Source organism: Rhinatrema bivittatum, chromosome 9 (genome assembly GCF_901001135.1).
Source record: "Rhinatrema bivittatum chromosome 9, aRhiBiv1.1, whole genome shotgun sequence".
NCBI classification, from domain to species: domain Eukaryota; kingdom Metazoa; phylum Chordata; class Amphibia; order Gymnophiona; family Rhinatrematidae; genus Rhinatrema; species Rhinatrema bivittatum.
This window is the reverse complement of record NC_042623.1, coordinates 242607889-242752067: the sequence shown is the minus strand read 5'-3', so window position 1 is coordinate 242752067 and position 144179 is coordinate 242607889. Positions and strand designations below refer to the sequence as shown.

Sequence of the window (144179 nt, the reverse complement as noted above, 5' to 3'; positions counted from 1 at the left end):
TGGTTTTTGAAGAGGTTTCTCCTGCCGCGATTGTGACTGAGTCAGTAGCTGTTCCTGCTTCTGGTTTTGAGGCCTCGGTGTTTTTTGAGAGCTCTGCGCCAGGAACAGATGTGGCAGTCCCTTCTCAGGTGAGGGTCTCAACTCCATTGAGGAATAATGAAGATTCTGGGGAGTCGGAATTTAAACATGAAAACTGAGGTATGAAATCCAGTTTGTTGCGCCCTGCTCTTCCAAAAGCCCCGCTGATTACTATGGATTCTCTTTGGTCAACTTAATGGTATTAGAGAAATCTATATCTTCCTTAGTGGATGTTACCTCTGCTTTTGCTGGTAGATATCAAACTTTGGAATCTGAAAGTGTTTCTCATACGCAAAAAATTTCTGCATTAGAAACTCAGGGCTCCTCTTTACAGCAAATTCAAGATCAGCGGGTTAAGTCTGATTTCTCACATCTACGAAAATTGGAGAACATTGAAAATTCTATTCGTTACTTAAACTTACGAGTTCTAAATTTTCCTCAGTCAAACTTAAATTCCCCAATTGATAAGATTAAGAAATACATAACTGAAATATTAGAAGTTCCTAAAGAAGTTATGCCTACTTTTGCTAAAGTTTACATGACAAAGTCTTCAAAGCTGGAAACGACTGAACAAACTGTGGAACCAGAGTTGGACTTAACTCAGCTATTAGAAACTTCTACAGATATTACAATATCTAGACGTGGGACTCTTTTTTTTTGTCATGTGTTTTTTCTCACAATAGAAATTTGATATTGAGATCCTTTTTTGTCATAGACAATCTCTTTTCTTTGGACAACCAGTGTGGATTTTTCCAGATATTACTCGTTCTACCCAGGAACGTAGAAAAAAGTTTCTTTTAATGCGTCCTGAGGTCTTCGCTATGGGTGCTAAGTTTAATCTTAGATTTCCTTGTCAATGTATTATATAATCCATTAAAGTGTTAAGCACGTATATCTTAATCCTGCAAATTTACAGTATTTGGATGCTCGTTCCACAGTTGATCCTGTTTGACTGTATAATTTCAATTAACGGCATTTGTATGTAATTGGTATTGTGATTGCCTCTCAATTTCTGTAATTCCTTTTTTTTTTCTTAGAGAATCTGCTCTTGTATTCTTACATCTTGGAATTCCACAATTTCTTTAATATTATAAGTGAGATATATTGTATTAATAAGAAAAAATTATTTCCCAAGAATATATTGCTTATTATTTTCTCTCTTGTATGTTTCTAAAAGCTGGTGTGCTTGTTAATATGTTTTGTCAAATTTCAATAAAGTTAAAAAAAAAAAATTGGCATACATGTGCACACGGGAACATTTTATAACATGTGCGAGCCATGTGCCTGTTATAAAATAGCTGCGTCCATGTGCGCGCGCCGGGAACTGCGCACACATGGACACAAGTGCACAGGCCTTTTAAAATCTACTCCTAAAAGTCTCCAATAGAAAGAGTTTATGAAGGAAGTAATACTACTTCCCCAGGCATTTTTTTGGGGGGGGGGGGGGGGCAGAAGGTGCCAGTACTAAGAAACAGGGGGTTTTTTGCCACCTGCTTGCCTGACCCGTTGGGCCCCAAACCATGTAATTGTATAGCCCAGCGCTGCCTCCCTTCTCCCTGCCTGCATCCTCTCTTTTGCAGCCCAATCAGCATTGGCTCACAGACAGCATGGGAGAAGCACACGGCCGCAGCCAATCCACCTGCCACGGCAGAAGGTGGGAAACACTGCAGAGGTGGAATTGTGACTGCGTACAGTCCCCTCGCCTTCTACTCAACTTTGGAAGACTGAAGGCTATGCAGTCGTCGCTGATGAAGATGATTGAATGCAAAGATTCTGTCCCAGAACTGGCACTAGGGGAAGAAGAGAGAACAGCCTGGGAAGAGGAGGCGGCCTGTTTGTGGCTCTTTAGGAGCAGAGTTGGCCACCCTTGCCTCACGGCCTAATTTTAATTCCCCAGCACACGCAAAAACTAGGAGATATGCGCGTGGCCGGGCCACGCACGTGCCAAGCACATTCTCAAAGTGGTCCCACGCGTATCTCCCAGTACACGTGGAAGAGCCGGGTTGGTAAAAAGGGGTGGCCTGGAGGCAAGGTCTGGGCTGGGACTGGCCGGCGTGCAGAACATTGCTGCTGCTCCGTCAAGCAGGTAAGTTCGAAAACAAAAAGAAATAGGGTAGTTAGGTAGGTTTTAGGGGTCGGGGCGAAGAGGGGAAAAGGGAGAAAGGGTAGCTAGGGGGTTAAGAAAGTTTCCTCCCAGTCTGCTCCTTTATTGAAGCAGACTGGGAGGGGACCGGGGAAGGCCCGATCGCGTTGCCATGCACTTCAAACAAAATTCCCTCGTCCCTCCTTTGCGTGCGCACGGGTAGCCAATTTTATAATATGCATGTGGCACTGCACATATATTAAAAAATCGGCACATCCATGCGCACCCGCCAGGAACCACATGCACATGGACACCTGTGCGCCATTTTTTAAATTGACCGCATTAGTGAGTCTGCTATATGTTCTCAACCTCATGTACATCATTGGATAATTCTTATGGAAGGGCTGACTAGGTGTCGCTTAACTGTTAAGAGAGGAACATTATGATCAGGAGAGTTCCTTAGGCGGTATATTGGAAGTTAGGATTGACAGGAGGGCCCATCCCCTGGGCTACCACTATAAATGGTGACTCCACGTATCATTGGGAGGAGTTGTTAAGGAGCTCTTAGGGAGTTGATGATAATTCTTTGTGACACATTGGAAAGAGACTGGGGAAGAGCAGCCAAGCTGCCGGATCTCTACGAGAGTGTGTTTTCCTATAAGACTGGTGGAAGATGGATAAAAAATCCTGAGATCAAGGAGAGGACTGCTTCTTACAAGCCTGTTACCAATGAGTACTTAAGATTGAAAAAGAAAGGGATTCTGCAAATTTTTCCATTGAGGTTGCCGAGATAACACAGGAAATCTTAATGTTGCTGAACCATACTGAAGTGACATAAGGAACTCTTTTGGTCTTTATTTCTCGTTTGTGATTTTGGTAATCTGGAGTGTGTATATTTTTTTTTTACCTGCTGAACTTTTGATTTTTTCTTTTAATGCAAAAATTTTTTTTTGTTTGGAATACAACACTTGAAGTCTGAACTGTTTATATTTTAAGAGAGATCCCCTTAGACTCGTTGCACAGAAGGTGGACCCTTGGGCTGAGGTGGGGTACAGGTCCCCACCGTCAGCAGGCGGAGCTAGCTGATTGACGGAGGCCGGCTGGAGCTTCACCAGTACCAGCCCTCATTCCCTGCAGGTTGAGCCCTTGGGTACCGGGGCCGGTTGGACTTAGGTGGGCCTCCGTCCAAGGTCTTCTTAGGGATGACTAGGAAGTCAGCCAGGGGCCAGCAGCGGTGGTAGAAGTAGGTGATCTGGTCTGGACGAGGTGGAGTCCCGGAGACCAGGGCGCCAATGAGAACAGGAGACAGACAGAGGGCACCTGAGTAAAAACAGGCCAAAGCCTGAGAGGCCAAGTCCAGAGTAAGTACAACGGGAGCATCGTAGAGCAGGCTGAAATCAGGGCATGCGGCAGGCAAGGAAGAATGGCAAGACAAGCATGGATCAAACCAGGAGTCAGATAGAGAATGGTCAGGCAATGGAAAGGTCAAACCAGGAGACGGGCAGGAGCATAGTCAGACATAGCGAAGATCAAGCCAGATATCAAGCAGTAGCATGGTCAGACGAAGCAGAGGTCAAGCCAGGAATCAATCAGTAGCGTGGTCAGACGAAGCAGGGTAGACACGGAACACAGGAACAGGAACAGATACTAGGATCAGGAACAGGAACACAGATGAAGCAGGAACAAACCAGGAACTCGGAGACAACGCAGGAACAAGCAACTAAGCACACGACAAGCCTGGAGACCTGTTGCCAAGCAAAGGAAGCACCGACTGGACCCGGCCTTGTACCGGGACCCAGTGACATCATCATCCGGGGCCGCAGGGTGGTTTCCCACCGCGGCCTCTTTAAAAGCAGAGCCGATGTGCGCACGCCTAGGGAGGGGCACGGCGAGAGATGGCAGCATCTCCCCATGGACCACACAGGGAGGCCTGTCATGGAGCTGAGACATCTGTGAAGGAGCTGGGAGCATGGGGAGTGGCCCGGACACGGAGGTGGCTGCCCACGGCCGCAAGAGAGGCAGAACCAGCGCTGGAGCAGGCAAACGGGGGTAAATGGGCCCGGCCGCGGGCCTGCTGCAGCCAGCACACACAAGACTCCTGCAGGCTTATCCTGTCCCCATCAGTGAAGCTAGGTTCTTAACTCTGCAATGAGTGGGTCACTGCTCAGCAGGGATTAAAAACATGACACCCCCTTCCCTTCCCCCCCCCAACCTTGAAAGGATAGGTTACAGTATGTTGGTTCAATACAAGTTTTCACAACCTAGGGATTCCTTACTCAGTTTTGACATCTCTATCTTAGAAGTAAAGTTTAAGCCTTGCGGGTGTTTGCTGGTGCACACACGTGAATGCGGCAATTTTATAACATATGCACATATATGCGCATGTGCTATAAAAACGTCTGGGGCATAACCAAGATGGCCGACAGAGGCAGCAGATCACGGACGCTCTGATCTTTTCTTTGATTTTCCGAAATTAAGTAGCAAGGTTTTGCTATTTTTCTAGCAGTATGCCTCACAAAAGAAAGGGCAGAGTAAAGGTATTCCCCTCCGAACCTTCTCTACCCACGGATCAGAAGCTAATACATGATTTTGCAGTACCTATGGGGCGGGCCGTCTCTCCCGCTGGCGGAGGGGCAGGAGGAGAACCCCTCTCGCCGGGAGAAATAATGCTGAGCCCGCCTAACCCGAGGAATATGCAGCTAGCTTCCCCCCTGGTGACACCCGGAGCTGTTGGTTCGATCCGAGGAAACTCAGAGGCGGACCAGCCGGAGGGAGCAGAGGGAGTCAGTCCAGGAGTGGCGACGACATCAACCCCGATAGGATTAAATGGAACTGCGGTGGAAGGAGGAAGAAAGAGGCCCACAGTGGAGAGGATGGATTCGATTTCTAGAGAAGACGGGGTGAGTCAAATCGCCTATCGGATTGAAAAACCTGCTATCGTGACCTTAGACTCCCTATGGGAGCTAATGGCTGGAATGGACATAAAGCTACAGGAACAATCTCATAAGTTATTAGGTGTTTCAGCTAAATTAGACGTGGTGGCCCATGATCATCAGCATATATTACAAGAACAAGGAACAAGTATCCAGAAAATAGAATCGGAGGTAAAAGATTTAAAGGAAGTAACAGCTGCTTTCTCTAGGGAAAGATTAGCAACACTGCGTAAAATGGAGTTCCTTGAAAACTCCATAAGACACTTGAATCTTCGTTTTTTGAATTTTCCGGTGGTAAAAGATGAACAGTGCATGGGAACGCTAAAAAAAATACCTGGGAGAATTCTTGGGAATATCCCAGGAGAAAATTCCTGAGATTAAGAAGATACTACATTTATCCCAGAAGCAAAGTACATCTAGAATTAGCGTGTTGGACAATATGGATAACTTGACGCAGTATCTGGAAGCATCGGATGTAGAAGTCACTGGGAGAGAGACTCTTTTAGTGACTTTAAGCGTTGAGCAAGATATAAATTTAATAATGCGAAATTACTACAAGAAATTAAGGGTACCTTTCTGAGGAGGCCTAGTTAGGATATTTCCTGACTTGGCTAAAGCCACTCAAGTAAGGCGTAAAGCTTTTCTTCAGATGAAGCCCGAGGTTTTGGCTATCGGTGCTAGTTTCATTGTAAAGTACCCCTGTAAGTGTGTTATTGGCTGGCATGGGTCGACCTATATTTTCTTTGATATTCCACAATTGAGAGAATTCCTGAGCTCTAAATGTCCTATGACAGTTGTAACATCGAATGAGGGTTAATAATGTAAAAATATCTTCTTGGTCGACCATGGTTAAGTTTAAATTACCAATTGTTTGACTCCTCTGTATTTCTTTACGCCCCCCCCACATTATTACCTCTATAATGTGTAAAGTGCATTAAGCAGATGAGGCTTTTTTCTGTTTATATGGAAAGTATATTTATGATTTAGATAATGTTTCTTGTGAACTCAATGATAATGCACTTGTATTTCTTTATGACAAAGATTTTGTTATTGTATATTGGAAACTTCATAAAAATAAAATAAAAAAAAAACAAAAAACGTCTACACATGTACATGACTTTATATTGACGCACATAAGTGGGGGGAATTTTAGTTGGTTCCCAATTCACCCCAGTAAAAGAGAAGACTTCCTAAACCCCCTAGCTACCTTGCCATCCTTTTACCCTATTAGCCCTGACCCTTAAAACCCTGCTGACTATCCTAGTTATTTTTGTTACATGACTTACACGCCGTCCATAGCAGAAGTAAAGTTAGGCGCTAGGGCACCGGAGTGCACACTTGTGCATGTAAATAATGACACACTGACTTCATTTTACAGACTCAGCCCGCCCATGCCCTGCCTTTTTTTTGATATTTGTGATCTGTGCACATAGCAGGAGATACACGCTTACTCCCCCCATAGCTTCCAAACAAGGAGTACCCCAGGGGTCCTCTCTTTCCCCGACCCTATTTAACATCTATCTTCTCCCCCTATGCCAATTACTCAATAACCTCAACCTTACCTACTTTATATATGCTGGCGACGTGCAGATCCTAATCCCCATCAAGGATCCCATCTCCAACACTTTAAACTTTTGGAACAGCTGCCTTCATGCTATCAATCTCCTTCTCACGAGCCTCAGCCTGGTTCTCAATACGTCCAAAACCGAACTTCTGGTCATCTCCCCCAATGATAATAACCCCCTAGCCAGCACCACAACTACACCACTAGTAAGCCAAGTGAGAGACCTTGGAGCCACCCTAGACTCCAGAATGAACCTTAAAAAATTCATTAATACCACCACTAAAGAAGGCTTCTATAAACTACAGGTCCTAAAACAGTTAAGACCTCTCCTACATTTCCATGACTACCGCTCAGTCCTTCAAGCCATACTATTCTCAAAGATTGATTATTGCAACACACTTCTGCTTGGTCTCCCTGCCTCTGCTACCAAACCTCTTCAGATGCTGCAAAACGCTGCAGCCAGGATCCTCACAAACTCTCGCCGTATGGACCACATCACACCGATTCTAAAAATACTACACTGGCTACCCATCCACTACAGAATACTCTTCAAGACGCTGACCATCATTCACAAAACCATACATCAGCAATCCTCTCTCCAACTTACCATACCCCTCGAACTCCACTCTTCATCAAGACCAACCAGATCTACATACAGAGGCTCCCTCCAGGTTCCCCCTAGCAAATCCGCTATACACAACTCCATTGAAAAACGAGCTCTATCAACTGCTGGACCTCATCACTGGAACTCTCTCCCGCCAGATCTACGCCAGGAATATTGTCATCTCACCTTCAGAAAAAAATTGAAAACATGGCTGTTCGCCCAAGCATATCGCTGAAGAAGCCTTATGGTAACATGCACGGACCACCACCCCTCGGTTGCGTCCTCTATCCGCCTCACAATGGAACTGTTATGCTAGAACTGCTCATTCAAATAACGTGTCAAATCGAATAACTCAAATAACTGTGTAAATCGCTATGTTAACTGTATATATTTACTATGTAAGCAATTGCTCCCGGCTTATCTGCTTTGCTCTCCAGTTAGAAATTGTTTAATCTATCCCTCTTCTTCAAACGGCCTTGTTCTACATTCCCTTGTTTTAATGTAACTTTCGCTTTCTGTGTTAACTGGTTTCACCCCCTAGTTTATTGTAAACCGGTACGATAAGACTTGGTCTTGAGCATCGGTATATTAAAAAGAATTAAATAAATAAAATAAATAATAAAATCCGCGCAGCACGCACCAGGCTAGGTCACATGCGTATCTCCCAGCTTCGGCATGCGTAGGGGTTTTAAAATCGACCAATTAGGCTACAAAAAACATCACGTAATATTTACCGTTCTCCATTTCTTTGTGAGCCTGCAACAAGTTGCCATTCAGAATATTTGTTTCAATATAGGTACAGAGAGCTACAAATGAAATTCTAAAGCCTGCTAGGTGAGAATAACTGTTCTTGAGTCCAATTATTTCTAAGAAAGTTTCAGCTAAGGATGATCTTAGTTCAGTGCAGAAGTTGAATGAGAAAATCAATATCATATGTCTTGACTTTTATATTTCTCCAGATTCAAATTAATTTTCATTCCACCATGCTACCATTTTATTGTTGACCTTGGCTGAAGGATCTTGCTTATATACATGTTTGTAAGTTTACCTGTACTGAATGTGAAATGATTTTCTATTCCTTAAGCCATACCATACTGACCTTTACAGATACAGATAGACTGCAAAATTAGAAGAAATAAAATCTAACCTTAAAAATATCTTGCTGTTCTGCCCTTCTGCCTGTCTCTGCACATCCAGAGTCTTTTCCAAGTCATATATGTCCTGTACCAGCGTTTTTTCCAATAGCCATTTGTTTCTGCGATTTCCAACAATATTAAAATACATGTTTCGGCTGATCAGAAGGCATTTCATTAGTAAGTAAACCATGTCCTATAATCTATTTTTCCACTTGTCAGACATAATCGCTATCAACTGTACAAGGTTAGAAATATTCCTTTTCCCTTCTCCCACAGAGTGTGATGTCTGCTCTTGAGCATGGAACAAATAAATTCCTTTTTCTCACTCGGCAGAGGATATTGAGAAAAAAAGTGAGTTGGTAAATATCAGGAAGTAAGAATTAAAATCTGAATTACTAATGAGTTGGTAGAAATGTTCTATGAAAAGCATAACCTTTACTGAAAGTTGGTATCTGTTTGAAATTTTACAGCTTTTATGTTGACACTCATTTCCCTCACGTCTGACGAAACATCAAGCATTAAGAGTTAAAATCTAGCCTCTTTAGGGCAATTCTTTCATGTCGGAGATGAATGTACACTGAAATTTGGACTAGAAATAGAAATTGGCCAATGTAAACCTCTACCCTATTGTGGGAGGGGCCACAACAATAACTCCACCTCTCAGCTGTGTGCTTAGGGCCAGACACAGGTAATGCACCCAACACCACTAAAGGGTCATCCAGGGATGGGGAAGAGAGGCTGGGGCACAGAATAGAACAATAAGTGATAACCAAAACCCACCTTATGTAGCTACACAGCAAGTACTGCATATAAAATCAGTGCCTGCACAGTTAGAGCATTAGGATTCTTATACTCTACAGCAAACACAGACAAATGGCATTATAGTAAAAAGGAAAGATTTTATTAACATGGAAAAGTGAGGAAAATCAGGTTGCAAGATATACAAGAAAAATCACTAGCCCTACTCTGTATCTCAGTTTAGTTCACTTGCAAAATACTTCAAACGCCCACCTAAATTCTGGCTACAGTAATAACATAAGCTTTCAGTTCTGTTTTCCTTTTCTTTAGACAAGCTGCTCCGCTGCGTGCTTGATGAAGCCGATGCAGATGCTTGAGATTCTGTGCTCAGTTCAGCTGCAGTGTCCACTTGCTTCAAGAGATTAGAAGTCCCAGTTCTCATTAAAAAAAAAAAAAGATATATATATATATATATATATATATATATATATATAAATTCCGTCTCTATATAAAATCATGAAAAATCTTCTGAATTTCCCTGCAACTAAGTCAGCCTGATACTGAATGTATGCAGATATTATTCCAAATACTCTCCTTCTAGCTATATATGAAACAAAAGGTTAGGAAATACTTGAAACTCACACTCTTTTCCCTCACTGCAAAATAACAAACCACTGCTTTCTCGGCACTGCTATATAATTACTATTCTACAGACTATGGCTATGAGGAACACTCCCATATATCTGCAATTGCTCTTTCCTTTCTGGTAGCAGCCATGTGGCTGGAGTAGGAACCTCATCTCATTGCTATCTCCTTCTGTCATTTCCTTGTTCTGCCTGTCTGACTGTACACACAAGGTTACCTTTCTTTTATACCTAATTAAAAAAAGTGAATTAGCAATCAATTCCCTGCCTCATTGGCTCTAGTCCAGGATTACACCCCAAATTCTGGTTCCAAGAACTGCTATAGATCCATTCAACTCAAAATTTTCCTTCTGCAATCCCAGCAATTGTAGCCAGGTCCACTTAGTGTCACTGCAGTTCAGGGGATAATACCTCTGGCTTCCAGCCATGGCACCCCCCCTCCCCCCTTTTAGTGGAGACAGAGGGTACTTTAACATTTGCATACGTGAGAAGGATTTCTGTAGGCTTCAAAGGAAAGCATTTGCATTGGCCCCTCTCTGTCTCAACCAACAAAAGGTACTGCCAAGTAATTCACATGCCTCCATTTGCCTTTACTTCAGAGAATGAATAGGGGTTCTCCCCTTTGCTAGTCAGAGCAAGAGCAATATCTTAAACTTCTGGCTTACACTAAATTGACAGTAATGAAAAAAAAACAAAACTATTTACATTAGAAAAGGATAAAAAGAAAGAGGCCTATTTTCAAACCACTCCCTCCCGCCCCTGTGGGACTGATATTATAGGTCTGACAGACAGGGGAGAAGGAGTAGCAGGCATCTCCGGGACACTGGACAGTAGCAGACCTAAAAGCCAATCCGGAGCTTTTAAAGGGCCAGCGCTGCTTTTCCCAGTTAGTATGATGGAGCTCATCTTTTACAAACTGCTCTTATTAGCTCAGTGCCTACAGTAATCTATTTTAATATTATTTTTCCTTTCTCCCCATGGAGTAGGACTACATAAATGGTTTGGAAATTATTTAAAAGCCTGATGACTGATGTGTGGGTGAGCAGGGTTTTTTTTTTAGCTGCATGCTTTTTATTTGAGTCGACTTCACAAGATGAGCATGCTTGGTGCATTTCCTCTGCAGTTTCAGCTGCTTGGGGACGTCAGATGAGTGACTCTGCATATTAGCAAAGGGAAGGTGATAACTGTTATGCAAGGCAGAGATGGGATCTATTTTTTCTAGACCTCTGCATCTAGGGGGCTTTTTGTGACTTTTCTGCAACATGCAGTGCCTCAAGTTGCACATTTTAAACACAAAATGTGAGTAATATTATTCACAGAATAAACTTTCTGCTGAAAATTAATTTAGTTCTGAATTAAATCCAGTATGAGAGATCTAAAGTACAGGCCTCTACTAGAAAACAATACATTAGTGGCACTCAATCTGTGTCACTCGGGGGGTGCCACATATTGGAGAAAAGTCCTTTTTGCATAAGAGCGCAAGATTCAGTGTATTAGCAAGTTAACATGTCGCAATCAAACATTACCTGTTTTTAATCATAACAGAACTGCTTTTGACTTAGGTTGTGATCATTTTCCTCGTTTAAAGGCAAAATCAACAGCACTGTTATCAAATTACTTTATAAGAGGTTTCTTTTAATATGTATAATTTTATTTTTAGTTTCCTACAGGGAAACCGCCTTCTAAGTTCATCATGTCTGTCTTTTTTGCTCCCCTCCCAAATAACTTTGGAGCCATTCATCTGATTTCATTCAAATTTCTGCCATATTTTTTTTTTTTTTTTAATTTAGCAGGAGGTTTAATTCTCCTGCTTTGGCAATGGTTGTGATGTAACTGCGACCCCCGATGGGGTTGGTGGCAGAGTGCAGGCTTCACATTCTCTGCCAAAAGGGTCAGTCCTCAGCTTGCTAAAGTTTCAGCTGACAATTATTGTGAAACAAACAAAAGGTCTCTCATTTACTGCCTCAGGTCCCCAGCTCATGTTTTTCCTGCGCCCTCGATGCTCCTGCCACTTAGAATCTGATTCTTTTCATTTCCCACAGGGAACCAGGCCAGTTCAATTGACATGACAGGTAAGTTAGCACACATCATGATACTGTTGAGCATTTTTACATAAGAGCGTAAGAACATGCCATACTGGATCAGATCAAAGGTCCATCAAGCCCACCTCCTGTCTCCAACAATGGCCAACCCAGGTCATAAATACCCAGCAGAATCCCAAAGAATAGATCCAATCTTTCTTGCTCATAAACAGGGGAATAAGCAGTGATTTTCCCAGAATCTACATTGATTTTTTTCCCTCGAGGAACTTCTCCAAACCCAGCTACACTAACTGCTTCCACCACATCCTTTGGCAACAAATTCCACAATTTAATTGTATGCAGAGTGAAAAAATACGTTCTCCAATTTGTTCAAATATACTACTGTAAGTATTAGCTTCACGGAGTGTTCCCTAGTCCTAGTACTATTTTAAAGGATAAATAACTGTTCTTTACCTGTTCCACCCCACTCACAATTTTACAGACCTCTATCACATCTCCTTTCAGTCATCCTTTCTCCAAGCCAAAGAACCTGTTTAGCTTCATCTCATAGGGGAGCCTTTCCATTCCCTTTATCATTTGGGTTGGCCTTTTTACTAGTTCCGCTATATCTTTTTTGAGAAGGGGCAACCAAAATTGCACACAGTATTCAAAGTATAATCGCACCAAGGATTGATACAGAGGCATTATGCTATCCTCTGTTTTATTTTACATTCCTTTCCTAATACCACCTAATATTCAGGGCCATTTTTCAAAATATGACGGGCCGTTATTGCATGCGTTAGGGCCTTATCGCGTGCAATAGTGTGCACCGCGGCCGCAACGGGCAAAAACGCACCGCCACAATGCGGCCGGGTGCACACTCTTGCCCCCGCCACCACCCATTTTCTGACCATTCTATATTTATAGTGAAATTTTATTTTATTTATTTATTTATTTCGGGTTTTTATATACCGGCATTCGAGAACGCAGTCCCATCATGCTGGTTCACATAAAACAGGGGTGCATCGTAAACATAAACTAAAAACTATGGTGCGGAAAATGCAGTTACATATAACAGGGTGATTAGAACTTGGCGGAGAAAGAAGAGAAAGGACAGATTATTAATTCAAACATGTAAACAATAGTGGAGATGGTTAATCATGGTGTAGTTGGAGATAAGGATGAAATGAAAAGTCTAGGCCATTGTTTGCTTTTTTGACTATCCTTTTCATGGGTAGTTATGCCTATGACTAATATGGAACCCAGCTGCCTTGCTATTAGTTGATATCAAGCATGGGGACAACTGCCCTGCCATTGCATAGTAGTCATAGCCATTTGCAAATTTCTGTAGCAAAGTAGAAAACTGGATGTCATGAAATGTTCACATACATCTTGGATAATTTGATTTAATAAAAGTATCACTTGTGACAGATTACATGACATTTTCTAAGTTACACAATGGGTCAACTGTAAATAAATAAATAGTATTACAGTAATAATATCCTGGTCTGTCTCTAAATTAAAAGAAGTTTTGGTTTATCATTTATTGCTTTTCTGCATTTGTTGTTCTTTTAGTTCTCCAACACTTCCCCTACCGTAAGACAGATTTGGGCTGCTGGTCTGCCTCCTGCATCTATTCTGCTCCCTGCTATTAGTCTAACTGGAGGTAGGCCTCAAAATGTCTACCAGCTGCCAGCTCATCCTCTCTGTTCATAACAAGATGCTGCTTCTTTGCCATGACTCAGCTTCTGCACCTCTTTTCATACATACCCTGCCCTTGAAAAATTGCCCTATCCTTGAAAACACTCGCACATATAGATTCATGTACACAGACTTTGCAGACGTCAGCAAAATGCTTCTCTCCTTCACTGAACCAACTAATTAAAAAAAGATTGGGGGGGGGGGGGGTTTGGAATCTGCTGCTCTTTGCTTCCAATAAATAACATTCAATCATAGTTCTTTAGGACAAAATAAAAATGCGAAAACAAGTTTGAAGACTGGGATTTTATCTTTTGTCTTTCAATTTCATACTCAAAAGAAATAATAATGAAAATATTCACAAATGTATACAGCACTTTTTCATCCAAATGGAAATCTGAGGAGATGTACTGTTCCAGACTTCAGCAACACACATGTAGGTACTCTTGTGGGTTAGATAAAAGAGCATTTCTGTTGCTTGGATTGCAAAATGGCCAGCAGGAAAAAACTAGCTTGATAGTACCCTAGTACAGTGGTTCTCAACTTTTTTTCTGTCGGGACACACCTAACAGATGGTTCTCACATGCATGACACACTGACCTATGATCGTCACGGGGCTAGATGAAAAAGTACAGTTTGCATCCATGGGAACCCCCCTGACCCACAATAATGGATGTAAAGCAGAATTACGACATTCCCCCTACAAACCCTACAAAAAAAATATTCTGGTTCTGGTGTCATCTCAGTAACAGCAACTCAAACTCCTTCTACTTCCAGGCTCAATAGCCCTACTTATGAAAAGACAGCAGTTTACCACCAATGCATGTCCTCTTGAGAAAACACAACAAATAAGACTGATACAAACGCTTACGTGCTAGTAAAATATCTAATCTCGGTAACAGACACAGAACCGACCTAACATACTCCCAGGATCTGTAGTAATGCACATAAACTAATCTGCACACAGTTACATTTGTATTATGGAATACACTCAAACAGGAGCAACCCTATCTATGAAAAGGCAACACTACAAATATTAAATCAGGCCCTAAAAACCAATACACCTCTTATTAGGAAAACAGAACTAGCAAGCAGCTATAAAAAAAAAAAAAAAAAAGCAGACACATCACATAATATTAAATAATTAAATAATTAGAATAAAGTCAATCAAGAAAAATAAACTTAAAAAGCCACCTTTACTTACCCCCTCCAGCAGCTCTCCTACTCCTCTTCCATGCAGGCCGTCGCACACAGCAGAAGCAGTAGTAGAGGTTAAGCTCGACACTCATGGTCCTCTTCCTTAGTGACCATGTCTCTCACACACACACCATATACCAGTCATGCCCCCATGACCAGTTTCTGTCTCTCACACACCAATCATCTCCCAAACAGTCTTTGACACACACACCAGTCACTTTCCTGAACAGTTTCTCTCATGCCATACACACATACACAGGCTTCCCACTCCCGTGTTCTACTTACATATACGGGCTTCTCACTCTCATAATCACTTTTTCTGTCTCACACACACTCACCAGTCTGTCACTCCCATGCTTGTTCTCTCCACATGAACAGGCTTCTCATTCCCATAATCACTTTCTTTCTCTCACACAGAAAAACACACACACCAGTCACCTGATCTCTCTCATGCATACACACACATAGGCTTCCCACTCCCATGTTCTCTTTCAGATATACAGGCTTCTCACTCCCATGCTGTGTTTCACACACACGCTCACTCTTCACATGCACAGGTTTCTCATTCCCATAATCACTTTTTCTCTCTCTCACATACACACAAACACACACCAGTCACCTGATCTCTCTCATGCATACACACACACACACACACACACAGGCTTCCCACTCCCATGTTCTCTTTCAAATATACAGGCTTCTCACTCCCATGCTGTGTCTTACACACACACCCAGGGTTCTCACTCCCATGCTCACTCTTCATATGCACAGGCTTCTCATTCCCATAATAACTTTCTTTCTCTCTCTCTCACACACACACACACACATTTACACACAAACACACACCAGTCACCTGATCTCTCTCATGCATACCTACACACACACACACACACACAGGCTTCCCACTTCCATGTTCTGTCTTACATATACAGGCTTCTCCCTCCCATGCTGTGTCTCACACACACCCAGGTTTCTCACTCCCATGCTCACTCTCTTCACATGCCCAGGCTTCTCATTCCCACAATCACACCAGTCTCTCTCTCATTTCCATGCTCACTCTCCACTGCACAGGCTTCTCATTCCCTGAATCACATTTTTTCTCTCACATTCATACACATCTCTCACATTCACACACCAGTCTCTTTCTCTCACACACACACAGTCACCTTACCAACCAGTCTCTCTCTCATGCATGCACACACACACAGGCTTCCCACTCCCATGCTCTCTCTCACATAATCAGGCTTCTCACTCCCATGCTTTCTTTCACACACACACACCCCCACACCACCAGGCTTCTTACTCCCATGCTTTCTCACATACCCAGATTTCTCACTTCCATGCTTTTTCTCTCTTTCACACACACACACACACACACACACACACACATCAGTCACATCCCTGACTGTCTCACACTCTCTCATACACATCAGTCATCTCCTTGTCACTTTCAATGTCTCTCATATATACACACACATCAGCTCTCTGACCAGTTTCTCTCAATCACACACATGCTCTCAATCATTCTCTCACTTACACACTGGCTGGCTGCTTCTCTCTCTTTCTCTCACTCACTTCCTCTCCCCGCTCGCCCACTCCTCCCTCCCCGAGCACAAATGGTAGCTGCAGCGGCCTCCTCCAGCCCCCGCAAGCCAAGAAAGTAGAATCCCATCGGCCGTGGGAGGCTCAAGCTGCTGTCTCCTTTCTCGATTACCGGATACTGCAGCCGCCACTGCTACTTTATCACGCGGCACGGCTCTTTCTCCTTCCTGCGCACCGCGTATCACTTCCTGTTCTGGGTCATGGGGGGGGGGGGGGGGGCAGGCGCGGGAAGAAGAAAAGGCCAGCCGCGGGTGCCACAACTTCTTTTAGCACTGCTGCCATTCCCACTGGGCTTGAACGTGCTGATAGCCCGGCGGCAACGGCAGCAGGGAAGAAAGAGCAGCGGGAGAGACCGGGAGCACACGACACACCAGCTGGTGCTTGGTGACACACTGGTGTGTCGCGACACACCAGTTGAGAAGCGCTGCCCTAGTATATAAAAATCTCAACTTTGTGAGACTTTCCTCACTCCAAATGATGTAAAATCTTCACTGAGGTCTACTGTGCTGTTTGTATATGTCACTCTGCATGTCAAACTGGCCTCAAAACCCTAAACCACCACCAGAATCTCACCTTGAGTTGTTAGCTGGCCCTCCTATAGTGTTATAAATAGTTGACTACTATGAAGACCTTATAAATCTCTCTCTAGCCTGTCTGGCACTTCTAAAATAATCATAAACCCACCCATTTTTCTTATCACGGGCATTATCCATGCAAACTTATAGCATTTTGATTAATCTAGGGGATGGTTTGTAATCAAAGAAATCTCTATTGGCATTCTTCACTATTTTCCCTGCAGATTTTCCCCTGTAAAATTGTATTAACAGTATTACAAGCTTATCAAGAGTTGCCTCCCATTCTGCACATAAGAACATGCCATACTGGGTCAGACCAAGGGTCCATCAAGCCCAGCATCCTGTTTCCAACAGTGGCCAATCCAGGCCATAAGAACCTGGCAAGTACCCAAAAACTAAGTCTATTCCATGTTACCATTGCTAGTAATAGCGGTGGTTGTTATCTAAGTCAACTTAATTAATAGCAGGTCATGGACTTCTCCTCCAAGAACTTATCCAATCCTTTTTTAAACACAGCTATACTAACTGCACTAACCACATCCTCTGGCAACAAATTCCAGAGTTTAATTGTGCGTTGAGTGAAAAAGAACTTTCTCTGATTAGTTTTAAATGTGCCACATGCTAACTTCATGGAGTGCCCCCTAGTCTTTCTATTATCCGAAAGAGTAAAAAACCGATTCACATCTACTCGTTTCTAGACCTCTCATGATTTTAAACACCTCTATCATATCCCCCCTCAGCCCTCTCCTCTCCAAGCTGAAAAGTCCTAACCTCTTTAGTCTTTCCTCATAGGGGAGCTGTTCCATTCCCCTTATCATTTTGGTAGCCCTTCTCTGTACCTTTCTCCATCGCAATTATATCTTTTTTGAGATGTGGTGACCAGAATTGTACACAGTATTCAATGTGCGGTCTCACCATGTGAATCTTCTCTTTCAAGCTAAGATCACGTGTCAGTATACAGAACAGGGCTACTTTCCATACATATGTGATAAACCAAATAAATTTGCTCATACACTTAACAACCAGGTCACCAATTTTCCCCCGAATATACCCACATATAGAGATAAGAAAAGATCATATTAAGTAGGCTTTTCCAGCATATAAATCTTCCCATACAGGAAATATATGCAAAAATATCCATTTGAACCAGGCCCTCAGTGCACTGATATCTGATTGGCCAGTTATGGTCTGATTTATCACCAAGATGAAGGCCTTATATATTTTACAGTCACTTTCTTGCAATTCCACTTTTAAATATACATTACTTGCTACTGACTGACTTGTCTGTTTTATTGAGCATTTTGTTTTGTTTGCATTTTAAGTTGTTTTTAAATTTGTATGAATGTTTTTATCCTGTTATCCACACTGAACAAAAATATTGGAAAGAGAGGAAAATAAAAATGTTTAAATAAGTGATTTAGAACAGAATTTTGTAAAATATTATTAAATATACACGTGAAATCTATATAAGGTCACCTGTTCATTAAGGTTGGGAATGACTGGGCTTCTTTGACAGGTTTTACCTAGGTTGTCATCTCCATATGGGTTTTGCTTTGCACATACTATGACATGACTAAACCTCGCTCTTAAGCCAGGGTATGCGCTTAAGAGCTCGCTCTCTCGAATTTACTGCTAGTGATCTTCTTAATACTTTCACTGTGCCAAACAGTCTTCCTTCTGGAACCCTTTAAGTATATCTACAGTCCAACCCCACTGGGGATCCGGATACCTAAATGTGTCAGAGCAGTGGCAGCAGGATTGCGGCAATGGTTGGAGAGGCTTGAGTGAAAAAAAAACCAGGAGAGGCAATGGCAACAGTTTCTAGGTCCTTTGTAATCTAAATGTATTGTGGAGCTGATTGGCTCAAGGCTGGCATGTAGGGGACAGGTTGCGAGAGAGAGGGTGAGAAAGAGGCCAAGGGCCATACGAGGCAGCTACCTTGTCAGAGGGATGCCTCTGGCCACAAGGTCACTTACATGATTATTTTTTCAATTATTATCTGACATTCACCACTGAAATAGTGACCTGGGCCAGTTGGTTACTTGGCAGTCGGATAATAGGTGAAGGACTGTATACACGTCAAGCTGCACATTGACGTTCTTTTCAATTAATTTTACAAAATGGTTGCTTGAAAAATATTGCTTTTTCCTTATTTTATGGCCTCTAACTCTTATAGCATTCACCTTGTTGGAATCAAAGCTTTTCATACTGTGGAATTAGTCACAGGACCTTTTATGAGAAGCTTTTTTTTATTATCAGATATATTTTTAATTCTTAGAAATCTTAAATACTCTATGGCTTTATTGTTAAATAAATTGGCATTTTATTATCCAGTCACTTACCTTGCATTCTCATTTTTTATTTCCTTTTCACACTGTTAAGCCATCCCTGCAGTCAGCACTCCAATCACTCAGCCGCACTGGAGAACCACCGCAGCTGAGCAAGAGGGTAATTCATGTCACAGGATGTCAAAACGATATGAAAAGGTGAAGAATGCAGGATAAACATAGAAGCAACAAAATAATGTAATGAATTATATTTAAAAAAAAAAGACCACCAGAGGCAAAAATCCCATAAAACAAAAGGAAAAAAAATAATCACAAAGACATTTAAAAGTTATAAAAATATTTTGCTATTATCCTCAGAGAAGGAGAAAAAGTGCATTTCAGGAGATAAAAGATTTAAGGTGGTGCGCCTCAGGGAAATAGGCGAAGGAAATAGAAAAGTCGACACATGGACATTTAACAGCATTCCCATCGCTTCTGTACTAGTTTCACATTTCTCACTTCCCTCCAAGCCAATGCTTATCTGAATACTGAACGATCAGATTTGGCAATCACTGGGGTATGATTAGGGTTTATGTGTTTTTGGTTTGTTTTATTGCTTTTTCACTTTCTCATCAAGGCACAGATGTGTCAGGTTCATTGCCACTTTAAGCAACTAATGAACATGCTTCTATGCCTTTAAACACAATTAATGCATGCCAGTTTCCAATTGCTGAATGCTGCAGTACCTGGAAAAACTATATGTATATATTGGAATTAATTTAGGTGGCTGTTAAAATTGCTAAAATGTCCCTTTTTTCTGATTTGTATTTCATTTTTGGGAAACTTTGTCATTCAAAGGAGGGGGGCGAATCCAGGTATTTTGTAAGAAGTGGATTTTATTTTATCACAATCTGTTAAAAGAAAATCCCCAGTCATAGCAAAATAAAAAATGTTAAGACCCTAAAGAAACTCTATGCAACAATTAATTTGTATCACTATCTTCTTAAGCAGACTTAATGTGCAGAAAGCCTGAATCAACCAATTAGAACGAACAATTCAGTCTATCAGCACCTTTGTTATTGCTGACTCGAGCCCTAGGATTTTGTACATAATGGGGTAGATTTTCAAAGGGTTACGTGTGTAACTTACGTGCATGCATAATCACGAAAACCTGCCCACGCCCCGGGATGCGCATATGTCCCGGGGCTTTGAAAAAGGGGTGGGAAGGGGGCAGGGTTGTGGGCGTGGTGCCGATCTGGGGAAGGTATGGGGGCGGGACAGAGGCCTCCGGCACAGCAGCTGTGCCAGTGGTTGGCGTGCCGGCAGCAGGCTCATCCAGGTATTTTGTAAGAAGTGGATTTTATTCTATCACAATCTGTTAAAAGAAAATCCCCAGTCATAGCAAAATAAAAAAATGTTAAGTCCCTAAAGAAACCCTATGCAACAATTTATTTTATTTATTTATTTAAAATCTTTTCTATACCGTCGCTAAGTTCTATACCATCGCAACGGTTTACATGTAGGCACATATTTAATGTAGGTAAAAGTGTAGTATAGTACATTCTAACAGGTGCCGTCAAAGGTTCGGTTACAATATATCATTAGACAAAATAATTTTTAGAGAAGTGGGTCATGACCGAGTGTACTGAAGGTACTTTTACAGGTAAATTTATTATACATAGTTATCAATATGCTAGTTGTGATGTGGGGTTCATAGACTACTCTACTGTATTGTCATAAGTACTGTGTGTCGGTGTTTATCTGCTTATTCCTGAATAATTTCTATTCTCCCGTCTCCTTGTAAAAAGCCTGTTTAAAAAGCCATGTTTTTAAACTTTTCTTAAATGCCTTGAGATCACTTTGTAATCTGATCTCTGGAGGCATTGTGTTCCAAATTGTGGGTCCTGCTAATGATAAGGCCCTTTCCCTCACTTGGGTTAGTCTTGCTGTTTTAACTGAAGGGATGGTTAGGAGTGCTTTATTTGCTGATCGAAGATTTCTGTGTGGGACGTGTACCCATAATGCTGAGTTTAGCCAGTCTGATTTCTCATCATGAATTAGTTTATGGATGGTACATAGGGTTTTGTATTTAATTCTGTGTTCAATCGGTAACCAATGTAGTTCCACTAGGGTTTCGGTTATGTGGTCCCTCCTCCTTTTTCCGGTTGGTATTCTAGCTGCTGTGTTCTGAAGTATTTGAAGTGGTCTTAACGTAGTATTTGGTAGTCCTAGCAGCAGGGCATTACAGTAATCCGTGCTGGAGAAAATTAGTGCCTGTAGAATTGTTCGGAAATCATTTTGAGTTAGTAGTGGTTTTAGTTTTCTGAGTACCATGAGTTTTGCGTATCCTTCCTTTACTTTTAGTGATATGTGCTGTTTTAGATTGATTTCAGGGTCCATTATTATTCCAAGGTTACGTACTTTTCCAGCTAGTTCAATTTTCTGGTTGTCTTTGAGGATTATTGAGGTTTGGCTGATTTCAATATTTTTCCGTTCTAGGTGTAGAAATTCTGTTTTATCAATATTAATAACAAGTTCCATTTGTGTCAGTAGTTATTTTATAATGCTTAGGTACATGTTAGCTAGATTTAATGTTTTCTCTATTGTGTCATCTATAGGTAGAATTAGTTGGATATCGTCAGCATAAATGTAATGTATAATTCCTAGTCCTGCCAGTAAGTGGCATAATGGCAGCATGTATATGTTAAAAAGGGTCACAGACAGGGCTGATCCCTGCGGAACCCCTGTTTTGAGGTTGATTTTTTCTGATAATGTGTTATTGATCTGAACTTGGAAAAACCTGTTTTTTAGATATGAGCTGAACCAGTTTAATGTTTTGCCTTGTAGTCCGATTTCTTCTAGTCTATTTAGTAGTATTTTGTGGTTAACTGTGTCGAAGGCTGCCGATAGGTCGAGCATTATTAGAATATAGTGTTTACCGCTATCAAAACCTCTTAGAATGTTATCTGTTAGAGAGAGGAGCAATGTCTCCGTGCTGTAGTGTTTTCGAAATCCGTGTTGTGATGGATACAGTATGTTATTGTCATCTAGGTGTTCAGCTAGCTGTTTCTGTACTGTTTTCTCAATTAGTTTAGCTAATAAGGGAAGATTTGATACTGGCCTATAGTTCAGGATAAGGGGATCACTGTTTTTTTTCTTAATGATTGGTTTTATCATTGCTCCTTTCAGTATATCTGGCATTGTTCCTTCTTCAAGGGATAGGTTTATGATTTTAGTCAGTGTATGGGTGACTGTGTTAGCTGATTTCTTAAGTTCAATAGTAAGTATTGCATCAATTTTGTGTGGGGCGGGGTTTACATTTTTTAGCATTTGTTCCACTTCCATTTCAGATATCTCAGTGAATGATGTCCATTGGTTGACATCTCTTTTTTGCATTTTGATTTCTTGGTTGGCACCATTTGGAAGTTTGTCTCGTAATTTAGTTATTTTGTCACTGAAAAATTTGGCACTCTCATTACATTTTGCTTCTGGTAGGTTTTGTGGTGATTCTTGCTTGCCACTGGTTAGGTTCGAAACTATTGAGAATAGTGTTCTTGGATTGTTCGCAAATTTTTCTATTTTATTGCTGAAATATTCTCTCTTAGCATTGAGTATTAAATGTTTGTAAAGAGCTAGCTGTTTTCTGTATTTGGTTAGGTTAGCGGTAGTTTTGTGTTTTCTCCATCTTTTTTCCATTGATCTGAGGGTCCTTTTTTTGCATCTTTTACTTTTACATTGTACCAGGGGTTTTTTTTGTCTTGGTTCTTTTTCCTGTATTGATTTGATGGGGTTTATTTCGTCAGCTATTTTTTTGGTTGTTTCTAACCATGTTTCTGTGGCAGAACTACAGTTGTTGTAGTCAATAACAGTTGATACAATTAATTTGTATTACTATCTTCTTAAGCAGACTTGAGGTGCAGAAAGCCTGAATCAACCAAAACAAGGTAGGTGGGGGGGGGGGAGCGGAGGAAAGTCATCGGGGCTCCCCTTGCGCGCGCTGACCCTGGATTTTATAACATGCGCAGCAGCGCGCGCATGTTATAAAATCGGGTGTACATTTGTGCGAGCCGGGTAGCACGCACAAAGGTACCCCCGCACGTGCTTCTTTTAAGATCTACCCCAAAGGTAGTATCATGAAATTTTTTAAAGCAATTTAAAAATCTTTCTATGCTGCTTGAATCTTGAACTTTATAAAGTAATTTTAGATTTGGAACAATGTTTCATACAAAATCAGGGGCATCCTTAATACTCAAAAAGCATCAAGTAATATGTCCTCATTACAGTCGACTTCACCCCCTCATCCTTTGCTTCAACACTTTCATTTCTAGCATAGGGGGAATCTCCAAACCTCAATAATACCTAATGCTATTAAAACACTACATTTTTCCTGTTTATCTACTCCCAAATTGGCACTTTTCTGTAAAAGATAAAGAACTGAAGAAAAGTTAGCCCTTCTACCACACATTTTACAGCAAACCTTATATACCACATACCTTTTCTCTCTCACAATAGTCACTAATCTTGCCATTCTTAATTAGACAATATAATCAAATATATTAATTAGGTACTTGACAGTAACAGAAATTTAAAATCTCTGCTTCAAAGAGTCACACATTAGTGGAACTCCGAAGAGCCACTGAGAAGAAATAAAGCCCTGTCCTTAATCAGGAGTGGTGAAGAGAAAGTCCTAATCACACTGTTGGGTTATCATGCTATTATCATAAGCTTCCTTCCTCAGAAGCCATACTGTATTGCTTAGAATGAAGGTGGGAAAACTGCAGCAGAGCAAGAATGCAAATAAAAATCAACACCCCCAAGGCATGGCAAGAGTTTAGTTATTAAATTTGATAGACCTTTTTTCCCTTAAGACATCAAGTTAAAGCTAAATATTTGATATAGTAGAAAAAAATAATACATACAACACATAGTAAATAAAGATAAATAAAAATAATTCATTACAGTAAATACAAGGATCTAATAAGTCTCATTAATCAATAAATAAAGCCAGCTATAGAGTCTTAATTAAGCAAATTAATAATAAAAGCTAAAAGAAATACAATAAAGAACTAAACTGGCCAATAAATGGTAATAAAAGTGTAAAACTAACACAGCTGAACATAAAACAGCAGATAATTCATAGAAACAATAAGTAAACCAAGACTATAATTAAAATTAATGAGAGGTGAAAGGCTAATCAAACACTAACCACAAGTAGCAGTTTGACACTGAAAATAATAATTCTAGATCCCAAAGACTTGAGCAAATAACCATACTTTAATTATTTTCTAAAATCTGAAATATTTGTTTTCTTGCCTAAGATCAAGTGGCACAGATTTCCACAAGACTGGAGCCATATAACTAAAAGTAGGACGACGAGTAATTTACAGCCTTACAGAGAAGGGGGAACACAAATGTAAGCCCAACTGGGATGTCTGAAGAGTCTTTGTAGTTTGGTAGGGCAGTAGCAGATCTAAGACTTAGGGATACTTTATAAGGGATACTTAGGATATCCCTTGTAAAATCATCAGTACACCAATGCAAGGATCTTGAATCTGATTCTACATGCAAAGTGCAATCAGTGGAGCTCGACCAGTAAGTGAGTTATGTGATCAGATTTATTAGTTCCAGAGAGTAGGCCTACTACAGTATTTTGAAGAAGCTGGAGACATTGCAGGGAAATGACAGCAAGACCCTTTTATAAAGCATTGCAGTAACTGAAGTGAAGTGATTTAATACCAAGGAGTGTTAAATCAGAACTGCCAAAGATAGGAAAGTGAAATGTGAATTAATGAAGAAATGTGATTCTGCATGGAAAGCTTAGACTCTAACAATTCCCAAGGAAGAAACTACATACTTCAGGACAATATTTATCCCAGAGATGGATGGCAAAATTGGTAACAAGTGGTTTGGCTCACTAGAGCAAATAGCCCCCGGTTTTTGGGTGTTGTTGCAATTTTTATAAAGCAACCAGATACTGCATCCAAACAGATTAAAATCTGTTAAATCATCCACATAGGTCACTAACTGAATATCATTAGCAAAAAAGAAACAACTAATCCCAAAACCCTAAATTAAAGTTGACAATGGTGTTAAGTAAAGATTAAATAGGGTAGGGGCCAACATTGATCCTTGAAGAACCCCATACTGCAACAGATAGATAGTAGAGAGGAGTTCCTTGAGGCACGTACTGTATGATTGGAGAGAAAGCACCAGAAACATGGCATGAAAACTGGCAGGAACAACCCAAGGCACCAAGAGAGGGGCAGGGCATCAGCAGCAGTGGCACATATTGTTTGGTTGGTCCTTTAAAAGGTATCATAATCTCTGATGACCCTCTATCTCCAAGAATAATAGAGCTCCTGCCTTCATTTCATGCTGGTCACTGGTAGGTTGTTTAGGAATGCAGTCTAAAATGGGTAGTACACTCCACGGAAAGATAAATAAAAGACGTGATCAATAGTCGGCAAGGACCGTAAGGGAATTTGAAAAAAATTTTTGAAGACAGCAGGACCAGAAGCAAACATCCAAAGGCACCAAGAGAAGCACAAAGCAGCAGTAGCACCGGCATCAATACCCCAAGATACTGAATGAGGGGTAAGGGAGAAAGCGAGTGGCATCAGAATCCCAAGGCACAGATTGTAGAGTAATGCAGCAAGCACAGGAGTGCAGGGTGACTGCTGAAGCTGGTGGTGCACCAGAATATTTGTTGCTGACAGGTGCCCTAGAACACAGCCCATGCGCCTACATTAACCTTGTGAGCACTACTTTCTTTGATGCAAAACGTCCATCAATTTTATGCTCACAGCAACACAATCCTTAGAGGAAAAATTAGCTAAAGCCATCCCTTAAAATAATTGCCTAATCTACTAACATCGGTTACAATAAAATATGTGAATGAAAAAAATATTTTCTGCAAGAACATTCAAAACCATTTTTCTGCATGGAAATGAAATAAAGAACAAACTTCTGTTTAAAACAGAAACTGTCATTTTCACAGCAAAAACTCAAGTTACACAAGAACTGGACCTTTAAATACAGACAAACCCTCTCCAAATACAAAACAGAAAAATGCCACCAAAAACTGTATTGGAAACCAGAAGCCCGACTGTATTATTATTCCTTGCAAAACATCAAGCAATAAAAATTAAGAGATATAAAACATCATTCATAATATTAAAACGTTGATAATATAAAGAATAAATGTCAACATAGCCAAACATCCAATAATTAATAATTAATATTACCAAAACATCAATATATTTCAAAACATCTGATGAATAAAACATCAAATAATTAAAAAATGTTCTATTTCCCCCCCAAACCCCAAAATGTTTCATAACAATAAAAACATCAAATTACACCCAATAATTAAAAATAATTAGGGTTAAAAAATGTCTTGTTCTTTATTCCTGGGACCTTTTGATTTCCACTCATCCTGAGATTATCATAGATTGAGGAGTTAGGGCCACACACACATACTAACACAATCATTCCCTTTCTCATATACATGCCAATGCTCTCACACACACTTCCCTCTATCTCTCACAGGCTCTCTCTCCCTTGTGCTTGCCTGTGTGACACACCAGGCCCTAGAACACTTATACACCATCTACTGGGCAAACAGAACAAGCCAGATTGCTACAAATCCCTACAGAGAAACTACATGCTAGTCAAAATACTGTACCTCTGTCACACATGAACATCACAGACAGACCCTTATCTAATACAGAATAAGAGACTCCAAATTAAAAACAGAAAGATGCAGGCAAAACCAGACTCTGTGAACTCTGGAATACTGAAGAAAAAGCAAAATACAAATATATAAGAAATGTACATTCCCAAAGATGGTATATTCAAATTGCTGAACGGTAAATCATGTTTATTTACCTTTGTTGTCTGACCTTATTTTTCTAATCACTTGGTCCCAGTCTCTTTTTTCCCCTCTCTTTTCTTTTTCCTTTCTCAAGGTCTCTTTTATTCTGTTTCTTCTTTCTCCTCCTGTCTTTGTTCCCTCCATACACACAGGCTCTCTCTCACATGCATGGCTCTCACACACAAGCTTTCTCTCACAAAGTATCTCACTTTTGCATGCTCTCTCTCTCATGTACACACCGGCTCCCGCTCACATGCAAACTCCCATTTCCACACACACATGCAAGCTCTCTCTCACATGCTCTCATTCACACACAGGCTCCCACCCACCCCCCCCCCAAACACACACACAGAGGCTCTCACACTCACACGCTCTTACATGCATGTTCCCAGTTTCTCACACACACAGGCTCCCATTCCCTCTCAGACACACACAGGCTCTCACTCTTACATGCTCTCTCAAACAGATACACAGGCTCTCACATGCTGGTTCCCACTCCCATACATAAGTACATACACAGGCTCTCACACATGCAGGCTGCCACTTTTTCACACACACACCCACAGGCTCACTCTCATATGGTGGTTTGCATTGCCCCCCCCCCCCCCCCCATAGATACACACATTCTCTCACACAGCTTCATATTGCCACACAAACACACAAGCTCTCACATGTAGGTTTCCCTACATATACTCACACAGACTCTCATTCTCACGTGCAAGGTCCCACTCCCACACACTCCTTCATTCCCACAAACACACATGCTCTCTCTCATACACACACTCCCAGGAAGGATCCCATTCACATTCACACACACACACACACACACACACACAGGCAGGTTACCATTCACACTACACACACAACCACACCCAGGTAGGTTACCATTCACACACACATAGACAGCTTGCCATTCTCAGGCAGGCTCCCCATCTGGTGGCCGAGAAGAGTAGCAGGCCTGGGAGGCAGAAAGCGGCCAAAAAAAAAGGAAGGAACCTGTTCTCCCGCTGTTCTTCACATGCCTGCCCATGCTATTCAAAACTCATGGGGCTAGCACTTCCTCTATGCTGATCTCATAATGCACAAGATCACTGGCCGTATGTGGTTTGAGGGCCAGCACCCAGAGAAGCAGGAGAACGGGCTTCTTCCTCTTCTCAGCCACCGGCAGCTTCTCGGCCACTGGCAGCCTCCCAGACCTCTTCTTTCTTCGGCTGCCAGCAAAATGGGGTCTGCTGGCAGCCTCCCTGGCCTCTTCCTGTTCTTGGCCACTACTCCCCTGGTGTGTGTATAGATGATGGTGCACGGCCCACCCTGTTTCAAAGGTGGTGATACCTGTGCACCAGGGACACTACACCCATGAGCAATCTCAGTGGCATGAAGTCCCCAAGGGACCATAAGAGGCACAAGTGCATTAAGCATTGGATCAGCTTGGTAAATTGTATCGGTATGATTGTCATTACCTTTTCTATGTTGTTTGGTTGAGACAAAGTGCAATACAAGCATTCAGAGGCTTGACTCTTAATGGTATTGTGTGCACCCTTATACCCACCTTTGATGTCATCTGGGCGATGGCTTAAAGTGCCCGATGGGTCGAAGTGACACGGACTTCTTGCTGCCTTCAGCTCCCTTCAACTACTTCGGGAGCCTCTTTACCACCTGCCTGACTCGACCCGCAGGAGTTAATTGTGCTGCAAAAACCACCTACAGTACCCCCTGTGTCGTGTGGATTCTCCCGCCCTGCCCATCTTTGACAACATTTGGGCGATGGCTTAAAGGACCCAGCGGGCTGCTCGAGGTGTATGTCGGTGCGTTGTGTGCTGAAGGAACGCGACAAAGGGGCATGCCCCTTTGAGCGCCTCGTCATGCATCTCCTTCAATCTGTTTGGACAGCCATAACCACCTCTCAGGTTAGTAACTGCTGCCAGATTACATCTGTCTAACCTCATTTTTACTTGGTCAATTCCTCTTTGCTGGTTCCCCCCCCCCCCCCCCCCAACCTTGGCTGTCTTCGATACAAACTGGTCTATCTCGAGGAACGCATTACTCTCTATTATACCATCTGTTAAATCTGCTGCCATAATGCTCTCAACTATTTTATTATTGATATTTAATGTACAGTCTATTAGAAAAAAAGTTCCAATCATTTGTGACCTAATCTCTCTGCACAAACCTGACGGTGTTCTAATTACGGAATCTTGGCTTTACGATGACATTGTTACCCTCAATAATTTATGTTCGCCTGACTATACCCCTTTATCTGAACCCAGACCTAACCATTGTAGTGCAGGACTGCTGGCCATCATGAGGTCTTCCATAAATCCATGTAAGAAAGCCTTGATCTCAAAAAACCCTTATGAAATTGTTAATTTCGTCCTCTATTGTTAATTTCTGTGTTCTTTTTTTGCCCCCCTCCTGGTTTATTGAATTCTGATCTGTCCCATTGCTAGAAACTTTGACAACCGTTTGTGTGAACCTGTCTCACACCATCCTTGCTGGCAATTTTAATCTTTATGTAAATTCCAATCCTCCTCCTCCCATTGTCTCTTTCCTCAAGACAATGGCTGGTTTGGGCTGGGAACAGCTAATTGACAAACCCACTCAGACACAGTCACGCTCTGGATCTCGTCTTCTGCAACCCCCAATTTACACACTTTTCCTCTGCCAAACTTGCACTTGAACCTGTACCATGGTCGGCTCACTATTTAATTACTATTTCAGGTAACACTACTTGCAAAAACACAAATGCCACTTATAGAGGCAAAACTCAAAGAGAAAAAATGTTAGTCCAAAACTCTTTGTCAAAAATTTGCTTCCAAACTTATCCACTTTCACCAGTGATGACGTTAACTGCTCGGTTTCTGCTTGGAACTCCTCAGTTATTCACACTTTAAATGCTATTGCCCCCCCCCAAAAAAAAAATGTCATATCAACACAAACTCTAGTTCTCCTTGGTTCACTCTGCACTGAAGCAGAGGAGAGGTAGGGCATGAGGAGCAAGCCAGGCAGCAGCAGCAAGAATGACAACTGGCAACGACACAGCAAGACGTTGAGGCAGCCATGCTCTCAGTCCTCCTGCAACTCACATGGAAATTCAGCAGAGGCAGGTTTATCTTAAAGAAGCTCAAATCATACAAGTGGCGAGAAAAGCTTTTCAAATTATTTATCTTTATAATTGTTTAGCTTTTTTGTTTTATAAAACACCCACCACCTATGATTAAATCTGAATGTTAAACAGGTGGTATCAAAAGCAAGTGCAACCCTGGCCAATCATTAAATCCGAGCAGAACGCTATTTATTTATTTTGCAAATTTATATACCGCGCCACACGCAAAACTATCAACTGCTAACTGGTTGGAATCCACCAAATCTTGGGAGGAAGTTTAAAACTATCTCAACAATTGAAAAGGATCAATAACAGCATTCTAATTTAATTTAAGCTATCAAGTCACAGATTTATTGGATAAGTGTATTGAATAAGAGATTGTAAACAAACATTTTCAGCAAATTTCCATCATTAATCAGTAAAGTTGGAAAGCACTCATCTTCCAGTGTGATTATTACTGCTGTCTACAGAAAAATGTAATGCTTAACTATGAATTGATGATGTTCAAGGCCTTGGAGTTAATTCCTCCCCCCCAGGATTGATTTTGGAAACTATAGACTGTTGAGCCTAATGTTGGTGCTGGATAAAAAGGTAGAGGTTATTCGTAAAAACACAAATAGATTTGGTTTAATGGGGGAGAAATGAATATGTTTTTTTACAAAAAGAAGTCATACCGTATTTTACTAGATTTTTTTGAAGGTGTAAATATGCAGATGAAGGTGAGCGGGTTTGGGCGGAGTTTATGAAAATGAAGGGTTTTTAATGTTGTGTGCGATAGCACGTTTTAACGCTGGCAATAACTACACCTTTTTTCCTGGGGTTACACTGTTCTATTTATCGCAAATTTCATTTCAGGCAGGGGAGGGGAGTGGAGTGAAGTGTAGGGAAAACGAGAGAGAGTCAGCCTAGGTAGAGAGTGTATCAAACTAGGTTGAGAATACATTGTACAAATCTCATCTTTGTGTACCTTTCCTCACTCCAAAATCACATCAAATCTTCATTGTGTACTGTGCTGTTCGTACCTCTAATAATGTATGTAAAACTGCCCTCCAAACCCTAGACCACCATCAAAACCTCACCTCGAGTTATTTATATAGACATCTCATATATACTGTCGTTCCATGTAAAGATTACAATGGTTTACAAAAGTAACATTCATTACTATAAATCAACAAATGATGGGTTACAGATGTAGTACCATAAACAGGCATTAATGTTTATCAAATGAAATGTTCCAACATATTAACTAATGATCTAGGACATAAAATAAAATAATACTAGTTGACCTCCTACAGTGGTATAAATAGTTTAATTATATGAGAGACTTATAAAGAGTCTCTCTCTCTTTCTCGCCAAGAGCAGCCCAAAACGTGCGCATTGCGGTATCTCGAAAATTACCCTAACCATGCCCTGTTTATTTTATTTATTTTTTTTTATTGTGGGTGTTATTCATGCTAAATTTGTAGCAAAATAATGAATCTAGGTCTTAGTGAGGGTCAAAAGTGGGTTGGACAAGTTACTAGAGGAAAGGTCCATAAATAGTTATTAGCCAGGTATACTTGGGAAACCCAGCACAGCTCCCTCAACTATTGGGGGATCTGTTGGGTACTTGTGACCTGGACTGGCCATTGTCGGAACAAGACACTGGGCTCTATGGACCATGGTCTGATCCAGCATTACACTTATGTTCTTATCATATATGACCCAATTTCATTGATACGCTGACGCTAGCTGTTCCATTTGTTGCTGTGCATCAGTATCCCCTCTCCAACAGAGAGCACATGACATTTCTACATATCTGATAATTGCAATGATGGATACCAAATAGAAAGCAGGAGATTAACAAACTGAGGAGATATTAGGATATGCAAAGTTGACAAGATGTGTTTTGTTTTGTATCCAAGATCTTATTACTCAGTTTAGTGTTGGCAAAAAGCAGATGAAATGGCATATATTTAGCTTGATTAGCCAGTTTCCAAACAGAAAAAGTAGCAGTTCGGTTCAATATTGAGGACCATGAGCATTTTCCTCATTGACACCAAATGGGAGGAAAGCCTTAGGCTGTCTACCCCAAAATTCCTTCACTTACTAAAACCAGACTTGAGTTTTCAGTCTGAAAACTTTCTTGGGCATATAAGCACTTTAAATTGTGCACAATGCACATATCTTTTCATTCTTGATTGCTTTATAACACCCCAGCTCAGAGGTTTCTTAGTTTACTCAGGGTTTTCCTCAGAAGCAAAAACATTTGAAATTGTGGAGGATGGAGCCCAGCTTTAGATGGTACGCAAGTTAGGTGCTTGCGAACATATGCTGTAAGCTAGTGCTGAAACAAAATGTGCTCTCTATAACTTAACACCCCAACAAATGTACTTGTTTTATTAATTTGCAACTAAAATAAACCAGCTTGGGTCTTGAATTCTTTGTAAATAAAAAGGTTATTTCCAAGTCTCCTCTCTTAAAACAAAAAAAGAAAATATAAATGGACAATAAGCCACAGAGCAAATGCTACTTTAATTCTTACAATGTTTTGGGGTTTTTTTCAAATACATAAAATTCCTTACAAATTTTGAACATGTTTTGAAGAAACAGAAAACAGAGCTTTACAAGGTTGCTAAGCTGCGAAGTTTTATTATGGGGGCAAAAAAAAAAAAAAGAGCTTTCTACTTTTTACACACAACATTCTTGTATTGAAAAAGTTGCTTTATAAAAATAGCACACTGAAGTTGGAGGCAATGGTTAAATGAATCCCTTTGGTGCCTTGAAACATACGCTTTATGTCCACAGAGGAACACTTTACGGGCAAACGAGACACGAGACACACATCAGATTGTCGCCATAGTTTAAACTATACATGACATAGTCAGCAGGGCCAACTTCAAACTAAAAACGACTGAACTGAGCCTGACAAAGCTCCCACAAAAAAGTAATAAAACAAAAATACAACAGACTTCTAAATTAATAAAGCAGGAAAGATGCCAGACTTGTAAGGAATTTCTAGTAGAAGAAAATCATTAATCTCTCAGACGCTTTATATAGTTTACATCCATTTCCTATTAAAAAAAAAAATAGCACAATAAAACAACTCAGCAACATTGATTTTCACTAGTGAAAAGTCTATTTCTTTTAGTAGTGATCGGTGTCAGAGGACTCCATTCACCAATGAGTATACCTGGGACAAGGCAGGAGATACTCTTAGGGGTAGATTTTTAAAGTTATGCTGCCGCACGCATGTTATAAAATCCAGGGTTGGCGCGCACGCAGGGGAGTGCACAATTGTGCAACCTGTGTGCGCTGAGCCGAGCAGCCTGCCTCTGTTTCCTCTGAGGCCGCTCCAAAATTGAAGCGGCCTCAGAGGGAACTTTTTTTCCGGCCCCCTCCATCCTTCCCCTACCTAACCCACCACCCAGCCCTAACTAAATCCCACCCCCCCTTTGTTAAGTTACGCCTGCCCGAGGCAGCCCGCGGCGTGCCATTCCCCGGCCCGGGGGCTGGTTTGGAGGCCTCGGCCACACCCCTGGAATGCCCCCAGGCTGGTGCCACGCCCCCAGCCCCGCCCCCAAATGCTGCACTGCCCCCGACACACCCCCGATACGCCCCCGAAGCAAAGCCCCGGGACTTAAGCGGTTCCTGGGGCTATGCGCACCAGTGGCCTATACAACATAGGCGCGCCAGTGTGCAAGTCCCCTGCGCTCCTAAATCCGGCTGGATTTACGTGCGCAGGGCTTTTAAAATCTGCTCCTTAGAGGTAGATTTTTAAAGTTATGTATGGGCGTAGATTTATTTGTGCAACCCGGTGCGAACAAATCTACGCCCGATTCAGCGCACGCATGTTATAAAATCCAGGGTCAGCGCGCGCAGGGGGGGGGTGCACAATTGTACAACCTGCGCGCGCTGAGCTGAGCAGCCTGCCTCCGTTCCCCCCTCCTACCTTTGTTAAGAAAATTACACCTGCCCGAGGCAGGCGTAACTTGTACGCGCCGGCAGGCTGCTGGCATGCCATTCCCTGGCCCGGGGCTGGTTCGGAGGCCTCGGCCACACCCCCGGGCCGGCACCACGTCCCCGATTGCCGCGCCGTCCCGGGGCTTTGCGCGTGCCGGCGGCGGCCTATGCAACCATAGGCGCGCCGGCGCACAAGTCCCCTGTGCACATAAATCCAGCTGGATTTACGCACGCAGGGCTTTTAAAATCTGCCCCTTAGTGAATAGGCTCCTCAGATAAGCAGCAAATTAAATTATTTTACAATAGTACTCTGCAGTCTGTACCATAAATATCTTGGTGCTTACAGTATATATACACTGAGAAGATTGTCTTCATGTGTTTCTACATTAAGGCTGCCATACGTAGGTCCTATTTAACAACAGCCACCGTACCATGTAAGCTGCAAACCAGTACATTGGAATGGTCTTCCCAGGTCAAAAAAAAAAAAGTGGACAATAGGGGAAAAAAACAAAAGCAATTACATTGCGTCTAGAGGATCTGCTCACACAGCTAACCAGTGCTGAATTGGCTGCTGAGAGGATTAAATCTTTCAGCAGTTGAATGGAAATTCTCGGTCTTTATTTTAGGTTCCAGTTTGGAAGCTTAGGCAGTCAGTCATGTTGCTGTGTTATATTATCCACTTGTTTCCCTCTAAACAATTCCATGCACTACTGCACTTTTCAAAATGAAATTATACCCTTGCGTGCTGTGCAGTATTTTAGGAATTCATATGGTAAACAGTATACTGCATCAACAAATACACTAACATTTTTCCATTTCTGTTGACCCTCACCAGAACCCATGCAGGTTGCAAATTCATACATATTAAAAGTATGTATACTGAAAAGATAACTCCAGAACAAACTCACCAAGGAACACTTTCTAAAAAAATATGTTTTAAAAAGGCATGTGGAGTAGTCGCCTAGTGGTTAGAACAGCAGGCTACAAAAAAAACCAGGGTTCAAATTCCACTGCTGCTCTTATGGCCTTGGGCAAGTCACTTCCCCCTCGATTCCCTAAAATACAAACTTAGGGGGTCATTTTCTATGCGGATCGCACGCTAAAATTCCCTTTTCGCCTGCGATAGCTAAATCGGGGCAGAGTCGGGGGCGGCGTCAGAACCGGAAGGGGAGGAGTCGGGGCAGCACCGGGGCGGACGCCGCGAAGACATCGCTGATGGCGAACAGGTAAGGACCCTTTTCGCTGCCAGTAGCGCGCCCAATAGCACCACCTTTTACGATATCGCTATTGGGTGCGAAAGCCGGCAGCAGCCGCACCGCGGAGGTGCGTTCGCTGCTGGCTTTCGCAGGCCCCCCCGGTTCTGCCGAATTCACAGAGCCGCGCTACTTTAGAAAATCCGGCCCTTAGGTTTTACACAAAGTACCTGAATGTAATATGTTTTGAAGTGCCAAAAAGCAGAATATAAAGAAATAAAAGGTGCCTGTTATTCCTGAAAATTGGCAAAAATACAAGAAATAAAATGTAGTAGTAGTAGGGCAAAAAAGAAATAAGACCTAAGAATAAACCAAAAGGAGCAGTCTAAGCAAAAAGCTGACATGAATGTAACTAACACTATTGCATTAAAGAATTTAAAAATCAACAACTATCATATTTAAAACAAAGCAAAATGAGTACCATTCTCTAGTTCTTAACTAACTACTGCACGGTACACAGAGGGTACAGCTTTCTTTTGGTGCCTGTCATGCATTTCCTTTCTAGAAGATTTCAAGTGTAACTAACCTCAGACGGGTCCCCGTGGCTCAGGTTGCGATTGTGGTACAGGGGGCTCCATGAGCAGATCCCCCCACCCCTCCCATCCACTGGGGCCTCCCCAGCCCCCGGATGCATCAAGGAGGTGGAAAGGTCAAGTTCCCGGAGGGAGGGAAGGCCAAGACCACTGCAAGGCATCCCCTATCCAACTTACAAGAAACACTGACGGCTGCCTCAAAAGGTGCCCCTCTGCCATCCACAGCAAGCAGTAAAGGGAGGAGGGGAAGGATTGAGATGGCATAATAAAAAAAATATAATAACAGTCTCTCTTCTCTTTTCTCTCTGTGCAGGTGTTCAGTTTAGACAGTATAATAAAGCTAATCTTTACACACAAAGTGCCTTATCTCAGGAATGTACCTCTTTCGGACCCATCGAATATGCTAGAAAATGACGGCAAAAGATGATTTTGCTTAACATAGTAAGCATATATGTAGAGATCTATATAGTCAACATACATCCAAAGTGACATGTCATTCAGGAATACGAGTTAACAGCATCAATAAAGGAAAAAAATAATTACAAACCAAGGGGCGGATTTTAAGAGCCCTGCTCGCCTAAATCCGCCCAAATCCGGGCGGATTTAGGCGAGCAGGGCCCTGCGCGCCGGTGAGCCTATTTTACATAGGCTCACCGGCGCGCGCAGACCCCTGGACTCGCATAAGTCCCGGGGTTCTCCGAGGGGGGCGTGTCGGGGGCGGGCCCGGTCGTCGTGGCGTTTAGGGGGCGTGTCGGCAGCGTTCTGGGGGTGGGTCCGGGGGCGTGGTTATGGCCCGGGGCGGTCCGGGGGCGTGGCCACACCCTCCGCACCCGCCCCCAGGTCGCGTCCCGGCGCGCTAGCGGCCCGCTGGCGCGCGGGGATTTACGTCTCCCTCCGGGAGGCGTAAATCCCCCGACAAAGGTAAGGGGGGGTTTAGACAGGGCCGGGGGGGTGGGTTAGGTAGAGGAAGGGAGGGGAAGGTGAGGGGAGGACATTAGAGGATTCCCTCCAAGGCCGCTCCGATTTCGGAGCGGCCTTGGAGGGAACGGGGGTAGGCTGCGCGGCTCGGCGCACGCCAGCTATACGTAATCGATAGCCTTGCGCGCGCCGATCCAGGATTTTAGCGGATACGCGCGTATCTACTAAAATCCCGCGTACTTTTGCTTGCACCTGATGCGCCAGCAAAAGTACACGAACGCGCCGTGTTTGAAAATCTACCCCCAAGAGTTTAGGACAAAGCACAATGCTGAATGCTGCACAAAAGTCACATTATGCACAGCAATAAAGTTTGTAATTTGCTTTTCCTGAAAAATCCAGTCTATATATATATATATATATATATATATATATATATATATATATATATATATATACACACACACACACACACACAATTCAGGTCAGCAAAGAACATATTTGCACAGGTCACAACACACAGTACATTAACTACTTAGAATGGACGTAAGGAAATTATGAAACGTTTCCAAAATAAAACCAATACATTACTCATTCAGAGTAACGCAAGCTTCCACACTTGCGTAGCACTGTGAACTTTTTCTAGTAATTACTTTCTGTGCAGAAAAAAATGTTAGTGGTGGCATGCCCTACCTGAGATGAACCTGCAATACATTAAACAGTGCTAAACATCCTTTGCAAGGAAAAATAAAATAACTTACAAATAACCCAATGTAAATTCTCTCCACATCGCCATTTCTCATGTACCAGCAGCTTTCTGATTCTTTTGAAGGTCAATCAGAACAGTTTCACAGTGCAGCCAGTCCACTTGGCCCATATGTCAATTGTGAGAGTGACCAACATTAACGGGGCCGATGCAATATTTGTGTGCAGAAAACGGGCACTCACTGTTGAGCGTCTGTTTTTCTAACGTGCGCCCAGCCACCTCTCCTGGGCATTCCATGCAATAATTAAATTAGAGGTCACACAAAAAAGGAGGCACTAGGGAAAAATGTGTGCATCCCTAGTGCCTCCTCAGCATCAGGCACACAGGAGAGGTGGCTGTCAAGCGGTCTGGGAAAACCGCTTGACAGCGTCCGTTTTCTCCCGCTATTGGCAAAGACACACACAAGATACACGGCCTGGACCATGTAGCTTGTGTGTGTATATTGGATATTGATTTTTTTTTTTTTTAACTTTATTTTATTTTTTTTTTTTTAACTAAATTTGCTTTATTTGGTTCCTCTTAGTATTGCTATGATACTATTAGGAAGAATCACAGAAAGCATGATTTTTATTTTTTTTCAATGTGCCCTTGCAGCTGGCGTAAAATTTGCCATGTTAAAATGGGCGCATGGGAAATTTTTTGCATTGTGGGGATTAGCTAATAGCCTCATGTACCTGGAATTTACATGTGATAAGTGCTATTAGCTGCACGGTGATTTGGATGCGCTAATCCCCGTATTGCATCAGGGGTTATGGACGCGCGTCCAATCGCATGTTAAACTGTGCGTTAGTGCAACGCACGACACTGCATCCACCCCAAAGTGTGCTAAATCAGCAGCACTCAATTGATAGTTTGCCCTTTGATGATTCATCCAGGCAGATTCAGTGGCAGCAAGAGATTATGCACCTGGCAGGCCACCTGGAATTTTTTTAATTTTATTTATTTATTTTTTAAATCAAAACCCAGCTAATCCCTTGACAGGAGCTTTGGTTTTAACTCTCCTCCACCCTTTTTTTCCTTTTTAATCTGGAGAAATATATTTTCTCTCTGTCCTCCCCTCTTTCCCATACAAACTGTAAATTTAAATTTTAAAAGATCAAGGATGTTACAAAGGTTAGAAAAGCTGTGGGTGGTGGCAATGCAAAAAAAGGAATGCCGATTATCAGTGGTAAAAGCAATGACCTGTCAGTAAGAGTATTCCACAAAAGTATTAAAATAAACTGAAATGTTTACTGTTCATTCGCTACCAACTCAACATAATACAGAGTGACAAAATATATTACATTCTCTCAAGACAGTAAATGAACAATATAAGTGAAGTACAAAGAATAATAAAGTAAAAAGATACAGGAGCACTCATGATTAGTCTACTGACCCACATATAGTAGCTGGCTCAAACGTTCATTGTTGAGAAATAAAACTCTCTCAACTACAATACAGTACAAAAAGGTACAATGTCCCAGATTCATAGATATAAAGTGTATAGCCTTTTCTAAATAATTTAATGCAGCCAAGTACATTTCAATCAGGCATTTTAATACACAAATAGGGCTTTGGAGTACTGTGTGGTTTAACTTCTCTCCACATCCCCTCAAACCCACCCCTCCTGGTCTAGGAGGCTTTCAGCCCAAGATCTTTGGGGGGATACAGAACAGCTGCCTTTTAACCTCTCTCGGATCCCTCCCTGCTTGTACTTCATCTGAGACCAGACGCGGAACCCCACTGGCAGTGCTTCAAGAAGGAATGAAATCGGTCTTTACGTAGCATGATTGAGACAGCCGCTCTCTTGTTTTCCAAACAGACAGAAAATAAGCGTTGCCACCTTTGGGCTGAGATGCAGAAGGCATGACACACGAAAGGGTGTGGTGTCAAAAAGGTGTAGACGTGCATCTCAGCATGGCATGAAGCCTTGGAGTGTGTTTATCATCTGAGAAATACATGCAACAGGAATACTCAAGTCTAAAGCAACTCTCTCTTTCCAAATTTCAACTTCAATTCTGTAGCACGTTTGGTGTGCAAAAGGCTATTTTTAATTCACCTCTCTTAAATGATTTATGCTACTGGAAAACAGACTCGTGGCTTTGTATGACAAATTAATCTATGGATACTGTTTTCCAGAAATGCTTGCGACAGTAGTATACATATTAAGTAGCAAAGCATATCTTGGGAGGGGGTGGCCTTCTAGTACCGTGTTTTCAGTAGAGCTTTATCTTCGGAAGAAAGCTGCCTCTCTCCTGTGGTGACAGGTTGTGATGTTTATTCGGGGGCAAACATAGGGGTTTCAATTTTTCTTTGGCACCACTTTTTATTGAAATGAGCAAATATGTTTTTCAACTATTAGCAGCATTTTCTCTACAGTCTAGGAACAATTTTTCCACTTAGTGTTCAAGCTTTATAAATTATCCAAATGATAATGCTTGCTAAATAATAAAACCAGATCTTAATAAATATATTTTAATGTTATGTTATACTTCAAATTGGAGGAGTATTTATACACATGCTTTTCAGATGCATGACATCCTTGGACTCTGTTCAGTTATGCATATATTTTTACTGGCACTCACCCTATTGTGTACTATTCCAAAAGTTTGTAGAAAATATCCTAGTAAGTCTTCTTTGGTAAATTATGTTCAGATTTGAATTAGGATGCAATCTAAATGATTTTGGTGGCCTTGCCCTAATATACAGGTAATGTTTAAGCACAACGCTAATCCACAAAGGAATTCAAGGTGATTGTCAGTCTGATAAAGAAGGGTCAAGAATGAGGTATGCTGGCAGAATGGTATGAAAAGGGTGGCAAGGCCTAATTTCATGCTGTCTGGTTCTTTCATCTTCATTATAAATATAATATATCCCACACCTGCCTTGTGTCCGGACAAAAAATACTGACTTGGAAAACAGGAAATATACCCGCAGAATAATGGATTTACACCTAATCTGATAATCACAACAGTGTTCCCCTCAGGAGTACTACACATATTGGGGGTAATTTTTGTAACATCATGTAAACATCAGCCGGCAAATATGTGCATAAATAGCACTAACTTTCAAAGTGGGCTTATGCGCATAAGTCCACTTTGAAAATTATCCTGGCAAACTACAACCACCACACACAATTACTATCGCTGATTGGTGCACATAGTTTTGCTGACAGAATTAACATGCATATTTCTTTAAAATCAAAAGGTATGCATGAAAGTCCCAACCCTGCTCAGCATCTACCCCCTACAATACCTCCCCCAAATGTGAAAAAGCATGCACGTAATTTTCCACAGCTGTCGGTCACGCAATTTTCTAAAGTGCCATTTCTGTAAGAAAACCACTACTTTACCCGAAGTCCCTTTGAAAAATTACCCTCACTGGGTACAATAGGTTGTGGATCTCTTTATAGCTATTCATTCCCCATTGTAATGAATGGAAGCAGCACACCATTTAGGCAAATGGATCTACAGCTTTTTTTTTCACAGTGCCTTGTAAGTACAGCCATATTTCTTCGAGTAGGTATAATGCCCTTGGCCCTCTACTGATGAGATGTCAGCTTTAGACCCCAATATGGTTTACTAACATTCTAAAGAGAACCAAACTATTAGCATGATTAATATGGCAAGAAATGAAATTTAAAATAACCCTGTCCATAATGCCCTGTACACAGTAAAAGGAAGATGGGATAGAAAATAAAACAAGATTGTAAAAATTCCAGCCCCCATCCCCTCCTCAAATGAAACGGTTTCTCTCAAAATTAAAAAATTCCTTCTACTAACATTATGTCCCAAAAGCTAAAATTCTAAATCAATCAATGCAAAAAACCACAATGTGTGTTTGGGACAGAAGGGCATAAAATATATATTACCACATATGATTGAAATAAATGTCTGAATAGAAACAAGAAGTATCTGTCATGCCCTAAATAGCATAACTTATCTTTTTTATACATAATTTAAAAACTTACAGTACTGTTAAGGTCATATACATTGAGATGTATACTCAGAAAACATACAGTGCTTATACAACTGATCACAGAGTGTGGCATTTTTCGGAGGAGCAACCAAGACGAGCTGCGGCCTCTGCAAACTGGCAGGCTTCAAAGAGTTCTATTACGCATATCCCAGATTCTCCATTTCATTCCTGTACCGCTGCTCGGACACCTTGCTTTTGTGCTGCTTGCTTTCCAAATGCTGTCGAAACTCTGCCTCCTCCCCGGCACCAGCATTGCACATTGAACAGTAGAACTGGCCGCTTGGAGTCACGCACATAGCCAGATCACGGGGAATTCGCTGCCGAGAATGAGGATTGAAATAAGGACCTGCAAAAAAAAAAAAAAGACAATAGGAACATGCGAAGAGTGATACCAAAGTACTTAAAAACTGCCCCACGTAAAGAAAAAAAAAAGTTATAAATTTAAGAGCCACTTTCCTAATATTTGTACATTAAAACAAACTGAGAATTTTTGCAACTCAACAGGAAAATCAATAGCATCGTCGTGAGGTTTATTTTATTCATTTGGCATTTGATTTCAACATCTAACACACACTGATCAGTGCGGATCACAAGAAACAATAACAAACATAAAAGACATCATAAGACAATATAATAATTCAGGTTTAACCTGAATAAACATCGACCCACTAAATAATCTCAGTTTTCAATTACTTTCTAAAAAATGTATAATCCTCTACAAGCTTTTAAACCATTATCCACAGAGTTCCACATAACAGAGCCCAATAAATTAAAATGCACTATTCTGTGTCTCCTGCCAATGATAATTCTTTTAATTAGCAACATTTAACAAACAATGCTTAGCAGGGTATGCACACAACTATGTTTTACATATTCTGCCATGGGAGTACCCCTCCTGAAAAACAGCTTTATTTATTTAGGTGTTTTATATGCCATCATTCCATAATAAGATCACAACGGTTTACAAAATCAGCATTTAAATTCTGGGTCAACAATCCCCTTCTGAGTTAACATTCATATTCTAGTTCCATGCAGCAGTAAATACTTACTCTAGGTCATATTTACACATATCCTAGCTCAACATAAAAGCAAGAACGTATTCTGTGTCAACACATCAACATTAGGTTCAGGTTAACTAAGGTGCTATGATGATGGTTTGCAGTCCATAATTTCCAATTCATTATTCTTCACTTGAAACTCAGTATGTTGTCTGGTTATACTTTACATCACACAATCCTTATTGTTCAATATACTCACATGATCTATTGCTCTGACATTGATGTTACTAGCATATTGTTCTTTTACATAGATCATATGGGTTTCTAAAGAGCCGTGTTTTCAGTTCACGTTTGAAACTTTTTTTCTGTTATCAGACATACAGGCCGATACAGTACAGCCGGCATTTGGACGCGCGTTTTTGACGTGCTAGCTTTACCCCTTATTCAGTAAGGGTTAATAGCACGTCCAAAACGCACATCCAACCCCCCCGAACCTAATAGCACCCGCAACATGCAAATGCATGTTGATGGCCCTATTAGGTATTCCCACGCGATTCAGTAAGTAAAATGTGCAGCCAAGCCGCAAAGGTAGGCGCTAATTTCTCCGGGCACCGGGAAAGTGCACACAAAAGCAGTAAAAACTGCTTTTCTGTGCACCCTCTGACTTAATTTCATGGCAATATTATGTCGGAGGTCCCGAAAGTTTAAAAAAGTAAAAAAAAAAAATTTTTGAAATGCGCCCGCGGCTTGAAAACCGGACACTCAATTTTGTCAGCGTCCAGTTTCCGAACCTGTGGCTGTCCCTAGCGCCTCTTTTTACTGCCAGGCCTAATTTAAATAAATTTATTTACTGTATCGCGTGCACAGGAGAGTGTCCTGTGCGCGCGCTGGGAGAGCGGGCACTCGCCTGCTCTCCTGCGTTTTTTACTGTATCGGCCTGATAGTGACTCTGGAAGAGAGTTCCATAACCTGGGTCCCACTATGGAAAATATTCAGTCTCCTATGTGTGTTAGATGTGTACTCCACTTTTAGAAGTCCTTTGTTTTGCGATCTGAGGGCTCACTGCAGTGTGTATGGTTGAAGTGTCACTCCTATTAACCACATTAACTGTTTAAAACATATATGCTCTGAAACTGGCGACTAGTATAATTGCTGCAGTGCTAGCGTGAGGTTTAGGTGATACGTACTACCAGTTAAGCGCAGTTGTTTACCTGTAACAGGTGTTCTCTTAGGACAGCAGGATGTAGTCCTCACTTGTGGGTTAACATCATTGGATGGAGCCCAGCATGGAAAACTTTTGTCAAAGTTTCTAGAAGCTTTGACCGGCACACTGAGCATGCCCAGCCTGCTGCTATCTGTGCGTCCATGCGAGGTCCCCCTTCAGTGTTGTATTATAGAAAAATACAAGCGAAAAAATAAAACAATAAACCAGAGGAGAACCCAATACTGTGGAGAGGCAGGCGGGATTCCTGAGGACTAACATCCCGCTGTCCTAGAACACCTGTTACAGTTAAGCAATTGCGCTTTCTCCTAGGAGAAAGCACCAAACTGTCCAAATGAACTGAGAAGACCAACAGCGATCGAACAAGGTGCCAACGGGCACAACAACTCGACGGTGTAGGTCAGCTGAGGAATGTCTGGTTCCCATAGAAGCACAGACTGGAAGAGTTGGGTTCAAGTCTGGAACAGTTTCTGCAGGATGGATTGACCAAAAGCACTGTCCTGACGCCCGTCTTTGTCTAACAGTAATGAGCCGTAAATGTATGAAGGGAACTCCAGGCTGTGGCTTGGCAAATTGCGACAGGGACTACACGCATATGGGCCACCGACGTTACCATAGCCCGCACAAACTGAGCCTTTATTCTGCCGGCGAGTGGAAGGTCTGCCTGCCCATAGGAAAAAGCAATGCAATCCGCCAGCCAATTCAACAAGGTTTACCTACTGCTACTCCCAGCTTGTTGGAATCAAAGGATATGAAGAGCTGGGTGGATTGCCTGTGGCGGGCCGTGCCATCTAGGCAGAAACGGGAACGGAGCCGGTTAGCACACCATTTTTTATTTTCCCCCTCTGAACCCTAGGTGCATCTTATGGTCAGGTGCGTCTTATGGAGCGAAAAATACGCTATATATATTTTTTTTCTTGGCCACTGCCGGTTTTTATTACCAGTGGTTACATATATTTATTTATTATTTATTTATACATTTTTATATACTGACATTGGATCAGTGATGTCACATCAGTTTACAGAAGAACGGAACTGAAATAAGCGGGAGGGGGGGCTTATTTCTTACAATGAAACGTAATAAACATAACTAGCCTATACCATGGGTTACTTGTAAACGAGCAACTAAGTGGAACGTGGGTCTAACAAGGGATGCTTGGAAAGATATAATGCGGAAGGGCGGGGAGACAGACATTAAGGGACGGTGGAATGTCAAAGGGATGGGGATGGGTGGGTCAAGTGAATCAAGTTTTTAGATGTTTTTTGAAGAGCTGAGTGGAGGGTTCAGTTCTTAGTTGTGCTGTATAAACATACATATATACATACACACACACACATATATATACATACATAACACACAAAACCTCACATAAGTAATGTGGTATGAAATACATATTATAAATTGCATGTTCTTCACAGTTTATGTTCTTACTTACGAGAAAAAGATTGTGGTGTACTTCTCTGGTTCTTTATTCCTTGGACTACTGCAATGTCTTGTATATACTGGCTTACCCCAGTCTTCTATCAAGGCACTGCAGCATGTCCAAACTTCTACTGCCAGGGTGGTCTTGGGGGTTTCTATCCGTGAATATATTACCCCCATTTTATCTAAATTTCATTGGCTGCCGGTAAAATGGAGGATAAAGTTTAAAATCAACAGTTTTTAAGGGTCTCGTTCTAATCATGCCTGCTAGATTTAATACTGAATCAGCCCTCGAGACCACCAAGATCTGCGGCACAAAAGCCACTGGATGAGCCTTCATTTAAAGCAGTAAAACTTGATGAATCACAGGAAAGACTGTTTTATGTACAAGGCCCCGAGGTCTGGAACCAATTACCTTGTGTGATAAAGTCCTCCTTTCTAAACTATAGGAGGCTTTTGAACAGTTTATTAGCTGGATATTAATCATGTTTAAACTAGAATTATACAATTTCAATTGTAGAGTATGAGTGACTAAATGCTTGATTATGAAACAAAGGTAAAAATGCATAGCTCGTGTGTATGTTCTTACGTTTTTATCTTCTAGTTTTTATTTATTTGCTTTATGTTTCATGATTAATGATCATTTTATGAGGGTAATTTTGTAAACCACTCAGAAATTCAGATTTGCAGTCTATAAATTATTAAATAAATAAATAAATATATACACACACAATTAATGGTGTATTCCTTTGCCTAAATGTTTTCATATTCACCATTGATTTAGGATCCATTGTGCTTGCCTATTTTTTGTGTCATGTATTTTTGGTGCCCTGCAAAGACATCATGGCCTCAGCATGCTCAGTGCGGCTTTCTATCTTTTTTTTCTTTTTTAAAAAAAGGGACTGACAATCTTAGAATGTCTTTAGATGTAGAATAAGTGCTAATGAAACTCATACATAGCGAAATGATGTAACTAACACAATTCTGTACTCAGAGATGGGTGACTTAACATGCTTCGTTATACGAATATTGGCCAATTCAACAAACTTCAGCCTCCCACACAGCCTGTGAACCAGCTTTAAACAGCGGACATTTTTATTCACCAGCCACTATTCATGTTAACTTCCCTTCCAGCCTCAAAATAGGCAAACTGACCCCTTAATGTCTGGCTCATACATCATCTATGTCTCAAGAATGGATTAATAAGTGAAACAATTTTAGTACTCATCTCATTTCTTCTACTCTGCATAAAATGTGCCATGGACAATCAAATTGCTACTTTTTAAAATTCGTTCTGAAGCTCGAGTAAAGGAAATCAATCTTATATGACAAATGCAACAAACAGGAGGCCTCCACTAAAAGGCACAAATGAGAAACTACTTACCTGATCATTTTCCTTTCTTTAGAAAAGTCAGAAATCCAGAACCAGTGGGATGTACCCAAGCTACTCCTGAATGGGGAGAGGGGACTGCCCGCAGTCCAGTCAAAACCGCACATGCAAAGGCTGCTTCTTCCCGGGCCTGCACATCCAGACGATAATACCTGGAAAAGGTGTGTAAGGAGGACCACGTCACAGCTTGGCAAATGTCAATGGGAGAAAACAATCTAACTTCAGCCCATGACACTGCCTGAGCCATAGTGGAATGTGCCCTAACCTGACTAGGCAACGGCTGTTCAGCATCCATATATGTGGCCATGACTACCTCCTTAATCCAGCGAGCTACTGTAGCCCATGAAGCCAGCTTACCCTGTTTATTTCCAATGTGGAAGTCAAACAGGCAATCCATCTTCCTGAGAGGTCTAGAACCTCCAGATATGTCACGATATGTCTCTTAACATCTAAGGGTTGCAACAGGCAATATTCCTCCACATCTCTCTCCAGGGAAATGGACTGATTCAACTGAATTCTGAGACCACCTTTGGCAAAAAGGAAGGAACAGTATGCAGCTGTATCGCCCCTGGAGTCACTAGAAGGAACGGATCCCGGCAAGACAAAACCTGCAGCTCAGATATTCTACGTGCAGAACAAATTGCCACAAGAAACATCATTTTCACGGTCAGTAACTGCAAGGAAAATTTACACATCGGTTGAAACGTAGGACCCGCTAAGAAATCCAAAACCAGATTAAGACTCCACAAGGGCACCGGTAACCACAAGGGAGGACAAAAATGTTTCATTCTTTTCAAGAAAGGGGCCACATCTGAATGACTGACAAGGGTCCAATCACCTGATCCCTGAAACAGGCAAGAGCCACTACCTGTACCTTTAAGGAATTAAGGGCCAACCCTTTATTCAATCCATCCTGCAAAAATTCCAAAATGAGCAAGATCTTAACCGAACAAAGAGGAACCCTTCGAACTTCACACCAAGCCTCAAACACTTGCCAAATCTACACACAAGCTAAGGAAGAGGACAACTTTCTCGCTTGTAGCAAGGTGGCAATCACCACAGAAGAATATTTACATTTCAGCAAGCAAGCCCTCTCAAGAGCCATACTATCAGACAAAATCAAGTCGGATCTTCATGAAGAACAGGCCCCTGGTGCAGCCGATCTCTGTGTGCCGGAAGCTGGAGGGGAGACCGCCAGGAGCCTTTGCAGATCTGCATACCATAATCTCCTGGGTCAAACTGGTGCCACTAGAAGCACCATCCTCCTGTGACTCTCGATCTTCTGAATCACCCTACCCAACATGGGCCATGGGGGAAGTCATACAGCAGCTCACTCTCTGGCCACTCCTGCACGATGCCCAAGAGCTTCAAATCTCTCCTGCGACCGAATAAATGAGGAACTTTTGCAGTGTGAAAAGTTGCTAGCAGATTCAGAAACGGAAGGCCTCAACGATCTACTACCAGCTCAAATGCCTCATTTAACAGTTCCCATTCAACTGGATTCAGACTCTGCTAAGAAAATCTGCTCTTACATTGTCTTTTCCTGCAATGCACAAAGTCGAGATCTCCTGAAAAAAGATGCACTTCCGCCCACTCCATAAGTTGATCTATTTCCTGCGACACTTGCTGGCTCTTGGTTCCACAATGCCATTGATGCACAGCACTGTTGTCTCATTGTCCAGCATTATTTGAACTGCTCGACCCTAAAAATTATCGTCCAGCTGCAAGCATGCCAACCAGACCACACGAGCTTCCAGTTGATTGATACTCCAGAGAGATTCTTCTGCATTCCAGAGTCCTTGCGCTGTCAGCTCTGGACAGCAAGCTCCCCAATCCTTGCATCTGTCGTGAGCACTAGTCAGTCCAGTCAGCCTAGGGAAACCCCCTTTTTCGTTAGATGATCCACTTTATACTACCACCACTGCAGGTGTGTGCAGGCCTCCATCGAAGCTAAATCGAATAGCCTTGAGATTGTGGGCTCCAACGAGACAGCAGAATATGCTGAAGACCCATGGTACAATTTCCAGTGTCACCGCCAATTTGAGCATCTGTATACAGGACCACACTGTCGGGAGTATTGTGTTCAACAATACACACACCTGCGTCATCAACATCTGAATTTGACTCTCCAGCAGGAACACCCTGCCCTGTTTCGTATCGAACCGGTACCGAAAGACCCTAGCGACTGGGAAGGCTGAAGACTGCTCTTGGCCAGGTTCACCATGCTCAACTGTCCAGATTCTCTTCCAGAATCTTGTAGAAAAAGGTACTAGGCATGGAGGCCAAACCAAAAGATAGAGCTCAAAACTGTTAAGAGTCGTTAATGCTCTAACTGGATGGGGATATGCAGGTACGCCTCAGACAATACCAAGCACGTCAGAAACTCTCCCAACTGCATGGCCATCATCACCGAGCGCAAGGTGTCTATACAAAAATGAGCCATTCGCAAATGTCGGTTAACCCCCTCTTGAGATCCAGGAAGAGCAAAAAGAACCCTCCTTCTTGGGCACAAATAAAGAAATGGAATATTGACCTGTATTTTCCTGAGATGCAGGCACTGGAATCAAAGCCCTCAGACTGAGGAGCCTTGACAACGTACATTCCACTGCCTGCCTCTTCTGTTGGAAGTGGCAGGGAGACACCATGAGCATTTCCATCAGGTATCATCTCCAGGACCACTGGGCTGATTAAATATTGACCCACCTCTGATAAGAGCGAGAGAGAGAGAGAGAAAGCCCCTATCTCCTGTTTCCAGGAGGTGGGTCGGCACACCTTCATTGAGAGGCTCCGGAGGATCCACTACCCGAGCCTATACCCCATCCAGGCTGTCTGGAATGAAAGGTCTGAGATCTACCCAAAACATCCTCTGAAAGGCCGCTCCTCTATAGGGCTAAAAACATAAGGATGCCCCAGAACTGCCTCTGATGTTAAAGGGACACGGTATCTGCTTCTTATCCTCTGGCAATTGAAGAACCTGGGACTTACCCCATTTATTGGCCATTTTCTCCAACTCACACTCAAACAACAGTGAGCCTTTAAAGGCAACTTTGTAAGATTATACTTGAAAGTCGTATGGACCAATTTCTCAGTCATAATTGATGTCTGGTTACTACTGTCAAAACCACCACTCTGGCTGAGGGGCACACCAAATTGCAACCTGCATCCGCCAAAACAGGCCACTGTTGGTTCCATTACTGCCCTGGAATTCACACCAGATTCATCAACCTCCTGAGAGATTTGTAAATAAGAGTGAGTCACCAGGGAACAATAAGAAGATGTCTACAAGTCATTGCCAATGCTTGAAATGCTTGTCTAAGGATGCCCTCAATTCTTCATGTGCATCCTTCAAGGTCACTCTTCCCTCTACAGGATTAGCAGTTCGCTTGGTGAAAGCACACACAAGCACATTCACCTTCGGAAGGTGTAACTGGATCTCTCTCAGCTGGCTCCAGGGGGGTACAGGCCTTTCAAAACTCGTCCCTCCTTTAAAATTCATTTCAGGGGTGCCCCACTCAAGATCAATCAATTCTGGAATGCCCTCCATTACAGGAAAAAACCCATGAGGCTTCACGCAAAGACAACAAAATGGGATTTTTTCGTGACTCAGCCGGGATCTCAGCACCCAGCACTCTGAATACCTCAGCGTCTGGACACCCAGAGTTGGCAATTCGTCCCTGTGAAGAAACGCAACACTGTTCTCTACAGCTCCAAACCCAGAAAAATATCCCTATCCTCCAGGAAGCAGGGATCCATGTCATCATCTGTGTCATCATGAAAATGCCCTGCAGCAGGGCAAGATACTTCTTGACACCTGCCCACTCTGCCAGCCTTGCAGGATCTCACAGCTGCAATCCCAGATTGTCAAACTTGTCAGCTCCACCTTTCATGCCTATAGAAAGGATCCATGGCAAAGGCAGGGGGGAGAGCAGTCTAGTACCCACTGAGTGTTCCTCCCCTGCTGACGATCCAGTTAGGGGGGCCTCAAAACCAGATGAACCTCTGACACATCCCACTACAGTCCCTTTCCCACTAATTTAGGGAAGTGCCGGGCTCAGCAAAAACCGCTAGAGAACTCCCTCTGAGCCTCCAGGCAGCGCTGACACAATTTAGAGGGTATGCCAGGGTGCAATACCCTAATATGGCAACTAGCACACACTGCAAGGCGCCCAGGCTTTTTTTTTTTTTTAATTAGCAGTGCCATGATATGCATGCACTATCAACAAGATCCACTGCGTCTGAAAACACGGCATCAAACTGCGCGTCAGTTTAAAATAAGGATGTCCAAGAAAAAGGTACATCTATCCCTGGATGCCCAAAAACTGGATGTACAAACATGGACGCCTAAGTACACAGCCCAGGTGGACGCCCCACCTAGACGTGCAAGTGCAAACCAATTACACTGGTAAAGTTTTTGTTTCCTTCAGGCTTTTTGGTGTTCCAAATAGATTTTTTGATGCTGATCATAAATATTACTTCAAAATTTGTACATCATGTAAGGTTTTGAGAAATGGCCATATTTTGTGTTACAATAATTGTGAAATTTTAAAACATCTCGCGTACATATATTTTCTTGCTGGATGGTAGTTTTTATGATTTTTAAAATTCATGTCATATTTTTGACAGCCATAAGCAACGTTAACATGTAACAGAGACTAACTTTTTTTTAAAATACACCAAGAAACTCTGCCTGAACATGCCAGAACTTGCTCGGGCAAGCCCCAGCTCGGCTGCAAGATTCCAACTTGTTTCCATGATGATGCAACCTTATATAAGCAGCAGACATGAGTAGTCTCTTATGCAACATCTGTGTGAATGAGCGAATCATATCGAGTTTAAAGCTTGTGGATTTAATTTCATATACTTTATGAAATGTCACATCAATGTCGTAATAGCCGTGACACGTTTTGTTACATCTGTGGTGAGTTTACTCTGAAAGCACAGAAAAGGAGTATGACTGCACTCATTAAGAAGGTACGAGTTATACTTCGGTTCAAAATTGGTGCCCAAGACAGAGCATGGGCTCCTCATATATGTTGCGCATCTTGCGCCAGTAGTCTGCGAGCTTGGCTGAAAGGTGTGCGACCATCCATGCTGTTTTCCATCCCAATGATATGGAGGGAATAGAAAGATCATTTTATTATTTATTTATTTATTTGACTATTTTCTATACCGGCTTTCACGACCAGGGGTCGCATCAAACCGGTTTACATTGAACAGTTTGTGCATTAAACATAGAACTGGAACAACTAAACTGGTGCAGGAAATACAGTTACAATGAACAAGGAATTATACAACTGGGGGAGTGGGAAGAAGAAGAAGAAGAGAGTATAACAATTAAAAAATACATTTACAAAGGCTCTTTACAAAATATGTAACTTAAAGACCTTGATTGGGAGCAGTCTTGGTCTGGAGTAGGTGGTGGATGATTAAGTCTTTATAATGGAGTTATGAAATGATGTGAACTTGGAAAAAGTGATTAAGGGATGATATTAACATGAGTTAATCTAAGATCGGAAATGCTTTTCTAAAAAGCCAGGTTTTTAGTCTTTTTCTAAAAGTTAGTAAGCATGTTTCCTGGCGCAGCTCGGATGGGATAGAGTTCCATAAGCATGGTCCTGCTGTTGATGGTGCTCTGTCTTCGAGTGATTTGTGTTTGAATGTTTTGGCGTGTGGAACCTGTAATGCTTCTTTGTAGCAATTCCTGGTTGGTCTGGCTGTGGTGTGTTTTTCCAGGGGGATTTGTAGATTTAATGGTGCGAGATGATGGATGACTTTGAAGATGGAAGTTATGGACTTATACATAATTCTGTATTGAATAGGTAGCCAGTGAAGGGCTTTCAGGATCGGGGTGATGTGGTCAAATCTCCTGGAGTTGGTCAGAATTCTGGCAGCTGTGTTCTGCACCATCTATAAAGGTTTTGTATGAGAAGCTGGAAGGCCTAGTAGAATGGAATTACAATAGTCCAGCTTGGAAAATATAATTGATTGTAAAATTGTTCTGAAGTCGCGGGAATGGAAGAGCGGTCTGATTCTTTTGAGGATGTATAATTTGTAAAAACAGTCCTTGGTCGTTTGGTTAATGAATGGTTTTAGGGTTAGGCGGTTGTCGAGGATAACTCGTAGATCTCTTACGTTTGTGGTTTGCAGGTTGGCTGGAGGGTTTGAGGTGGTTTTGTTATTGTCATGGGCTAAGATAAGGAATTCCGTTTTTGAAGCGTTGAGAATCAGGTTCAGACTGTTGAGGAGGTGTTTGATCTCCGTTAGGCAGCTCTCCCAGAATTCTAATGTATTTGTAATGGATTTATTTATGGGGATAACGATCTGCACATCGTCTGCGAATAGGAAGTGTTTTAATTTTAGTTTAGTAAGAAGGTGGCAGAGTGGGAGAAGGTAAATATTAAAAAGGGTTGGAGAAAGGGAGGAACCCTGTGGCACCCCTTGCGAAGACGGATGGTATTGAGATTCTTTATTGTGGACTTTAACCTTGTATCCTCTGTTCTCCAAGAAGGTTTTGAACCAGGTCCGTGCAGTGCCTGAAACTCCGATGTTTGCCAGTTGGTTTAGTAGGATGTGATGGTTAACCGTATCGAATGCCGCCGAGAAGTCTAGGAGAATTAGAAGGTAAGCGTGACCTTTATCGATGCCGGCTAGGAGGAAGTCTGTAAGAGAGAGCAATAGTGTTTCCGTGCTTGCTGCTTTGCGGAATCCAAATTGATTGGGCGATAGTATTTGGTGATCCTCCAGGTAGTTGGATAACTGTGTGTTTACTAGTTTTTCCATAATTTTTTATATGAATGGGAGGTTAGAGATGGGGCGGAAGTTGCCTGGATCATTGGTGTTCAGGTTTGGTTTTTTGAGTAGTGGCTTGATTGAAGCTGTTTTCAGGTCATCTGGGTAGATACCCTGGGCTAGGGAGCAATTTATAATGTCGGCTAGAGATTTAGAAATGGTATCCGGGATAAGTAAGAGTATTTTGGTAGGGATTTGGTCGAAGGGGTGTGATGATGGTTTCATTTTTTTCAAGATCGTTCGGATGTCATCAGTAGTGATGGGTTCGAAAGTGTTGAGAGTGATGTCTTTGTTTGGATGAACATATGAAGTGTTGGAAGGTCCACTTGTATTTGGAGTCAGCTTATTCAGGAGGTCGGATATTTTTCTATTGAAGTAGATAGCCAATTCGTCTGCTTTAGTTTGTGCTAGGTCCTCTGGGATTGCTGGAGTGATGGTTTTTGTGAGGTTGGACACGTAATTGAATAAAGCTTTCGAGTCAAAAACGAGGTGATGAATCTTGCGGGCGTAATAGTCTCTTTTTGTTTTTAATGTGCTGTTTTTGTAGAAGTGGAGGGTGCGTTTATATTCTTGTAGAGAAGTAAGTGAAGGGGTTTTTCTCCATTTTTTTTCCTTCTGTCGTAAAGTCAATTTGAGTTTTCGCAGATCCTCGTTGAACCATGGTTGACTCTTAGGTGCATTATGTTTGATATTTTTTGGTGTTAGGGGACATAGTGTGTTGGCTGCTGATTCTGTTATTTTCAACCAGGATTGGACTGCTGAGTTGGGCGTGGAAACGTCTAGGAGTGAAAGATCTGGGGCTAGATGCTTGGCGAGGTGTTCCGAGGGGCATGTTTTCCTGTATAGAAATGGTTGAGGTGGGGGATTGTTGTAGCTTGGTTTTAACAGAGAGAATGCTGTGGAGATTAATGTATGATCCGACCATGGGACCTTTTTGCACTCGGGATGTTCTGGGAGTGAGATGCCGGAATTGGTAAAGAGAAGGTCCAGCGTGTGGCCCGCTTTGTGTGTGGGTTTGTTAATTTGTTGTTTGAAACCTAAGGCTGTCATGGCCGTGAGAAAGGTTTCGCAGTTGGAAGAGAGCGGGGACTTGTCCACGTGAAGATTGAAGTCTCCCATGATAATGGTTGGTGAGTCCAAGTTTAGGTGAGTAGTAATGATTTCCAGAATAGAAGAGGAGTCGAATTCTAGGAGGTTAGGTGGGGCGTAGACTAAGAGAATTTGAAGATATTCAGATTTAAAGAGGCCTATTTCGAGTTTGGTTGGTGATTTGATTGGATGATGAGTAAATCTCAGAGATTTTTTTACTGCCAGGAAGATACCCCCGCCTCTTTTTTTTTGCCTTGGGATAGAGAAGAAGTCGTAGTCTTGGGTGGGGAGTTGGTTTAAGAGGGCGATATCCGATGTTTTGAGCCATGTTTCCGTTATGGCACAGAAGTCTGGGTTGTTATCTTGAAGAAGGTCATTGAGTATCAGCGTTTTGTTAGTAAGCGATTGAGCGTTGAAAAGGATAATGGTGAATAATGTGAGTCCTAAAAACTGAGTGGTGGGGGAGATCATGATTGGAATGAGAGATTTGTACGTGTTTGGCCGGTTAATCATTGTAGCTTTTGTAGATGATTAAACTGCCTGTTGAGAAGATGTTGTGGGTATAGTAATTCTTGTCGCCTCGCTGATAGTGTGGCTGTTCGGGGTGGCGTTGAGAGAGGTGTTTATGGTCCTGGGTAAATTAAAAGGAAAACTGATTTGCTACTCAATGTTCTTTCTCCAATGTGTCGTCCTTATTGAGTTCTGTGAAGTTGAGTCTGGTTGTGGCTGGATGGGTGTTGTATGGTAGTGGATGTGTGCTGGGAGCGGCTGGATATTGTTGAGTGGGTCCTGGATGTGTGGTAGATGAATACTGATGTGACCTGGCTGTTAAGAGTTGAAAGACTGTGTGAGCTGAGTTGGAAACGAGGCTAACTGTATGAGACTGGATTATTGACCTTGTTGCTAAGCTTCACAAAGGGCAGGCCCCTTAATTGCGCTCGTTCTGGTGCGTGAAGCCGCCTGGAGGGTCAATTAATTAGAAGTCGTTACTTCCCACTGCTAAGTTCCGGTTCCTCCTAAATCCTGCTTGCTTTGATAGTCGGTCAGGCTCTGGCCACGGGTGGGTAGAGAGCCTCGTATGCTGAGGGGGTGTACAGGCGCGGTTGGTGGCGCTGTGAGTAACCGGAAGGGGGAAGTGCGAAACTGACTTAACGGACCTAGTCTATTACAAGGATTATGATTAAAGTCTCAACTTTGGTGAGGCACCCAGGGGCTGCACTAAGGGGCGCACAAAGGGGCAGGCCCCTTTGTCGCGCTCCTTAGGCGCGCGATGCTTGGTGCGCGACGCCGTAGGGAGTGGTTCAAATTTAAAGCCCTTCGTGCTAGGCTCTGATAGGCCTGCTGCCTGTTGTGGGGCGTGGCTTACTCACTGCGAGGGATTCTGCTGGGCAGTGTCTTTTCTTTTGTTTAGTTCACTTATTAGATTGTTTGATTGGTTCTTTCTCTGCCTTCTGGTTGGCTGGATTGGTGGCAGCGGGTGGATAGGCCGTCTGGGCCCACGTGGCCTGCGGGTTGCGGTGCAGGGCAGCTGGGGCTGTGATCGGCGGTCGGTGGGGCTGAGTCCTTGGACGGGGCGGCACCGACTTGGAGGTCCTGTCCGTCGGAGGAGGACGTGGATCGCGGCGAAAAGGAGCGCTGGATGGGGGAGCCGAGAATTTAAAGGTCCTTTACCTTTTTTCTTTTCCTCAGTTCCAATTGGCTCTTTCTCTGCCTTCTGGTTGGCTGGATTGGTGGCAGCGGGTGGATAGGCCGTCTGGGCCCACGTGGCCTGCGGGTTGGGGTGCAGGGCAGCTGGGGCTGTGATCGGCGGTCGGCGGGGCTGAGTCCCTGGACGGGGCGGCGCCAACTTGGAGGTCCTGTCCGTCGGAGGAGGACGTGGATCGCGGCGAAAAGGAGCGCCGGATGGGGGAGCCGAGAATTTAAAGGTCCTTTACCTTTTTTCTTTTCCTCAGTTCCGATTGGCTCTTTCTCTGCCTTCTGGTTGGCTGGATTGGTGGCAGCGGGTGGATAGGCCGTCTGGGCCCACGTGGCCTGCGGGTTGGGGTGCAGGGCAGCTGGGGCTGTGATCGGTGGTCGGCGGGGCGGCACCGACTTGGAGGTCCTGTCCGTCGGAGGACGTGGATCGCGGCGAAAAGGCGATCCACGTCATATAACTGTTACTTCTGCATGACGAATGTGTCAAGATACTCAAAGAACAGGAAGTTTATTGAGTACCATTCCTGTTCCAAAACCAGAGGTGTGGACACGATGACGAGGAAGAAGGCGATGATGGCGAGCTGTCGCAGATGGAAGCTGCAGCTGATCCTTGACTTTGTGCCATCAACATCCAGAGACCCTCATTTAATATCTCAGTCAGAGCTGAACGATCTGGTCACAGATTTGGCTTTATCAAAGAGTCAGGCGGAGCTGCTTGGGTCAAGGCTGCAAGGATAGAATCTTTTGTCATCTGATACAAAATTTCAGTATTTCGCAGCCATCATGAAGATTTAACAAAATATTTCAACCAAGTAGACAGTCTGACTTTTTGCTACGACATCAATGGATTGTTTTGTGCTCTCGGATGTGACCACAACCCAACAGAATGGCGACTGTTTATTGATTCATCAATCTTAAGTTTAAAGGCTGTTTTACTGCACAACAGCAATATCTACCCATCAATACTTGTCAGACATGCCATTCATATGAAAGAAACGTTTGAGAACATGCAGCTACTGCTGAACTACATTGAGTACTCAAGGTACAACTGGAATTTGTGTGGTGACCTCAAGGTAGTTGCAATTCTACTGGGTCTGCAGCTTGGTTACACCAAGTATTGTTGTTTCCTTTGTGAGTGGGACAGTCAAGCAAGAGATTCGCATTATGTCAGAAAAGTCTGGCCCCTCCGCAAGAAGTTGATTCCAGAGCAGAAGAATGTTGCGCACTAACCATTGATGGAGCCAAGTAAGATATTTCTTCCATCTTTGCACATCAAACTTGGGCTGATGAAAAACTTCGTTAAGGCAATGAACAAGCAAAGTAAAGCCTTTATTTGCAGCAAACGTTTCCACGCATAAGTGACGCCAAGATAAAAGAAGGTGTTTTCATTGTTCCACAAATCCGAGCTGTGATGAAGGACATCCACTTTGATGGTCTTCTGCAAGGTACAGAACGTGTTGCGTGGACAGCCTTCAAGAATGTCGTTTGTAACTTTCTAGGCAACTATAAGGCAGCAGACTATGTCGAACAGGTTGAAAATCTGCTTCAGGCATACAAATTGATGAAGTATAACATGTCATTGAAGATACATTTTCTTCATTCCCACGGACTTCTTCCCAGACAACCTTGGCACTGTGAGTGACGAACATGGTGAAAGGTTTCATCAAAACATTGTCAAAATGGAGAAACGGTATCAAGGTAAGTGGAACCCCTCCATGCTGGGTGACTATTGTTGGACTCTCATCCATGAAGCGTAGGACAGTGATTACAAATTAAAATCTGCAGCAAAACATTTTTAGTTTTGTTTACTGGTGCCAACATTGGCATTATAGCTTATGCCACTACAGACACATAACAATGCTTAATGTATATCGTACTTTTCTGGCAAACGGTACATGATACAGACATAATAAATGCATATTTGTGTTCAGCTTGTTAAAATCTACTTGTTTCACTGAAGGTTGTGGAAGAAACAAAATGTTCCCAGAAATTTGTTTACCAGCTATGCGGCAGACATGAGAACCCTGCAGCAGCCTACCAAGCGGCGCCACAGAAAAGCCTGAGAATGGGGCCTAGACTAAAAATGTAGCTCAACCCTCCAGACTGCCGCAATCCCCAAGCCCTCATGGAGGTGGAAAATAAGTTGGATCAGTGCGCAAAGGCTTCAGAGACCGGAAAGGGGGGGGGTTTCCTTAAACTCTCTAGTCCTTTACTCTCTTTTTTTTTTTTTTTTTTAATCCTCCTTACCTGAGCTCAGCCTGTCCCGGCCAAGAACAGCTCCAGTCTCCGGCTGCAGGGAAGAGGCCTACTGCCTTCACCACCATGCACAGCTTCGTACAATCGCTAGCCTTTCAGCTGGAACTCTCATCAGCTAAGTCGACTGGGGGAGGGATCAAATGGATATCACCCTAGGAGAAACTTGACTGAGGGAAGGATCTTTTGGAATCACCTCAGGAGAGGGGTGCGTATAACATAAGAACATAAGATATGCCATACTGGGTCAGACCAAGGGTCCATCAAGCCCAGTATCCTTAATCTCCTTTCTCCTTTCTCTTTTTAAAGCAATCCCCCAGTAGGGAGATGCACATCCACCATCTGCTGGAGACAGAGAAATCTGGCAGGCTGATGTCACTGCACATCCACCATATGCTAGAGATGAGAGAATACTGGCACTGTGATGTCAGCTTTGCTCCGTCTCAATCTGCCTGTAGAGGTGCATGACCCATTGATTCTGTCTGGATGCTAAGAAAAACAGCATTGTCAGATAAAAAGGACTCAAAATTTAAAAACAAGGTTAACTCATAGGATTCCCAAAAGCAACTGAAAATCTTATGACAAAGTGCAAGAGAAACAGCCATAAACTTTATTAACTTGTGTGTGTATGGGCAACAAAATTCGATAAGGTACGGTATTATCCAAGAGGTATGATCTTTCACCAAGAAAACAGGGTAGAAAACTCATGACTTAAAATGCAAAAATGGTAATGATGTATAGTACATTAATTTGAGAAGATAAAACACCAAACCAATGGAAAGACTGACAAACCAAAAGTAATCTATCAGTGATTTGAGCAGATCAAGAGTATTAGAAACTTCACCATAAGGTTTAACAGACATGCACAGTCCCATAGGTTTCAAGAAGAGGAACAGCAATGAAAAATAAAGTTTACAATGGATCTGGACATGCTAACTTTTCATAATGTAAGATTTTAGTTTGTAAACCATTGTTTGCTTGAAGCAAAAAACAGAAACAATCATATATTCTAAACCACTGTTGGAAGAATGCTAGGGTGCATGGAGAGAGTTCTTACCTGTAAGAAAAACACAGTGTTTATACTTCTATGTAAGTCACTAATGAAATATAGGCAATGTATTGTGTTGAGTTCTAGAGACTTTATCTCCAGAAAGACATAGAAAGATTAGAGGGAAACCAGAAAAGAACTACCAAAATGGTACAGTCTCTGCACATAGCAAAATTGCTTACCTTGTAATAGGTGTTATCCCAGGACAGCAGGATGTAGTCCTCACATATGGCTGACGTCACTGACAGAGCCCAGCACGAGAAATCTCTCTGTCAAAGTTTCTAGAAACGTTTGACTGGCCGTGTGAGGCCAGTCAAAAGTATGCTATGATATTCTCTGCCACAGGTGTCTCTCTTCAGTCTGGCATGTAGCAAAACGTTTACAAAAAAGAAAATAATAAAAGGACAGAAGCCCAACTCCGCGGGGTGATGGGTGGGTTCTTGTGAGGACTACATCCTGCTGTCCTGGGATAACACCTATTACAAGGTAAGCAATTTTGCTTTATCCCAGGACAAGCAGGATGCTAGTCCTCACATATGGGTGAATAGCAAGCTAGAGGCTGAGCCATTTTGTAGTGAGGCAACAGTGGGTTTGTGTTGTTGAATATGAGTCAGCCGAAGATCACAGTAGGTTGGTTGTGGAAGGAGTTGGAACTATACTGGAAACAAGTTCTTTAAAACATATTGTCCATAGGCAGAATCTTGTCGTCCCTGCTTGTCCAAGCAGTAATGAGCTGCAAAAGTGTGAAGAGAACTCCATGTTGCTGCTTTGCATATGTCAAGGATTGGCACTGAACGATAGTGTGCTACTGAGGTTGACATTGCTCGTACCGAATGGGCCTTTACTCGCCCTTGGAGAGAACCACTTTGTCATGTAGGAACTTAGTATAGGGTGGATATGTGACAAGTGCTTGTAACTCACTAACCCTTCTAGCTGATGTAATGGCTATAAGGAAGATAGTTTTCCATGTGAGAAATTTAAGATCACAAGAATCTATGGGTTCGAAAGGAGAGCGCATGAGTCTTGTTAATACCAAATTCAGATCCCATTCTGTGACAGGTGGTCGAATTGGTGGTTTGAGTTAAACCTCTCATAAACCTACTGACGAGAAGTTGTGTGGAAATAGGTGCAACTCCCATCTTGTTATGGTAAGCTGAGATTGCACTTAAATGTACTCTTACAGATGAAGTCTGGAGACCAGATTCCAAAAGATGGTATAAGAATTCTAGTAGAGAAGTTGTGGGGCAGGTGAAAGGATTTATGTTCTTTTCGGAGCACCACAAAGTGAATTTCTTCCATTTAGAAGAATAGTTCTTTCTTGTGGAAGGTTTACGTGAAGCTATAAGCACTTGAGATATATTGGATGAAAGATTGAGGGGTTGTAAGATCAAGCTTTCAACATCCATGCTGTCAGGGATAGGGATTGAAGGTTGGGATGGCGCAACCGACCCTGATCCTGAGTTATGAGTGGGAGCAACTCCCAGACGAATTGGATCCCTGACTGAGAGGTCTAGCAGTGTGGGGAACCATACTTGTCGAGGCCAATATGGGGCTATGAGTATCATGGACCCCTTGTCCTGTTGTAGTTTCACTAGAGTTTTGGTTATGAGTGGTATCGGAGGATACGTGTATAGTAGGCCTGAGTTCCAAGGGCGAGCAAAGGTGTCCTTGGCTGGCTGATTCTTCTGTTTGTGTAGAAAACAGAACCTGTCCACTTTGTGATTCAGATGTGACGCAAAGAGGTCTATTGATGGTTGTCCCCAATGCTGAAATATCCTGGTCGCTACTGCAGGATCCAGGGACCATTCGTGTGGTTGGAATTGACGACTGAGTCGATCCACTACGTTGTGAATGCCTGCTAGATAAGTGGCCCGAAGAAACATTGAGTGGTTCAGGGCCCAGCCCCAAATCTGTGCAGCTTCTTGACAAAGGAGATACGAGCCCGTACTTCCCTGTTTGTTGATGTACCACATGGCAACTGTGTTGTCTGGATCAGAACAGTCTTGTGTGAAAGGCAGTCCTTGAACGCATGCAGCGCATAACGTATAGCTCGAAGCTCCAGGAAATTGATTTGAAACGTTGCTTCGAGTTTTGTCCAAGTTCCTTGAGTGTGGAGATTGTCTACATGAGCTCCCCACCCCAAGGTGGATGCATCTGTAGTTAAAGTTATCTGTGGGACTGGTTGCTGAAAAGATAGGCCTTTGCACAAGTTGTCCTTGTTTATCCACCAACGTAGAGATGATCTTAGTTGTTGGGTCAAGCGAATTGGATAATGTAGTGGTTGAATGGCTTGTATCCATTGTGATCTTAAAGTCCATTGGGTATTTTATTTATTTAAAATCTTTTCTATACCGTCGTTAAGCTAGTTGCCTTGACAACGGTTCACAATAAGGCACATAATTTCAAACTTAAATGTGTTGAGTTATATTAACTAAACAGGTGCCATCAAATACTGTAACAGTTTCATATTAAATATTACTTAGTGGTTGTGATAAGTCATGTCTACTTTAAGTATATCGGCTATAAGATAAATTAACACTTAAGTCTTGTCCTCTGTTGTTGCAATCTAATAGAGGTAAAGTAAAATAAAATATACACACACACACACACACACACACCATTCGAGTAAGCTGATTTGTGTGTGGGGGAGTTCTTCGGACTGCATCATACAATTCCCTGGATTCTACTCTTCATTCCCTTTGTGATATGCTTGCTTAAATAGCCATGTTTTTAAACTTTTTTTGAATGCTTTGATGTCTCTGTGTTCTGATTTCTAAAGGCATTGCCATAGGTGTAACATGAACTGTGGAGGCCATATGACCTAGCAATATCAGAAACTGATGAGCTGTGACTTGCGTCTGTAAGGAAATGGAGTTCGCTAGTAGAATGAGGGCATCTGCACGATCTACAGGTAGAATGGCCTTTGCTAGATCTGTGTTCAATTCTGCTCCTATGAATTGAAGCAGGTGAGACGGAGTGAGATGAGATTTTTGATAATTGATGAGGAATCCCATGGAGTGAAGTAGAGCAATTGTTCGAGTCACAGAAGTGAGAGCTCCTTGTTGAGACTGACTCCTTATGAGCCAGTCATCTAGGTATGGGAAAACATGGACACCTTCTTTGAGTAAGTGACCTACTATTACTGCTAGACATTTGGTGAAAACTCTTTGAGCAGATGCCAGTCCAAAGGGTAGAACTCTGTATTGGAAATGTTGACGGCCTACCATGAAGCGCAAGTATTTGCGATGAGGAGGGAATATTGGAATGTGAGCATAAGCGTCTTGAAGATCCAGAGAACAAAGCCAATCTCCTATTTGTAGAAGTGGAAGCATGGTGCCTAGAGAAACCATCCTGAACTTTTCTTTTTTCAGAAATTTGTTGAGATTTCTGAGGTCTAGGATGGGACGTAGGCCTCCAGTTTTCTTTGGAATGAGGAAATATCGGGAGTAGAATCCTCTGCCCTGCTGAGACTGAGGCACTGGCTGTATGGCTCTGGCTCTCAGAAGGATGGATAATTCTATTTGTAGTTGATGAAGTTGAGAAGTTTGTTGTGGGCAGGAAGTTGGTGGGAATTCTAGAGGAATTGAGATTAAATTTCGTTTGTAGCCTCAAGACACTATGGAGAGTACCCATTGGTCTGATGTTATGTTTTGCCAATTTGTGTGAAAGTGAGACACTCTTCTGCCCACTGGTAGATTTGGCTTGGGATTGAAAGGGTGGGTTTGTTCTCTGACCTGTGTTTCAAAAGCCTGCCGCAGGGCCTGTCTGTGCAGGGGGTTGTGGACGAGCAGGCCTAGATTGCCTGGCCTGGGAGCGTTGTTGTGGTCTGGTAGACCTACCCCTAGAAGTCTGGGGGTAGTATCTGCGTGGCCTGTAATAAGCACGTCGGGTTTCTCTTCGGGGAAGGCAATGAGAAGACTGAATAGCAGGCTCTTGTGGGGTTTGAGATAGTCGACGTAGAGTCTCAGTGTGGTCCTTAAGCTGTTGTATGGCTTCCTGAATCTTGTCCCCGAACAGATTGTCACCGAGACAGGGCAGATCCACAAGTTTTTCCTGCACCTCAGCCTGAGATCAGATGCCTTGAGCCAGGCCCATCTACGGGCAGTGATTCCAGCTGCTGCTGCTCTGGAAGCAGTCTCAAAATTATCGTAGACTGCTCTCACCTCATGTTTACCCGCCTCTAGTCCCTTGTTGATCACAGCTTGTGCTGGTTCCTGGAATTGAGTGGGTAAGGAGGTAACAAATTCTTCCATTTGTTTCCAGAGGTTCCTCTGGTATTGTGTGATGTACAGTTGGTAGGCAGAAATTTTGGTGTTTAACATGGAACTCTGATAGACCTTTTTGCCTAATGATTCCAGGAATCTATGGTCCTTACCAGGTGGGGGTCGATGAATGTGGGCGCACACGTTTGGATTTTTTCTGTGCCGACTCCACTACCACAGACTGGTGTGGTAATTGCTGTTTCTGGTAGCCTGGAGCTGGCTGGACTATGTAAGTAGTGTCCACACGCTTGTTCACTGCAGGAACAGAAGATGGATGTTCCCAAATTCGTCGTTGGAGATCCAATAGGACTTCATGGACTGGCACAGCCAGTACTTGTTTGGGTGGGTCAACAAACTGTAAAACTTCAAGGGTTTGTGCCCTGGTATCTTCCTCTGCTGTGAGTTTGAATGGGATAGAGTCAGCCATGCCTTGGATGAATGAGGAAAATGATAGATCCTCTGGGGGTGACTTCTTTCTCTGATCCGGAGAAGAAGGGTCAGACATGAATTCCTCAGAAGAAATTACAGAGTGCTGCTCATCCCAAGAATCCTCAGAGTCTTCTCTGTAAGGAGATTTTGGTGTTGATTTAGGTGGGAAGTGAAGGCCTGAAGGGCCTGGCTGTGGATCATCGGTGGAAAATATTGTAGAAGTGTCTTGTGGCTTCGTAGATGGTAGAGTATCGATAACATTCTGGTACCTTTGCAAAAGGCGTCGATAGAAAGCCTGAATCCTGGACTTCTGGAGGCTCGTATAAAGGTTGCCTCGATGATATCGAGGTTGTCCTCAAAGTTGTCATCGGTGGAAGTGTCACAGAAGTCATCGATGTTGATGGAATAGAGAACGTCATTGAAGGGGCGAAAATCGATGTCGATGACGTCAAGAGCCTCGGTGTAGTAGTGATGGAATCGATTGGTGTTCTCGGTACCAATGAAGGCGCCAGCATCGGTGGGCCCACCGGCATCGATGCTGGAGGTATCGGCATTGGCGGAATTGCCGGAACAGCTTGCTCTTGAAGAGCCTAGATGACCGCTTGTCTTAAGAACATAAGAACATAAGAAATTGCCATGCTGGGTCAGACCAAGGGTCCATCAAGCCCAGCATCCTGTTTCCAACAGAGGCCAAAACCAGGACACAAGAACCTGGCAATTACCCAAACACTAAGAAGATCCCATGCTACTGATGCAATTAATAGCAGTGGCTATTCCCTAAGTAAAATTGATTAATAGCCATTAATGGACTTCTCATCCAAGAACTTATCCAAACCTTTTTTGAACCCAGCTACACTAACTGCACTAACCACATCCTCTGGCAACAAATTCCAGAGCTTTATTGTGCGTTGAGTGAAAAATAATTTTCTCCGATTAGTCTTAAATGTGCTACTTGCTAACTTCATGGAATGCCCCCTAGTCCTTCTATTATTCGAAAGTGAAAATAACCGAGTCACATCTACTCGTTCAAGACCTCTCATGATCTTAAAGACCTCTATCATATCCCCCCTCAGCCGTTTCTTCTCCAAGCTGAACAGCCCTAACACCTCTTCAGCCTTTCCTCATAGGGAAGCTGTTCCATCCCCTTTATCATTTTGGTTACCCTTCTCTGTACCTTCTCCATCGCAACTATATCTTTTTTGAGATGCGGAGACCAGAATTGTACACAGTATTCAAGGTGTGGTCTCACCATGGAGCGATATAGAGGCATTATGACATTTTCCGTTCTATTAACCATTCCCTTCCTAATAATTCCTAACATTCTATTTGCTTTTTTGACTGCTGCAGCACACTGAGCTGACGATTTTAAAGTATTATCCACTATGATGCCTAGATCTTTTTCCTGGGTGGTAGCTCCTAATATGGAACCTAACATTGTGTAACTACAGCATCAGTTATTTTTCCCTATATGCAACACCTTGCACTTGTCCACATTAAATTTCATCTGACATTTCGATGCCCAATCTTCAAGTCTTGCAAGGTCCTCCTGCAATGTATCACGGTCTGCTTGTGATTTAACTACTCTGAAGAATTTTGTATCATCTGCAAATTTGATAACCTCACTCGTCGTATTCCTTTCCAGATCATTTATATATATATATTGAAAAGCACTGGTCCAAGTACAGATCCCTGAGGCACTCCACTGTTTACCCTTTTCCACTGAGAAAATTGACCATTTAATCCTACTCTCTGTTTCCTGTCTTTTAACCAGCTTGTAATTGTCTTATTATAATAGACAATTCCGGCTGAACAACTGATGTAGTCAGTGCAGTTGTAAGCGGTGGCAGTAAGGAGACGTCCTGCGACAAAGTGTGAGGAGTGTCTGGAATCGGCGGAGATAATGGCCCAGGCGCCGAAGATGCTGGTGTTTCCTGTTCTCGGGGCCGCTTCGCCATCGATTCGTCTTGGGACATCTATGTGGAGGATGACGGACTTAGATATCGATGCTTGAATTTTAGATTGTCCGCCGACTTCGTCGATAGCACCGATGATGGTGAGGACGGGCGATCACCGAATCCGTCCGGACGCGGCTTTTTAACTAGTGCTCGTTTGGTTGCTCCAGCCGGAGACGACCTCGATGATTTGGAAGGAGAGGGAATTAACTGGAGTTGGAACAAATGTTCCATCTTCTCCTGTCTGGCCTTCGTCCCTTTGCTGTCATTTCCGCACATTTGGGACATGTACTCACGTCATGTTTTTCTCCGAGGCAGAGTACACACTCCAAATGTGGATCGGTTATCGACATATTTCTATTGCAAACAGGGCACTTTTTGACGCCCGTCGCCATTTTGGGATCAACGGCCGTCGATGGATGTGAATTCGTGAGAAGGGATTTCTTAAAAAATGAGAAATCAAGGAAACAGTACTCACCAGCTGGTGAGAATAAACCGTGAGAGACTTCTATGAGCGAGAATATCAAGGATATCGAGAAATATGACTTTTTCAGTCACAAAAGACTTCGTGAAGAAGGCAACGGCTCCAGTCCCGCGATGCATGAGGCAGCGTGGAAAAGCGAAGACTGAAGAGACACACCTGTGGCAGAGAATATCATAGCATGCTGGGCATGCTCAGTGGCCTCACACGGCCAGTCAAAAGTTTCTAGAAACTTTGACAGAAAGATTTCCCGCACTGAGCTCCGTCAGTGATGTCACCCATATGTGAGGACTAGCATCCTGCTTGTCCTAGGATAATAAACCTTATGAAACTATAGACCAGTGAGCCTAACTTCAGTGCCGGGAAAAATAGTGGAAACTATCCTCAAGATCAAAATTGTAGAGCATATAGAAAGACATGATTTAATGGGACACAGTCAACATGGATTTACCCAAGGGAAGTCTTGCCTAACAAACCTGCTTCATTTTTTTGAAGGGGTTAATAAACATGTGGATAAAGGTGAACCGGTAGATGTAGTGTATTTGGATTTTCAGAAGGTGTTTGACAAAGTCCCTCATGAGAGGCTTCTACGAAAACTAAAAAGTCATGGGATAGGAGGCGATGTCCTTTCGTGGATTACAAACTGGTTAAAAGACAGGAAACAAAGAGTAGGACTAAATGGTCAATTTTCTCAGTGGAAAAGAGTAAACAGTGGAGTGCCTCAGGGATTTGTACTTGGACCGGTGCTTTTCAATATATATATCAATGATCTGGAAAGGAATACGACGAGTGACGTTATCAAATTTGCGGATGATACAAAATTATTCAGAGTAGTTCAATCACAAGCAGACTGTGATACATTACAGGAGGACCTTGCAAGACTGGAAGATTAGGCATCCAAATGGCAGATGAAATTTAATGTGGACAAGTGCAAGCTGTTGCATATAGGGAAAAATAACCCTTGCTGTAGTTACACGATGTTAGGTTCCATATTAGGAGCTACCACCCAAGAAAGAGATCTAGGCATCATAGTAGATAATACATTGAAATCGTCGGCTCAGTGTGCTGCAGCAGTCAAAAAAGCAAATAGAATGTTAGGAATTATTAGGAAGGGAATGGTTAATAAAACGGAAAATGTCATAATGCCTCTATATCGCTCCATGGTGAGACCACACCTTGAATACTGTGTACAATTCTGGTCACCGTATCTCAAAAAAGATATAGTTGCAATGGAGAAGGTACAGAGAAGGGCAACCAAAATGATAAAGGGGATGGAACAGCTCCCCTATGAGGAAAGGCTGAAGAGGTTAGGGCTTTTCAGCTTGGAGAAGAGACGGCTGAGGGGGGATATAATAGAGGTCTTTAAGATCATGAGAGGTCTTGAACGAGTAGATGTGGCTCGGTTATTTACACTTTCGAATAATAGAAGGACTAGGGGGCATTCCATGAAGTTAGCAAGTAGCACATTTAAGACTAATCGGAGAAAATTCTTTTTCACTCAACGCACAATAAATCTCTGGAATTTGTTGCCAGAGAATGTGGTTAGTGCAGTTAGTGTAGCTGGGTTCAAAAAAGGTTTGGATAAGTTCTTGGAAGAGAAGTCCATTAACTGCTATTAATCAAGGTTACTTAGGGAATAGCCACTGCTATTAATTGCATCAGTAGCATGGGATCTTCTAGGTGTTTGGGTAATTGCCAGGTTCTTGTGGCCTGGTTTGGCCTCTGTTGGAAACAGGATGCTGGGCTTGATGGACCCTTGGTCTGACCCAGCATGGCAATTTCTTATGTTCTTAAGGAACAAAATATGTATACACTAGATGAGAAGAGAGAGAAGAGGGAGAAAAGGGATATGGTAAGAAATTCAAATACCTCAAAGGTATTAAAAATGCACAAGAAGCATGTTTCAATGGAAAAATCTTCTGAAACAAGGGTCATGATATGAGACTTAAATGGGATAGACTCAGAAGTAACATAAGGAAATATTTCTTTACAGGAAGCGTGGTGGATACATGTAACAGCCCCCTAGTAGAGTCCAAAATAACAACATAATTCAAGCAAGCAGGAGATTCTGTAGGCTCTGTCGTAGAGCAAAAGGAATGGGCATAGATGGGCTCAAAATATTTATCTGCCACCATTTTCTCTTGCTCCACTGCAATAACGTCTCCGTATTCTCTCTCCCGGCCTCTTAAAACATTACAGCTAAATTTTGGTTTCATTCTTTGGTCAGGATCCAAAAATGAAAAGCAACTTTAAAGTCAGACTGTCATGACCCACTGGCCAGTTATGGGGTGACTCCAAGTACAGGAGCAAGTCTGGACTCTGGGATAGCAAGGACTGGACTACCACCAGGGATCATCTGCCTGAATGACCACCTCCCCCTCTGTTCTGGTGGCCGGCAGAACTTAAAGAGCACACAAGTGTCTGATAGGCACCCACTAAACAGGGCAGGGCTGGAACTAGGACAGCACTAAAGTGTGCCCATTAAGCAAGACAGAAAAGACAGGCCACAGATAAGACACACACAAAACCAAAAGGCTTGGGCCTGAACACAGGACAAACAAAACAGAAACAAACTAACAGGACAAGGCAGGACAAGCACACAGAACAGATGACCACCACAGAAAAAAGGCAAAGCTAAGGCTAAGAATCAGAGCATGGACCACAAGACGGAGTAAGGGAACTCCATGCTGAGCCAACAAACTTAAAAAGGCAAGAGAATATTGAGTCATAAGCCTATGAGGACTACGGCCCACTGAGGGCCCCTGCAGGCAGGATCCTTACCCAGACTGACATCAACATGTAGTGAATAATTATACAAAAATAAAACCCTACAGTATCAATTTATTTGCCCTGCTGATACTGCGATTTACCCCTTTTATTACTTATGAGGGCAATTTTCCAAGGTAAAACATTTGAGAACAGCCCATCCTCAATGCAGATAAAAGCAAGGCATGTACTTTTATCCCTCAAACTGCAGGGTTAGGCTAGTAGAGGCAACAATATATACGGTTTTGGCCAGAAAAAGTACCCACATAAACAAGTAACAGGTGTTTTCCTAGGACAGCAGGATGTTAGTCCTCACAAGTAGGTGTCATCATCAGATGGAGCCCAGCACGGGAAACTTTGGCTGGCACACTGAGCATGCCCATCACACCACTATCCACGTGTCCATGCGGGGTCCCTCTTCAATCTTGTAATATAGAATTTCCTAGTGTGTAGACAGATGGAGTCAGGACCAGTGGGTTTATATGCTCCCCTGCCAGCAGATGGAGACAGAGCAAGCTGATGTCACAGTATATATAGCCCTGCATTGATCCCAGCCTGCTAGTATTCTCTGCCTCCAGCAGATGGTGAACATGCATCTCTCTATGGGGACTGCTTTGAGCTTTTTGAAAGAAGAAAGCCTCACTCTCCTGCAGTGATACCAAAAGATCCCTACCCCAGTTGAGAATTACTGAGGCGATTTCCATGCTTCTTCAGAGGTGTGCCTTAGTCCGGTAGCTGGGTTTCCCAGCATGGACTTAGCTGCTAGTTCAGCTGAAAGGCAGCTGGTGCAGGAGGTCAAGCGTGGCAGTGACAGCAGAAGCCCTCTCCCCCCCGCAGCCAGAGACCGTTTCTGTACTCAGCTGGTAAGCGCTGAGCTCAGGTAAGGTTAAAAAAAAAGGAGAAAGTTTTTTCCTGAATCAGAGGTAGTTAGAGGGGTTTCACAGTTTCCTCCAGTCTCCGTTCTTAGCACGCCGTACCAACTTTCGTTCCCACTCCCATTGGGGGTGGGGAACTGGGCAGCCTGACGGGTTGAATGGCCCCTGGTGGGCTAGGCCCCGCACTTAGGCTTTTTCTTGCACATCGCATGGTAGCCATGGCGGCCGTTTTCGCGCACTCTTGTGCATGTTCTGCTGCCCTTTGTAGGCCGTCTGTGTGTGCAGTGTGTCTGCTCTGCACACGTGTTGTATGCTTGTTTTTTTTTGGGCGTTCTTTTTACACACAAATTTTTTAAATACTTTACTTGGCGCATGCGCCTTGCCGCACTTCCTTCTAGGCGTTTTTTTGTTTGGCGCATTTCATTTTTGAGCGCAAGCCATTCCAACATACGTTTACTGCAGTGATGGCGCCGGTAAGCAAGAAGCCTAAGCATCTTCCTATTTGTGTTGCCTGTCATATTAGGGCTTCTCAGCCTGATCTGGCTTCTAACATGTGTCAGCGCTGCTCAAATGCTCAGGGACAGTTGTCCTCCTCAGATTTTGCTAAATCTGGCTCTTCCCATTCAGAGGATGGGTTGGTCACGGCCTTGACTGGGGGGGGGGGGGGGGGGTGGGGGAGAGACACGCCAGATTTTTGTTCTCCCTCGACTGGCTCCTCTGCTGGCAAGGGCAGTTCTGTGGGACCAGCTCCAGTTCCTTCTGGGCTTGGTCTGGAACCAGCTGCTTTTTCTTAGGTGGAATTTTTCAAGGTTTACAAGCCTTTCTTCAGGCGCAGACCTCTACTTCCCCCATTTCTGTCTAGTCGGACCCTCAGCCGCTGGGTTCCTCCCTTTTCCAGTCCTATGCTTAAGTGCTGAGGGCTCGCCTCGGCTCTCTGCGGGTGTTCCCGACAGGAATCCTGATGGCACTGATTTATTTATTTATTTAGAACTTTTCTATACCGACGTTCATATAGAATATCATATTGGTTTATATGGAACTAGAGTAACAAAGAGGCAAAGTTACAATGAACAGGGGAAATAACTTGGAGGTGGGGGTCAGAATTACAATGAGATTAAAGAAGTTAGGAGGTCAGAAGCTAGCAGAAAAATTATGTACTAAATTATATACAACAGTTATGTACAATGGATTTTATACAGTGCTTGATTTGCAGTTAGGACGGTCAAAAGAAGCTTAGGTATGCAAGAGGTGGGGAGGACAGGGGTGACTAGCTAAAACCAAATTGGATTAACTGGGAGGCAAAAGGAAGTCTACTGATAGATCACTGGTTAGTATATAAAGGGATATATACCTTGGCTTAGATACCATGAATTATATGCAGTTAGGACAGTGTAAAGTGCTAGTGTGTAAAGAGGGGAGAGGAATAGCTGGGGAGGGGCGAAGGGAGACAGATATTGGAAAGGGTGACATGGCTATGTGAAGGACATGGCTATGTGAAGGCTTGCTTAAACAGCCAGGTTTTTAGTTTTTTTTAAAGGTTTGGGTACAGTGTTCCAGGCGTAGATCTGGGGGCATGGAGTTCCATAGAGTAGGTCCTGCTAAGGAGAATGCCCGCTCTTTGGTAGAGGTAAGGTGGGAGATGGAGTATGGAGGGTTCCTTTATAGGCGGATCTGACTGGTCTGTTAGATGTATGGTATTTTAGAGAGTCATTTAGCCAATGAGCGTGTTGGTTGTGAAGAGACTTGTGGATGATAGTAAGGCTCTTATGGATTATTCTGAAGCGAATAGAGAGCCAATGGAGATCTTTGAGTATGGGAGTAATGTGGTCTATGAGGATTCTGGCCGCAGAGTTTTGGAGCATTTGGAAGGCTTTGATGGCAGTTATCGGAAGGCCTAGGAGCAGAGAGTTGCAATAATCGATTTTTGAGAATAATGTGGCTTGGAGGACTGTACGAAAGTCATTGAAGTGGAGAAGGGGTTTTAATTTTTTTAAAACTTGGAGTTTAAAGAAGCCGTCTTTTATTGTGGTGTTGATAAATTTTTTTAGGTTCAGCTGATTGTCCAGCATGACACCTAGGTCTTTTACATGGAGGGCGGTCGATGTGTTCGGATCAGGAGGGGAGGGGTGGTTTTGGTCGGGAGAAATGAAAAGAAAATCCGTTTTTGCTGGATTGAGGGCGAGGTTGAGACTGGTGAGCAACAGGTTAATCAAATTAAGGCAGTTGTCCCATGTCTTGATTTAGAGACAGATTCGGTTATAGGAATGAGGATTTGTACATCGTCCACATAGACAAAGTGGGTAAGGCCTAGGTTGGATAGGAGCTGGCAAAGGGGGAGAAGGTAAATGTTGAAGAGGGTTGGGGAGAGGGAGGAACCTTGAGGGACTCCCCGAGTAAGGTTGATGGGAGTGGATTCCTTATCCAGTTCTAACCTTATAGTGTCTGCCATTAAGGAATAATTGAAACCAGTGGTGGACAGTTCCTGAGATACCTATTTCTGTGAGACGGTTTAAGAGAATGTTGTGATTGATGGTGAACGCTGATGAGATGTCTAATAATGCAAGGATGAATGATTGGCCCTTATCTAATCCCTTGATGAGGGGGTCAGAAAGGGATATTAGAAGTGTTTCTGTGTTAAAGAATTTACGGAAGCCAAATTGGGAGGGGTAGAGAATATTTTGCTTTTCTAGAAACTCGGTCAATTGGGTGTTGACTACCCTTTCCAGGAGCTTTGCTATGAATGGGTATAGGTATAGTCAATAGTAATTTTGAGGGGATGGGATCAGAAGGGTGTGAGGAAGGTTTCAGTTTCTTTAGGAGAGTTTCAATTTCGAGGGAGGAGGTGGGCTGGAAGGAACTAAAGGAGGATCCAGGTAGGCTGGGGTTGTTGTTAGGAGGTGGGGGGGGGGGAAAGAGTGAGCCTTAGTAAGAGTGGAGATTTTGTCCAGGAAGAAGACAGCTAGTTCATCACACTTCCTTTTTGCTTCGTTTTCTGAGAAGGGGGGAGGTGGCGTTTTAATGAGATCTGAGACATACGAGAAAAGGGCTTTGGCATCATATTGAAAGTTATGGATTTTGAGTGCGTAGAAGTCTCTCTTTGTTTTGAGGATAGTAGATCTATAGGTGTGGAGAGAGGATTTGTAGGATGCCTGCATAGTGGCGGACGGTTCCTTGTGCCATTTCTTTTCTTTGGTTCTTAGTTCATGTTTTAGTTTTTTTAGTTCTGATGTGAACCATGGTTTTTTGGATTTAAGGGCGGGGTTTAATTCTTTAGTCATCAGTGGGCAAATTTTATTAGCAATATTGTTGGTTAGGTGAAGACAGGGCAGATTCTGCATTGGTAAGGTCTAGGTTCTTGATGTCTTTGGCGAGGAGGGAGATTAGGTCTTCTTTGGCGCAGGGTTTTCTGAAATGGATAATATTTTTGTGTGGAGGGGGGAGGCTCAATTTTTTGATGGCAAGATGGGCTTTTATAAGAGAGTGGTCTGACCACGGTACTGAAGTGCAAGAGGGGGTGTCGGTAGCAGAGATAAGGGAGTTTATAAATATTAAATCAAGTGTGTGTCCTGTTTTATGTGTGGGGCTAGAAATAATTTGTTTAATCTTATGGCTTCCATGGATGATAGAAAGGCTTCACAGTTGGGGATAGTGGGACCTTGTCCACATGGAGATTAAAGTCTCCAAGAATAATGGTTGGGATGTCGATGTTTAGGTTGTCAGCTATAAATTCAATGGTAGGAGAGGGACTGGTATCTAGTAGACCTGGGGGGGGAGGGGGGGGGAGGTGTATACAAGGCAAATTTGTAGTTGTGTGGATTTGAAGAGGCCTATTTCAACTGTGGGAATGGTGTTAATGGATTGAGGGATTAGCCTTAGTTCTTTTTTGGCGGCCAGTATAAGGCCTCCGCCTCTTTTTTTGTGCCTAGGTAGGAAAATGATGTCGTACAGTTGTGTGGGAAGTTGATTAGTGAGAACTAAGTCTGTAGGTTTGAACCATGTTTTAGTTATTGCGCAGATCTCAGGCTGAGTGTCTAAAAGGAGGTCATTAAGGATGGGTGTCTTTTTGACAGCGACTGGGCATTGAAAAGGATGAGGGAAAGAGCAGTGAGGCCTAGAAATTGGGTGAGACTGGTACCAGTGTTCTTGTGAGAGGATGAAGAGAGTTGGAAGGGATTGTTTTATGGAGGTGATAGCGGTATTTGAGGGTGGGATAGGATCGCAGATGGTAGGGAGAGGGAGAAGGCTAAGTAATGGCAAGGAGAGTTGAAAGGAGTCGCTGTTGAGTGGTTGTATAGAACTAGGAATAGGGAAGGAAGAGGGTGGAGTAATCGAGTTTGATGGAGGAAAGGGAATAGAAGGTTATCCAACGTTAAGGTCCTGTAGGATGGTCATGTACCAGGGACCGAAGTAAGGGGGTTGGGAAGTAGTGAGGATATATTGTAGACTTAGTATCTTATGCTGTTGGGAAGGGATTGTGAAAGCCAGGAAAGAATCTGAGTCAGTTGCTCGGTTCTTGTATGTGAAAGAAGAATGGGAATAGGAAGATCACAAAGAGGGCCACACAAAGGAGTGCACTAAGGGGCAGGCCCCTTTGGTCGCGCTCCTTCGGCGTGCAGTGCCGCAGTTGAGTGCCCTGCTTTAAAGGACTTGGCGAGCGTCATCTCCAGCGGATGATGTCCCAGCTGCACCTGGCCTCCGATTGGCCTGGGGGCGCTGTTTGCGTAAGGCCTCGTGGTTCCCTGGTCAGGCAGCAGCGCGGGTTGGTCGGCCTCAGCTCCGGGTGGCGGCACGGCAGTTTGCGATGTCCAAGTCGGTCGGCCGGCATGGATGGAGGCGGAGAAGGGGTCTCTTACCCCAACCGTGCTGCGGTGAGGTCCAGCAGGTAAAGGGAAGGCGCCGCAGTTGAGCGCCCTGCTTTAAAGGGCTTGACGAGCATAGTCTCCGGCGGATCCTGATTCCCTGGAAGATGGGAAATTCCTCCAGGGCTGGATCCGTATTGAACCAGTTCTTTCATAGAGATGAATTGTCAGCCCTGATTTCCCTGACCTTGAAACAGCTGGGTGTTCCTAGTTTGGATGCTATGTCAAAGCAGAGGAAGAATCCCATTTTGGTTTCCTTACGTAAAGCCTCTTGCTTTTTCTCGGTGATGGATGCCATCCAGCAACTGATTGATCTGGAATGGGATGCCCCAGAGGCAAATTTTAAAGGGAGTCAGACATTGGAAGGCCTGTACCTCCTGGATCTGGCTGTTAGAGAGCGTTTGCGTTTTCCCAAAGTGGATGCTCTGGTATGTGCCGTGTCTAAGCGGACTATCCCCGTGGAGGGAGGAGCAGCCTTGAAGGATGTACATGATAGAAGGACTGAGGCTATTGACTCATTTTTGAATGGAAACCTTACGCTCTGTAATAATGGCGGTGCAATCAGGGGAATTTCTGACTTCCTTGGATCTGTCAGAGGCTTACCTTCATATTCCCATCCAATTGAAATACCAACGCTTTCTATGCTTTGCAGTGTTGGCATGTCATTATCAGTTTCGGGCGCTGCCTTTTGGTCTAGCCACCGCTCCCAGAACATTTTCCAAGTTTATGGTGGTGGTAGCATAGCGGCCTTGTGAAAAGAAGGAATCCTGGTATACCCATATTTGGACGATTGGCTGATTTGAGCCAAGTCTCAGGAAGAGAGCCACCTGGTGACACACCAAGGTGATCTCCTTATTGCAGGAGCTCGGTTGCATGGTGAACCTGACCAAGAGCAATCTTCAACTATCCCAGTCGTTGGAGTATCTGGAGGTCCCGTTCAACACGGGACAGGACAGAGTTTTCCTACCAGAAGTTTGGATCCAGAAATTGATGTCTCAATTGTGTCAGTTGAACACCATATGCCTAACAGTGTGGTCCTACCTATAGGTACTCGGCTTGATGGCAGCTACCCTGGAAGTGGCGCCATGGGCAAGGGTGCCTATGCGTCCTCTTCAGTGCTCTCTATCATCTCGTTGGAACCCGCAGTCTCAGGATTCTGTGGTTCAGCTCCACTTGCCAATGGAAATCTGCTCCCGCCTTCATTGTGGGTTGTGGGAGGATCATCTGAGAAAGGGAGTTCCCTTGCCCACTCCGGCCTGGTTGGTACTCAAGAAAAAAGATGCGAGTCTCCACGGTTGGGGGGCTCACTGTCTGGAGTTAACAGCCCAGGGGGCTGGAATGCTGAAGAGTCCCACTGGAACATCAATCACCTGGAAGCCTGGGCAGTAAGGCTGACATACTTATAGTTCAGCCACAGGCTGCGGAATTAAGCGGCTCGCGTGATGTCAGACAACTCGACGAGGGTGGCCTACATCAATCGCCAGGAAGGAACCAAGAGCCATAAAGTGTTGCAGGAAATAGACCAGCTGATGAAATGGGCGGAAGGTCATCTGCCGATCTCGGCCGTTCACATTGCAGGAAAAGACAACATAAGAGTGGACTTTCTCAGCATGAAGCGTCGGAACCCAGGAGAGTGGGTGTTGTCAGCTGAGGCATTTCAGCTGATTGTGGATCGCTGGGGTATTCCGTTCCTAGACCTGCTGGCGACTTCTCAAAATGTGAAGGTTCCTCACTTCTAGAGTCACAGGAGGGATCAGTGGTACCTGGGAATAGATGCTCTCATACAGGTCTGGCTGGAAGACAGATTGCTTTATGCCTTTCCTTCGTGGCCCTTGCTGGGCAGGATAATTCGCAAGATCGAAGGTCACAATGGGGTAGTACACCTGGTGGCGCCGGACTGGCCCAGGCATCCATGGTATATGGATTTGTGACGACTCCTGATCGAGGCACACGTTTGTCTTCTGCTGCACATGGATCTGCTTCAGCAGGGTCCGGTTCTTCACGAGGATCTGACTTGACTCTGTCTTACAGTTTGGCCCTTGAGAGGGCTCGCCTATTAAAGCATGGTTATTCCTCTGCAGTGATTGCCACTTTACTCCATGCTCACAAATTCTCTTCCTTGGCTTAGGTGCGGGTTTGGAGAGTTTTTGAGGCCTGGTGAGAGGAGCGGGGTGTTCTTCCTCGTTCAGTTAAGATCCCTCTTTTTCTGGATTTTTTGCAGGATGGATTGAATAAAGGCTGAGTCTTAATTCCTTGAAGGTGCAGTTTGCAGCTCTTGCTTGTTTCAGAAGCCTGGTGAACGGTGTTTCTTTGTCATCTTGATGTGGCCCATTTTTGAATGGAGTGAAGCACCTTAGGCCTCCCTTGAGGGTACCAGTTCCATCGTGGAGTCTTAATTTGGTGCTGGACTTTTTGGCAAGCCCTACGTTCCGACTACTTCATAGTCTTTCCTTACAGTTGTTGACTTTGAAGACTGTGTTCCTGGTAGCTATTTGTTCTGCGCGTTGGATTTCTGAGCTGCAGGCCTTTTCTTGCCGGGAGCCGTTCCTTCTGATGACTCTGGGGGCATTACAACTGTGTACTCTTCCATCCTTCTTGCCCAAGGTAGTCTCAGACTTTCATTTGAGTTAGTCCATCTCCTTGCCATCCCTGGATAAGATCAGGGATGTGGAGAGGTTTCGCATTTTGCGCTCCTTGGATGTTAAACATCTTGTTGTGCAGTATCTGGAGGTCTCTGAGTCTTTTCGAAAGATGTAAAAGCATGTTTGTTCTCCATGGAATGGAGTAAGCAGGGCGCTCCGGCTTTGTGGGCTACCATAGCTCGTTGGATTAAGGAACATAAGAACATAAGAAAATGCCATACTGGGTCAGACCAAGGGTCCATCAAGCCCAGCATCCTGTTTCCAACAGTGACCAATCCAGGCCATAAGAACCTGGCAAGTACCCAAAAACTAAGTCTATTCCATGTTACCACTGCTAATGGCAGTGGCTATTCTCTACGTGAACTTAATAGCAGGTAATGGACTTCTCCTCCAAGAACTTATCCAATCCTTTTTTAAACACAGCTATACTAACTGCACTAACCGCATCCTCTGGCAACAAATTCCAAAGTTTAATTGTGCGTTGAGTAAAAAAGAACTTTCTCCGATTAGTTTTAAATGTGCCCCATGCTAACTTCATGGAGTGTCCCCTAGTCTTTCTACTATCCAAAAGAGTAAATAACCGATTCACATCTACCCGTTCTAGACCTCTCATGATTTTAAACACCTCTATCATATCCCCCCTCAGTCGTCTCTTCTCCAAGCTGAAAAGTCCTAACCTCTTTAGTCTTTCCTCATAGGGGAGCTGTTCCATTCCCCTTATTTTGGTAGCCCTTCTCTGTACCTTCTCCATAGCAATTATATCTTTATTGAGATGCGGCGACCAGAATTGTACACAGTATTCAAGGTGCGGTCTCACCATGGAGCGATACAGAGGCATTATGACATTTTCCGTTTTATTCACCATTCCCTTTCTAATAATTCCCACTATTTATTTATTTATTTAGAGGTTTTTATATACCGCAGTACGTAAAAAGATACATCACCGCGGTTTACAATTAACAAAAATTAGCAACAGGCTTTACAGATAACAGGTATATACGATAACCGGCAGTACAGATCGTAAACCATAAAATAATATAATGTTTTACATATAAATAAAATGATTTCGGAAGAAACTAAAATAATTTATGAACTAATACAACAACTTTGGAGCATAATATTCAATAATAGAGCTGGTAGAAGCCACAGGACGTAAATTGAACAAAGGATTCTGTTTGCTTTTTTGACTGCCGCAGCACACTGTACCGACGATTTCAATGTGTTATCCACTATGACACCTAGATCTCTTTCTTGGGTTGTAGCACCTAATATGGAACCCAACATTGTGTAATTATAGCATGGGTTATTTTTCCCTATATGCATCACCTTGCACTTATCCACATTAAATTTCATCTGCCATTTGGATGCCCAATTTTATTTATATTTATTTATTTTTTTAAAAACTTTTCTCCAATACCTTGAAAATTCAGAGCTAGAAGTAATCGAGAGAGCGGTGTTATTTGTAACTTTATATTCGGAACAAGACTTTAGTTTAATTATGAAAGCGTACTTTAAAAATATAAATGTGTTATACCAAGGTCAAAGTGTTCGAATGTACCCTGACTTATCTAGACCGACTCAACAACGTCGTAAAATGTTTCTTTCAATGAGACCTGAGGCACAGGCTTTGGGAGCAAATTTCCAACTTCGCTACCCATGCAGATGTGTGTTGAAATTTTCAAATAATACCTTTATATTTTTATATTTATATTTGAGGGAGTTCCTACTTAGTAAAAGACAACTTCCCACAAATGAAGGTCCATTGTAATAAGTAGTGCAGCGTATCGTCAAGTTACGTGTTTAGTTACTTAAGTATTCTTCTCAGTGTATAAGTAAATACGCCCCCCCTACATATTTCTGTTGTAAATTTCTGAGATATGATATGGATCCAGGATCATGTAAAGTGTACTCTGGAAATATGTAATAATTTTTGTTGTTGCTTGAGAATTCCTTTCTTTCTAATATCTCATGGAATGTATTTCATACAAAGTGTATTCTTTGTTAAATTTCAGTAAACTGATAAATAAAAAATTTAAAAAAAAAACAAAAAAAAAAACAACTTTTCTATACCGTCGCTAAGCTATGTACCATCGCAACGGTTTACAAATAGGCACAAATAATGTATATATAGGTGGGTATCGTACATTCTAACAAGTGCCAACAAAAAAAACGGTAACAATATCGTTAATAAAGATAAATTTTTGGATAGTGATGGATTAGTTCTGGGAAGGTTTATTGAGGTACTTTATTTCGGTCTATGTCTCTACTGTACTATGTATTTATAATATTGTGGTGCCATTTATACTGGCTGCGTTTTTCTGTATTTTTCATTCTCTCTTTCCCTCTCTACCCCACTGTTTCTTTTGGAAATGCTTGCTTAAAGAGCCATGTCTTTAAGGTTTTTTTAAAGGATTTGATGTCACTCTGTAATCTTAGTTCAGTGGGCATTGTGTTCCATAGAAAGGGCCCAGCCAGTGATAAAGCCCTTTCTCTTACTTGGGTTAGTTTTGCTGATTTTACTGTAGGGATTGTTAGTAGTGCCTTGTTAGCCGAACGAAGGTTCCTTTGCGGTACATGGACTCTTAGAGCTGTATTTAGCCAGTCAGCTTCTTTATCATATATTAGTTTGTGTATTGTGCATAAGGCTTTGTACTTGATCCTGTATTCAATTGGTAGCCAATGTAGTTCTGCTAAAGTTTCAGTTATATGGTCCCTTCTTTTTTTTCCTGTTAAAATTCTGGCTGCAGTGTTCTGAAGTATTTGCAGTGGTCTGATTGATGAGCTGGGGAGTCCCAGTAAGAGTGCATTGCAGTAATCAGTACTGGCGAAAATAAGTGTTTGTAGGATTGTTCTGAAGTGGGCAGGTGTGAGTAATGGTTTCAGTCTTTTAAGGATCATGAGTTTTGCGTAACCTTCCCTTACTTTTAAGGATATGTGTTGTTTTAAATTGATTTCTGGATCCATTATTACTCCCAGTTCTATTTTCTGGTTATTTCCTAGCATTATTGGTGTTTTGACGATTTCAGATTGTTTTCGTTCAAGGTGTAGGAATTCTGTTTTATCAATGTTAATAACCAGCTCCATTTGGGTTAGAAGTTGTTTTATTATGTCAAGGTACATGTTTGCTAATCCTAGTGTTTTATCAATGGAGTCCTCTATTGGTAGAATTAGCTGAATGTCGTCAGCGTAAATGTAATGAATTATCCCTAGTCCTGCCAATAGATGACAAAGGGGTAGCATATATATATTGAAGAGGGTGGCAGACAGAGCTGAACCCTGAGGTACTCCCGTTTCGAGTTTAAGTTTTTTTTGAAAGCGTGTTTTTTATCATAACTTGGAAGAACCTATTGCTGAGGTAAGATTTAAACCAGTTAATCGTTTTGTCACATAATCCTATTTCTTCTAGTCTTTTGAGTAATGTTTGGTGGTTTACCGTATCAAAAGCTGCGGATAAGTCTAGCATTATAAGGATGTAATGTTTGCTGTTATCGAAACCTCTTAAGATGTTGTCGGTTAATGAGAGGAGTAATGTTTCAGTGCTGTAGTGTTTACGGAAACCGTGTTGCGAAGGGTAGAGTATGTTGTTTTCATCTAGGTGTTCAGCTAATTGTTTTTGTACTGCTTTCTCTATCAATTTGGCTATTAGTGGGAGGTTAGAGACTGGACGGTAGTTGTTGAGAATTAGGGGGTCACTGTTTTTCTTTTTTATTATTGGTTTTATAATTGCCCCTTTCAGTATGTCTGGCATTTTTCCTTCAGTTAGGGATAAGTTTATGATGTTTGTTAAGGTTGGGGCTACTACCTTGGTGATCTTTTTTATCTCTGTTGTGGGTATGGTATCAATCATATGGGGGGCGGGGTTTGTATTTTTTATCATTGATTCTACTTCTAGTTGTGATATTTCTTCAAAGTCTGACCATAGGTTAACATCTCTCTTTTGCATTATGATTGCTTGTTTGGTGTTATTTGGGAGCTTATTTCTTAGGTTTGATATTTTGTCACTAAAGAATTGGGCTATTTCGTTACATTTAGTTTCAGGTATGCTTTGAGTTGACTCTTGCTTATCGGATGTAAGATTTGTTACTATAGTAAAGAGGGTCCTTGGGTTGTTGGCGAATTTTTCTATTTTATTACTATAGTATTCTTTTTTAGCATTTAAGATTAGTTGTTTGTAGTAAGCTAGGTGTTTCCTGAATTTGGTTAGGTTTTCAATTGTTTTGTTTTTTCTCCATGTTTTTTCAAATTTTCTGAGTTTTCTTTTTGCATCCTTTATTTTTGTATTGTGCCATTGGTTATTTTGTTTTGTTTCTTTGATATGTATTGTTTTCAAGGGGTTTACTGTATTGGCTATTTTTTTTGTTGATTCTAACCAATGGTCTGTAGCTAAGCAACAGTCTGTAGGTGGTATGTTGGTTAGTTCGTCTTCTAATTTGTCCTTTAGTTCTTCGCAGTTGTAGGGTGGTCTATATGTAAGTTTAATGGGGGTTTGTTTTATTATGGTCTGATGGTGTCGAATTTTAATGTCTGATTGGATCAGGAAATGGTCAGACCAGGGGATTTGAGTATAGCTAGTTGTTAGGTGTTCGATGTATTTATTGTTTATAAAAGTTAGGTCTAGAGAGTGTCCAGCTCTGTGTGTTGGTTTATCTGTAATTAGTGTGAACTCAAGTGCTGCCATGGCATCCATTAGGGTTTGGCAAGTGTTAGATGGGGGATGGGTATCCAGTCTCACAAGGTCTTCCTGCAATTTATCACAATCTGCTTGTGATTTAACTACTCAGAACAATTTTGTGTCATCTGCAAATTTGATTATCTCACTTGTATTTCTTTTCAGAACATTTATAAATATATTGAAAAGTAAGGGTCCCAATAGAGGAGATGGTCATGGCCACTTATGTGGATGCTGGAAAGCCATTGCCTACTCAGGTTAGGGCTCATTCCACTAGGGCTCGGGCAGAGGTTAGTCTGTTGTCTCCCATCGATATCTGCTGAGCTGCGATGTGGTCCTCCTTACACACTTTTTCCAGCTTTTACTGTCTGGATGTGTAGACCCAGGAGGATGCAGTCTTTGCACGTGTGGAATTGATTGGACTGCAGGCAGACTCCACCCTGTTGGGCATTAGCCTTGGTACATCCCACTGGTCCTGACTCCATCTGTTTACATGCTAGGAAATGGAGAAATTACTTACTTGATAATTTCGTTTTCCTTAGTGTAGACAGATGGACTCAGCTTCCCGCCCTCGGCTGCTGCATGAGTGTGTCAATAGTCCTCCTGCGGGGCTCTGGGTCCCAAGGGATTACTGGTAAGTTTTCATCCAGTCCCTAGCTTGTGGTAGCTAGAATCTTATGTTTGTTCATTGTTTATGGTTGATTGAGTACAGTTTTGGTTATCTATTTTTAATCATGTTTTTAATCAAGTTTTTTGCTAGTCTGTCCACAATTGCTTTTGAAGAGAATACTGGCAGGCTGGGGTCATTGCAGGGTTATATATACTTGCTCCGTCTCCATCTGCTGGCAGGGGAGCATAAACCCACTGGTCTTGAGTCCATCTATCTACATTAAGGAAAACAAAATCATCAAGTAAGTAATTTCTCCATTACGAAAAAATAAAATAAACTAGAAGAAAATCCAACTCCACAGAGTGGCGGGCAGGTTTCCTGAGGACTACTATCCTGCTGTCCTAGGAGAACACCTGTTACAGGTAAGCAACTCTGCTTTCTCCTAGGACAAGCAGGATGGTAGTCCTCACAAGTGGGTGAATACCTGGCTTCAGGCTATTCCGAAACAAGGAGACCAACAGTCACCTAATCAGGTGCCAATGGGCACAATAACCAAGGTGCTGTTGGTAACAGAGGGAGACAGCCTGAACCCAAAAAATAGGCCTGAGACAGGAAGAGTTGGGTTTTACATCTGAAAGATATGTTGGAGGACTGGCCAAAATTGCTATCGCATCAGGCATCCCTGTCCAGACAGTAGTGTGAGGCAAAGGTGTGGAGGGAACTCCATGTCACCGCCTTGCAGATCTCGTCCACGAAAACTGCTTGCAAGTGGGCCACCGAAGCTGCCATGGCTCGAACAGAGTGAACCCTGAATGGCCACCCCCCAGCTGTAGTCCAACCTGCGCATAGCAGAAAGAGATACAACCTGCCAGTCAGTTGGACAATGTCTGCTTGGCTACCGCAACTCCCAGTCGGTTTCAGTCAAGAGAAAGAATTGCGTAGATTGCCTATGATGTGCTGTCCACTCCAGGTAAAAGGCTAAGGCTCTCTTACAATCCAGGCTGTAGAGAGCCTTTTTGCCCTGGTGCGAAGGAGGCTTTGGAAAAAAGGTGGGTAACACGATGGATTGGTTCAGATGGAAATCTGTTACCACCTTCGGCAAAGCTGGAAGTTCGCTGACTCTGGGCGCTGAGGTGACCGCCACTAGGAAGACGACCTTCCAGGTCAAGAACTTTAGGTCACAAAAGCGCAGAGGCTCAAAAGGAGCCTTCATAAGCTGGGTCAGGACTTCACTGAGGTACCAGGACACTGCGGGGGGCCTCAGGGGAGGCTTCACTTGAAGCAGACCCCACAAAAAGCGACTCACAATAGGGTATACCGAGAAGGGCACACCATCCACTACCTGGTGAAAAGCCCCAATAGCACTAAGATGCACCCTGAGTTGGTTTTTAGGCCAGACAGAGAGGTGTAGCAGGTAGTGCAGCAACTTAGGGGTAGAGCAAGAGAACGGATCTAAACCGTGACTCACACACAAAGCAGAGAACCTCTTTCACTTCAAGCCGTAAGACTTCAGAGTAGATGGCCTCCTGGATTCCAACACGACCCAAAACACTGCATCCGAGAGGTCAAAGGGCTGTAAAATCAGCCTTTCAACATCCATGCTGTGAAGGATAAGGCTCAGGGGTTGGGATGACGCAGCCTGCCCCGATCCTGTGAGATAAAGTCTGGGGAGGCCCCCAGACAGATCAGCTCCCTCAGGGCGAGTTCTTGCAGGAGTGGGAATCAGATCTGTCATGGCCAATAAAGGGCGATGAGGATCATGGTCCCCTTGTCCTGCTGGAACTTCAGGAGGGTCTTTGACAGTAGTGGAAGTTGAGGATACGCATACAGGAGACCCCTGCCCCACTGGTGTGCAAAGGAGTCCGATGCTGGCTCACTGTTCTCTCCGATTGGAGCAAAACCAAGCTACTTTCTTGTTGCAGGGGGAGGCCAACAGACCTACATCCAGGGTTCCCCAAAGACGGAAGATCCAATCCGCCACCTCCTGCTTCAGGGACCATTTGTGAGGATAGAACAAGCGACTCAGGCCGTCCACCACTACATTTCTCCACCCCTGGAAGGTATATGGCATACAGCAGGATGCCTTGGGACAGAGTCCATGACCAGATCTGGACCACTTTCTGGCATAGAAGCAGCAATCTTGTGCCTCCCTGCTTGTTGAGGTACCACATTGCCACCTGGTTGTCAGTCTGGATGAGGACCACTTTGTTGGCTAGGTACTCCCAAAACGTATATCGGATCACCCGGAGCGCCAGGAAGTTTATCTGATGTCGTGCTTCCTGAGCAGACCACTGACCTTGGGTGCAGAAATCTTCTACATGGGTACCCCTGCCGAGGTGAGAGGCATCCATGGTGAGCACAGCTTGAGCAGAGGAGGTCTGAAAGGGTACCCCTATCTCCAAGTTGGATAGGGTTTCCCACCATGTCAAGGAGACCCAGAGCAGTTGAGTAACCCGGATGCACACTTGAAGGTCCTGGGTAGCCTGCTGCCACTGAGATCAGAGGGTCCACTGAGCCCTGCACATGTGCAGATGAGCGAAGGAAGTGACATGGACAGTCACCGCCATATGTCCCAACAGCCGCAACATACGGTGCGCTGAGACTTGACGACTCCGAAAGATCGCTCCCGCCAAGGCCATTAAGGTGAGCACACAACCTCGGGGTAAAAACGCCCAAGCCTGCACTGTGTCGAACCTGGCCCCAATGAAGTCCAACTTGTGACGGAACCAGTTGAGACTTCAGGTAGTTGACCAGAAAACTCAAGGTCTTCAGTACCAGAATGGTGGACTGCAGAGAACGCAGTGCTCCCTTATGGGTGTCACTCTTGATGAGCCAGTTGCCCAGGTAGGGAAAAACCTGCACCCGCAGCCTCTGCAAGTAGGCGCCCACCACTGCTAGGCACTTGATGAAAACGCAGGGTGCAGACCAAATGGCAATACTCAGTACTGAAAGTGGTTCCAGCCCATGACGAACTGCAGGTACTTCCTGTGGGTGTGGGAAATTTTGATGTGGGCAAAGGTGTCTTTTCGATCGAGGGACCAAAGCTAGTCCTCTCTGCAGGAGAGTTATTAGGGTGCCGGAAGAGACCATTTTGAACATTTCCCATTTCAGAAATTTGTTCAAGGCCCACAAATCCAGAATAGGATTAAGGTCCTCTGTTTTCTTTAGAATCGAGAAATATCTGTAGAAGGTGCTCCCTCGTTGCCTTGAGGGGAGAGCTCCTTCAAAAGTATTTCCTGATCCACTGAGAGGCCCCAAGTGGGGCATAGGGGAGAGTCGGCTGGGCACCCTGAAAATGTAACCTTTACTGCCGAATAATGGATAGGACCCACTGATCCGAGGTGACGAACGGCCAATGGTCCGCAAAGAACCATAGCCACCTCCGACCAGAGTGCCTGCCATCAAGGGTGCCAGTGACTGGCTTGCACTCCTTCGCAGTCAGTCAAAACCTCGTGGGCAGGGCTTTGCTGGCGTGCTGGCTGAGGCCTAGGAACCCGTGTTTGCCGAGAACAAGCTCTAGGGCCGGCCTTTTGAGACCTCACTCTGGCTGCCATAGGATAGTACGTCCTCGGATGGTAAAAAGGGCGTCTAGGCCCTTGCAGTGAGGATTTCTTGCCCAAGAACTGTTGGGCCAAGGTGCTGGCTGAGAGATGCTGGAGTGTCTCATGATGATCCTTCAGCTGCACTACTGCCTCTTTAATCTTGTCACTGACGAGATCCTCTCTGGTACAAGGAAGATCCACAATCTGTTCTTAAACCTCCAGACAGAGATTGGAGGTGCAGAGCCAAGTCATACAGATGGCACCAATGCCGGTTACTGCCACCCTCGCCGCCATCTCAAAGACATTATAGGCAAACAGACCTCATGCTTGTCGCACTCCAAACCCGCTGGACCACCTTCAGGAAGTCTTCCTGCAATTGCTGAAGCAAGCGCTCAACCAGATCCTGGACCTGTTTCCAGAGATTCCTGGAATATTGGCTCATATACAGCTGTTAACAGGCAATATGAGCCGCCAGCATGGAGCCCTGGAAGACCTTCCTCCCTAGGGTGTACAGGGCCCTGTCATAGCAGCCCGGGGGAGCCAAGGCATGTGTTTGAGAATGCTTTGCTTTCTTTAGGGCAGACTCCACCACCACAGACTGGTGCAGGAGCTGACACCTCTCAAACCCCTTGGTAGGCTGAACCAGATACACCGCATTGGTCTTCCTGTTCACCAGGGACACTGAGATGGAGTACAAAAATGTCATGAATTGGGACAGCTACCACCTCCCTAGGCGCATCCACAAACTGGAGGATCTCCAGTATCTTGTGCTGAATGGGACAGACTCCGCCATGACCCGTACAAAGCCCGCAAACCTCAGGTCCTTGGGAGGGGATCGACGCCTCTCCTCTGGAGGAGACAGTTCAGAGGGCAGGTCCTCGGATTCTTCTGAGGACTCGGACATGTCATCCCCCCCTGGGTCGTAAGGGGCGTCCTCCTCACTCAGGTCACCCGGGGACACCAATCGGGGAGCCTGGACTATGCTCCTGGCCCAAGGCACCGACGACATCGAGAGTCCCAGGGGCTTCGAGCAACCTGGTAGGGGCTCAGGCAACGCTGGCTGTGGGGTTGCCCCAAAAGTGGAGCCATTGGTCCAGACGGCCCATCCTCGTCCAAGGAATCTGCGATGGGAATGGACTCAGTTGGGGGCAGCACCGGTGCTCCCTGGAGCATTGAGGGTGCCTGGGCACCGGCATCGGCTAGGTCAGTAGAGTACCGAGGAACAAGTCCAAATGGTGGCGGAAGGATCCCTCCTCTACCTCACATGCTTCTTACAAAACCGCAATGAGCTATTACAGAACCGCCATTCTTCGCACCAAACGAGATTTCTACGCCAAAAAAATACACGGCTTCCTCTACGACCCGAAAACTCTTTTCTCATATGTTGCAGCCCTCACCACCCCTGCTCCCCCTACCATTCCAGAAGAAGCCTAAAACAAATCTACAGAGCTGGCAATCTACTTTGACAACAAAATCAAAAAATTTACTGGCTCCTCTGGCAACATCATCTAACACCCCTCTTCCACCTAGCCAACCTTACTCCCCAGCTGAACACAGACACTTGTATCTTTTGAACCCACATCAACCTTGGAAATCGAATCGATAATCAAAAACATGAAACCTGCATCACATCCATTGGACCAAATACCTACCAAACTCCTTCTCACCATTCCTAACACTATCTCTAAAGCTATGGCAGACATCATTAATTGCTGCCTCAGTCAAGGATCTGTCCCCGATTCATTAAAAACTGCATCCCTGAAACCCTTATTTAAAAAACCCAACCTGGACCCATCCAACCCTGGAAATTTCCGCCCCATTGCAACCTTACCCTTTATAGCCAAACTAATGGAAAAGCTGGTCAACATTCGACTCACAGACTACCTTGACTCCCACAATATTATCTTCCCTTCTCAGTTCGGCATCAGGAAACGCCTAAACACAGAATCTCTCCTTCTTTCATTAACAGACAATATCCTGATGGGCCTTGACAAAGGCCAATCCTACCTTCTAGCTCTTCTCGACATTTCTGTGGCGTTCGACACTGTAAACCATACAATCCTCATCAACCGTCTAATGGAAATAAGATTCTCTGGCTCTGCACTTCTCTGGTTCAAATCCTTCCTCAACAGGCACTACAAAGTTAAAATAAACGACAAAGAATCCCACTCCGTACCTTCTAATCAAGGAGTACCACAGGGTTCATCACTTTCCCCTACCCTGTTTAATATCTATCTACTTCCTTTATGCCAACTACTCAATAACCTCAACCTCACCCACTTTATATATGCGGACGACGTCCAGATCCTAATCCCCATCTTGGACCCCATCTCTACTACTATGAACTATTGGAACAGCTGCCTGCACACCATCAACCCCCCTCTCAAGTCTCAACCTGGTTCTCAACACGTCCAAAACAGAACTCCTTCTCATCTACTCTAATGACAATAACCCCTTCGCCAATTACACAACCATACCGCTAGTAAACCAGGTGAGAAACCTGGGGGCCACCCTTGACTCCAGACTGAACTTCAAAAAGTTCATTAATACCACAACAAAAGAATGCTTCTTTAAGCTACAGGTCCTAAAACAGCTAAGACCGCTCCTACACGTCCACGATTTCCACTCAGTTCTTCAGGCCATACTGTTTTCAAAGATTGACTACTGCCACACACTATTACTCGGCCTCCCCACCTCTGCTACTAAACCTCTACAGATGCTGCAAAACGCAGCGGCCAGGATCCTTACTAACACACGTCGAAAGGACCACATCACACCAATACTAAAAATCCTACACTGGCTACCCATCCACTATAGAATTCTCTTCAAGACTCTTACCATCATTCACAAATCTGTCTACCAGCAATCCTCACTCCAACTGTCCAGCCCTCTCGAACTCCATATTTCTGCAAGGCCAATTAGATCCACATACAAAGGCTCTCTCCAGGCCCCCCAAACAAATTTGCAGTTCATAAATCCATCCATAAACGAGCTCTAACCTCAGCGGGACCTCTCCACTGGAACTCACTACCCCCACATCTATGCCAGGGACAATGTCATCTCACCTTCAGAAAGAAACTGAAAACCTGGCTGTTCGCTCAAGCATACCGCTGAAGGAACATTTGACCAACCAGTACCGGCCCTTTCACCTCCCCCCTTTTTACCTTCCCACCCATTCCCTTCTCCCCCTTCCCTCCGCACTGGTCCCTGCCCCCCCCCCCCCCGTTTACCTCAACCGCTTAGGACAACTCTACCCATCAAAATTCAGATATATATGCAATCAATTGTTCGCTGACTATTTTGTTACATGGCTCTCCAATTGTACTCGTCTGATCTTCTTCTAACGCCCATGTTTATGCTCCCTGTTTTTTGTAACTTTCCCTTCTATATCGTTAATTGGTTTTTTTCCCCCCAGTTATACTGTAAACTGGTACAATAAGACTTGGTTTTGAGCATCGGTATATTAAAAGAACTTAAATAAATAAATAAACGTTAAGAACATAAGAAAATGCCATACTGGGTCAGACCAAGGGTCCATCATGCCCAGCATCCTGTTTCCAACAGTGGCCAATGCAGGCCATAAGAACCTGGCAAGTACCCAAAAACTAAGTCTATTCCATGTTACCATTGCTAAAGACAGTGGCTATTCTCAGAGTGAACTTAATAGCAGGTAATGGACGTCTCCTCCAAGAACTTATCCAATCCTTTTTTAAACCCAGCAATACTAACTGCACTAACCACATCCTCTGGCAACAAATTCCAGAGTTTAATTGTGCGTTGAGTAAAAAAGAACTTTCTCCGATTAGTTTTAAATGTGCCCCATGCTAACTTCATGGAGTGCCCCCTAGTCTTTCTACTATCCGAAAGAGTAAATAACCGATTCACATTTACCCGTTCTAGACCTCTCATAATTTTAAACATCTCTATCATATCCCCCCTGAGCCGTCTCTTCTCCAAGCTGAAAAGTCCTAACCTCTTTAGTCTTTCCTCATAGGGGAGCTGTTCCATTCCCCTTATCATTTTGGTAGCCCTTCTCTGTACCTTCTCCATCGCAATTATATCTTTTTTGAGATGCAGCGACCAGAATTGTACACGGTATTCAAGGTGCAGTCTCACCATGGAGCGATACAGAGGCATTATGACATTTTCCGTTTTATTCACCATTCCCTTTCTAATAATTCCCAACATTCTGCTTGCTTTTTTGACTGCTGCAGCACACTGCACGCAGCAACAGTGCCAGCACCGACTGCGCAAACTACAGCATCGGTGGCAGCCGCAATGGGGCTGGCGGCTCGATGCCTTGTAGGGCTCGTCCAACCGCCAACCGCACTCTGCGCTTTAACGCCTCCTCAAATGCTGCGGAAGAAAGGACAGGAGGAGGTGGTGTGACCTAGACTCCCCCAGAGCCCGAGGGAGACTGGTATCCAGCACCGGAATCGGTAGGTACCGTCTCGGGCCTCCGGCTTCGATGGAGTGAGACACCTCCTCAGGCCGGGGCTGCTTCGGGGGAATCTCTGTCAGTGCCATCCCAAGCCTGGTCTCATGCGAAGATAGAGATCAGTGACAGTGCTTTCTTGATTTCCCATGGTGCTCGGCCCGGTCTTTCCCCGGCACCAAGGAGATGAAAACATCCCACACCTGGAACAAGAAGAAATGGAAGAAAACCGATCCTCAGCACCCAATTCAACCTGGGGGCCCAGAGGAGAAGGCAACCCGGGGCCGGCAACCACCAGCTCCCCTTTCCCCAAGGGTGTTGAGGCTCTAGATATCGATGCAGAGGGATGATACGTCCTGGGGCCGAACAGCTTCTCCATTTTCTCAAGGGGCGTGGCAACCCTTGGAGGTCCATTTGGGCACAAAAGTGCCCTTACATCGTACGTGCCCCCAGGCACAAGATACAGACTTCATGAGGGTCTGTAATGGACATGGTCCAGTGGCACTGGGAGCACCGGCAAAACCCCAACACCATTTCAAAAAGTAACCGACAAGTGATCAATGGTGAGCGGTCACCAAGAACCAGCACCATCGGGGATCAACCGCAAGGATCGCAGAAACTTACTGCAATGCCCACTAACTAGGGCCAGGACGATGTCAAGGAACCTGGCGCAGGAACAGAACTGAGAAAATCTCAAATGTGGAAAGTTTTCGGGGAAAAAAAAGAGCACGAGCTTCACATCCGTGAGACAACAGCTCCACAGAAAAGAAGAGACTGAAGAGGGACCTTGCATGGACGTGTGGATAGTGGCATGCCAGTCAAAGTTTCTAGAAACTTTGAGAAAAGGTTTCCGTGCTGTGCGCTATCTGATGATGTCACTCACTTGAGAGGACTACCATCCTGCTTGTCCTAGGAGAAACATTTCTGCAGGGACAATAATCTAAGCAAAATCCATTCAGGTAGTTTTGCTTTGATAACTAGTGCAAATTTCACAGATAAAAAGACTCACAGAGTTTGTGCTAATGTAGGCAGTTATTGCACATATAGAGGTAGATTTTCAAAGGGGTACACGCGTACCCCCCGAAAACCTACCCCAAACCTCCCCTGCGCGCGCCGAACCTATTTTGCATAGGCTCGGCGGCGCACGCAAGCCCTGGGACGCGCGTAAGTCCTGGGGCTTGCATGGAGGGGCGTGTCGGGGGCGTGCCGGGAGTGACGCACCGTTTCGGGGGCATGTCGCAAGTGACGCTGCGTTTCGGGGGCGGCGCCGCAGGCGTGGTTTCGGCCCGGGGACGTTCCGGGGGCGTGGTCGCGGCCTCCGGACCAGCCCCCGGACCGGATCATGGAGCGCAGCAGCCGGCCCGGCGCACGCAAAGTTAGGGGGGGGGTGGAAGGAAAGTTCCCCCCGAGGCCGCTCCGATTTTGGAGCGGCCTCGGAGGGAACGGAGGCAGGCTGCGCGGCTTGGCGCGCGCAGGCTGCCGATTTTGGGCAGCCTTGCGCGCGCTGACCCCGGATTTTAATGGATACGCGCGTATCTATTAAAATCCCGCGAACTCTTGTTCGCGCATGCGCAGATTTATAACATCTGCCCCATAATCATTAAAATGTTTTGGATTTTTTTTTTTTTTTACAGTACCATTTATTGTGTTCACACACAAGCTGTGTTGACAAACAGCTCATACACTCCAAATATATAATCAGCAATAGTAAAACAGGCAATATGAAAGAAGCCTTTCTAAATCGCACCCTTTTTTTTTTGCTTGTTTTAATTACTTGAAGAATTACTTTAAAAGAATCTTGCTGGTAATGCTTTCAGTGAGTAGTCTACATGCCTATTAATATCTAAGCAATTGAAATGTAAAACAATTACCAATTAAAAAATAAATTTCTGTAAATGTAATCACGGCAACTAAACATTTGTTAAATGAAGTTATCCATACAAAAAAATTCTGCCGAATCACAGTCACATTTATTGACAGTCTTTGACCTGGACTGAGCTGTCAATTAACAGATTTCATCCATGAGAATGCTTTTTATTTGTTCAAGCCAATTCTTGAAGCCCCCACCTCCAGATTGCATTCAAATGAAGAAGTAAGTAGATACAAAGCTGCTTTGTGGTACTGTTGATTTCCATCAGCAGCAAGATGCAGTTCTGTTCACACTGATGCATAGCCCCAAGGCAATTAAGACACCACTGTGCGGGTGTGGAAAATTCCGGGTGCCACATCACCAAGGTGCCTTGCACTGACCTAGCCCAAAAGGAAGAGCCACCTCCACCGTTTCAGTGAGCTCAGGCCAATAGAAGAAACTTCAGTAGACCCAGGCACTACAGGAGAGGTCGCCACTGTCACAGTCCAATAGAAGAGGCCATTGCTACTGGAAGAAGAACTGCTACTTCAGCAGGCCAGGGCAACAGGGTTTTTATAACCCCTCCCAACTCACTCAGCCCAGTAATTATAGCAACAGGCCCCAACTAGGAGTGACATATCTAGGTATCCTGCAATCATGCAGCCCTAAGTGATACTTTTGCATAATGACTGGGACTCCCTCTCTATCAGGACATCCTCAGCCCTAGATGGCCGGGGATTGGAATAGCGACATGAGAATCAAATCCAGGTCCTCCACATGGCAGTCTAACGAGTCTCCAGGCTAGCACCTAGTTTGGCTTTTTTTTAGCCACATAATGAAAACTTGGATTCAATGAACACAGACTTTTCTAAACCAAAATTAACAACATACAACATTAGAGGCATTTATCAATTTTCATTGCTTCAAGGATCATTATATATATAAAATGCATTAACAGGCAAGACCTGAGGAAAAAAAACACTCATATACCTGAAGGACTTTCAGCAGTGTACAGATTTCTTCTGCTCTGCACCATTTTGTATTCATTCCCTTCTTTACGAACCCTTCTTTTACTTAGTTCTGCTGAATTCCTAAAGGTGAAAGATATTAAAGAAACCAACTTATCCATAAATCTTTTAATTATATTTATTGAATTATTATACCATAGCTCAAAACATACATTTTTACAACAGCTCATGCAGTAAATACAGCTGGCTAAGAAGAGACAGAGACTCAGGATTCCTTCCCCCGCCCCAAGTCAAATCAGATACTTATAATGCACCAGCATGATCCATCACAAGGATTCTATCAAGAATATACAGATTAATTCCTCCAAATCAACAGATTGAGCATTGGGTACATATATATCTGTTTCCAAAATAAAAGGGAGTTTTGAAATGTTTAAAGCTTACTGCACTAATAACACTGAGATCAGCCCTAGTCAAAAGTTAAACAATACCTACGAGAGTGCATGGTTTTGTGCTTCAGCTAGACGCAGCCTCTTGGCATGATTCTTTCCATGATAGTGAGCCTGTGCCACAACCGGAGAACTAAACGAGGCATCACACAGCTTACAGTAGTCATTCTCTGTTGCCATAATCACACGGCCTCCCGGTCTGGAAGAGCCCACCTAACACGAAAGAATCAACCATCATGAATAATGTGCCTGGTTTTGATGTTATTGCTGACATATATTGAATACCATTTTGTCAGTCTCTTTTGATTTATATTCCAGCAAAGCATATTAAGGGTTTATGTTCTAAACACAAACAATGCCTGAAAGCATGTTCCATGTTGTCTACCCTTAGCAATTTAAGATTTTATAGGAGCCTGGTTATCATAAACATTAGCTCAGCATAGGATGGGATGAGACAATAGCTTAAAAGGAATATTGCTCAAGGGTATGACCCACATGGTTAAAGAGGATTGAAAGATACCAGTCCAGTCTCAGAATCCCAACGTAACCATTCTTATACACCAAAAACAAACACTAAATTCTCTAAGATTCTTGAGACATCTAGTCATCTAATCATCCTAGATCTTAACATCATACTCAGAAAAGCAGATCATAAAATCTGGCAAGATCCTAGGCAATCATAAGGTTAAAAAATGACCTCTAAAGAAGAAATGAGTAATTACCTGATAATTTCCTTTCCTTGAATCTAATCAGACAAATGGGTTATGCTCCCTGACCAGCAGATGGAGACAGATCAACAGGTTTACTGATGCCGCCCCTTAAATGCATCCATGCTGATCTCAGCCTGTCAATATTATCTGTAACAAGCTAACCGTTGATGCTTTAATTCCAAAAATCATCATCCATTTTCTTTTTTTTTTTTTTTTGTTGGGGGGAGTTTTCTTTTTACTAGAGGGCTTCCAAAAGGAAATAACAATGAGAAAATATAAAGGAAACAGTATTTACAAACTCAGAAAAAACATTAACCTGCTTTGTAAAAATAAATGAGAATTCATCCATAATTCTGCAATACGACCAGAAGTATATACCTATTTGGCAGTACAGGAAGGGTCTGGGCTGGTCTCAAAGTAATTATCAGATAACTAATTTCTCCTTCCTCTTCATCCAGTCCAGATGAATGGAATGTACCCAAGCTACTCCTGGTTAAGGCAGGAAGCTGTCAAACCTGATATCAACACCTTGGAATCCTCTTTGCTAGTGCTCTCATCCAAGCGATAATGCTTTGAAAAGGAATGTAAGGAGGACCAAGTCACTGCCCTACAAATCTCCAGAGGAGACACCAATCATAATGCTCCTCATGAAGTAGCTTGAGCTCTCGTGGAATGAGCATTTACCTGTTTAGATAAGGGCCTATCAATATCAATATACACTCTCATAATGACCTCCTTAATCCAATGCACTATTGAAGCTTTGGTAGTCCCTTCACCTTTCCGAACTCCACTCTACAATACAAAAAAATGTTCTGACCTCCTGAAGGCATCTGTGACTGAGATACCGTATCTCAAAAGAATTCTCCTCACATTCAAATAGCAGTCTGTAATCAGGAAAATCCAAGGTCTTACTAAACACAGGCAGACAGCTTAATTTAAATGAAAGGTCAAAACACATTTGGAAAAATAGGTACCTTATGAATCTACACCATATATTTTGTGACTGTCAAAAAAAGGCGCTCTGCAAGAAAGAGCCTGCAATTCCAAAATCCTCCTAGCTGAACAAACAGCAACCAGAAAATCCACCTTTAAAGGTGAGCAACCTCCGCAAAATATCCTTGATAGATTCAAAATGAGATCCCAATAAAAAAAAAAAGACACCATTAAATTCAGGTCCCAAGATGAGACAGGAACCCAAAGTGGAGGCTGAATGTGCTCTCAGAAAGGGAGTCACATCTGGATGCGAACAAAAAGATCTACCCAAAATACAGTCTGTGAAGCAGGCAGCAGTTGCAACCTGAACCTTCAAGGAATTAAGTGCCAAACCCTTAGAAAGGCCTTCTTGTAAAAAGTCTAAAATCATTGGCACTGTTAGGGACCCACTGTGTACTAGTGCAACCACATACAGTAAATTCTCACATACATTAAAGAGGTAGAAGGCTTCCTAGCCCTTAAAATAGTATTCACTACCCCGTGAGAATAACCCTTTTTAGCTAGTCAAGCCTTCTCAGGAGCCAAACCATAAGACAAAACTGGTCTGGATTTTGTGTACCATCGGATCCTGTGAAAACAGATCATTGTGATAAACAGAAGACAGTTGAGACTTCCTTAACAGATACATGATATACACACACATCAAGGACACTTCGGTCAATCCGTAGGTACTAGAATCACCAGCCTGGGATGTACCAAACTTCTTTGAATCAATCTTCCTATAAAGGGCCAGGGAGGAAACACGTATAGAACCACTTACATCAGCCAACTCTGAACCAAAGCATTAAATCCAGTCAAATGTCCCTCTTCTGACTGAAGAATCTTGGATTTTCACATTCCTGATGAATGCTGTAAGATCCATCAATGGAAATCCCCATCTAGCCACAATTTGATCAAACACAACCTGTGACAGAGACCACTACCCTGGGTTGACAACACTGCAACTGAGAAAATACGCCTGCACATTTTCCATATCCGCAATGGGTGAGGCCGCAATTACCTTTAGATTCCTTTCTGCCCAAATGAACAGAGAATCCACTTCTCGAGACACCTGAGGACATTTTTGTCCCTCCTTGATGATTCACATAAAACACTACTGTGGCGTTGATGGACAATATCCTGACCACCTAGCCCCTCAAAACAGTGATGCAAAATGCAAAAGAGCCAATCGAATCACTCTGGTTTCCAACAGACTGATGGCCACTGAGCTTCCTCGGGAAACCATTCTCCCATCCCTTCAGAATGGCATCTGTCTTCACTGTTACCCATGTCAGGGTTTCGAGATCCACTCTGATTCCAAATTCCTATAATTTAGCCACCATTGCAAACTTATCTTGACAGATTTTGGCACCAGTAGCCATATGGAATACGTCTGAGACTGGGGATCCTATCTCAAGAGCAAAGATCTCTAAAGAGATCTAATGTGCACCCTTGTTCACGGCACTAGATCTAACATTGCTGCCATGAAACCAAGAACTTAGATAACTGCACATCATCAGATTCCTGACCAACGACAACAAATGTATCTGCCAACTCAGTTCCTGAATTCTTTGCTCTGTCATTCAACCACAACCTACCCCCATATCGACAGAGCCCCAAGATACTCCAGGGTCTGGGAGGGCTGAAAATTGCTCTTGGAAAAATTGACTATCCAGCCCAATTCCTGCAGAAACTGAACCACCCTCTGGGTGGCCACTGTACTTTCCTGAATCAACTTGGAAGAATGATCCAACAGAAGAAAATAGGATAAAGCATAAACGTTGGCAAGTTAAATGTAAGACATTGATAAGACAGGCTAAGAGAGAATTGAAAAGAAGTTGGCTGTAGAGGCAAAAACTCACAGTAAAAACTTTTCTAAATATATCCGAAGCAGAAAGCCTGTGAGGGAGTCAGTTGGACCATTAGATGATCGAGGGGTTAAAGGGGCACTTAGAGAAGATAAGGCTATTGTGGAAAGATTAAATGATTTCTTTGCTTCGGTGTTTACTGAAGAGGATGTTGGGGAGGTACCTGTAATGGAGAAGGTTTTCATGGGTAATGATTCAGATGGACTGAATCAAATCACGGTGAACCTAGAAGATGTGGTAGGTCTGATTGACAAACTGAAGAGTAGTAAATCACCTGGACCGGATGGTATACACCCTAGAGTTCTGAAGGAACTAAAAATTTCAAACCTATTAGTAAAAATTTGTAACCTATCATTAAAATCATCCATTGTACCTGAAGACTGGAGGATAGCAAACGTAACCCCAATATTTAAAAAGGGCTCCAGGGGCGATCCAGGAAACTACAGACCGGTTAGCCTGACTTCAGTGCCAGGAAATAGTGGAAAATGTTCTAAACATCAAAATCACAGAACATATAGAAAGACATGGTTTAATGGAACAAAGTAAGCATGGCTTTACCCAGGGCAAGTCTTGCCTCACAAATCTGCTTCACTTTTTTGAAGGAGTTAATAAACATGTGGATAAAGGTGAACCGGTAGATGTAGTATACTTGGATTTTCACAAGGCGTTTGACAAAGTTCCTCATGAGAGGCTTCTAGGAAAAGTAAAAAGTCATGGGATAGGTGGCGATGTCCTTTCGTGGATTGCAAACTGGCTAAAAGACAAGAAACAGAGAGTAGGATTAAATGGGCAATTTTCTCAGTGGAAGGGAGTGGGCAGTGGAGTGCCTCAGGGATCTCTATTGGGACCCTTACTTTTCAATATATTTATAAACGATCTGGAAAGAAATACGACAAGTGAGATAATCAAATTTGCAGAGGACACAAAATTGTTCGGAGTAGTTAAATCACAAGCAGATTGTGATAAATTGCAGGAAGAACTTGTAAGACTGGAAAATTGGGCATCCAAATGGCAGATGAAATTTAATGTGGATAAGTGCAAGGTGATGCATATAGGGAAAAATAACCCATGCTATAATTACACAATGTTGGGTTCCATATTAGGTGCTACAACTCAAGAAAGAGATATAGGCGTCATAGTGGATAACACGTTGAAATTGTCGGTTCAGTGTGCTGCGGCAGTCAAAAAAGCAAATAGAATGTTGGGAATTATTAGAAAGGGAATGGTGAATAAAACGGGAAATGTCATAATGCCTCTATATCACTCCATGGTGAGACCGCACCTTGAATACCGTGTACAATTCTGGTCGCCGCATCTCAAAAAAGATATAATTGCGATGGAGAAGGTACAGAGAAGGGCTACCAAAATGATAAGGGGAATGGAACAGCTCCCCTATGAGGAAAGACTAAAGAGGTTAGGACTTTTCAGCTTGGAGAAGAGACGGCTCAGGGGGGATATGATAGAGATGTTTAAAATTATGAGAGGTCTAGAACGGGTAGATGTGAATCTGTTATTTACTCTTTTGGATAGTAGAAAGACTAGGGGGCACTCCATGAAGTTAGCATGGGGCACATTTAAAACTAATCGGAGAAAATTCTTTTTTACTCAACGCACAATTAAACTCTGGAATTTGTTGCCAGAGGAAGTGGTTAGTGCAGTTAGTATTGCTGGGTTTAAAAAAGGATTGGATAAGTTCTTGGAAGAGAAGTCCATTACCTGCTATTAAGTTCACTCTGAGAATAGCCACTGCCATTAGCAATGGTAACATGGAATAGACTTAGTTTTTGGGTACTTGCCAGGTTCATATGGCCTGGATTGGCCACTGTTGGAAACAGGATGCTGGGCTTGATGGACCCTTGTTCTGACCCAGTATGGCATTTTCTTATGTTCTTTGCTCAAATCAACCACTCATTTATATAAAGATGCAACAAAATGCGATCATAGTGCAGAGCTGCTGCAACAATGATTGCATTGTTGCATTGACCACCATCACCTTCAAAAAGGATCTTGGAGCAGTGCCAGTCCAAAGAGTAGGGCCTGAAGCTGAAAATGCTCCTCCTGCACTGCAAAATGAAAGAAATTCCGATGTTCCCTCCTTATCGGAATGAGAGGATAAGCCACTGTAAGATCCAACGAGGTCAGAAAGGTACAATTAGAGCTTACCTTGCTAATTTTCTTTCCTCAAGTCTTGACAGACCAGTCTTCACACTGGGTTTCGTCCTCCTACCAGCAGATGGAGGGAGAAATCCAGACCTCTTCCATGAAGCCCTCTCCTAAATAGTTCAGCAGAAAAGACGTCAGTAGGTCTTGCCCAAGCTGGTGCTATTTTTTTTTCCAAATTTGCCTTCCAATCCTTACTGTTTCCTGACAGCTGTCCTTCTCTTTCCCCAGGACATCCACCAAGAAGGGGCACTCCGGGCTGTAGTGGTCGGAGGAAACTCCTGAGAAGGCAAGTCACATGCTCGCCTCTCTCCCCCCCCCCCCCCCATACACACTGAAATTTATCACTAATTTATCACTAATACCTTGGGCTCCTACACCCTGAGGTAGCCTGAACAAAGAAAAATCAAAATATGAAATTAAAGCATGGCCCAATTCTTGGTCGACAAACAAAAGAGACAGGGTTGGCCCTAGTCCCTCACCCTGATGGAGCCACTCACTTGTGAGGGAGGGGCGGCTTCCCCCTGCCCACGCTGCTCCTTCTCCCCCCTTCTACACAGATTCTCCTTCTCTTTATTATTTTTTTCCCTTTTAAGGATGGGAATTTGGACTGGTCTGTCAGGACTTGAGGAAAGAAAATTAGCAAGGTATGCTTTAATTGTAGCTTCCTCTTTATCCTGCCAGACCAGTCTTCACAGTGGGATGTACCTAAGGCTACTCATCCTAGGTGAGAAAGTCCTGGGGCTGCTTCCAGGACCCCCACTGCGAATCTAATTTCCTTCCTTTCGTGGAGATGCAGCCTATAAATGTTTCCTAAATGTGTGCACCGAGGCCTACACGGTTTCCCTGCAAATGTCAGTAAGTGTTACTGACCTATATTCTGCCCAAGAGGAGGCTTCCACCCTCGATGAGTGAGCTTTCAGGCCTTGTGGCACTTCCCTGCCATTTACTCTGTAAGCTGAGATGATAGCTTCCCTGATCCATCTTGTGATAGATGTTTTGGACGACTCTCCTCGCCGAACCCCTAAGTACAGAACAAACCAACCTGTTTGTAGACTTTAAATACTTCCGGAAGATCATTCTGACGTCCAGAAAGTGCAAGTCCTTCTTCTCTGAACACACCTTCCTGAATCCCGGCAGGGTGATTGGTTGGTTAAGGTGGAACTCAGATACCAACTTGGGGAGGAAGGATGGGGCTGGCCTAATTACCACCTTCTCCTTTAAAAAGGAGAAATACGGCTCCCAGCATGACTGGGCTTGGATCTCCGATACTCTTCTTGCCGAGCATACCGCTACCAAGAAAGCTGTTTTCCAGGTAAGATCTCTTAGCTGGATGCTCTTAAGTGGCTCACAGGAAGCTTTAGACAGTACCCTGAGCACCAACACTACCTGTTTGTGCAGTGGCCGTTTGTGTTTCATTCCTCGGAGGAACCGAGCAATGTCCGGAAGTGTAGCAATAAAGGCGCCTCTGATCTGCACCCTGTAGCAAGAAATAGCCACTACCTGGACTCAGGGAACTGACTGCCAATCTCTTATCCAGGCCGGTCTGTAGGAACTGCAGTATTGCTACTGTGTCAGCTTCCCCTGGGCTGAGGCTTCTTTGGGCGTAACACCGCTCGAATATTCTCCAGGTCCGTGCAAAGACTACCAAGGCTATTTCCTTGCTGTAAGGAGCGTGGCGATTACCCTTGCAGAATATCCTCTCTTCTCGAACCTAACCCTCTCAGTAGCCTTGCTGTAAGCAAGAATTGAGCTGGATCTTCTATCTTGATCGGTCCTTTTTGTAGGAGGCCTGGCATTGGGCAAAACCTGATTGGCTCCTCTACTCTTAATCTTAGGTCTGAATACCATGGCCATCTTGGCCAGTCTGGTACTACCAGAATCCCATCCCTGGTGATACCTAATTCTGTACAGGATTCTTCCTATCATAGGCCAGGGGAGAAACACATAGGGAAGAGCTTTGGTGGACCATTCCTGTTCTAATGCATTGATTCCTTTGGACCCACATTCCCTTATCCTGCTGAAGAAATTGGCTGCCTTGGTTTCACTTCTCTTGGCCATTAGGTCCCACTGGGCGCAACCCCATTAGAGCATTATTTGCTGAAACACCTCCTCTGACAACTCTCACTCTTCCTGAGTTCATCGTTTGTTGGCTTAGGAAGTCTGCTTATATGTTTTTCCACTCCTGAAATGTGAGCCGCTGAGATTTCTTGGAGGTGGCCCTCTGAACATGCCATCAACCATGCAATCTCCAATGCCATCTGGGGGCTCCTGTTTCCTCCCTGCCTATTGATATAGGCTACCACTGTTGCGTTGTCCGAGAGGATCCTGATTGGGCGGCCTTCCAGCCTTGCTCTGAAACTGATTAGGGCTAGATGAGCCCACCTGGTCTCCCGCCTGTACATGGAGAATTTTATCTCCTGCTGGGACCAGAGCCCTTGTGCTACTTGCCCTTCACAGTGCACCCCCCAGCCCTTGTTGCTGGCATCTGTTGTCAGAAGGGCCCACAGAGGGGGGGGTCCAAGCTTGAGCCTTTGGCCAGGTTTCCTTTGTTAGAACATAAGAAAATGCCATACTGAGTCAGACCAAGGGTCCATCAAGCCCAGCATCCTGTTTCCAACAGTGGCCAATCCAAGCCATAAGAACCTGGCAAGTACCCAAAAACTAAGTCTATTCCATGTTACCATTGCTAATGGCAGTGGCTATTCTCTGGGTGAACTTAACAGCAGGTAATGGACTTCCCCTCCAAGAACTTATCCAATCCTTTTTTAAACACAGCTATACTAACTGCACTAACCACATCCTCTGGTAACAAATTCCAGAGTTTAATTGTGCGGTGAGTAAAAAAAGAACTTTCTCCGATTAGTTTTAAATGTGCCCCATGCTAACTTCATGGAGTGCCCCCTAGTCTTTCTACTATCCGAAAGAGTAAATAACCGATTCACATCTACCCGTTCTAGACCTCTCATAATTTTAAACATCTCTATCATATCCCCCCTCAGCCGTCTCTTCTCCAAGCTGAAAAGTCCTAACCTCTTTAGTCTTTCCTCATAGAGGAGCTGTTCCATTCCCCTTATTTTGGTAGCCCTTCTCTGTACCTTCTCCATCGCAATTATATCTTTTTTGAGATGCGGCGACCAGAATTGTACACAGTATTCAAGGTGCGGTCTCAACATGGAGCGATACAGAGGCATTATGACAATTCCCGTTTTATTCACCATTCCCTTTCTAATAATTCTCAACATTCTGTTTGCTTTTTTGACTGCCGCAGCACAGTGAACAGACGATTTCAATGTGTTATCCACTATGATGCCTAGATCTCTTTCTTGGGTTGTAGCACCTAATATGGAACCCAACATTGTGTAATTATAGCATGGGTTATTTTTCCCTATATGCATCACCTTGCACTTATCCACATTAAATTTCATCTGCCATTTGGATGCCCAATTTTCCAGTCTCACAAGGTCTTCCTGCAATTTTTCACAATCTGCTTGTGATTTAACTACTCTGAACAATTTTGTGTCATCTGCAAATTTGATTATCTCACTCGTCCCAATACAGATCCCTGAGGCACTCCACTGTCCACTCCCTTCCACTGAGAAAATTATCCATTTAATCCTCTCTGTTTCCTGTCTTTTAGCCAGTTTACAATCCACGAAAGGACATCGCCACCTATCCCATGACTTTTTACTTTTCCTAGAAGCCTCTCATGAGAAACTTTGTCAAACGCCTTCTGAAAATCCAAGTATACTATATGTACCGGTTCACTTTATCCACATGTTTATTAACTCCTTCAAAAAAGTGAAGCAGATTTGTGAGCCAAGACTTGCCCTGGGTAAAGCCATGCTGACTTTGTTCCATTAAACCATGTCTTTCTATATGTTCTGTGATTTTGATGTTTAGAACACTTTCCACTATTTTTCCTGGCACTGAAGTCAGGCTAACCGGTCTGTAGTTTCCCGGATCACCCCTGGAGCCCTTTTTAAATATTGGGGTTACATTTGCTATCCTCCAGTCTTCAGGTACAATGGATGATTTTAATGATAAGTTACAAATTTTTACTAATAGGTCTGAAATTTCATTTTTTAGTTCCTTCAGAACTCTGGGGTGTATACCATCCGGTCGAGGTGATTTATTACTCTTCAGTTTGTCAATCAGGCCTACCATCTTCTAGGTTCACCGTGATTTGATTCAGTCCATCTGAATCATTACCCATGAAAACCTTCTCCATTACAGGTACCTCCCCAACATCCTCTTCAGTAAACACCGAAGCAAAGAAATCATTTAATCTTTCCACAATAGCCTTATCTTCTCTAAGTGCCCCTTTAACCCCTTGATCATCTAACCGTCCAACTGACTCCCTCACAGGCTTTCTGCTTCGGATATATTTTAAAAAGTTTTCTCTGTGAGTTTTTGCCTCTACAGCCAACTTCTTTTCAAATTCTCTCTTAGCCTGTCTTATCAATGTCTTACATTTAACTTGCCAACGTTTATGCTTTATCCTATTTTCTTCTGTTGGATCCTTCTTCCAATTTTTGAATGAAGATCTTTTGGCTAAAATAGCTTCTTTCACCTCCCCTTTTAACCATGCCGGTAATCGTTTTGCCTTCTTTCCACCTTTCTTAATGTGTGGAATACATCTGGACTGTGCTTCTAGAATGGTATTTTTTAACAATGACCACGCCTCTTGGACATTTTTTTACTTTTGTAGCTGCTCCTTTCAGTTTTTTTCTAACAATTTTTCTCATTTTATCAAAGTTTCTCTTTTGAAAGTTTAGCATGAGAGCCGTGGATTTGCACACTGTTCCTCTTCCAGTCATTAAATCAAATTTGATCATATTATGATCACTATTGCCAAGCGGCCCCACCACCGTTACCTCTCTCACCAAGTCCTGTGCTCCACTGAGAATTAGATCTAAAATTGCTCCCCACCACTGAAGGATTTTGTTTATGTTTGGTGGAAGCAGAAGCTGCCGATTGAAATCCAGCTTTTGCAGTGCTATGCTGACTGGAAGATATCCTTGTAGTGGTCTCATGTGTGTTTTTGACCAGGGCACTGCCTCGATGGATGCGGCCATTGATCCTAGTACTTGTAGCTAAGCCTTTGCCTTGGGCTTTCTGGAGGGTAGTAAACTTTCCACCTGCTGCTGCAGTTTAGTTATTCTCTCTTCTGGAAGTGTCCTCCTGCAGGTATCGAAGAGGATCCTCAGATATTTTAATATCAGTGATGGGTCTAAATGACTCTAGTCTGCTCACTATCCACCCCAGGGCTTTCTAATTGTAATATGACTCTCTCTGTTGCCTCGACCCCGTCTTGCCTTGAGTCTTCCCTTATCAACCAGTCATCTAGGTAGGGGATGGACTCTGAATCCCTCCCTTGTACAAGGAGGCCACTACTACCACCAAAACCTTCGTGAAAGTTCAAGGTGGGGTTGCCAGTCCAAACAGCAGAGCCTGAAACTGGTACTGATGGATTAGAACCGCAAAGCATAGAAACCTCTGGAAGTTCTCCTGCATGGGTAATCATAGGTACACTTCCATTAGATCCAGAGGAGAGAAATTTGCCACTTCACACTGCTGCTTTTACTGTGCCTAGGGACTCCATCCTGAAATTCGAAGGAATAGCCTAGTGGTTAGAGCAGTGAGTACGAACCAGGAGACGAGGGTTCGAGTCCTGCTGTTGCTCCTTGTGACGTTGGGCAAGTCACTTTACCCTCCATTGCCTCAGGTACAAACTTAGATTGTAAGCCCTCTGGGGATAGGGAAATACCTACAGTACCTGAATGTAAACAGATGTGATATCTCATATTGAATGTCTGTATATAAAAATAAATAAAATAAATAAATAAATCCTCAGCACCTGGTTTACTCCTTTGAGGTCCAGCACTGGGCGGTAGGATCAGTCCTTTTTTGGCACTGTGAAGAAGATGCCCTTTCCTCTTTCCTGACTGGGGACTGGAGTAATGGTTTTGAGGTCTGGCAACCACTTCTTGAACTGCCTGTTTCTTTGCTCTGCTGCATGGCGTCAGGATAAATTGTTCTTTACACACTGGTCTATAGTTACTAATGTCCACTCATAATAGAAGCCTCTCAGTCTGCCTACCACCTGTGGAAGCGCCAAGTGGACCCCTCACACAGTCATTGCGATCCTTTGGGGGGCTGCCCTCGACTGCCCGAGTTTCTAGATCTGCTCCTGGCCCCTCGAAAGGTCTGCCTGCACGACCTGGCCTCCCCACTGGGATGGAACCATATTCACCTAGTCTGATTGGTATCCCTGGGGTGTTGTCTGCCCCCATCCCTTCTCTGAGGTCTACTGCTCTGATCCTCTGGGAGCCTTAGCAGTTTGGTTTCCAAGCTCTTCATGAGACTCTCTAGGTCCTCTCCAAACAATTTTTCTTTGAATGGGAGTTTACTCAGCTTGGCCTTGGATGCTGAATCTGCTGCCCAGCTCTTTAACCATAGGAGGCGCTGGCCATCAGTCATGTGCAGCCTGCTTAGCTGAGATCCTAATCAAATCGTAGAGGGCATCAGCCACACACGCCGCTATGGCCTCTGTTTGCGCCATCTCCTGGTTGCTGGAACCTTCCACTTGCCCTGCAGGCGGCTGTAAAGTGCTAAGCAAAGCCCTTGCCACTTATCCTCCGCAGATCGCCAAGCACAGAGCTAGGCTAGACAGCTCGAAGTCCTTCCTGAGAAGCGTCTCAATCCTTCTATTCTGCAGGTCCCTAAAGGCCACACCTCCCTCAACCAAGATGGTACTTTTCCTGGAGACCGCTGACATACCATCAGTGTTGCATCCACCTTGGGGAGGGCCAGGAGGCTGTTTCTCTCCGCTTGATCTATTACATACATACAATCTTTCCATATTTTTTTTGCTCCGTAGACTTAAGTCTGGCTTGGCCCACTCTGCTGAAATCATACCCTGGATTGTAGAATATATGGGGAATGCTTTTGCTGACATTTTAATGCCTATGAGGATTGTTATGGCCGCCGGCCACGGCGGTCCACGACCGGGGCCGGCCTCCCATCCGCGGCATCGGGCCGCCTCCAAGGCTCCTGCAGGAGCAGACAGCCTTCCCCGATGTTCTCTTCGCGGCTGTTGCTGCTGCTGAGGCCTGGCCGCATTGCCTCTGCCCTGCCGAGCTGACTCCTCCCCCTCCAGATCTGCTTCGAGCCGCGCGAGCGGCTGAAGAGTAAGTTTAAAGAGGCCACGACAGGAAGTTGTCGTGGCTCCTCCCTGGGACTCCTCGTGTTCCTGTATTTAAGGTAAGGTCTGCTCCTCAGACTTTGCCTTGGTATCGTGGCTTCTAGTCAGGTTGGTTTCTGAGCTCCGAGTTCCAGTCTTGATCCTGGTCCCCGCTGTTGGTCCGCTTCATTCTTGTTCCTGTACTTCAGTTCCAGCTTCTGCTTCTCCTCTCTCGTTGGACTGATTCTCCTGGCTTGACTCTTGTACCGGCTTCCGACCATTCACCTGGCTTTAACCACTGGACCGGCTTCCGACCCTTCTTCGGCCTCAACTCCTGGACTGGCTTACGACCTGCTGGAGGCACCAGCTGTCTGGATCCCTCGACCTGCAGGAGGCGCCTGCATCCAGACCTATCTTCAGTCTTCAGCGATTCACCTAAGTCCAAGCGGCCCGGGTCCCTACGGGCTCATCCTGGGGGAACTGCAGGCTTCCAGTGGCGAAGTACCTGTTCAACTTCTGCTGTACCCGGCCTTGCCTTCCGACGGTAGGGACCTAAGAGGGTTTACTCTCTCCTAGGTAGTGCTAACTCTACCTCGGACTAAGGGTCCACTTCCAGGTCCGTAACAGAATACCAAGGCCGTGGACCTGGCAGAGGCCTCAGCTCTGCAGGCCATTCCTGGAATGGCCCAGAAGATTATAGAGCAACAACGGGTATTAGAATCCATGGCATCCTCCTTGGATCGACTCAATGCCAGTCTCGATTCTGTAGCTGCGGCTCCTCCACCATTCCCACTATTATCCGTGATGCAGGGAAATTCTCGTCCAACCATTCCATTACCAATTCCTCCACGCTGTTCTGGCGAACCTCACTTGTCCCAGGGATTCCTCGATCAATGCAGCATGCACTTCCGTCTTCAAGCTTCCCTTTTTCCGGATGATCTTACAAAAACTACATATATCTTATCCCTGTTAGAGGGTAAGGCCCTGGCTTGGGCTTCTCCTTTCTGGCGACGGTCATACCCAGTTCTGCAAAATCTTCCTAAATTCTTGGAGCTGTTCTAAACAGTATTTGATGATCCAGGAAAACAAGTAGTCGCAGGTTCCAGCCTTCTGCAACTTCGCCAAGGAGGTCGTCCACTGGTGGATTACACTATTGAATTCAGAACTCTAGCATCAGAACTCCATTGGGAAGTGAGCTGTCTCCGGACCATATTTTTGGAGGGATTATCATCCAGAATTAAGGATGAAATGGCAGCCCGCGAGCTGCCTCGCTCTTTGGACTCTCTTATTGAATTAGTAACCAGGATTGATCGCCGTATACGGGAAAGGGCTCGTGAAGGACTGAGCACAAGAAGACGCACGGCGGGTCCTACTTCTTCTCGTCCCTTTTCTCCCATCTCTCGAACTGCATCCACTACAGCGGGGACTGTCGAAGAACCGATGCAGTTAGGACATGGCCCTCTCTTTGTCACCAGGCTGGAATTCAGGAGCCTTGCAGTGGTGAGCATCATAGCTTTTCTTAGCTCTTGTCCTGCTTTTTGGAGCATCTCTTTAGTCTTACTCCATAATAGTTGGATATCTTTGGCAGTAGATTGAGCTGCTGGGGACGACACTGAAAGTGGAAGTGGTAAGGGTGGTAATGGTAGTCATCAGTAGACCACTTCAAATGGTGTTGATCCAGTTGATGTTGCTGGATGAGAGTTGATAGCGAATTCAGCCCAGGGCAACAGTTCAGCCCAGTCATTTTGACATGTACCCACGTAGGCACGAATGAACTGCTTGAGTGTCCTATTCATTCTGTTTGCCTGTTCGACTGAGGATGGTATGCAGAGGTGAAGTCGAGAGAGATATGAAACTTCTTGCACAAAGCTTTCTAGAACTTAGCTGAAAATTGAGCTCCTCTGTCAGAGATGATGTGCTTTGGCATGCTGTGTAGGCAAAAGATGTGGGTGATGAAAAGCTTTTCAAGCTCCATGGCTGAGGGCAAGACAGGGAGAGCCACAAAGTGAGCCATCTTCGAGAAACGATCTATTGTAACCCAGATGGTATTGTTACCTCCAGAGCGTGGTAAAAGTACCACAAAGTCTGTAGCAATGTGTGTCCAGGGCTCATCTGGTACTGGCAAGGGTTGAAATAGGCCCCAAGGCCGTCCGGGCGGTGGTTTCTGCCTGGCACAATTGGAACAAGAAGCAACATAGGAGAATGTGTCTTCCTTTATGGTGGGCCATGACGTGGATAAAGACGTGGGTGGCGCACGCGCGCGCACCCTAGAAGGCCCTTAGGAGAAACATGGCGTGAGGCTTTGCCATAGCCATTCCGGGGACGCCGGAGAGAGCGGCAAGTAGACGCGGCAGTAGCCATCTTCCCAAGGTTAGCAGGGAGAGCAGAGAAAAAGGTGAGGCACAAAGGTCGAAGCCGTCTGAGACTGACGGACGCAACACAAATCACATTAAATCTTCACTGATGGTATTGCGCTCTTCGTACGTATGACTGTGCATGTAAAATTTCCCCCTAGAACCCACCCCACCCCACAAACCTCACCACGAGTTACTAGTGACTCCTCTTACAGTGGTATAAATAGTTAACTTTTTGTGAGCCTCCACAGAGGCGCACTCTCTCTCTCCAGCAGCCCAAATTGCAAAATCTGATAAAAGCCTGTCCGGTCAGTAATGCAGTGTGCAATAAATTTAACACGCGTTGTGAAAAAATAGCTATGTGATGCAGTACCAGGAAAATTAGCCTAACCATGCCCCCCTATTTTTTTTATTTTTTTTTTTTAATCACAGGCCTATTTTTGCGATATTTATAGCAAAATGATGAAGCTAAGCCTAAAGTAGGTAATTTTTCTTTTGAAAGAAAACTGGCATAAAATAAAAAACAGAATACAAGGGTAATGAATGGGATGTGGATTCCACTATTCAATGTGCTCTCAACTCCATCTTCCACTCAAAAAACAGTATAATAAAGAATGCCATCAAGTGGTATCGCTGAAGGAGGACAGCATCCTTTTAAATTTATGAGTTTATGAATTGCAAATATAAGCGTAGAAGTACCAACAGCTTTGAAACAGCAGAGGCTTAAAGATCACCAAGTCTGTGAGTAGAATTAACAATCTTGCTCACATAACCAGACAAGCAGGAGCATTTTTATTTCATATTCATAGCCAGCTTTTTCAATATTTCTCTAGGCGGTTAACAACATAATTAAAAATAGAAACAATGCACTAAACAAAAAACAAAAAAAACTACAACAAGGGAAAAAAAGAACACAGAAACATAAATCCTGCTGGCCGTTTTATAAGGAATACAGAGAAATTATGCATCCCACATTATGTCCCAAGAATATTAAGAAGTAGTACATATCTGCTAAAGAGAAGCATGTTCCAGAGTGAAGGGTTGAACAAATATTTAAGATACCGTGTACAACAGCCTTCATCTCTGATTCAGCAAAACAAAAAGAGAGGATTTACTTGATGAAGGGTGGCCCCTGGATATAACCTCCAAAAACAATGACTGATGCATGGAGGTATGCTGGATTAATGCATTATATCCTTTCACGTCTGAGACTTGGGGTCAGATTTCAGGTGAATTAAGTTTGGTTGGAAGTGTGTTTCTCAAGTCACATTACAAAAAGACAACTGATGCAAGTCAGGCCTAAAGTGAGTTCTGACGGTTACTATGCTTTCCAGCTTCCATCCTTAATGAAACATCTGAATTAAATGCAATACCTTCTTTCACAACTGCTCGCGCCTCACCTGGGGTGCTGGAAGAGTAAGCACAGTCTGAGCTGTAGGCTCTACTGGATTATTCATTCTAGAGGAAGCTGGACAACTGTTTGCTGCACAGTAATTGCGAATCTTCTTGCTGTGATTTTTACCCTAAGAATAAAAGATATATTTTAAACAGGTTTACTGATTTGAAATGAATACATGGAAAGAAAATCACTGGAAGTCTTTTACAGTTATATAGCTGGCAATTAATTATTTTCAAAAGATGTCTAATCAAATTAGTTAAAAAGCAAAAGGTTATAAATGGTAAGGAATGGCAAAATCTAGTCCCCAAGTGCCACGAACAGATTTGGTTTTCTGGATTTCCACTATTCATGAGACAGATTTGCAGAAGATTAAATAAATAAATAACATTTTTAACTGAACACTGGGTTTATTTTCATCATTTAGCTATCTTGAAAACCTTTAGTAGCAATGGATCTATTTAATGTTTGGGTACTTGCCAGGTACTTGTGACTTGGATTGGTCACTGTTGGAGACAGGACACTGGGCTCGATGGACCCTTAGTCTAACCCAGTATGGCACATCGTGTTCTTATGAAACCTGACTTGATTGTGGCACTTGAGGTCCAGAGGTTACCATTAATACACCAGGTGAATGTCAGGTAGATGCTTTCTCCCTGGCACTTGATATTACAGATTATTCATACCTGCACAGATTTTGCTATATTTTTCTGAAGTAATTCTTAAAATAATAGAGCAGGAAAAATCCTACTGAACACAGATCACAAGCGCTGGTAGTTTTTTTAAAAAGTAAAGAGAAGAACAAGAAATAAGATAGGAAGGAATGAGAGATTTTAGAACAAAATCAATACAAAAAACTACAATTGCACATTTTAAAACTTATGAGAAAAACAATGATAAAAGTTTAAAATTATTTTACTTAATCATTGCCTGGAAGGGATAGCTAACTGGTTGCCATCTGCTATGCTGAGTCTAAACTTGCAGAAGTCAGCTACTGTGGATGTCTAGGAAAGAAAGACAGCTAGCAACTTTTCCTTTCTTTATGGAGGTAGAATTAAAACCAAGAGAGACTCTAAACTTTCACTGACCTCAATCATATTTCCCTGCTTTGTTTGCCCTTTTACTTCCAGACAAAATTTGACAATTATTATCCACACATAACTAGAATAGACTACTGAAATTTGCTATACCAAGGGCTTCCTCAACTTGCCTTTAAAAGACTTCAGCTCCTCCAAAATACAGCAGCAAAAATTGTGATAGCACAAACTCAAGGGATGATGCCACCCCAATTCTGGAGAAGTTACATTGGCTGCCAATTAAATTTATCTATTTTATGGGAGGGATAGATGGACGAGGATGGGGGTTATTGTATTCTGAGGATAACAATGACAGCTGGATAAAAGAGAATGTATGATGGATCAGAACATATTATTGGGTGGGGGTTAGGTATTATTCATTTTATGATTTGTATCTGATTTTATGAATGTGAATTTTTTATGTAACTCGCTTTGAAGATTGGGCTCCAGGGGCGATCCGGGAACTATAGGCCAGTGAGCCTGACTTCAGTAACAGGAAAAATTGTGGAAACTATTCTAAACATCAAAAATCACAGAGCATATAGAAAGACATGGTTTAATGGAATAAAGTTAACATGGATTTACCCAAGGGAAGTCTTGCCTCACAAATCTGCTTCATTTTCTTGAAGGGGTTAATAAACATGTAGATAAAGGTGAACTGGTAGATGTAGTGTATTTGGATTTTCAGAAGGCGTTTAACAAAGTCCCTCATGAGAGACTTCTAAGAAAACTAAAAAGTCATGGGATAGGAGGCAATGTCCTTTCGTGGATTACAAACTGGTTAAAAGACAGGAAACAGAGAGTACGATTAAATGGTCAATTTTCTCAGTGGAAAAGGGTAAACAGTGGAGTGCCTCAGGGATCTGTACTTGGACCGGTGCTTTTCAATATATATATATATAAATGATCTGGGAAGAAATATGACGACGAGTGAGGTTACCAAATTTGCAGATGATACAAAATTGTTCAGAGTAGTTAAATCACAAGCAGATTGTGATACATTACAGGAGGACCTTGCAAGACTGGAAGATTGGGCATCCAAATGGCAGATGAAATTTAATGTGGACAAGTGCAAGGTGATGCATATAGGGAAAAATAACTCTTGCTGTAGTTACACTATGTTAGGTTCCATATTAGGAGCTACCACCCAGGAAAATGATGTAGGCATCACAGTGGATAACACTTTGAAATCATTGTTTCAGTGTGCTGCAGCAGTCAAAAAAGCAAACAGAATGTTAGGAATTATTAGGAAGGGAATTGTTAACAAAACGGAAAATGTCATAATGCCTCTGTATCGCTCCATGGTGAGATCTCACCTTGAATAGTGTGTACAATTCTGGTCGCCGCAACTAAAACATGATATAGTTGTGATGAAGAAGGTACAGAGAAGGGCGACCAAAATGATAAAGGGGATGGAACAGCTCCCCTAAAAGGAAAGGCTGAAGAGGTTAAGGTTGTTCAGTTTGGAGAAGAGACAGCTGAGGGGGGATATGATAGAGGTCTTTAAAATCATGAGAGGTCTTGAACGAGTAGATGTGAATAGATTATTTACACTTTTGGATAAAAGAAGGACTAGAGGGCACTCCATGAAGTTAGCAAGTAGCACATTTAAAACCAATCGGAGAAAATTCTCTCTCACTCAACGTACATTTAAGCCCTGGAATTTGTTGCCTGAGGATATGGTTAGTGCAGTTAGTGTAGTTGTGTTTAAAAAAGGTTTGGATAAGTTCTTGGAGGAGAAATCCATTAACTGCTATTAAACAAGTTGACTTAGGGCAGGGATGGCGAATTCCAGTCCTCTAGGGCCGCAAACAGACCAGGTTTTCAGGACATCCACAATGAATATGCATGAGGAAGATTTGCATGCACTGCCTCCACTGGATGCAAATCTCTCTCATGCGTGCTCATTGTGGATATCCTGAAAACCTGGCTTGTTTGCGGCACTTGGGAACTGGATTTTGCCATCCCTGACTTGGAGAATGGCCTCTGCTATTACTGGCATCAGTAGCATGGGATCTTCTTAGTGATTGGGTACTTGCCAGGTTCTTGTGGCCTGGTTTGAAAAAAGTGAAATGTATGCATGCTTCTATTGGGGGGAAAAAAAAAAAAGAATAAAGTCCACATAATAGGAATGCACCACTACTAGGAGTCACAGAAAGCACAGGACAGCTGTGTATGATATTGGGAAGCACTATGTAAGCCCCTTCCAGAAAGCTGCAGGAAAAAAGTTTTCAGAATAGAATGGATTATTTCAAAATTGTGCAAGCAAGCATTTTGCAAAGCTTTTTCATTATTTATGCCCAAAACTTAAATCTGGCTCTATAAGTCTGCAACTTAGTTCCACAAATTATAGAGAACATCTTTAGCTTTCCTAAAGAAAGTGGACATCCAAAACTCTCTCTTTCCGCTGACATGCTAAAGAAGGGAGAACAAACCACACATGTGCATGAACTTTTCAATATGACCCTCCTGAAAATGGTCTCAGTCTCATCACTTAAGGTCCTTTTTAATACGGTTACTTGCTAAATTATGGGTGACCTTCACTTTACATTTAAAGCTGATCTGTGCAGTCATGCCAACATATGAACCGAGTACTTTTCCGTCACATGTTGAAAAGCACTAAAAAAGCAAGTGCCATTTCCATAAATATATGCCCACCTGCAATTTCAGAACAGACACAAACAAAACATGATGGCAGTTAAAGACCGCAGGTCCATTTCATCAGCCCATTTTCACTTCCTGCTGTATAGCACAGACTCTACTGGAACTCAGACTTTTCCATCACTTTCCCACAAATACAGATCCTTTCTGTCCATTCTATGCCCTCTTAAATTCTGATACTGTTTTGCTACATTTCCTTGTATTCTATAAAGAAATATTTCTTTATGTTACTCCCAAGTTCATTTCTTTTCAGCCTCATATCTGTGATCTCCTGTTTTAGCACTTCCCTTCCAATGAAATAAGTTTGTCTTTTGAATTTGTACCTCCAAGTGTCTGAAAGGCTCCACAATATTGCCCTCTTCCTTTTCTCCAGTAGGGTTTAATGCATAAAGAAACAAACCTCCAAATACATCCAGGATATGAAATCAGACTTTATTCATTTCAACTGCAGCCTCTGAATGTAAATGTAAGCATATATGTAGACCTTATTAGAATGAAAGGAATGAGTTTTCCACTCATTGTACTGACATACTTAAAAAAAAATGACATTCAACATGATTTTGAGGTATGCACTATTTCACACTTGGTAAATTTGGTGAAATTTAGTTTAGCAATTTCTCATTGTGCAAGAATGTGAAAACATCAATTTAGCAAAAACTTGCATGGAATAGAACATTCACAAGTGACATATCATTATATCCTATAGGGAGCAGTAATAGGTTTTGCCAAAGACCACAGCAAAAAGTCTAAGATTTTGGAACAAAAGACTGCTGTCAGTGAATGTCTAATTGGAATCTCTGACATGGTTAGTAACTGTAGTAGTAATGATCTATTAACCCAAACCAGGATTTTCAGCTGGTCAAAAGGCATATGCTTGATCAGGAATCTAATAGAGAAGAAGGCATGGCTCTGTTGCCAAAGGCTACAGAAAGAAGTCCAAGGATTTTGAAGTGCTTAAGATCCCATCTCAACAACATTCGCTGATCACCAATCCTCCTCCTCCATCCCCCCTCCTCAGCTTTTTCAATTTTATTGTTGTGTTTTTATGTTTCAATTTTAAACTGTGTATATTTTTTTACATGTAAACCATTTTGACCGACCAATCTAGTCATAAAAATGGTATATAAACCCTTTAAATAAATAAATAAAATAAAATTTTAAAGATAATTACAGCTTTAAAAATTCCAAACTCATTGATTCCCTTTTAGGACTATTATTTATTTATTTATTTTTAACTTTTATATACCGACATTCTTGCATTAAATGCAAATCATGCCAGTTTACAATGAAACAGAAAAAGCAGGAAAAGATTCCTTAATCGAATACAATGAAACAACTTAGTTAACAAAGGAAACATAAATAATTTTTTACATATACACAAAGGTTTGCACGAAGGGGTGCACAAAGGGGAGAGCCCCTTTGTGCACCCCTTCGGCGCCCGATGCCTGTTGTTGAGGCTGTCTTAACGGTCCGATGTTAGTGACGTCATGGGGGGGGGGGGCGGGTCTACTGATCGCAGCACTTACATCGCTGCTTCTTTCCAGTTCCAGGTGAAGACCAAGCTGTTTCCTTCACTTCCCCTCCCATGACATTCAATAAATTATTTGAATTAACATAAGTTTGAAGCTTGTAGCAGAATCACCTGAGCTAAAAGATTCCAAATTATCCCTGTTAACCGAAAAGCAGAATGCTAATACAAATGAAAAAACACACTTTGAAATATTTGTATGCTAATGCCAGAAGCCTAAGAAATAAGATGGAAGAGTTAGAGTGTATAGAGGTGAATGATGACATAGACTTAACAGACATCTCAGAGACATAGTGGAAAGAGGATAAATAATGGGACAGTGCTATATTAGGGTACAAATTATATCACAATGACAGAGAGGAGCAACTTGGTGGTAGGGTGGTTCTTTATATCTGGGATGGCAGAGTCCAACAAGATAAAAATCCTGCAAGAGACTAAATGCACAATTGAATCTTTATAGGTAAGAAATCCCTTGTGTGCTGGGGAAGAGTATAGTGATAACAGTATACAACAGTCCACCTGGCCAAAATGATGAGACAGGCAGTGAAATGGTAAGAGAAATTAGGGAAGTTAACCAAATTGGTAGTGCAGAAATAATGGGAGATTTAAATTATCCAAAAGATAACAGAGTGGAGCCTGAGCTAGGTGGTGAGAGGGGCTCGGAAGCTGCCGCCATACCTGAGATCCCGGACAACGAGGCTCCCAACCCCGGAACAACTGGTCCCGACCAGCGGACCCAGAGTGAGGCTGGTGTGACGTCAGCGGGCGTCCGCTGCTACAAATTGCACAGCGGACGCTGGAGTTTCCTGGAGCCTGAGCTAGGTGGTGAGAGGGGCTCGGAAGCTGCCGCCATACCTGAGATCCCGGACAACGAGGCTCCCAACCCCGGAACAACTGGTCCCGACCAGCGGACCCAGAGTGAGGCTGGTGTGACGTCAGCGGGCGTCCGCTGCTACAAATTGCACAGCGGACGCTGGAGTTTCCTGGAGCCTGAGCTAGGTGGTGAGAGGGGCTCGGAAGCTGCCGCCATACCTGAGATCCCGGACAACGAGGCTCCCAACCCCGGAACAACTGGTCCCGACCAGCGGACCCAGAGTGAGGCTGGTGTGACGTCAGCGGGCGTCCGCTGCTACAAATTGCACAGCGGACGCTGGAGTTTCCTGGAGCCTGAGCTAGGTGGTGAGAGGGGCTCGGAAGCTGCCGCCATACCTGAGATCCCGGACAACGAGGCTCCCAACCCCGGAACAACTGGTCCCGACCAGCGGACCCAGAGTGAGGCTGGTGTGACGTCAGCGGGCGTCCGCTGCTACAAATTGCACAGCGGACGCTGGAGTTTCCTGGAGCCTGAGCTAGGTGGTGAGAGGGGCTCGGAAGCTGCCGCCATACCTGAGATCCCGGACAACGAGGCTCCCAACCCCGGAACAACTGGTCCCGACCAGCGGACCCAGAGTGAGGCTGGTGTGACGTCAGCGGGCGTCCGCTGCTACAAATTGCACAGCGGACGCTGGAGTTTCCTGGAGCCTGAGCTAGGTGGTGAGAGGGGCTCGGAAGCTGCCGCCATACCTGAGATCCCGGACAACGAGGCTCCCAACCCCGGAACAACTGGTCCCGACCAGCGGACCCAGAGTGAGGCTGGTGTGACGTCAGCGGGCGTCCGCTGCTACAAATTGCACAGCGGACGGCGCACCGACGCCGACGGCGCACCCTAAGCCGCGCGCTCCGAAGGGGCGCGCTCGGCTTGTGCCGGCTTAGGCCGGAGAAGGCTGGGAGGCTGTCACGGACTTTGGCGGCGAGCTGAAACCCCTTCAAACCTCAACTACCCTGATGTTCGATATGCAGAACTGTGAGTAGAATAAGGAAAGGTTATAAGTGACTTTATAACGTAACATTTATGCCCCACACAAAAAGAAAGGGCAGAGTCAGGCAGGATGCCTCTACCCCTACCAGACCAGGCCCTATACAAACTACCCTAACCGGATTCTACCCACCAGCAACAATTACCCCGGAGTGTCCCATTACACTGACGGATATTGAGCAAATATCCACATTGTCGGGAGAAATAAGTCTAAGTCCCGGGGGTCAGACAACTCCCCCACCACCAATGTGCGCTGCAAGAGCCCACAGCCTGGACTCACCCCTTTTTCGGAAGGCGTTTTTAGGGGAGAGCCCGATAGAGGAAGTCTGTGTGGAGAAAGATGCTGTGCAAGGGGAAGAAGGAGAGGTGTCCCAACTTTTGGATCAAAGAGCGGGGGCAATAGGAGGAAGTGGTATTACGCCACACGTTGATCCTGCGTCAGACCAGGGACTTTTTGAAAAATTAATGACTCCATCTGTCTCGAATGTTAAGTTTGAAAAAAATCAAAAAGTGTCATTAGAAATGTTGTGGTCAGCAATAATGTCACTGCATCAGAACGTAGAAAAAATGAGTAGTTATATCAAAGATGTCCAATCCACATTGCAGAATTTAAGCCCCTTAGTGACAAATAATGGATTGACTCTCAAAAAAGTAGAAATGGATATTGTCCAAATAAAAGATGTTCAAACGTCTATAATAAAAGGAGAGACCATGCTATCCAGAAAAGTTGAAAATTTGATACGGTACCCTAATCTTAGGTTTGTCAACTTTCCTAAGTGTAGCATGGTCTCCCCAGTGGAACAGTTACGAAATTACTTTAGTGAAATTTTGTCTTTGGCTCCAGATAGTCATCCCTTGATTAAAACAGCCTATTTTTTGAATATTAGAGCACAAAATCAAAATCAATTGTTGCAGGAGTCTCCATTAAATATCACTGAACTGATAGAGTCGTCATTTAGTACCCAGATAGAGATGAGGGGAACTTTAATTGTAAAATTTGCCCTGACTTTAGATAGGGACAAGATATTGAAGAAGTTTATGGAAAAGAGATCCTCCCTCTATCTGGGTCAAAAAATATGGGTCTATCCTGATGTGACAAAAGACACTCAGATAAGAAGAAAAAAATTTATTGCTTTGGCTGGACTGGCTAGAACATTTGGTATACAAATAAATGTAAAATTCCCATGTAAATGTTTAATGAAAGCAGAAGGAACAAAATATGTTTACTATGATCCCCTAGATCTAGAAAAGTTCCTGGAGGAACGCAGGTCACGAGATGGCGAACCAGAACCATCAAATTGATGTTTGTTTGAATTAGTTAATAAAAGTTGCAATACTTCTGTTTAGATTAGTAATTACTCAAGGTAAATTACATATAAATGGGATTTGCTCAACAGGCTCCAAATTTCAGGTCTTTCAGGAAACTAGGAAATTAAATTTTGTTATTGTTTTTTACTTTATAATAATCTGTAAATCCAATGTTTCCATAAAAATTCATTACTGTTATTGTAATTGGATACAAATTGTTTTTCAATTTTTCTCTTTGTAAAAATGGAAATTTATAAATAAAGAATTAAAAAAAGCTTCAAATAAATAAATAAATAAATAAAAAAAATGATAACAGAAGCAAAACCCTGCACTACGCAAGTAACCCAACACAACGTGCAAGGAAAAAGTTTCTGTTCCACCACAATATACTGTGTAAATTTTCAGTTTTTATTCTTACAGTCAGTATAGAACGGCAACTCCACGTTTGTATATATAACCAGGTATCAGGGGACTGATACCTGGTTATATATACAACAACAAAAACAAAACAAAAAATGAAAGGTGCAGCTACAAAGGTTAAGTGTGTGCAACAGACGTGGACAATGCTAGAAAATACCATTTTAGAAGCGCAGTCCAGATGTATTCCACGCATTAAGAAAGGTGGAAGGAAGACCAAACAATTGCCGTCATAGTTAAAAAGTGATATGAAAGAAGCTATTTTAGCCAAAAGATCTTCATTCAAAAATTGGAAGAAGAATCCATCAGAAGAAAATAAGATAAAGCATAAGCAAGTAAAACATGTAAGACATTGATAAGACATGCTAAGAGAGAATTTGAAAAGAAGCTGGCTGTAGAAACAAAAACTCATAATAAAACCTTTTTTAAATATATCGGAAGCAGAAAGTCTGTGAGGGAGTGGGTTGGACTGTTAAATGATAGAGGGGTTAAAGGGGCACTTAGGGAAGATAAGGCCATTGCGGAAAGACTAAACAAATTCTTTGCTTCAGTGTTTACTGAAGAGGATGTTGGGTACATACCCAGTCTGGAGATGGTTTTCAAGGGTGATGATTCAAATGAACTGAACCAAATCACAGCGAGCCTGGAAGATGTAGTAGACCAGATTCACAACAAACTGAAGAGTAGTAAATCACCTGGACTGGATGGCATACACCCAGAGTTCTTAAATAATTAAAAAATGAAATTTCAGATATTACACTTAATTTGTAATCTATCATTAGAATTATCCATTGTACCTGAAGACTGAAAGGTGGCCAATGTAACCACGATATTTAAAATGGGCTGCAATGTTGATCCGGGAAACTATAGACCGGTGGGTCTGACTTCAGTACCTGGAAAAATCATGGAAAGTGTTATGTAGAATAAAATCACAGAATATTTAGACAGACAGTTACTTGGGACACAACCAAATGGATTTACCCAAGGGAAGCTTTGCCTCACAAACCCCCTACATTTTTTTGAAGGGGGTGAATAAACATATGGACAAAGGTGAACGATGTGGTATATTTGGATTTTCAGAAGGCATTTGACAAAGTCCCGCATGAGAGGCGTCTAAGAAAAGCTAAAAAATCATGGGATAGGAGGCGATGTCCTTTTGTGGATTGCAAACTGGTTAAAAGACAGGAAAGAGTAGGATTAAATGGTCTATTTTCACAGTGGAAGAAGATAAATAATAGTGTGCCTCAGGGATCTGTACTTTGATAGGTGCTTTTTAATATATTTATAAATGATCTGGAAAGGGGTTTGATGAGTGAGGTGAGCAAATTTGTGGACGACACAAAATTATGCAGAGCAGTTAAATCTCAAGCGGATTGTGATAAACTGAAGGAGGATCTTATGAGGCTGAAAATTTGAGCATCCAAATGGCAGATGAAATTTAATGTGGACAAGTGCAAGGTGATGCATATAGGGAAAAATAACCCTTGCTATATTTACACGATGTTAGGTTCCATATTAGGAGTTACCACCCAGGAAAAAGATCTAGGCATCATAGTGGATAATACATTGAAATCGTCGGCTCAGTGTGCTGCGGCAGTCAAAAAAGCAAACAGAATGTTAGGAATTATTAGAAAGGGAATGGCAAATAAAACGGTGGTTGTCATAATGCCTCTGTATCGCTCCATGATGAGACCGTACCTTGAATACTGTGTGCAATTCTGGTTGCCGCATCTCAAAAAAGATATAGTTGCACTGCACTGGAGAAAATACAGAGAAGAGCAACCAAAATGATAAAGGGCCTGGAATGGCTCCCCTATGAGGAAAGACTAAAAGAGGTTAGGTCTATTCAGTTTGGAGAAGAGACGGCTGATGGGGAGAAGGATATGATAAGAGGTCTACAAAATCATGAAAGGACTTGAACAGGTAAATGTAGATTGGTTATTTACTCTTTCAGATAATATAAGGACTAGGGGGCACTCCATGAAGTTTCCAAGTAGTTCATTTAAAACAAATCAGAGAAAATTATTTCACTCAATGCATAATTAAGCTCTGGAATTCATTGCCAGAGGATGTGGTTACAGTATTTAGTGTAACTGGGTTTAAAAAAAGGATTGGATAAGTTCCTAGAGGAGAAGTCCATAAACTGTTATCAATAAGAAATATTAGCTTGGGATCTATTTAATATTTGGGTACTTGTGGCTTGGATTGACCACTGTAACAGGATGTTGGGCTTGATGGTCCCTTGGTCTGACCCAGTATGGCATGACTTATGTTAACACCTTCATCAAGGTTTCTTTCTCTATGCCCAATATATGCTATGAACTTTTCTGTTTAACAGTCTTACATAAAGATATTCTATTTTTCATTTGGGCTGATAGTCAAGAAATGATTTGGTGCTATCAAAATCGTTTGGCTCCTTTTTGAGAACACCAAGAATTCAGTACGTAAAATCTTGTGTGCTACCAATATGTACTTGACAAAAAGCCATGCTCCTCAAATGAAAGAAAATCCAAGTTCTAATAAAAGTTCTCTGTCGTGTCATCATTTATCAGTTCTCCAGTTTTGAACAGACATCTTCTTTCAAGCAAGCTACAGTTAACTATGTCAAACACCCTGTCATAAAACCAAAATAATTACTTTACAAAAATACTCATAAAATGATATGAAAAATAGATGGCAGAGGATAAGCTTGTACCAACTCTTTCCCCCAACTGAAAGCACTCTGTTGCATCCCTAATAATATGTTCACAGTTAGTGGTTGGTGGGGGGACACATTGACTGATGGGATCTGAGGATGCGATGGATCTGGACAGATAGGGGTGTGCATGCGTGCATGAGATGTGTGAATGAATAGAGTGCAAGACAAGTGAGCATGTGCGTAGGGGAATCTGAGTGGTGGTGGTGGGCAGAGAGGTCACAGCACACCCATGTTCTTTGGCTCCCTACTGTAATCTCTCCTTTATCCTCTCCCTCCTCTCTTCTGCTCTTATTCCTTTGCCACTGCTGCCAGAGCATGCTCCTGATGTCCACTGACACCGCTATGCTTTCGGGAAGCAGCTGTGTGTGGTGCTTCCCTCCCCCAGCATGAAGTCCAAGCTCCTTGCCAGTGGCACCGTATATTTCCCCCCCCCCTTCCCCACACACAGCTGTGTGTCAGGCCAGCACGGCCCGGGTTTGTGTGTTGCTCGTGCGACCGGTGCACATGTGCAGACCACACCACCCAACACACACAAACAATTGCTTTTATTAACAAAATTACTGGTCATATAGACAAGACATGGCTTAATGGGGAAGGGTCAACATGGTCTTAGCAAAGGGAAGACTTGTCTTACCAATCTTTTTGAGGTTTTTTTGAAGGTATAAACGTGGATAAAGATAAGTTGATTTAGTGAATCTGAATTTTCAGAAGGCATTTGATAAAGTCTCTCATGAGATATTCTTCAAGAAATTAAAAGTGATGGAATAAGAGGCAATAATTTTCATGGACTGGTAATTGATTAAAAGACAGGAAACAGACAATAGATTAAAGGGTCAGTTTTCCAAATGGAGAAAAGTCAATAGTGGAGTGCCCCAGTGAGCTGCAATGGAACCTGTGCTGTTTAATATTATTCATTAATGATCTGCAAAAGGGAACAGAGCGAGGTCATTCATTTTCATATGACAATATTATTTGTAATTTTTAAAATAGCAGCAGAATGTGAGGAATTGCAGGACTTTTTTCACTCAGCGCACAATCAAGGTGCAGAATCTGTTGCCTGAGGACATCATCAAGGTGACTAGCATAGCAGGGTTTAAGAGAGATTTGGACAAGTTCCTGGATGAAAAGTTCATCAGCCATGCAGACTTGGGAAGGCCACTACTTATCCCTTGTAGTGAGCAACAAGAAACCAATCTAATTTTTGGTACCTGTGACCCAAACTGGCCACTCTGGGATCAATGGACATTAGTCTGACCCAGTATGACATATCTTATGCTCTTTAGTGCAGATAATCCCTACTACTGTAACCCATAATGCTCAAATAAGACAGGATCCTGTGCCAAGGGGTGCCTTCAGTTTCATGAAACAGCCTACAATTAGTACCACTCAGTTTTCAACAATTACCATTTTTCAAAAGTTAATCTTGATGTCATTACTAAACGTCAAGACAGATTGTATAGACTAGCTTGGCAAAGAATCTTTTCTGGACATTTAATACAAGTGAAATAATAATCTTGTCTGTTATCCTACACACACATCTTATGCCTAGGTGCCACAACAATACCCAGGGGGCATCCAACTAACAAGTCCTGGTCTAGCTCCTACACACAAGCTCATAAAAAGTCCAGTTCTTTGCCTTATCATCCTTACCTGATAGTGAGCTTGCGCTTGTTGAGCAGAATTCAAAGTGACATTGCAGAGTTTACAGGACAAAGGTTTGCAAAGATCCTCAAGTGCAGGATCCTGCTCCAAGAGCTTTGCAAGTTCCTCGTCTCGTGTAAGTTCCAGAGGAGCCTCCTGCCCAGGGGGTCGAGATGGTCTCCTTGGGGAACGCACTAAGGCTGCCACTGGCTTTGTGACCACTGAGAGAGGTGATGAAAATGGAGGTTGATCAGGATGAGCTGGAGGACTTGCATGCTGCAACACAATCATTGGCTGGAAAAGCTGCTTACAGGATCTTTCAGAAGAGGAAATCTTTGTCTTGAAACCTGGACAAACAAGATATTCAGTTATACAATATCAATTAACCAAAATTGCATGGATTTAGGATTCATTAATCTAATCAACAGTTTTCCTTAATTTATACCAAGGTAGATCACAAAAACTCAAGTGGGGCTTAAGTTTCACCTTCAGATCAAATAAGGAATCTCACAGCGATATTCCTGATATAATAAGGAAGACCGACCAAAGCCTTCTGAAAGCTTTTAACCAAAATCTCAGCCAGTACCAAGACTGCTGCAGTTTAAAACAAGCTGGAGAAGTGTGCTCTAACATGACACATTTTGTAGTTTTATGCCCCTACCACTTATTTTATATTCCGCTTTTCAGGCACTTCAATATGGATTACATTCAGGTATTGTATATATTTCCCTGTCCCCAGAGGGCTCATACATGTCTGCCCCCGAGGCAATGGAGAGTAAAGTGATGCGCACAAGTCACAAGGAATGGCAATGGGATTTGAACTTGGGTTTCCCTGTTTTGCAGCCTGCAGCTCTACCTTCTACTTCATGAATGACCCCCTCTCTTAAGAGGACATTTATCGAGACCTACCCCTGAACAGAACTGGCAGTTCTGGCACTTCAGGCTCTCCTACCAAGATAAGACAAATCTCTATGAAGAGGGCCCCTGCCCGATACATTGTATAATCAGACAGACAGGGCAATAGTAACAACCACTTTGCATAGGTGAAACATGGCTACTTTCTTTTTAAGAAAATCTTGCCCTTTTTCTCTCTGCATTTTTTTTTTTTTTTTTGCCATCACTTCCCCTGGTGCTGCCAGCGATGTGGAAAACATTATCGCCGGTAGTGCTGCCGGGCCATAACCCCACCCAAATCCTTCCCACACTCCTCCCCTTCCCCTAATTAGCATGCCATCGCCGTGATGCGGCCGTTATCTCGTGCGATAAGGCCCTAACGCACGCGATAACGGCCCATCATAGAATAAAGAACGACCCTGTTAGTCTGGAATCCAGTAGACACGCACCTTGAACCTGATCAAGTTTTGCTGTTGGGCAATGTCTGACATTCTGTGACAGCGGCTGTGAAAATTATCTCCACAGTATCCCCAGCGAGCACCAGTAACAGACACCAGGCTCAAGAATCAAACAAATGACAGTACACACTGCTGCTACTCACTAAACAGGCTGACCCATCCTTCTTTTCTTTTAAATTAGTGGAATAGTGTCCCATGGGAGCTCCTGTCATCCTGCTCATCCACTCATCCTGCTACAGAGCACTATTAATCTTGAGACATGTCACTTAGTAAAGAGACCGGCAAGAGATCCTTGCTGCTGTTTGGGCAGATCGAGCCATAACGATTAAGAAATCTGTAAAGAAATATGGGGCTGCTAGGCCGGAGCAGGCCAGCAATTCCACTTCTGAAGAGGAAATGTCTGATGTGCCCCATGAGGCCTGTGATGAGGCTGTCTCTATCCGGGATGAAAAGATCTCTGCTAAGCTTGATGACCGTTTAGCTGTCATTGTGGACAAAGTGGCCCAATTAGTGGAGGCAGAGCAGGATAACTCTACTAAACCTGAAGAACATGATGGGGAAATGATGGACAAAGAAATGGCCCTCTCTGCGGCTGGCACTAAAATTGATCGCCTGGAGCGGCGCTATAATTCGGCTTTGGAAAAAAATAGACGAGTCTGAAAACTCTTCACGCCGAGGAAATATTCATGTGCTCAGAGGCCCCGAGAAAGCAGAAGGAGCCGATGCAGTTGATTTCTTTGAAAAATGGTTGCCTAGTATTTTGCAGCTCGAAGGCACCAAAATCGATCGACCACATCACATGCCAATGTTGGTCCCAGAGGTGGGAGGTCTGCCCAGAGCTGTAATTATTAAATTACATAATTTCTGTGATAAACAGATAATAATGGATGTGGCTAGAAGGCTCCAGGAAAATTATCCAGGACTCTCATATTATGATATTGCAAGATTTCTCTGCTGAGCTACAGCAACAAGCCTTCGGAGAGGTTAAGCGGGAACTACAGCATCTGAATTGTAACTATGCCGTGTTGTATCCTGCCCGTCTCTGGGTCATAAGAAATGGCCAGCCAGTTATCCTGGACACTGTAAAAGCGGCAAAAAAGTGGCTTCAGGACAACAAATGCTCCAGCTCACAGCGGTAAAGAGGTCATTGTGAGTGCTCGGGGCAATATTCGCTTTGAGGCTCTCAAATTATGGCAGGAGTTTCGAAGGTGACTTAAGTGATGTGGTTTTTTCTTCGTTTTTGTGTCTTTTTAGTAGAGAGACATTTTTGATTCCAGGAACTCTTACTGAAGCGAGTGGTTACCAGGCTATCCCATGTTTCAGAGAAAATCTGCAATGGAGAAGGTACAAAGAAGGGCAACCAAAATGATAAAGGGGATGGAACAGCTCCCCTATGAGGAAAGGCTGAAGAGGTTAGGGATGTTCAGCTTGGAGAAGAGACGGCTGAGGGGGGGAAATGATAGAGGTCTTTAAGATCATGAGAAGTCTTGAACTAGTAGATGTGAATTGGTTATTTACACTTTCGGATTATAGAAGGACTAGGGGGCATTCCATGAAGTTAGAAAGTAGCACATTTAAGACTAATAGGAGAAAATTCTTTTTCACTCAACGCACAATTAAACTCTGGAATTTGTTGCCAGAGGATGTGGTTAGTGCAGTTAGTGTAGCTGGGTTTAGAAAAAGGTTTGGAGAAGTTCTTGGAGAAGTCCATTAACTGCTATTAATCAAGTTGACTTAGGGAATGGCCTCTGCTATTACTGCCATCAGTAGCATGGGATCTTCTTATTGTTTGGGTACTTGCCAGGTTCTTGTGGCCTGGTTTGGCCTCTGTTGGAAACAGGATGCTGGGCTTAATGGACCCTTGGTCTGTCCCAGCATAGCAATTTCTTATGTTCACTACTCTTTTTATTAGTCTCCTTTTTCTGTGCTTCCTTGCGGAAGGCCTGTGCCAGGCTTCGATGGCACCTGTGGTCGGCAGGTAAGGGAGCCAACTAGGCCCTCTCACGCAGAGATCACGTATGAATGCCCTAAATATCGACATGCTTCAGCATTGTGACTGTTTCAGACTGCAACAAGGAGATCCTTTCTTATGCGTTGGTGTTTTTTGTTCTTACATGCTCTGAATGCTGTCGACTGACTGGATGTGTGAACGCTCCCTCGCTGACACCCTGATTTATTCATGTCAATTGCATTGCTGTTTTTTGTACTCTATTGTGGTTTCATTTAATATGACAGCTTTGTTATATTTACATATCTGGTGGGGTAGCTTGGCAATTGTAGCGATCTATATCCTTTTACAAACTCTTATATGTGGGGTTAATATCGATGATAGGGGAAGGTTTACCAGGGGGTAGGGTTTGAAGAGATGGGTGGACTGCCTTCTCAGTCCCTCTTTATTTCCCACCGAGGGGTAACAAGGTCCAGGGTCTGGAATTTGTTTGGAAAGGAAAAGGGGTTTGTTGAGGATGGTTGGGAAGTTCAGGTGTGTTGTGGGGCTGTATTTGAGTTTTGAAGCCCCCTTGGGGAGGTCAGGGTGTGGATGAGGTTAGTTTTAAAGGAATCTTTGATCCAGTGGATTGAGGGTGAAATGGCATACAATCTCTTTACTATATATAATGCAAGCTGAAGAAGCGTTGACAGCTGGAACATTGTTTTCTCACTATTTTTCCTGTTATTTAAGCTACACGAGTTGCAATATTTAGTCAAGGCCAGTGCTTCTGAGATCCTAGCATGGGAGCTGTGTACTCACAATTATTCTTTCTTAAAGTTGTGTGCTCTATAGATCTATGACAGTTCGCTGTCTTTCTATAAATGTCAGAGAGGTCTCTTCTCCAGTTAAACACAAACATTCTTACTGCTAGTCGTCATAAGGCTCAAATTCTGATGTTGCAGGAGATCCATTTGACAGATGTGGAGCACGAAAAGCTGCAGGCTGGGCTGGGTAAGGCAACTTTATTACTCTTAAGAATAGAGGTGTATGTATACTCATTCATAAAAATTTGCCCTTGGTTATTTGTTGATCGCTAGCAGATGTGGATGGTAGATTTATTATAACAGAAGATTTATTACACTCTGTCTCGATTACATTGGTGAACTTATATGCTCCCAATAATGAACAATCAGAGTTTTTTCATACTCTTATGGATAAAATAGCAACATTTGGGTTTGAGCATTTATGTATGGGCGGGGACTGGAATCTTAGCCCTGACCCTCTGGTTGATAAGATTTCTCAATCCCACTCTCACATTCCTCCTAATCTAGGATTTCAGGATCTTGTCACTACGTTTCAATTTACAGACACCTGGCGTCATTTTCAGCCCAGGGAAAAAAAAGATTACACATTTTATTCTCCCAGGCATGGGTCTTATAGCAGGACACCCTTTTTCTTATGCACTCCGAATTTGCTAGCTAAACTGGATAATAGTGCTATACTGTCCTGCACTGTTTCTGACCATTACCCAGTGGAGCTTCGCTTAACTTTGGAATCTGCTCCATTTAAGCCTTATACCTGGAGACTTAATAGCTCTCGCTTCTAGGAGATAAGCGCTTTCCTGATCTCATTAAAGAGGCTGTAGCAGAATTTGATTTCCATAACCCTAAAGGGGACTACACGCCCATATTGAGATGGGAAACTTTTAAAGCCTTTTTTAGGGGTAAACTCAGTAGCTTGGCCAATTACATTCAATGGGAAAGGAAGATGAGGGAATGTGTTGCTAGATGAGATATGATATCTAGAGCTTCAGCACAAGCGTACTGGATCTCATCGAACGCTTGCAGCCCTGGATAAATTTAGGCGGGAGTTGCAAACTCTAGCAATAAATAAGGTCGGGAAGACCCTGAAGTATACTAAACAAATATCTATATAAATAAAAATGTTAAATAGTTTGGACAAAATCGCTAATCTCAGAAACCACTGAACCGATTGCTTTCAAATTTGGACACAACCTTCATTTTGCATACAGGAAGGTTCTTCTGTACTTACATTACAGATATGTCACACCTGTGACAGGTAAAATAGGTTTAAAAATTGTTTCGAGAAAACAGCGACATCTGCTGGACATAAGCACCATCTGTTACACCTTACACTAACACATGCTACACTAATCATTTCGCCAGTCCAGGTCCACATTTCACCTCCATTTTAAACACATTCGCGCACTTTTTTCGCCGGAAGATAACTATTTCCTTTACAGATAAAATACACCCACCACCCTCCTCACACCCCCCACACACATGCCAAATTTATTTACTTCCCAAGCCCTCACAACACACACAAAACCTGACAGAAGTCCGGGAGGCTCCAGCGGGGGGGCCAGGACCAGTCCGGGACACATCTCCTGCACTACAGCCGTCGGCTGCAAGCAATCAACATGGCGCCGACGGCCCTTTCCCTTACTATGCCACTCAGGGACACCAATGGCGGCAGTAGCCCATGTGACATAGTAAGGGCGAGGGCCCCTCGGCACCATTTTCAGGACTGGCAGCCGGCGGACCTTTGCCCTTACTATGTCAGAGGACCTACCGCTGCCATTGCTCCACCCCACTGACATAGTAAGTGCAAAGGGCCGTCTGAACCCGTTTCAGTGCTCACAGCCGACGGACCAACGCCAATACATCGCTCCCAGACCGCTCCTGAACGCCCGCTCCACTGACTGACATTTTTATCAGGTCTCGGGGATGGGGGTCTGGAGGGTGGGCGGTGGTAATGAATTTATTGCAAACATCTTGGGGAGGGGTCACGAGAGGGGGCAGGTTTCATTCATTCAGCAACTCTGGGGGGCAGGGGGCAGGAGAGTGTGGGGTGGTTAGTTTAAGAGAACTTTTCTCATAGGGTTTTTTTGGGGGGGAAGGGGGAGGTTCACACACAAAACTTGCACGATCTTGGGAACGCACCAAAAGAGCCCTCCCCAGACCACAAAACAAATTTGGAAGTGCGAATTTGGTTAGGCACTCCCCTATTTGGCTACATAACGCGCACAAACGCCCAGGGACAGACCACATGTAGCACCAACAATTTAAATTTCCCAGGTCTTGGGAGGGGGCAGGAGGGGGGGGGGGTTCCTACAGAAATAGAAAGACAAAGGTTTTCTGACCTGAAGGGTAGGCAGTAGGCGGGGGAAGGTGACAGTGAGCGGAGGGAGAATGAGGGGGGAGGTGAGTGTGAGGGTAGAGAGTTGGAGTGGGGACAGGGGAGGGAAGGGGGGGGTGAGTGACCAAGGGGGGAGGAGGATGAGTGACTGAGGTAAATGAGCAAGGGGAAGGGGGAGGGAGGGTAAAGAACCTGACTCTGCCACTGCAACGCGTGGCCGGGTACCGCTAGTTACGAATATGGGGATAAGCCTGGGTCTTTTCTGGCCAGGGTGGCCAAACAGAGCTTGCAAGTCCTACATAGCCCAAATAAGACAATTAATGGGAGAACTTACTGTTAAATATCATGAGATACAGAAGGCCTTTGTACAGTATTTTTCTGAACTCTACAAAGCGCCTCATGTGTGTCCTGTACCAGAGATTCATAGGTTTCTAGATAATCTGGATTTACCTTCCTTGCCTGAGGCCCAACAGGAAATGCTGGTGGAGGCTATTTCATTACTAGAAATACAGGCTGCTGTTAAAAGCTTTACCGAGTGGAAAGTGCCCGGGCTCAGATGGGTATTCTATTGATTTTTTCAAAAAATCCCTGCTGCATGTTTTTCATTATCTTCTGATGATATTTAATGCGGCGGATGAAGCAGGACAGTCACTGGGCACTATGGCCAATGCTAACATTGTTCATCCACAAAAAGGGGAAGGTTGCCCTGGAGTGTGGGTCTTACAGGCAGATATCTTTACTTAACTCAGACATAAAAATACTTGCTAAATTGTTACAGCTCCGCCTTGAGACCTTGCTCCCACATCTGGTGCACCCTGACCAAGCTGGATTTGTGAAGGGGCGGAATTCCACATCCAATAGTAGGAGGTTGTTTAATATTCTCCACTTGGCCAAAGAGAAAGGCATATCGGGGGTTGTAATTTCGCTAAATTCTGAAAAGGCATTTGATCGCCTAACTTGGCCTTTTTTTTTTTATTCGCGGTCACGGATAGAGCTGGTATACCTGCTAGATTTCTTAACTGGGTTAAGGCTATGTATGAGAAACCAAAAGCTCGCTTGAGTATCAATGGGTTCCTCTCCCCCTTTTTTGACATTGCTACAGGTACATAAGAACATACCATACTGGGTCAGACCAAGGGTTCATCAAGCCCAGCATCCTGTTTCCAACAGTGGCCAATCCAAGTCACAAGTACCTGGCAAGTACCCAAAAACTAAGTCTATTCCATGTTACCATTGCTAGTAATAGCAGTGGCTATTATCTAAGTCAACTTAATTAATAGCAGGTAATGGACTTCTCCTCCAAGAACTTATCCAATCCTTTTTTAAACACAGCTATACTAACTGCACTAACCACATCCCCTGGCAGCAAATTCCAGAGTTTAACTGTGCGTTGAGTGAAAAAGAACTTTCTCCAATTAGTTTTAAATTAGTTTTAAATGTGCCACATTTGTACAAAGCAGAGCTGCCCGCTTTCTCCCTTGCTACATTTGTACAAAGCAGAGCTGCCCGCTTTCTCCCTTGCTTTTTGACCTGGCAATCAAACCCCCGGTCGTTGCTATTAGACAGCACCCTGATATCACTGGGTTTCGATTGGGGGGCAGGGCTCATAAAATTTCCCTTTACACAGATGTGCTGATCTATATGACTTCCCCTAAGACATCTGGGCTGGGGTTTTTTTGGGGGTTTTTTTAGATCTCTTGTTGTTGTATAGCTCTTTGGGGGGTATAACTTTAATTTTGAAAAATCTAAAATGTTCATGCTAGACCCAAAGATGGTAGATCCAGAATCTCTTAGGGGTTTCCAGGTAGTTGAGCATGGGTTTCAATATCTTGGGATGTTTGTTTCAAGGCCTTTTGAAGATCTTTTTACCAAAAACTATATCTCTTTGATATCCCACATAAAACAAAACAAAAAAGGCAGACTTGGAAACATTTACCATTTCCTGGATGGGCAGAATCAATCTACTCAAAATGACCCTGCTTCCAAATCGTTTGAATTTGTTTCAGCATGTGCCACGTTCAGTGCCTGTTAGCGTGTTTAATGACTTGAATAAATATATTCTGAAATTTACTTGGCAAGGTAAACAAGCCCAAATAGGGCTGAGAGGTCTTTGGTTACCCAAATTGCAGGGCGGCATGGCTCTGCCTCACCTTCAGATATATTATTGGGCAGCCAGACTTATCTTTATGAATGCCTGGGCGGGAGTCCAAGAGGAGAGTCTTGGCTGAACCTGGAAAGGTTTCAGGCTGAAGCGGTTAATTTAGGGATACTACCCTTTTTGCCATGAGACTCGCCTAATAGTAGAATAGTCTATAGGAAAAGCCCCATGATAGCTCATACTGTTCGAATAAGGCATCAGGTACTTAGGTTTTTGGGGGTGGACGAATATATGAAAATCTTAATTTTTCAGCCTGTACTTTTTCTTCAACCATTAAGGAGTGGATGGATTACAGCCTTGTCTATGTTGCCTAATTATGGGATGAGGAGGGGTTTGCTACATATTCTCTTTGTGATGATTATGATTTACCTCCCCATTCTCACGCTTCCTATCTTCAATTAAGGGGGGCGTTAGTAAATTTGATTTGACTAAGGTGATACGCAAACTTAATGGGGCTAGAGTCTTTCACAAGCGATCCCGATGCTTACGAGAAGGGCGTTTCCCCTCATATATAAGGGCATTCTTCTTGGTAAATATGGGAAAGAAACACCATAATATATAATTGCTGCGTGGAATACTGATTTAAACTTAACACTATCATTGGGCCTGGAAGCGTATATGGAATTTAGCGCATCACATTTCCATGCTAAAAGGACTGAATTGATGTTTAAAGTGTTGAATAGAACATATTGTACCCCTACCTTTTATTCTAAATGTTTTCCAAACATTGGGCTTCTATGCTGGAGAGGGTGCAGTCAGATGGGCTCCTATAGTCACATGTGGTGGTACTGCCCAGTGGTTAGTAATTTCTGGAAGCAAGTCACCCAGGAAGCTGTGGACATTCTAGGGGTCCCTATTCAGGTGACCCCAGAATTGGAGTTACTGGGCTGCTAGAATAATTCATTGATACCAGTTAAATATAGAGCATTGGCAGAACAGCTGCTTTTAGCAGCTAGGTTTACAGTGACCAACTTTTGGAAGACCAGCCCTAACACTGAATACTGGAGGTCACAGATTAGAAATAATCACTGACATTGAGTTATTATGCTTTGACCTCAAGAATGAGCGTGCAAAATATGTCCGTATTTGGAGTCCATGTCATGAATATTTGGAAAATGCTTAATTGCTGTTTTTGTGTGCTTTAGTCTGCATGGTGGGGAAATTTCAGCTGTCATGTCCATGCCAACCTTATAATTTGTAACTCAAATGAATTCTTTCTACTCATTTTCTTATGGAGATCCTATACCTTGTGTATGTTGAGGAGACTTCCTCTCTTGTTTCTTTGATGTATGCCTTGAAAAATCATAATAAAGAGCTATTTAAGAAAAACAAACACTAGTGGAATAGCTGATCAAAAATGACAAGATAAGGCATAGTACAGTGCATACCAGCAGAATGAAAAGTTTGTGCAAGTACATGTTTATATATTAAAGAATGATGGTTTCTTTTGTTCAGTGTTATTGACTATTTGGTGGGGGTGTTGTGGCTAACGTGTTGTGTACGAGAGGCTTTTCATGTTGTATGGTAAATTATCAAAAAAAACTGATCTCAATAGGTCAAATGAAGATGTTTGACAGAATGACCATCATATTGCACTGTATGATAAGTATCACCAGGGTTCGAAGTGCTGCCCTTTTAAAGTGCATGGGTTTTAATCATTAGTCATTCTGAATTTGTGCAACACACTCAAAAAGCTATGTGCAATATAATCTTCCCAACAGTCAATTCATTGGGCATTGGGAGACTTAGAGACATCTAACATGAACTTTGGGGCTCTGCTGATTTCATATGTAGTTTGTGTTCCCCTGAAGAAGGAAGAAATGAGATCTTCCAAAACATTGCAATGTCGGGCATTTCAACTATAAGGTGGTGGAACCTCTTTAAACAGTATCCCTAACACTTTTGGAAGCAACTTTATAGATAAGTGCTGTTTTGACTTATGCACAAAGGGAAGATTATATTGCACATAGCTGTTTGAATGTGTTACACAAATTCAGAAAGACTGATGATTAAAACCCATGCACTTTAAAAGGGCAGCACTTCAAGCCCTGATGATACTTATCATACAGTGCAATATGATGGTCATTCTGTCCAATTTAAAATAAATTCTGTCACACATCTTCATTTGATCTAGTGAGATCAGTTGTTTATTTAGATTATTCTTACACTTAGAGAGTTTTTTGTTTATATATATGGTAAATTATGGCACGAGAACAGAATAGCTGGATTGAGTTGCAATTCAAACTGGCACTCAGTGCTCACATGGTTGAAACTGGCAATTGACTGCTTGTCAGAGGGTGACAGAATGGCTTTGCCACACAACTACCACAAGCTGTTTGTTCTCACTGCCACACTGGGCCCCCGCTTCTGAGGGAGTGGTATGGAATGTAAAGCAGCGTAGTTGATGAGGATGGGAAGATTAGATAGGCCATATGGTCTTTTTCTGCCATATTTCTATGACTGATTATGTATAGGTTGTGGGGTTATATATATGGCATGTGTGCCTATCCAATTAGGTACAGTCTGTATCTGCTGGTGCATGTGAGTGAGTGCGACTGCTGAATATGTGCATGGTTGAAGTGTGTTTATGTGAACATAGGTCTGTGAACGCTCTGCACAATTGTGTGCCAGTGTAAAGGGTCTGGGTCTTGTGCACGAGTGAGAAGGTGGAGTTTGAATTGCCAGGCTGCGACAGATTTGACATCCCCTTGGCCTCTGGCTCCTTTCCCCCCCATTTCTCTGTCACTTCTCTGCTCACTTCTCCCTCCCCCCCTCCTCATCCAAGGCAGTTGGTCCACTGCAACAGTGGCAGGGCCCAAATTTTCTCTGGCTGCATTGCTCAGGGTCTCCCCAACAGATTGCTGTCTGAGTTGCTAGGCACCCTGGTCACTCTCTCTTCTAGCGCCTGATGTTTGGCTCACAGGGCATCATGACCTTTCCAGCAGCTACATCACGTACAGATGATTTGTTCCTGTCACTTTGCTGCCAGGGTTCCTATTCAACTCACATGAAGCATCCTTCCTGCTAGCTGGTCTGCTCTATTGCTGCTGCTGATGGCAAGTGTATGCTGTACTCCCTGTCTGCTATATCCTGAAAGCTACTGCTACAGCCTTTTCTGCAGCTCACAGACCCTGGCTTCCCTATGAGCCATATTACATGTGATGGCTTTGCACCCTATTTTTGTACTTTGGCTATACCTTGGCTGCACTAGCCATATATGCACATGCCAGCATTAAGCTAGGAATGAACAACACAGGATTATACAGAGAAAAATTAAAAGGACAAGAGATACTTTAATTCAGCAGCATCTATTTATGAGATGGAGAACTTCATTATTGTAGTATTTGTACATTTCAGGCCTACATTAGTTTTAGGCTATAAGGTAAAAAGAAACATGTAACATTTAGAAGATTTTCTCTTATTGGTCCCCAACAGAGTTTACAAATAAGAAAAATGGGGAATGGCCATCATGGAAATCAAACAGGTTTCTTTAGATGTCTCATAATCCCTCATAAAAGAAGAAACAGCTTTACATCTTTATTCAAACTCAATGTTTCTGTTTTTCTCAAAAATGACCACGGCAGCACTCAAGCACCTGATTTTGAAAGAGGGAGAAGCTAACCAAAATATAATACATATAAAAGCTACAATCCCACAGAGTGAAAGCTATATAGTGGTGTAGGTACACAAAGTAGTCTCATTCCATGGCAGACCTCATACGGGGCATACGTATCTAATGCCAATTCGCAGTAGTACGGCAGCAATATAATCATTGGTCTATTGCCCGATGTGTATTTTTTTATAAAAAGTTTTTTCTCTTGCGGAGTCAAGCCCGTGGGCTTGACTCCGTGCATGTCCTCACGCCCATGTCTCTGCTAACCTCCTGAAAACAACCGAAAAAACTTCAGAAAAGATAAGTGCAAAAGTTGCGATGCTATATATCTTGTGATTTGCCAATGGACTACTCCACTGTTCACCTGCTATATATCTTGTGATATGCCAATGGGCTATTCTACTGTTCACTTACGCAAGAGAAAAAACTTTTTATAAAAAAATACACATCGGGCAATAGACCAATGATTATATTGCTGCCGTACTACTGCGAATTGGCATTAGATACGTATGCCCCGTATGAGGTCTGCCATGGAATGAGACTACTTTGTGTACCTACACCACTATATAGCTTTCACTCTGTGGGATTGTAGCTTTTATATGCATTATATTCTGTTTTTCTCAAAACATGCTCCAAAATACAAACTAAAAAGACACAAAAGATAGTCTCAATTTAGCCAGACTATCAAATGTAAGATACAATGCATGAAAATACTACACAAAGTACACTATGGAAGAAGGAATAAAAAATAAAGCTATAACTAAAAAAAAAGTGCAAAGAGAAGCAGCATACGAATAAGTAAAATAAAGTCAACAGTACTGGGGGAAAAAAGATTTTATTTAAAAACAAAACAAATGTAGATGCCTAGATTGTGAAAGGTCATCCTACTGTACTCTGCCTTAATGCCTACAATAAAGGTAGATGATCAGTATTAGGATAGTTCCCAATTATATCAAGTTTGTAATGGAATGGATTACGTTCTTGAAAACTACACAATATAAATATATAATATATATAATAAATATAATATAGTATTGCACTGACCCCCAGTTATCTCTTCTTGATTTCAACAATACATCACAAATATATTGATGCAGAAAAAGGAGAAAATCAGTTAATTTCCGGTGCGGGGGGTGGGGTGGGCAGAGGTTTAATGAAAGAAATATTTTTATGTACGCAAAAATACATAAAATATAATAAATACATGCCTTTAACTGGTTGTAAATGTGCACGCCGGCAAAGCTTCTGCTTGTTGCCAGTCTTCATTCAGTGTCGCGGAGCCATTTCAGTTCTTCGTTTCATCATCATTCGGGTCCTGCTCTTTCCCGTTCTCCCCCCCGCGCCCTCAAATAACCAAGGCCGATCACCAGCGGTGACAACAAACGATTCGCCTCCCAGGACGAAGCTCGCCCGAATGGCCTCAAGACTCTCGGTCTAAAGCGCGAAGACTTCATCCATCTTCCCTGCGGTGCCTGCTCCGTCTGCCCTGAAACCTTCCCCCCCCCTATCAAAACGGGAACGCAGCCTCCAGACCCAGCGAGCCCCGAACCTCCGACAGGCGCACTGCCCCCCCAGAAGGAGCAGCAACGGCGGGGGGGGGGGGGTCACCGGTCGCCGCCCCGGCTTCTTCCCCACATCCGGAGCGGCTCCCCTCTGCCGCACCGAGGACGAGTCGGAGCACCAGCCCGGAGATGGTCCCGAGGCGGAACAGCAGACGCTGCGGAAGCGGTTTCGTTTTGGGAAGGGGGGGGGGGGGGGTCAGTTGTGTGCTTTTTTCTTTTTTTTTTAAACCTGGCCACTCCGTTTCCGCTTCCGCTTCCTGCATCCGGCGGCAAATCGCGCGACAGCCCCCCCCCCCGAGTAACGCAGCCTGAAATCGCGCGACAGCCCCCGCCCCCCCCCCCCCCTCCTACGAGTTACGCAGCCTGAAATCGCGCGAGAGTCGCTGTTCTGGAAACCCTCAGCTCGCGATCTGGACGGCGCTTGTAGCCATTTGCGGAAGGGAAAAGAGGTCGCTGCCATAGCAACGCTTGTATGAGTTTGTTCCTGTCTTGGGGCAGATGAGTTCCTTTCTCTTTCCTTTACAATCGGCCAATTATTTATAACCCTCCTGCAAAGTTTTCAGCCAATGTATTCAGTGGAAGATTAGGGCTACCGTGCTCTTTTTCTTCTCCCCAGAAGCTGCAGCACGGAGCAAAAAAGCCTGTCGCACGATTTGCATATTTTAGGAAACTTTAAAACCAAAGGTTGCATTTTATTTTAAAATTATTAGGTGGTACCTAGCTACAAAATAAATTCAAGTGGGTTTCGAGCCATTTAACTTTTTAAAACTAGGGAGATTTTTTTTTTAACAGATAAAATTAAAAAGTTCCATAGACTAAACTAAATCTGAGGTTGTATTTAAATTTGGAGGTAGATGAAAGTGGGACGAGGGTAGTTGCTGTAATCTGAATATGTCACTCTCGAGGTGAGTATATTTACAAGTTTATGATCTCTTTGAATATTAAAGTAAAATGCTATTCTTACTGCCCAATGCTACAAGTTCTAGCAATAGATTTATGTTAAGTGTCTCGAAAGACAAGGGCGGGCACACTCCCCTGAATTCGTGGCAGATCCCATTGACTAGAAGACCATTTCTTTTAGAAAATGAAAAATAAAATCTAGGTACAAGATCTTGGCCCATATTCTCTGGACCCTACCACTAATTATTTGATGGAAAGAGCATTTTCTAATGTTATGCGATTGCATTCTATATTTGTGTCACAGCATGTTATCATAGCCATCTTCTGATAAGCTATGCAGAAATGTGGATTTAGGAAAAATAAGTGAAAGTCCTCTTGGGACTTTCAGCAGGGTAGATGTAACTAAGAGTACATGATTTAATTTACTTTTTGATCATAGACTGTGATGCTCACAAATCAAAAATTTGTGAAATTATTCACTATAGAATTTAATGGGAGAATTTCCATTAGGTATCATCAATTAAACTCTCTCTCCTGGATGCAGATACATTTTCAGTAATACATCTCATTCCTTCTATGCTTCTATGTGTCACTGTGTCACTTCTATGTGTCACTGTGTCATCCTTCTATGTGTCACTGTTGTTTTTTTACTGGTTGTAATGTAAACCGTAGTGATAATTAATCCTGTTAATTGAACCTTGGTATATAAAAGCTATAAATAAATAAATAAATATGCTGCTCATCTGCATATATCACACAGTTGCTGTTCTCTGAGGACAAACAGGATGGCAGTTCTCACCCATGGGGTGACATCATCCAATGGAGCCTGGCATGGAAAACCTCTCCAAGCATACTCACACCTGCATTATACCACACATCCATGCAGGGTCCCCTCAGTCTCTTCCGCAGATCCTCATGTCTTGCAGCTAGTGAGTATCTCTTTTTTCCTCTTCCCCTCAGTCTCTTCTTTTCTGCAGATCCTCATGTCTTGCAGCTAGTGAGTCTCTTTTTTTTTTTGCCACTTCTTTTTAGAAGTTTTTAGCATGTTTTTGCTTTTTTCCTGTCAAACAGGATCACGAGGTCAATGCAGGGTCCCTCCAGTTCTCTCCTTATTGTCTTAGCCAGGGCTTTTGATGGTTTTGGTAAGTTTCATTTCACAGTCGATCCCCCGGGGCGGTGCTATTGAAGACTGCTGTCATTGATTTTGATATTCCGCCCTTTTCTTTCACAACAACATGTCCTCGGGTTTTAAGCAGTTCCCTCGGTGCATAAGGGCCATGTCTATCACAGATCCCCATAATAGATGTGTCCTCAAAAGAGGATCCGGCTCAATAAAATGGAGCGCCTCTTTGGACTGGACAAGACTGATCCATTGGCATCAAGGACATCGAGCCATCAACAGCGGCAGGGCCATTGGTTCCATTGGCATCGATGGCATCCAGGGACACCAGAAACAGGCCATTACGTGCCTCTTCCAAGTCAAAGACATCGGGTTTGACATTTTCAGCCTTGGCACCAGGGAATGACCGATTCGAGCATTGAGGAAAGCCGAAGAAGCATCGGCATCGGTCTCCACTATTGCACGCTGCCGGGCATGGAGACGCAGCAGCTTTAGCTGTGATGCCCCAAAATGATCTCATGGTAAGGAGTGCCAATCTTCCATCGATTTCAGGAGTTCCTCCATGACTTCCACTGGTCCCGATGCCTGCCACCAGTCCTCTTCTTGATACCGAAGAAGATTTGGTCACGCCTCCTGGATCCCAGTCATCCTTGGTATTGGTGATCTTTGAGGAGGAGCTGAAGAGGCGCATGCAGATGGCCGTGGAGAGGACCATGCAAGGCCTCTACATTGGGGCACTGACGGCACTATAGCCAGCACTGTCCCTCCTCAAGCCGTTGCTCGGATCCCTGCATGTACTCATTAGAGTGCTACTAACACAGCCAGTGCTGCTGTCCAGGGCTGTGTTGGTACCTAGCAAGGCATCGGGACAGCCACCAGCCAGTCCATTGGTCTTCCTCAGTTCTTCAGGGGAGGAATCTCTCCCGCAAGCAGCCTTGAGGTCCAGGCCATCACGGCCAGCAGAGTCAGTTGCCATACCATTCGCCGGGGACCAAGCAACTCAGTCCCCGTCCCCTTTCTATGACAGTGAAGGCGAGGGCCCTTATGATCCCTGGGGGGAGATGACCTTTCCAAAGTTTCGGACTTCAACGTATCAAAAGGGCTTCACCTCAGAACCATCTTCTCTCAACGACAGAGGGAAGTCCCCCACCCCCACCCCCGTAGGCAACAAAACAGAATTAGAAGCCAAATGTCCGATCTGGATTCTTTATTAGAGACAAATGTCTTTGAACAAGCCCGACTCAGGCCGAGTTTCGCCCTCTTACAATGGGGCTGCATCAGGGGCTACAACATACAAACAAAATTGGACATACTGATAAATAGAAATCATAAAAAAATTCAAATTAGACATATAAAATGGTAACATATATATGTGTGATGAAACATATAGAACTGTATATCTGGGAAAGTATCACATGTTATTGATTGAAATGTATTGCCTTTACCTCAGCTTTATCATTTTAGGTTTTCTGAGTATCCGGGTTGGAAATTATGATTATGCATCAAATGGTCTGTAATATGTTAATAGAGACAATATTAAAAATTAATAAAATCTTCATTAAAAAAATGTTATTTGTGATTATTAGATCTCTTAAAAAATGTATGTACCTCTGATGGATTATAATATCTTGTGCTGCAGTGTTATTTAAACAAACAATGTAATCCAGCGCTGTGAAAAACATGGGAAAATAAAAAGGTGAAAAATAAAATGCCATCGCTCTACACCAAAACACTGTTCTGGTATCCATAATTATCTATTGTCTAAACTATACATGGTCACTCCAAGAACTCTACTGGACCAATACCTATTAAAAATCATCACTTTGTTGAAATGAAAATTACACATAAAAGCCACTATACTGAACCTGTCAAATCCCAGCCTAACCTTAATGAGAAATGTTACTCTGGCAAATTTATATCCTGTACCAATTGTTGTTACTAAAAAGTCTCCTACTATACTATAAAAAATAAAAACAGATAAAAAATAATGAATAATAAAAATATATAACAATACTTAAAAGAGGAGGGCGAGAAGGGACCCAGGAGGAACCCCCGGAACAGCGCTGGTGAGCGGGAGAAGGAGCCGGTATCCCGACGCAGCTGAGGTGACTTTGTCGCCGGAGGGAGGTACGGAGGTGGGGCCGGAAGTGGCTATAATAGCGGCCTGCCGGCACTCTGTTCCCCGAGGGCGAGAAGGGACCCAGGAGGAACCCCCGGAATAGCGCTGGTGAGCGGGAGAAGGAGCCGGTATCCCGACGCAGCTGAGGTGACTTTGCCGCCGGAGGGAGGTACGGAGGCGGGGCCGGAAGTGGCTATAATAGCGGCCTGCCGGCACTCTGTTCCCCGAGGGCGAGAAGGGACCCAGGAGGAACCCCCGGAACAGCGCTGGTGAGCGGGAGAAGGAGCCGGTATCCCGACGCAGCTGAGGTGACTTTGCCGCCGGAGGGAGGTACGGAGGCGGGGCCGGAAGTGGCTATAATATCTGCCAGTTTGCGGCGCGCAGCAGAGCCGGCGCGCCGCTGGAGCCGCGCACGCTAGAGGGGCGCATGATACATCAGACTTTGCCGGACTTCGCCGGAGTTCTCCCAACGACCAAAGACCCAAGTAAGTCCCTCCTAATATCCTTTCTCGGGATCAACTGTTAGAAATACTAGCTGAGACAGTTTGTGACCATATCCAGAGTGGTTTAGGCAAATGCCTCCTAAGAGGAAGGGACGAGTGAGAATCTTCCCTCCCCTCTCACTTCCATCACCCATTCAGCAGGAGATCACAAACTTTTTAACCTCTCCTGTGCCGATAAGTAAAGCAGCCGAAGAATCCAATGTGCCACATGATCAGGGAGGATCCTGTGAGCCTCTGGAGGAGGCTTCTTTAAGTCCTAACACAGGGTTGCCACCTCTTCAGAGAGGAGAAAGAAGTTCCCCTGAGAGTACATCTAATATCATGGAGACGTTAGATCTGAATGCAGGACTTTCTCAACCCAGCATTCAGTCTCATGGTATTGAAGTTGCTCTGGCTACCTCCCTGGTTACTGAGGGAGGTCTTCAGGAAGCAACTCCAGTGGAAGAACACTCTCCACAATCATCAGAGAGGATAGAAATCCCTACTCGACCTGTGTTAGTGACTTTGGATACATTATGGGACATGATGGCTGGCTTGACGGTAAATTTAAAGTGTCTTGAGAAGAAAGTGGATTTGATTTCGGGACAAAAACAACAGGAATTTACTATGACACAAAAGCAAATAAAGGATATGAATGAAAAAATTAAGCATTTGGAAGTTCAGGAGAAGAAAAATATGGACTTTAAAGTAGCAATAATCAAGGATAAAGATTCTATGTCTAGAAGAATGGAAATGTTGGAGAACAACCATAAACGTTGTAATCTAAGATTTCTAAATTTTCCAAGGATGCTTGGTGAGGATCCAATTATTACTCTCAAAAAATTTCTTGTGGAAAAATTAAGCTTTTCTTTGGATCACTCACCAACCATAAATACATGCTTTTTTCTTCCCCAACCACGTAACACTGAAAGAGCAGAATTGTTTCAAGGTAATCTTTCGAATTTTTTGGAAGATTCATCAGCGAATGTAATTAGTTGGGGAACATTGTTAGTCTCCCTGTACTCCGTCATAGATGTTAACTTAATTATGAAAAGGTATTTTAGTAAATTTCCTGTTGTATTTCTAGAAAAAACAGTAAAAATTTTTCCTGATTTGGCTATTTCAACTCAGTTGAGAAGGAAAGCCTTCTTGTCTTACAGACAGGAGGTTATATCACTTGGATATATATTTGTGCTTAAGTTTCCATGCAAATGCATAATAAAGAGACAAGATGATCTCTTTATATTTTTTGATCCAGATCAATTAAAGAATTTTCTTGAAGGTACCAGAGTGTCAACATCATCCCCGGTATCCAATTGAAATAATGTGCACAGTAACTTAGTATTTTTGTTTTTCTCTTTAAATTAATCTTGTTTATCTCCCTAATCAAGTAATGACTAACCCCCTCCAAGGTGATTGTTAAAAATGGATAAGGGCTTTGTGAAATATTTCCTTTTTTTTTCTTTGAATTAAATTTTATGTATAATTAGATATAGGGCACTTAACCCTACCATGAAATTGCTGTATAAATAATATGTTTTATATTATTTTGAAAAAGTATAAATAAAGAATTAAAAAACAAAAACAAAAAAAACAAAAAAAAAAAAAAACAATACTTAAAAGAACAGCACTGTTCTTGTTTTAGCACATGGGAAAAACACAGCCTTGCCATTATAATGATTTAAATATATGGCACTACGCTTCTATACAATTATAAGTAAATCAAAATAAACACGGTCCCACAAACAAACTGGACCCATATTGCTTTAAAAATTGC

General features: G+C 43.3%; 1 protein-coding gene across 1 annotated transcript; it reads right to left on the bottom strand.

Annotated features, from left to right (window-relative positions):
* Nucleotides 1-38735: 38735 nt before the first annotated feature.
* ZMAT3 (zinc finger matrin-type 3) lies at nucleotides 38736-138001 on the bottom strand. Its single transcript, XM_029616181.1, has 6 exons — nucleotides 137428-138001; nucleotides 124017-124354; nucleotides 110828-110950; nucleotides 94224-94390; nucleotides 93751-93851; nucleotides 38736-41828 (listed from the first exon to the last, which is right to left on the bottom strand). The coding sequence occupies exons 1-6, from the start codon at nucleotides 137483-137485 to the stop codon at nucleotides 41620-41622; spliced, it is 996 nt and encodes a 331-aa protein (XP_029472041.1). The 5' UTR covers nucleotides 137486-138001; the 3' UTR covers nucleotides 38736-41619.
* Between the last annotated feature and the right edge of the window lie 6178 nt (nucleotides 138002-144179).

Bases quoted from the DNA above. Each gene is read 5' to 3' on its own strand.
- ZMAT3 (XM_029616181.1), bottom strand. From the start codon at position 137,485: ATGAAGACTGGCAACAAGCAGAAGCTTTGCCGGCGTGCACATTTACAA. The intron at 110,951-124,016 runs GTAAGGATGATA...TTTTATTCTTAG, and splicing joins AAGCGCAAGCTCACTATCAG to GGTAAAAATCACAGCAAGAA. The intron at 41,829-93,750 runs GTATATGAGTGT...TTTTTTTTGCAG, and splicing joins CACTGCTGAAAGTCCTTCAG to GTCCTTATTTCAATCCTCAT.